Source organism: Condylostylus longicornis, unplaced genomic scaffold, assembly GCF_029603195.1.
Source record: "Condylostylus longicornis isolate FDR11 unplaced genomic scaffold, ASM2960319v2 ptg000243l, whole genome shotgun sequence".
Lineage (NCBI taxonomy): Eukaryota > Metazoa > Arthropoda > Insecta > Diptera > Dolichopodidae > Condylostylus > Condylostylus longicornis.
Genome location: NW_026578210.1, coordinates 200,207 through 326,201, shown reverse-complemented (window position 1 = coordinate 326,201; position 125,995 = coordinate 200,207). Strand labels below are relative to the sequence as shown.

Here is a 125,995-nt window from a genome sequence, read left to right as displayed (position 1 = left end):
ATAATAATAATAATAATAATAATAATAATAATAATAATAATAATAATAATAATAATAATAATAATAATAATAATAATAATAATAATAATAATAATAATAATAATAATAATAATAATAATAATAATAATAATAATAATAATAATAATAATAATAATAATAATAATAATAATAATAATAATAATAATAATAATAATAATAATAATAATAATAATAATAATAATAATAATAATAATAATAATAATAATAATAATAATAATAATAATAATAATAATAATAATAATAATAATAATAATAATAATAATAATAATAATAATAATAATAATAATAATAATAATAATAATAATAATAATAATAATAATAATAATAATAATAATAATAATAATAATAATAATAATAATAATAATAATAATAATAATAATAATAATAATAATAATAATAATAATAATAATAATAATAATAATAATAATAATAATAATAATAATAATAATAATAATAATAATAATAATAATAATAATAATAATAATAATAATAATAATAATAATAATAATAATAATAATAATAATAATAATAATAATAATAATAATAATAATAATAATAATAATAATAATAATAATAATAATAATAATAATAATAATAATAATAATAATAATAATAATAATAATAATAATAATAATAATAATAATAATAATAATAATAATAATAATAATAATAATAATAATAATAATAATAATAATAATAATAATAATAATAATAATAATAATAATAATAATAATAATAATAATAATAATAATAATAATAATAATAATAATAATAATAATAATAATAATAATAATAATAATAATAATAATAATAATAATAATAATAATAATAATAATAATAATAATAATAATAATAATAATAATAATAATAATAATAATAATAATAATAATAATAATAATAATAATAATAATAATAATAATAATAATAATAATAATAATAATAATAATAATAATAATAATAATAATAATAATAATAATAATAATAATAATAATAATAATAATAATAATAATAATAATAATAATAATAATAATAATAATAATAATAATAATAATAATAATAATAATAATAATAATAATAATAATAATAATAATAATAATAATAATAATAATAATAATAATAATAATAATAATAATAATAATAATAATAATAATAATAATAATAATAATAATAATAATAATAATAATAATAATAATAATAATAATAATAATAATAATAATAATAATAATAATAATAATAATAATAATAATAATAATAATAATAATAATAATAATAATAATAATAATAATAATAATAATAATAATAATAATAATAATAATAATAATAATAATAATAATAATAATAATAATAATAATAATAATAATAATAATAATAATAATAATAATAATAATAATAATAATAATAATAATAATAATAATAATAATAATAATAATAATAATAATAATAATAATAATAATAATAATAATAATAATAATAATAATAATAATAATAATAATAATAATAATAATAATAATAATAATAATAATAATAATAATAATAATAATAATAATAATAATAATAATAATAATAATAATAATAATAATAATAATAATAATAATAATAATAATAATAATAATAATAATAATAATAATAATAATAATAATAATAATAATAATAATAATAATAATAATAATATAATAATAATAATAATAATAATAATAATAATAATAATAATAATAATAATAATAATAATAATAATAATAATAATAATAATAATAATAATAATAATAATAATAATAATAATAATAATAATAATAATAATAATAATAATAATAATAATAATAATAATAATAATAATAATAATAATAATAATAATAATAATAATAATAATAATAATAATAATAATAATAATAATAATAATAATAATAATAATAATAATAATAATAATAATAATAATAATAATAATAATAATAATAATAATAATAATAATAATAATAATAATAATAATAATAATAATAATAATAATAATAATAATAATAATAATAATAATAATAATAATAATAATAATAATAATAATAATAATAATAATAATAATAATAATAATAATAATAATAATAATAATAATAATAATAATAATAATAATAATAATAATAATAATAATAATAATAATAATAATAATAATAATAATAATAATAATAATAATAATAATAATAATAATAATAATAATAATAATAATAATAATAATAATAATAATAATAATAATAATAATAATAATAATAATAATAATAATAATAATAATAATAATAATAATAATAATAATAATAATAATAATAATAATAATAATAATAATAATAATAATAATAATAATAATAATAATAATAATAATAATAATAATAATAATAATAATAATAATAATAATAATAATAATAATAATAATAATAATAATAATAATAATAATAATAATAATAATAATAATAATAATAATAATAATAATAATAATAATAATAATAATAATAATAATAATAATAATAATAATAATAATAATAATAATAATAATAATAATAATAATAATAATAATAATAATAATAATAATAATAATAATAATAATAATAATAATAATAATAATAATAATAATAATAATAATAATAATAATAATAATAATAATAATAATAATAATAATAATAATAATAATAATAATAATAATAATAATAATAATAATAATAATAATAATAATAATAATAATAATAATAATAATAATAATAATAATAATAATAATAATAATAATAATAATAATAATAATAATAATAATAATAATAATAATAATAATAATAATAATAATAATAATAATAATAATAATAATAATAATAATAATAATAATAATAATAATAATAATAATAATAATAATAATAATAATAATAATAATAATAATAATAATAATAATAATAATAATAATAATAATAATAATAATAATAATAATAATAATAATAATAATAATAATAATAATAATAATAATAATAATAATAATAATAATAATAATAATAATAATAATAATAATAATAATAATAATAATAATAATAATAATAATAATAATAATAATAATAATAATAATAATAATAATAATAATAATAATAATAATAATAATAATAATAATAATAATAATAATAATAATAATAATAATAATAATAATAATAATAATAATAATAATAATAATAATAATAATAATAATAATAATAATAATAATAATAATAATAATAATAATAATAATAATAATAATAATAATAATAATAATAATAATAATAATAATAATAATAATAATAATAATAATAATAATAATAATAATAATAATAATAATAATAATAATAATAATAATAATAATAATAATAATAATAATAATAATATAATAATAATAATAATAATAATAATAATAATAATAATAATAATAATAATAATAATAATAATAATAATAATAATAATAATAATAATAATAATAATAATAATAATAATAATAATAATAATAATAATAATAATAATAATAATAATAATAATAATAATAATAATAATAATAATAATAATAATAATAATAATAATAATAATAATAATAATAATAATAATAATAATAATAATAATAATAATAATAATAATAATAATAATAATAATAATAATAATAATAATAATAATAATAATAATAATAATAATAATAATAATAATAATAATAATAATAATAATAATAATAATAATAATAATAATAATAATAATAATAATAATAATAATAATAATAATAATAATAATAATAATAATAATAATAATAATAATAATAATAATAATAATAATAATAATAATAATAATAATAATAATAATAATAATAATAATAATAATAATAATAATAATAATAATAATAATAATAATAATAATAATAATAATAATAATAATAATAATAATAATAATAATAATAATAATAATAATAATAATAATAATAATAATAATAATAATAATAATAATAATAATAATAATAATAATAATAATAATAATAATAATAATAATAATAATAATAATAATAATAATAATAATAATAATAATAATAATAATAATAATAATAATAATAATAATAATAATAATAATAATAATAATAATAATAATAATAATAATAATAATAATAATAATAATAATAATAATAATAATAATAATAATAATAATAATAATAATAATAATAATAATAATAATAATAATAATAATAATAATAATAATAATAATAATAATAATAATAATAATAATAATAATAATAATAATAATAATAATAATAATAATAATAATAATAATAATAATAATAATAATAATAATAATAATAATAATAATAATAATAATAATAATAATAATAATAATAATAATAATAATAATAATAATAATAATAATAATAATAATAATAATAATAATAATAATAATAATAATAATAATAATAATAATAATAATAATAATAATAATAATAATAATAATAATAATAATAATAATAATAATAATAATAATAATAATAATAATAATAATAATAATAATAATAATAATAATAATAATAATAATAATAATAATAATAATAATAATAATAATAATAATAATAATAATAATAATAATAATAATAATAATAATAATAATAATAATAATAATAATAATAATAATAATAATAATAATAATAATAATAATAATAATAATAATAATAATAATAATAATAATAATAATAATAATAATAATAATAATAATAATAATAATAATAATAATAATAATAATAATAATAATAATAGTAATAATAATAATAATAATAATAATAATAATAATAATAATAATAATAATAATAATACTAATAATAATAATAATAATAATAATAATAATAATAATATTAATAATAATAATAATAATAATAATAATAATAATAATATTAATAATGATAATAATAATAATAATAATAATAATAATAATAATAATAATAATAATAATAATAATAATAATAATAATAATAATGATAATAATAATAATAATAATAATAATAATAATAATAATAATAACAATAATAATAATAATAATAGTAATAATAATAATAATAATAATAATAATAATAATAATGATAATAATAATAAAAATAATAATAATAATAATAATAATAATAATAATAATAATAATAATAATTTATATATGTACGCCAAAAAGAATAAAAAATAATGGACGAATAAGAATTGCGGCGTGGAACGCAAATGGCGTTCTTAATAAAAAGCGTATGTTAGAAATGTTCCCAAGGACCCTTTGATATATGTTTAGTAACAGAGACACATTTAAAACAGCCAACAGATATAAAAATAAATGAAAGTAAAGTAGAAAGAGACGATAGCCAATTTGTTGCTTGATTGCCAATTTGTCTGAGTAGAGTTCTATAAACAAAATTTCAATGTTGGTGTTGATTACTGTCCCCCGGGTCCATTTATAAAGAGTGGTTTATTCAAGATTTCTTGAATCTGCTTAAAGAAAGGTTTATTCTGGAAGGTGACTATAATGCCTAACGTATAGATTTTGTTCTATGTTGACCTCAACAAGAGGTTGAGAGGTGATAAAAGCTATTAAAGACATTGTTTGTCGCTACCAATCCACTGGTAGACCAACATATTGGCCAAGTGATAGAAATAAGGTATCAGATTAGCTGGACTTCTTTATTGTCTTGAAAGTCTCGCCAAATTTCATTTTCATAGAAGATAACTGTGACTTGGATTCAGATCATTCTGCAGTTATGTTAAACTATAATTAAAATGACTAAATCCACTAACTGGACTAGTTTTAAAGAACAGATAGAGAATTAATCTTAAGTTTATAAACTTAAGATATGTCTTAAATTTATCTTAAGAATTAAAGAACGAACCCAAGATAATTTGGATTCCGATGTAGAGAATTTTAATAAAATCATACCGCCTGGAATAATACAAAACAATATGAGTATGAATCCGTGGGTATGACTTATTCAAGAGAAATACTAAATATATTAAGCGAAAAGAGAAGAGCTGGTCGCAGATGGCAAAACTCACGAGATTCGGCAGATAAAGCTGCACTCAATCGACTCACTCAGAATCTAAAAAGAAAAATAAGAAAAATCAAAGAAGATTAATTTGATAATTACATTAAAAATTTGTCAGCCCAGCAAGAAATTAATAAATTATTTCTTATGGAGGGCTGCAAAAAGTATTAAAAAGACATTTTTACATGTCCCCTATACTAGAGTAACGGATGGCAAATGGGCAATGGAAAATAGGGTTAAGGCTGAAATATTTGCAGATTATCTTTATAAATTTTTAGGCCAAATGACATACACTCAAACATAAATATTGCAATGGGAAATGTGAGAGCAGAAAACGTTATTGCTCCATTTGCACTAAAAGAAATAGTGGAAGAAATAAAAAGTTTAAAGTCAAGGAAAGCACCGGGTTATGATTTAATTACTTCTAAGATACTGAACCGTGCCCCCGGTGGCCGAGTGGTAATGCACTCGAGTATCAGTGGTTTTCACCCGGGGGGTCGTGGGTTCAAATCCCGCGGTGGTCGCACTATCAATATGATGAAATTACTGAAAAAAAGTAATTTCATACTCCACAGCGTCCACGATATAGCTAAAATAATAAAACAATATCAGTATAACCTTAATACATAGTAATTACCTATAAAAATTATATCCAATATTATAACCCCAAAATATTCAATATTAACTATAACTCTCATATAATAATACTAAATATAAAAAACACATGGAGAATGACAACATCAAATAGACTGACAGCCTTACGTCATGAACCTGTCAATAATAAATGGACCCAACAAACCTGTGACAACAACGCTATCTGACGGGAAAAATGTGTTAGGGATGTACATGACGCGTCTCTTCTACAAGACGATAGGTGGCTATATACAACCGTGTAGAATATACTACAACAGACTAATCATCTGCTTAGTGAATAAAATACGATTCAAGAAACTGAGATTCAGCCTCGGAGAAGCAATGAAATAACGGGAACGAACTTTGGCACACGCATAAGGACAAGAATAGGACAATGGAATGTTAGAACTTTAAGAGAGGCCTCAAAACTAGCACAAGTAGAAAATGAAATGAAGAGGTATAAGATCAGCATTCTTGGGCTATCTGAAATAAGATGGAAAGAAAATGGAGAAATTATGACAAACGAAGGTAACCAATTCATATACTCGGGAAACAGTAGAGGTGAATATGGCGTAGGGTTCATAATAAGTAAACAAATGTCAAAAAGTGTAATAAGCTGGGAACCCATATCTAACAGACTCATCACCCTCAGACTAAACTCGAGAATCAGAAAGGTTTCAATCATTCAATGCTATGCACCAACAGAAGTAGCTGACGAAAGCGAGAAAAATGAGCTATATGAGCAGCTGACAGCAGCAATATATAAAGTACCGCGCACGGACATTCTGATACTTATGGGCGACTTCAACGCTAAAGTTGGGCAAAGGGACCCAGAAGATGAATGTACGGCCACAGGAACACATGGGCTTGGTGTGTTGAATAACAATGGTGAAAGACTAAGAGACTTCTGCAGAGAACACAATCTAGTAATTGGCGGCACACTATTCCCACACAAAAACATCCACAAATACACTTGGACATCCCCCGATGGCATAACAAAGAACCAAATAGATCATATATGCATTAGCAAAAAATGGAGATCCTCGCTAATGGATGTCAGGACAATGAGAGGAGCGGATGCCCAAACGGATCACATGTTACTTACCTGTGAAGTGAGACTCAAACTATCGGCCCTAGCAAGAAACTCAACCAGGAAGAGGAAATGCCTTAACACCAAAGAATTAAAGTCAGAAGCAAAGAGATTTGAGTTGTCACAGAAGATAGAAGATCTTATCGTCACAGAGAGTCCAATAACAGAAGAAGGTATCCAAAGAATATATAGAAGAGCTGGTGAAGAAGTTATTGGGACTATAAATCCAGAAAGAAAGTGGTGGATATCCGATGATACATGGGAATTAATTAATAAGAGAAGAACTTTGAGAAGGAAGCTTCTAACAGACACAAACAACAATGCGGTACGAGAACAACATAAAACGATCTGTAAGGAAGTCAAAAGAGCAGCCAGAAATGATAAAAGAAGATACCATAATAATATCGCTGCAGAAGCGCAAGTCGCAGCTGAACAACATGACACCAAACAATTATACAAGAAAATAAGGTTACTTTCGAATAGGGGTCTCAATAAAGAACATCCTATCAGAGACAAAAATGGTAACATATTAACTGAAACGCAGAGACAAATTGAAAGATGGGTCGAATACTTCAATGAAGCATCCAACACACAACTTCCGGAATTCCAGCCAGAAATCTGGGCAAGTCGAAATGAAGAACGCTGCAATATAAACACTAGTCCACCCTCATCCAGAGAAATTTGTGAGGCCATAGCCCAACTGAAGAACAATAGGGCTGAAGGAACTGATGGCATAAGAGCTGAATTAATGAAGGCAGACCCCTTACAATGTGCTAGAGCACTACAGCCCATAATAGGGAGAATTTGGGAAACTGAAAACATATGTAAAGAATGGAAGAGAGGCATCATTGTGAAGCTTCCGAAAAAGGGTGATCTGACCAACTGTAGCAACTGGAGAGGCATTACACTACTCAATGCCGTTATTAAGATACTCGCCATCATCCTACATTCAAGAATTAAAGATCACATAGAAAAACGACTAAGAAAAGAACAGGCAGGCTTCAGAGAAGGAAGAAGTTGTACTGAGCACATTAACACAATAAGAATAATTGTGGAACAATCTAAAGAATTCAACTCGCCACTCTATATGGCATTCGTGGACTTCAAGACAGCTTTCGACGCCATAAATAGAAGCGCCATATGGAGAGCTCTGGAGCTGAGGGGAATCCCTAACAAGATAATCAAAGTTATCAAAGCAATGTATGAAAACGCAGAGGCCCAGATCCTCCACAAGGGAAGGCTAAGTGAACCAATAACAACAACGAGGGGAGTTAGGCAAGGCTGTCCCCTGTCGCCAGTCCTCTTCAATATAGTGATAGACGAAATCATGAGGAAAACGAATGTTATAAGAAATGGAATCGGCTGGAACATCTTCAACACCCTGGATGATTTGGAGTATGCGGATGATGTATGCCTACTTGCACACACATACGAAAACATGAAGCAAAAACTAAACAAACTGAAAGAGTGCGCAATGGAAGTCGGCCTACACATAAACACGCGGAAAACAAAGACCATCAGAATAAATACAACAAATCATCAAGAATTTGAAATTGATGGCGAAATAATAGAAGATGTGAGTTCCGTGACATACCTGGGGAGCATTATAAGTTCAGATGGCGGGGCAGGCGCTGACATTGAAGACAAGCTCAAGAAAGCTAGGGCGGCATTTGCTAGACTATGGAAGATCTGGAAGTCCACGCAACTTTCCAGGAATGTTAAACTGAGGATCTTCAACGCTTGCGTCAAATCAGTAATGCTATACGGCAGTGAAACCTGGCTCACTAACAAGAAAGACATAAATAAAATGCAGGTTTTCACAAATAAGTGCCTCCGCATCATCTGTCGAATATTCTGGCCCAATAGAATTAGAAATAGTGACCTATGGGACCTGTGCAAGCAGAACCCGATAGAAATAGAAGTCAGAAAAAAGAAATATAGATGGATAGGCCACATATTGAGGAGGCCAGAGCAGTCCATAGCCAAACAAGCATTGGAATGGAATCCCCAGGGTAGGCGAAGCATCGGTAGGCCTAAGAACACGTGGCGTAGAACGATAGATAAAGAAATAACAGCAGTGGGGAAAACTTGGGCACAAATAAGATCTATCGCCCAAAATAGAGAGAGATGGAGAGGTTTAATCGAAGCCCTATGCTCCTCAACTGGAGTTTGAAAAGGATAAAAAAAAAAAAAAAAAAAAAAAGATACTGAACCAATTACCAAAAAATCTAATGTGGTCAGCACATAACCGACCGCAATGTGTATTGTCTAGTTAAGTGAAAGTGTTACAGAGTATTATAAAAATGTCTGTTAAAGACTTCTTTCCAATTTTTTGGATATTAGTAAGGTTATAGTTAACATACCTAGAAAAATGTAAATTTGGCTCATAGTAGAGTTTCGTTTTGTGCTACCCGAATTCCCTGAAATGCTCGCCAATTAGTTTTGGTAACAACCGGAACTCAAATATCAAATTCCAAGAAATTCCATTAATTTGTTCCGTAGATATAGTAAAAAATGTAAAATCGGGCTGCAGATCAGTTTTGGAGCCCTGATCTTTTTAAAAAATTTATATGATCATTGTCTTAGTACAAGGAATTCAAATATTAAAATTCAATGAAATCGATTGATTATTTCTCTTTATATACGCAAAAATGTATATTTGGCCCGTAGTAAACCTCCAGTTGCTGACTCCTGATTTCCAAAAGTTAGGAGGGTTCGCGGACGGACGAGCTAAGCTTATATATGAAATTTCAAGTAAATCGGTTGAATATTTTCTTCAAAATGGTCAAAAATGTAAAACAGGCTTGGTAGTAAGTGCAGTTCCCCAGGCCTGATACATCCCAAAAGTTGATCAATCCGTGCCATGGTCGAAATTAACTGACATATAAAATTTCATCAAAATCGATTCAGCCGAACATTGAGATACACGCCTAAAATGGAGAAGTGCATTCCCACTGAAAACTCGATATGCAAAATTTGTTGCCATTACATAACCTACCTATTGTACACAAAACAGTCGGTAAAAAGGATATAACAATGATGACTTTTTTAATGAATTCTGCATTAAAGTTAAAATATTTGCCTAATGCTTGGAAGATGACGGAAGTTATAATGATACCAAAACCTTTAAATGAGACACAGTCTTATAGACCAATTTCTCTGCTACCAATTTTGTCGAAACTTTTGGATAGGTATTACTGAAAAAACTGGGGCCTATAATTGAGGAGAGATGATTAATTCCGAACCACCAATTTGGTTTTAGAGCAGATCATTCAACTACTTATCAAATTCATAGAATTACAAATATTATTGTGCAAGCGCTAGAGGAAAGACAAATTTGTGCAGCAATTTTTTCACAGACTTTTGACAAACCTTGCCACGAAGGATTAATGTACAAAAAATTTATTATTGAAAAAATACTACCGAAGCAATATGTAGATATTCTCTATTCTTATTTAACCGATAGATTATTTAGAGTCAAGCCGTTGAAATTTACAATGAAAATTTGGTTGGCCGTCAAAGATCAAATTGAAATATTAAACCTGTAAGAGGTTTAGTATAAACTTACAAACACATGCAAAACAAATAAGACAACTTGAAGTTAAAACTTTCAAACAAATTTTTGGATCTAGAATTACAATAAATTCTGTCCTACATACGAAGGGATTTTTTCGAAATCTGAAGATCGTTACTAGCAAAGAAATAACTATTTACTTAAAAACTTTTTACCTGAAGGGCTGGTCGATTAGGAAGCTTTTGTCAGAAGTTCAGAAATATTTTCTGTAGCACTATTAAAAGAAAATTTATGTTTTGATGATAAAACAGCTATAGATTCACAAACTTATTGGTACTTTGGGTCAAGAAAACATTCCGTACTTTCAAAACTAGCTTTTCAGATGATATATATTATAGCATCCTCGGCCGATATAAAGGGTTATTTTTATATTGGTTTTATATTTATTCAGCTATCCGTAACCGCCAGGGAATTGAGCAGTCAAAAAAATTGGTTGTAATATATATTTTACTCTTAAATATAAGAACAAAAATATTTAAATTTACGAATATTAAAATTAAGTAAAGCAATAAAATATTTTGTAAATGTAGCAGATATAGTAAAAAGATCAATTCGTAATTCCCATTTTCTACGTGTAGAAAATTATGAAAAGAATTAGACAAAAATTCCGTACCATTCTCTGATTTATTTGGAATAGCTCTAATATTTTGATTTCTGATTAGATTTGTATCATAAATATTTTGATTGGAATATTTATTAACGGAACTAGTAAATGAATTTCTATATGATCACTGTTAAGATATAATGCATTTCCCTTCGGATAACCTAATTCGTTCCGTGTCTGAAGTAATTTAAATCAAATAGGGCAATAGGTTAAAATCTTGATAGTTACCGTCTAGTAACATAATAATTTAACTTTGTTATTTAAAAATTACAAAGAAAATATTTTGATAGAAACATATGCGGCTTTGCCAGTTGAATCTTCATATAGTAACAAAATTTCAGTTAGTGAATGATATTTAACATTACTAGAATTTTTAATTTTTGAAAGATCTCTTTTCTTTTTATTTAAAAAAAATCCCTTGCAATAATATTTTAAATTTACGATTTCTTTTTATTTTAATTAGTCACATATAAAAAATATGAGTGAATTTACAGTTCCTTGTTCTATGTTATTTACTATATTTATCTCGAAGCATGTTATGGATTAATATAAAAAAAAATCCATTTCAACTAATTTAAATATGACCGAACAACAAAATGTACACAATTCAAACAGTATTGGGCTCTCTAATATTAAAACAGGTTCCAACACCTTATTTTGTTAATGGTTTGCCTGCAAATATTGTTGTAATAGCACGAATTGTACTATATTTGTTTCTACACTAAAATTGATTTATAGAAATTGTATTTCTAAAATGTATTCATTATCTACCATAAAATTTTATTAACAATGGATTGAAACACTTTTATGGATTGATGTTAGGTAATCGGTCTACAGAAGCCTGGGCTGCTTAAATATTTTTCCTGGTTTCATTGTTGTAAAAATTAATTCATTTTTCCAGCTTTTGGAAATAAACCTGAATTTAAATAATTACGAAAATTATAAAATATTTTCCAATGATGGAATGTAGAAGATTACTTTAAACTAAATATAGAATTTTATCAATTCCTGAAAATATTTAACCATTCAAATTAAAGAATATACTTATAAGTTTCTATAATGTGGTAAAATAAGTGTTGTATACTTGTATTTCGCTATCAGCTAATTTATTTGATTTTACTATAAATCCAAATATTTGAGAAAACTTGTATTATTCACTAAGAAATCAAATACAGTTCTGCCAAAACTTTGAATAGAGCGTGTGATAGATTCTTGTATAGAGAAGTTCTATCGTTTGTTGTGTTGTGTACGTATTCTAAATATACACCTCCAGTGCTAGCTGTATCGCCATTACTTTCAATAAAATAACTACGCTATTTAGCACTTCTTAAAAAAAATTTTGAAAAAAACGTCTTATTATTTTCACTTTGTCCGTCCGTCCGTCCGCGGACTTGTTTACAAAACTTCTACACCCTTGAAGATAGAAAGCTGAAATTTAATATCTACATGGATCTTTACTAGAAACTTATTTCCGTAGAAGAAAATTTTTATCTATCGCCCCCACTCTGGAAGTTATACCTATCCAAAACCCTAAAAGTGACGTTTTTTAACTTTTTATTGGAGTGAAACCATAGGCATTCTGCATATTTTGCAAACGCAGAAAGGCAATGACTTAATTAAAAGCAAAGTGGCCGTTCAAATTTACCTTTACCTAAAATCGGTTTTTTCCTAATTTTTTATCTTGTGTTTTTTTCTAGACCACAAACTCTAGGAGATTAAAATTTTAGCAGCTGTTAGACACTAGTAAATAGTTTATTTTGTTAAGAGAAAATTTTCCAAAAATCTCCACCCCCTCTCAAGTTATCGTCTCTTGAAATTTGTAAAATTTGAATTTTTGACACCTTATATTTTCAAAACGGCAAGCTTTTTTAAATTTTTATAAACCCAAGAAGTTCACGGTAAATTCCATGACATTAAAAAGCATAATGAAGTTTTGTATATGAATGAAAATAATTTTAATAGTGTTATAGGTATACATAGACTGTATTTAAAAGCAGTATTTTCACTTGTTGAAGGGAAGTTTTACAATACAAACCATTGGTTTGACCCAACTTTATTATATTTATATTCTATATCAATTATACTTCTCACACCCTCGTTGATGTAGTATTGGAAAGTTTTACTCTGATACGCACATTTTGCAGCAGACCAATATATGACATTTTGAAATAAGCTGTGAAAACCCGATACGATGAAAAATTTATAGTTAAATAAAGGAATCATTTAGCTAATTTTTAATTTGAATTTTTTTAATTTAATATAATGTCCTTCAAAAATTTTTAATTTGCAAAACTTGTGTATTTAATGCAATAAGTTTTTTAGGGTCTTAACGTATATAAGTTTAAAATTTATATATAACCAAATAAAAAGTTTAAACCAATCCTCACATATTATTTTATTATTTACTGTCTCGATTTCATGTGGAAAAATAATTAAATTAAATATATTAATATGATAATTTTCAGTAATACACAACTAAATAAATAAAATAAGGTTTCGAAAAAGGAACGTACTCAGTGCTTTATATAATTTCTGTTCGATTCTGCTTTTTTCAATAATAGTTACAATCAATTCCATAAAACTCGTTGTCATCGAGCTAGAAATAAAATGAAACTTAAAAGCAAAGTTACTGTAATCATGCCGTATTTTATAGTTCCAGAATGTTGCATTGCCGCCGGATATTCACCTAAATTTAGTAAAAGAAACAAATATTTATGTTTAAGTAATTATAGTTACATTTAAGCTTCCTATACATACCAGAAAGAACGTGAACTGTGACTGTCGCTTTGCTTTCGTTGTTTAACATACAGGTATAATTTCCAGAGTCTTGTTTTTTTGCGTTGGCAATATAAAGTCTACTGACAGCATGATCGGAAAATGATTCACTTTTAACACTGTATTAAAATAAGATTCAATTATAGTGAGCAGTTATAAAGCTGTTGTTTATGTTTAAAAAGCTGAAATTGACAATTTAAAGATTATTTAGGATTAAATATTTTGAAAATTAAGAAATTTAAATTCCCGCGCTAGAATCTCACCTTGTCGTAGTGACAGTCCTAAGCATGATTAACATCCGTGGGACGTGTTATTTACAAGTATTTCCAACAGGTGAAACACAGGTGAAGAATTAATTATTAAAGAAGGGTACCATTCTTCGTTGGCGGAACTCTACCTTATCGTGGTGCGGGAACTGAATAGAACCGGCAAACTTGAGAATGATATCGGTGGATTCTACCATACTAATAAAGCCGATGGGGTGATCTTAAACGAGAGTTCCAGGACTGAAAGCATAGACCGGTCTCCGTATATACTTAAGAGATCAAAAATGGGAAAAACTCTGGGGTATATGATATCTGCTTGGGGCATCGAACTAAATCTTAGGATTAGAAACAAAATACTCAAAAGAGCAAAATGTCGAACAACTCTTAAAAAAAATGGCGAGCGTGATAGTATGCGCCCGTCTTCATTTTAGAGTTGCAGATAGAAAGCCGATCAATATTTAAATTTTAAGTAGAGTTTATGTGTAAGGTAGAGTTTAAACTATTTGAGATGGTATTCGAGTACCTCCTAGCCGTCAAAGGTAGTCGAGTACCTCCTAGCAAGGCTGTCTTAAGCTTTAATTCATCTGAGGTTGATACAGGTTACAAGCTGATCAAATGCGATAACTGTGGATTTCCCTTACTTCTTTAATGGCCAAGATTAGCGAATATTCAGATGGTTTCCACTTAGATGAATTGAACACAAACATAACAAGGAAATCTTCAGAATATTTTTCAATTCCTAGAATACGCATCGTAAGGATCAAAGAGCTCAAGGTGTTATAAATTACTGGCGGACTATCAAAAAGGAAAAACCGGTAGAAATAAAAGGTTTCTTCCTGTTTCTCATAAAAATGGAGAGTTGTGGGAATCATTGGGAAAAGGTTTGACATAAAGTGCGCCATTCAGCCAACCCAGAAGCGGATTTCACTGAGAAGGCAAGTGTTTTAAATGTTGATGCAAGTGAAACTTTTCAATTTTTTTGATACTTAGGTTGATTTAAACAAAAGTGAAAAGTGGTTGGAGCAATAGATCCCAATGTAATTTTAATAAAAATATTTCATTTTTACCGACCGCATTGTATATGCCATGAGGTGGGTTATATGATGGCAAGAAATTTTCGATGTCGCACTTTCGGCGGGAACAGTCTGTCAGTCTGTTTTATATGCGAGTTTATTTTATCTATGACACTGATTGATCAACTTTTGTGATATATCAGATCTCGGTAAGTGATAAGGAAAAATAATCAACCAATTTCCATGAAATTTAATATTTAAATTCGGGTGTCAAAGCAACGAATCCTTAATTTTTTTGGAAAGAGCAGAACTCGGAACCCGAACTGAAGGCTTATTTCACATTTTTTACCATATCTACGGAACGGATTGATGGAGTTTCTTGACATTCAATACTTTTCATGGAATTCGAATGGCACAAAGCAAAGTTCTACTAAGAACCAAATTTACACTTTTCTAGGCATGTTAACTTAAAGCTTACAAGTGTCCTTAAAATTGAAAGGAAGTGTTAAAAATGCATTTTCGTATTTTTCTGTAACACTTTTACCTAGGCAATATACATTGCCGTCGGTTTTGTGTTGACCACAAAACCGACATGATATCGAGTTTTCGGTGAGAACGTACTTCTCATAGTAGGGAAGTGTAAATAAACTAGTTTAGCAACCCGTTGGTCTTTGTGTGCACGCGTGTATTTCAAATTCGGCTGATCCGATTTTAGTGAATAGTTTTGGGATATACCAGGCCCCGTGAACTGGACCTTTTAACGGGTCGGTTTTACATTTTTCATCACTTTGAAGAAAATTTTTAACAGATTTATTTGAAATTTCAGGTATAAGACTCATTTGACCGTATACAAAACCTCCTAACTTTTGGAAGAAATCAGGTGGCAGCCACTGGACGTTTACTACGGGTCAAATATGCATTATTGCGTATATAAAGAAAAGTAATCAACCGATTTCATGGAAATTTAATATTTGAATTCGAGATGTTAAGACATTGAATTTGTCAAATCTTTGCAGAAGAAGTATTTAAAATGCATTTTCATAATCTTATGGAATAATATTACTAATCTAGACAACAGGCGCTGCGGTCAGTTACGTGCTCACCACATCAGAGTTTTTTTTTAATGTTGCAATTTTTTTGCAATATAGACATATTATTTTCATAATTTTTGCCAAATTATGTTATATCAAAATGAAGGTCAGAGTAAAGAGTTTTTCTTTACGATGAAATGAAAATTTATTGCGAAATTTTTTTAAAAAGTTTTATTTTCCACTTGAATATTTCTGAAATTCAAAAGGATGGTTTTCATATATTTCAATTTTGAGGACCCATAAATCGAAAAGTTATTTATTTCGCTGGGGGAATATCATCGAGTCTCCAACCCCCTTTATTATTATATTAAAATCTTTATTATTATATTAAAAGTTCAAATAATTTATATTTATTCGATAATAATCAAAAAACCAACTAACCCTATATTTGAAATAGTTAAAATACAATACCCAAACCATCAAAATCATCGAATCGGCATCAAAATACCCGAATGAGATAGCAACGAAATCAACGTAACATAACCATATCTACCATTGCAGGGCTACACATGGTTGTTTTTAAAGAAATTAATTTTAATGAGAAAAAATAGAGTTGACTGTGCCAACTCTGTGATACGCGCACGAATTTGTTATCCTATGTGCAACAAAATATGCCATAGCTGACTATGGCACAGACTTATGTCTTTAAGTTGCTCACCGTAAAACATGTGACTATGACAAATAACAGCCCTAATAATGCACTTGCTTTTACGAAATTTCTATATTATAACTCCAATAATTTTTAAGATAATGCTATATTTGCTCGTGTGAAATTTCAATACCACAGCATTTATAGCTCCTGAGTTTGGAAGTTTATGGCAGGTACCCGAAGTTGTATCGCGATCTTAACCAATTTACATAGTGTTCTGGAATTTACTATAATAAATCAGTTGTGAAAATTCGGTGAACTTAGCTCAATTAGTTTTTGAGTTATCATTGGGATGGACGGAGGAACGAACGGATGGACGGACAGACTGACAGACAAAGCTAAATCGACTCAGAATTTGACGCTGATCAAGAATATATACTTGAGTATAATTCATAGACCATTATTTCTTTATTATACCTTTACGAACATACGTTCGTAAGGGTATAATAAATTCAGAGTCGGTGTTGGATATAGAATTTTTGTGAAAAATTGTATTTGAAACTTTACAGTGCGGTAAACGATGTAAAATTTCGCTTTGCGATACTACTCTTTCCAAGTTTAGCGATTTTTATCAACTCTTAGTAAGGGATATAAATTGATTTGAACTAATGTATTAAGGTGTGGAAGTCTAAGAGTTCAGCCGACACTAAAAAGCGCTATGATTTATACTCAGGTAATTTGGTTATGCCCGAATGAACTTTCTTTTTGATAACTTCGTTTCCATATAAAAGTTCTGCCGAATGCTATTGTTTAGAGAATTTACATACTGCACACGCTGTGTTCCGGGGCTCTTTTTTCAAATAGTTTTATTAATAATATTTTGGTTTTTAAATGATATTATAAATGATGTTTTTATTTTCTTAGAAGCTATTATAATTTATACTGTTATGAGGATTAATAAGACCACCAACTATATATAGTATTTCAGTGAAGAAAAGTGTGTTTGTTTTGTGTAAAGCTATTGATAAAAAATTAAAAATATACTTATGGCTGCAATTTTATTCTTATGATCTGTGTTTTTTAACATTTCTCGATAGCTTATTTATATTCCATAGGTTTAATATAAAGCGCGCACACTTGTAACTAGAATACAATGCAATTAAGCATTCCAAGACCTTTTTATTTAATTCGATCGATTTGAATTGACGCAATCGTTTAGTTGCTTAGATGTGCGCGCAACCAGCATTTTGACGAAGCTGGTGATATATTTACTGACTCTGGAGAAACGAAAATGTTACACGTGAAAGGAATCACAAATGCATATACTCGTTAAAAAAACGAGTTAGTGATTACAAAAATTACTCCTATCTGAAAAGTTGAAAAATATATGTTACACAAGCATAATAAAATATATGCTACACAAGTCTAATAGTGCATTTGTCAGCACCGAGTTGTTATTGGTCAATCAAGTTATAGACGATTATTTTAAAGCTGCTAAGTTTTTTTAATAAAAAATTTTTTAGCTATATATTATGATAAAACTAAATGACTCTGAACACTTCAACTTTAAAAAAATCCTCAGAGATTCTTAACGTACTTTATATAAGATAAACAACTTTTTATATAAAATAAAAATAGAAAAAATTAATATACTTTCACTCTTTTTAATAGGTTCTGAACTTTCCGTAAGGATTCTGAATAAACAAAGCTCTAAAATTATTATATCTAGGGCGGTATTAAATTTTTGGTCATATTTGCACATTGTATTGGAATTATAATTATACTTGACCTTCGATAATATTTCACAAATGGAGCTTGTGATAACAGCGATATATTCTGAGAATGATTGCAAAAGATCCAAATTCTGGCCGAGGTGCGCATTATTGAATTGTGCGTGCAATTCAGCCTTGAAAGGGGATATCGGAGACAGGACATAGTGATTTTGTTGGATAACCAGGCTGCCATCGAAGCGCTGAGCTCGTTGTCAGTTTCCTCCGCTGAGTATGGAGCTGCCTTGAGAAACTCAATGAATTGGGTAGGTACAATAGGATCTCTTTGTGCTGGATGCCACGCCATGTAGATGTGGATTGAAATAGGCGGCTGGCGCGCTAGGGGCTAACACACTTCGTTGAGAATTAGGAAGAGAACCAGAGAGGAGGCGGTAGTCTTGTGGGGCTGGGGCAGTTGAAGGGGCTTCTAGAAGATTATGACCAGAAGCGTCTTAAGAAAATTATAAGGATAAGATAGAGAGACATCAGTACACCTTCTCTGAGAGTGTATTACTCTCACGGATTAGGGAAATCCTGGTGGGTGTCTTGCACTCGGGACCCACTAAATATACAATCTACGAGTACCCGATAAGTATTTCTGAAAAATAATTAATATTATTTTTGAAAAAAATTTTGGTCTATTTGAAATTGTTTTTTAATTCTGACTGACACGAAGTATAAACATCGTTGAAAAATCGAACCTATAATTTTCATCAATTTTCTTCTTCAGGAAATGCTAAAGCAATTAAACTCTTTCTAAGCTTAACCGCTAAAACTGTCAGATACTTACTCAGGCATAATGTCAACAAATCCAAAATTGTACGTCAAATTTCTAATATTATTTTTTTGTTAATATTAAAACGTCTCACGTCAATGTAACAACTTGTTTTTTAATCACAAAAAGCGGAAATTATATTTCTTATTTACCTTATACCTCCTCTTAAAGATTCAAAATTTATGAACTTCAAATCATGTTTCCATGTGATTATAGAATTGAGATCATTTGTTTTCGAAATTATACAGCTTAACTCAATTGTGCTACCTGTTTTGTAGTACTTATCAGAATATAGCGATCCAGTTTCTCCAAGCACTTCTATTTTTGTGGCTGAAAACAAAACCATAATAATTATTGTGAATTTTTCAAAATTTTGTCACTAATATAATTACTAAGAATAGTAAGAATATTAGTAAAACTTAAAAAAAAACGGCGGTACTAATATTATGCAAACCAGATGCCTATAACATATATATATATATATAAAAGCAGTTCGTTAAATACTTAAATTCGCTGAATTTCGTTTAATTAGGGTCTTAGATTCTAAGAGTGCATAATGTATTAAAAAATTGTTCGCTTCTTTAAATCAAAAAAATTTCCAACAAGTAATATGAAAAATTTACGAGAAAATAGAACAATTATTATTTTTGATAACTTTTTTCCACCTGTTTGATATGCTTTTGATTTAATATTATGTATTTTATGTATTTAAATAATTTGGATAAAATATTATGTATGTTTTTACTGACATAGAATTACGACTTTCATTAATTTATTAATTAAAAAAAATCCGATGCGATCAGCATATGAGTGGCCGCAATGTATATTGCCTGATTTATTGAGAGTCGTGCAGAAGAATATGAAAATGTATTTTGAAAACTTCTTTTTAATTATAAGGAAGTTAACAAGGTTTTACCTTCCATACCTAAATTTGGCTTTTGGCAGAATTTCGCTTTCCTAAACCCGAATTTCGCTTTCTTTTCCCTGAAAAGTTCAACAGTTAGTTTTTGTAATAACCAGAACTGAAATACGGAATTTCAAGGAATTCCATCAATCCATTCCGTAGATATGGTAAAAAATGTAAAAGTGCGCACGTGCACCCAGTTCGGTTTTCAAGCTCTGATATTTTCAAAAATTTAAAGATTCATTGTTTTAACATCACGAATTTAAATATTAAATTTCAAAGAAATTGGTTAATAATTTCTCTTTATATAAACAAAAATGTAAAATTGGCTCACAAAAAAGTCCAGTTCTCGAGGTCTGGTATGACTCAAAAGTTGAGCAATACGTGCCATAGCCAAACTCACATATAAGATTTTAAAGAAATCGCTTCAAGCAAACTTAAGATACACGCGTGCACACACAGACCGACAGACAGACATCTCACTAAAAGTAGTTTATTTATGCTTTCCTACTATGGAGAAATGTGCTTCCAACAAAAACTCGACATTTTTCAAAATTTCATTTCTTCCTTATTTTTATCAAAAACATTTGGCCATTAAAAACCATGTGTTTAATCTTTGTTGTGTTAAGTTTTAGCCTATTCATTTCCAAGTATTTGTTTAAGTTCAAAATGTATTTATTTATTTTATCAACACATTCCCTCATATTGTCACAATATACATATAAAAATGTATCATCAGCTAACTTTAATAATTCAATTGATTCTTCAATATAATTTATGTACATATATTAAAAATAGAAGAACTCCTTATACTATCTTGCGGAACACCACATGTCACATCTAATGAAATAGACAAAGTACCTTTCACCTTTACTCTTTATTTTGTGCCAGACAGTTAAGTTTCAAGCTTTCTTATTAAAATCATTGTGTTGATGAAAGCTCTTTCCAAATCGCACAGAAATATTAGTACAATTACTTTTCTATCATGTATGGCCGTTTTAAAATTGCTAGCTACTTAATTAATAAAAGCCTTGGAAATGTGATTTTTCATGAGTCGTACTGGCCGTTGAACGTTGGTATGTTGATTTGCGGTAAATGTGCTTGGTTTTCTTGTGCTCTTGTAGACTCACCAGGTTCAATTTGGTCCTGCGTATGCTACCTTTTCCTTGTAACGATTTAGCGACTTTTCTCTTCCACTTTTTTTCAACTGCTCATCTTGTAGGTATTCTCATTCTTGTTCATTTTTTCATAATTATGTCATCATTTTCTGCAATGATATCTTTCCAATATGTGGTCAATGTTTCAAGATATTGCACGCACACTGTAACAGAGTCCTTTTGTTGCATGCATTCAACTCGGTAAAACATTTTTATTTTATTATGCTGCTTTATGTAGCGCTGCTGTTGCTCTATGTTTATCAAATTATCAGAGTTTAACTCAGCTTCTTCATTATGGTTTTCTTCTAAATCGTCGTCCGTTTCATTGCCTTATCAGTTTGCTTTTCAACTTTTGAGCCCTTGAGTTGGGTTGCGCTTTGAGCAACGAGTCGTTCTTGCAAGTTGTTCCAACTTGTTGCAGTATTCTTGATTTGCTTCACCTTGTTGTAGTATTCAGTTTTGAAATATGTATGTATAAATATAAAGTTAATCAGTAACTTTTCTCTGTCTTTTCCTATTTCCTTTTGTTCGGCAACAGTTTTATCCAGATTTAGATTTTGTGCCATTTTGTCTGTATTTTTTGGTTGAGCCCCCAAAATGTTCGAGAGGTTAATTGAAAAACTTCTTGTTGCTTGGTTTGAAGGTAATTAATTTATTTATTAAAAATCTGACCTATTTATACAAAAATTATACTACTTAAAATTAATAATTATTTCCCACAGAAATGGTTCCCAATTTCACGCTTTTTTAAAATTCATAATTTTTCCATGTTAAGTTACGTATGATATAGGTTTCAAATTTACTCAAAGTAAAATTAACAAACAAAATATATGTAATTTGACTCCTACTATTGTGAGAAATTTACGTATGATAATATTTACATTAACTAACTGTAATGTTTGCAAATACTTATGCGTTAATATTAAGGCTTGACAAATTAGCATTTTAGCAAGTTTGGTAACTGTAATTTAACTGTAACTGTAAAGAAAATAATAAGAAAAATGGAATTCAGAATAATTGCTGTTATACAACAATTGGTGCCAAGCAAAGTAGAGTTAAAGCAAATCTTGTTGCTTAAACTCCTTAACCCATTATCACATTAAAATATTGTGCAGAAATTTTAAATTTTCATAATTTGAGTTTTATAAGGTGTTCAATAAATAAAATAGTATGCATAGAGTACCCACACATGTTTTAATTTAAAAAAATCTGATGTGGTCAGCACATAACCGACCGCATTGTGTATTGTCTAGTTAAGTGGAAGTGTTACGGAATATTATAAAAATGTCTTTTAAATACTTCTTTCCAATTTTTAGGTCATTACTAAGCTTATAGTTAACATACCTCTAAAAATGTAAATTTGGCTCTTAGTAGAGTTTCGCTTTGTGCTACCCGAATTCCCTGAAATGCTCGCCAGTTATTTCCGGTAACAGCCAAATCTCAAATATCAAATTTCAAGAAATTCCATAAATTTGTTCCGTGAATATGATCAAAAATGTAAAATCGGCCCGCAAATCAGTTTTCGAGTCCTGATCTTTCCACAGAATTTTTATGTTCATTGTTTTAATACGAGAAATTCAAATATTAAGTTTCAATGAAATCAGTTGATTATTTCTCTTTATATACACAAATTGTATATTTGGCCCGTAGTAAACGTCCAGTTGCTGATGCCTGATTTCTTCCAAAAATTAGAAATTTTTGCGGACGGTCGAACAAGGCTTATATATGAAATTTCAAGTAAATCGATTGAATATTTTCTTCAAAATGTTGAAAAATGTAAAACAGGCCCGCTAAAAAGTGCAGTTCCCGAGGCCTGATATATCCCAAAAGTTGATTAATCCGTGCCATGGGGGAAATAAACTTATATATGAAATTTCATCAAAATCGGTTTAGCAGAACTTGAGATACACGCGTGCACACACAGACCGACAGACCGACAGGTTGCTAAAAATAGTTTATTTACACTTCCCTACTATGGGGAAGTACGTTCCCACCGACTCGATATGCAAAATCTGTTGCCATCACATAACCTACCTATACCGTATACACAATACGGTCGGTAAAAATGTTAAAGCAATTAATTTTGATATATTTATTGGCATATTTCTGTCCAAAAAAAGAACAACTTCAAAAATTTGCGATTTAATAACTTAGAACTAAAAAAAATTCAAAAATAAATAATTCAACAATCAAAAATAATAAAAATTATAACAAGAAAACAAAAAACTAAATTAAATTCAAAAAATAAAAAAATTGCAACTTCAAAAATTATTATATTGCGTTACATGAAGCATTTTGGATATTTGAATTTTGTTTTTCTACCAAATTTATAACCACATCTGGTATTAATTACCACCCAGTGATCCTTGTTATCATGCCTGGTACAAAGTAAGGTTTTACTATTACATTGTTTCTTAGACTCATGGCCATATTTTGTTAATAAACTAATCCCAATGCACCGTCTGAATGCAAGTAATGATTCGGTACTTTTCTTCAGCGTCAAAAAAATAAGCAAAATTAGGCCACCGACACCTCTAACACCTATTATAGATATTAAATTTGCTACTGCCTTATCTGCTTATTGAAATTTGAATTTTTTTATCAAAGTACATTTTAATTCCCGAATTTGAAGGTAATTCTCCTTGACTTATTGGTTTAAAAACTACATCGCCGCCAAAACCAAAATTTTTTGAATTTTCTGTGTTTCACTCTGTATATATCGTCGGTTAAAGCAGAAAGCACTAAGTGCATTTTTTGAGAATTCGGATTTCATAGATGAATTAAATCAGAATAATATAATCTTTGTTGTGGCAAAAAATCATGCAAATCCAGAATGTAGTTTATAAATCCAGAAATTAAAGAGACCAATCCCATTGCACTAATTGTTTAGTTTTACTATTTTACGATTTTTTCAAATTAACTTTACTCAAAACGCAATTTCCTGACTTAATGCTTTCTGCTTTTTAACCGACGATATTGAAAAAGCTAAACTGGAGCATAGCGCCCAATTTTTGAAGCTTTGTGTGGCATAGCGTCTTCCATCATATGGAGTATATACTCTCATATACTCTCGTCAATACTGCAGTTTCCTACTAAACAGTAATTTTTTTATTGATTCTGAAAAACTATCAAGGAATGGACGCTATTTTGACATTTGCAAAGGTGGTCGGAAGCGTTAATGTTTACGCTGTCATTAAAATGTATAGATACATTCTAAATTTTTTCAAACCTGCTACATCTTATAATTTCACTTATATCATGGCACTTTGGTACATCTTTTTTTTTTGACCAATGCAATCTTTTGTTTGGATATTTTGCGTATCCTGATTTTGCTAATTCTCTTAATACAACAGTTATTTCTTCATTATTAACATTTAAAGGCCATGGTCTTTTGGCGTACGTATTAGCTTCATTTGCTATATGATTTATTAAATCTTTTTGAAAATATAATTGAAAAAATTGCAATGGATTTTGACAAGCTTTTGCTTCTCAATGGGCTTTTTGAAATAAAATCTGATATTTCAAATCAGATGGCTCAATGCGCTATTTTATCATCTTCACAAACTATATTATCTTTTTTATTTGACAATATCCGGAACTTTCCTGCAGGTGTTAAAAGATTCCTGTCTAAATGATTTAGATTTCCTATATGCTCTTCGTCAGATTTTATCAAAGTCACCTTCAGAGTTTTGTATATTTATTAGTTTTGTTACTTAAATTAAAATTTCTATATCTTTGAAATCATCATTTTCTTACATGACCAAAATTTTATTCAACGCGAAATTACACAGAAAAAAACCAAAAAAAAGAAATATTTGCACTAATGTTTGAACCTACAAACAAAATCTTGAACAACATTTATTCACTAAGCACAACTTATATATTCACCAATAAAAATATCTCAAAGAGTTTAACACATGATAATAAAAACTATAAAAACATAAATTAAATACTTACCCAGTTTTGAATTTAAAATTAAGTAAAAATAGTTTTTTTAGCATTAAAAATATATTTATAGACACAATAAATGAAGAAAAGTGTGAAAAATGCTCTTGTATCATTTACAAGAGTTCAAAATACAACCGACATTATTTAGTATAACAACAAACTAATATTATTTATCCAATAGATGCAAGTAATGTTATTGTTATCCACTCATATTTTTAAGAAGAAATTTTAATATTTATTGATAATTCAGATAATACATTATTGTTACGTATATGTGAAATAATAATAGACCTACTAGTTTAACTCTCCTGTTGACACCCAAATTGGTATACTAACTTCGACCACGACCCGGGAAAGCATTAAGGTTCTTGATTTTTCGTTGGTGCAACGTTTGATTAGCTCGAGTACTGTTGTACAAGGTTTTGAAGAAAGATTCTGTCGAGCTTTTGCGCGGGTGCTCACACATCATTTTGTTTGAATTATTGACATACGCCTTTTGCTTTAAATTATTGATATCTCCAGTTGTTATAAAAAATTATTTGGGGTTTGCTATTGAAATGTATCAGAAATGTTTATGCCATAACAAACGGTAGATAATAATTTTACATTTTCATTTATTTTTGGAACATACGAACTTATTACAATATATTTGCTAAAAGCAAATCTTCGATTGAGTGCTAATTTGGTTCATACGACATAACTTTTGAATCGAGAAAATCACGCTTGAAGTTTAGAAACAATTTCCTAAAGTTTCCTAAATTTTGGTCAGCAGGTTTATTATGTTACAGTTTTAAAGGTTTGACTATAAAATTTTATTCAATTTCGACAAACGAATCGGGAGTAATAGCAAGTTAAGTAAAAAGGATCCAGTGAAATTTTGATCCATATCCACTTTTTTGGCTTAAATGTTCACCTAAAGGTTTGGATCAAAAAATTAGTGAATCAGCACATAACCGACCACAATGTGTACTGTCTAGTTAAGTGAAAGTGTTACAGTCAGTGTTCCCACTTGTTAAAAACAAAATGTATCTAATTTCGAGGAAAAAATGTATCCAAAATGTATTCAACCTCATAAAGTAGAATTTTTATACCAAGCCGTCCTATTGTTGGTTTTTTTATTTATAGTAAATTCTTTAACAAATCACATACAACTTCTATTATATTTTAAATGTGAAAGTTAAGGTCAGAAAAAACATATGCATATATGCCTTCTGTAGTTTGTTGAACTATGTGCTAAAGACAATTCACCATTAAAACGGAAAAATTTTAAAAAATAGGTACAGCCAATGCATTTTCTGTTACAACTAGCTTATTCCAAAATATTTGTGGTATGTTCTTGTCTAAATGTTCTAGATTTGAATACAGGAAGAGGCAGTACTCATTTAATAAAGCAGATTTCTTACTTTCTTCTAGTAAACTCGGAAATCTGCTTAGATAGGCCAGCAAATAACACTTTTTAAAGATAAAGCAATTTCGCGTTTTAATATAAGCAGCATTTTAACAGTTTTGTAACATTTATTTACTGTTTGAGAAATAAATGTATATCTATATTTCAGCAAAATTTTGAAATGTAGCCAATTTCGGCATTTTAGTAGATTTCAGTATCTTTGTATCCAAGCTAAATTTAAAGTAAAAAATGTATCCAAATGGATACAATTGTATCCAAGTGGGAACGCTGGTTACAGTTTCATAACGCTCGATCTTAAGGGTTAATTATGTGAATTAAGAAAAATAGTAACATTTTTTACGCATATTATTAACCATTATCTTTGAAAAAGCTTGCGGTTTTGCTAATATAAGATGCCAAATATTCAAATTTTACAAATTTCGTGAGGTGATAACCTGAGAGGGGGTGGAGGTGGAAAAAAATTTTCTTCTAATGAAATTAACTATTTATTGATGTCTGAAAGTTTTTAAAATTTCAGACTTTTACAACCTGGGATTTAGCAACCTAGACAACCGACATCAAAAATTTGGAAAAAACCGATTTTAGGTAACGGTCAATTTTAACGGCCATTTTGTTCTTTTTTGAGCCCGCTGACTTTCTGCGTTTGCAAAATTTGAAAAATGCATATGGCTCTACTGCAATAAAATGTTAAGAACTTGCATTTTTAGGGTTTTCGGGTGGTGTAACTTTTGGAGGGGGAGATAGGTAGAAATCATGTTCTACGAAAATTAGTTTTTAGTAAAGATATATGTACATATAAAATTTCAGCTTTCTTCAAGGGTGTAGAAGTTTTGTAAACAGCAGTTTTTTATAAACAAACTAATAAGCACTTTTTTTCAAAAATTTATTGGAAAAGTGCTAATAATCATCAATACACGCATAGTTAAATATATAATTATATTATTAAATTATTGGTTTGGGTATATAAGTATATATAAGGATATAAGTAAGTATATACATTAATTACATTATTAATCAATTGCTTTCTTCTTTTTAGAATGATTTTTCAATCAAAAATAGTAGTAATTGATGGTTTTTTTCTATATCTCCTGTACCATAAAAATTTTTTTAACGTTTAATATGTTAAATTAAATCCTAAGAAACTGAGAAAATTTCTGCGAAAATTTAAAAATTTCATGTAGAGCTTTTCCCTTCAACTAGGGCAAATACTGTATGTATATCTACTACATTATTCAAATTATTTTCATTTAACGAAACTATTTCAAGGATTGCATACATTTATTCCACATTTATAGAAATTAGGAAGAGCTTGCACTTTCAGGAAAATATGGTTTCCGAAATGCAAAATTTCCAAAATGTTTGTGGTTTCGCTACAGGAAGTAGATAAAAAATAGCATTTTTAGAGTTTTCAGTTGTTATAACTTTCAGAAGGGGAAAATAGATAAAAATTTTCTTCTGCGGAAATTAATTTATAGTAAAGATCTACGTAATATATCAAATATTTGCTTTCTATCTTCAAGAGCGTAGAGGTTTTTTAAATAGGTTAACGAACGTACGGACAGAGTGATACTAAAAATACAAAATGAGAAAAATTAGAAACAGGTACATAAAATAAAAAAAACAAGGCTCTTCAAAAACTGTTTGTTGGAAACGAAGTTAAGAGCAGACCGAAACCTCTCCTACAACGGTCAAGTGGGGTATTGTAGGATATCTTCTAAGGATGTGTTTTGGGGTCTTGACCCAAGCAGACTAGCAGATTTGATTTTCATGGCGGTTCTCGAACAAAATATGTAGTGCATGCCAAGGGATTTTCAACAGTATCTTCCTTGACTACATTTAGGAGCTCTTAGTTTGTTTTGTCAGAAAAGGGAATGGAAGAGCCATTTAGGGCCAATAGGGTTTCAGGCTGTTATCAAGATTTTTCTAAGAACCCTTTTCCATTTAGTAGGTCATCTGAGAGCTGAGTTACTAGAATTTAAAAATTTCAAAAAAATTCAACTATACTTGATGTTCAGCCAAATGAACAAGAGACAAAGCTAAGAAAGACATACTAAAACGAAAGAACATTGTAAAGCAACAGTAGCGATTTGTTTTAAAGTAATTTTATGAAGGTATGTGACGAAACAACAGCAGGAGTTCAATTTCCTTAAAACTTCACAATATCAAAAACAATTGTTGAATATATTTAGATATTAAAAAGAAGCGTATTTTTTTGTTTTATAAAGTATTTCAGAATATTGTGGAAAAACTTGCTAATTTTTTTTTTTTGGTCTTTCGGAAATCTTTTGGAAATCTACCAATTATCTTCCATTAATTTTATTAGCAGCTTAAAAAGCTTCTTGTTTGTTACTCTTTTTGTTCTGTAGCCTACAAAAATCTCATTTACCAACAAAAATCTAAAAAACATTTATCAGTACGTCAAAGTGTGATACAAACTAGCGATTGTTTAAAGTGTGATTCAAGTGCCCCCTTACGTCTATTAGAAAGGGACTTAGATATGATGGAATTCACTTACCAGAATAAGACAAATTAATACAATATTTCATTCAACTAATTAAGAGTAATTTTGGCTTTAAAATTAAAACCAATTAGATTATCGATGTTGTGAAAATTGCAAAACAAATAAGTTCACCTGCACGTAAAAAAATAAATGGAAGTTCATTTTCACGTAAATTAAAAAGGTCTGCGAAACCACTGACGCATCGTGGAAGCAGAATTTGATGAGTTTCAAATTAGGTATTCAAAGTTGGATTTATGTCCGGTACTTAACGAATTAACAATTAAAATAGAACAAGTAGACGATTTTCAGAGGCATTCTAAGTTTTAGGCCTCATAATTTATGAGGAAAACTTTCCGCGCTGGAAAAGGAAAATGTTGCTAGGTATTTTGGTTCGTCTGAAGGCTTTTCGCTACTCTGCTTTGGGAGTGCTTTCGAGTCTCGAACACCCTGTATATTTGATACACACTAATTACTTTTAAAACTAATATCTTCAGTAACACTTATAACATTAACTCTCCTTTTTTCAAAAGAGAAAATTTAAGTTATTAACACATTCCAATTAAAAAACAGTGATGTACTTAATTTTCTTATAGCAGTCTTCTAGTGCTGTTGTCTGTTTATTCCTGTTGGAATTTAGTATTAGTGTAAACTTATACTAGTTATAAAACTTAGATCTAGAATTTAGTATAAAATTAAACTAAATTCTGCATATCGATCTATCTTTGAAAACTTGATACAAATCAGACTTGTTAGTTTTATTAATTAATTTTGTTTGCTGTGTTAATCAATTAATTAATTTTATTATATTTTATATTCATACAATATTTCTTAAACTTAATTAACAAAATTAGTTTTTCTTTTTTTCTTATACTTGATTATAATATTTTGTTTAGTGATTTATAATATATTTATTTGTCCTAACAATTTTGAAAAATTTAATTTCAAATAAATTACAGATATTTGTCCTGCTTATTTGTTATATATGAAAACTTGCATCAGATTTTCTTCAGAAAACTAGATCAGCAAAAAAAAAAATAAATTAATAACAATGAAAAAAAAAAATTAAATATTGCAACCTTCATTAGCTTAACTATTAAATACATAAATATGCGTAATTCTATTACATGTTAATACCTATACAATAGATTGTTATTTCCTTAAAGAGGGTTTTCATCAATTTAAATTTAACCGCGGTGATGGTTTTTGTTTCATTATTATAAATATAAAAATTTGCTAAACATTTAGTATTTTGAGCATCAGTAAAATAACTATTCTAATTTTCATTATTAAGTACGCAAGGTGACAAAAAATATTTATTAATAAAATCATAATTTGTTGTATCCTCTGAAATAGCTTTAATCATCAGATTGGGAAGATTACCTATTTTAGAAAAACATTTAAGACTATTTAAAATCATATAAGACAGCAATGGTTTGATGCTAGCAATTTTATATATATATGTACATTGGAATACCTTTTACATTCATTTTCGAAATTTTTTGCAACGCAATTTCTCAAAATCTTTCTCTCAAGCACCTGTAGTCTTCCCGTAACAGTAGGAGAAATCAAGAACCATATTGGGTAGCCGTATGTCATGATAGGACGAATGAGTTGCTTATAAATTAATAACTTGCACTTAACCGATAAATCCTTATGTGTAATCAGAGGCCTCAAAGAAGAGTATGAGGTAGCCGAATTTGCAAGATCCAACCTATCAGAGAGGGGGATCAGAGATCCATCAAGCCTTAATTCCAGAGATATACTTTTTTTTGCAACATTTCGAAAACCATTTCCACTAGAATTTCTAACACATAATAGTGAAGATTTATCCAAATTTATTTTAATATTCCAATTCCGAAAATATTCAAGAATCAAATTCGTGTGTTTTTCTAGTTACTTTTGCGTTCCTCTAGTGGGCAATAACTATAGCATCATCAGCATAAAGTAAAGCAGTGAATCCCCCCCCTCATTCCAATCCAAAAAGACATGAGGAAAATCATTTAAATACAAATTAAAAAGTTTAGGACCTATTACCATACCCACAACCAACTCCAATGTTTTCTGAATTCCTACCATCTATTTTAACATATAAAGATCTATTTGTTAAAAAACTATAAATTATTTTTTTTAAAGTATTAAAACTCTTTCTGAAAACCTTTTAATTAAAAAGATAAAAATGCCACCTCGACCACCAGATTTCTTATTATTTAGCTTCAATATCCAAAGTCGCAATCCAGCAGTACTAATAAAAATAGCACTACTTCTATCATTACCATTACCGTTATTATTAAAATAAAATATTAAAATAATAAAATCATTATTGTTATTATTACTATTATTATTATTTTTATTATTATTATCATTATTACAATTATTATTATTATTATAAATATTATTATAATTATTATTATTATTATTATTATTATTATTATTATTATTGTCATTATTAGTATAATTATTGTTACGAATATTTATATTTCCATTTAAAGAATTAAATTCAGGTGAAAAAAGTTGTTCCCACTTAAAAGCATTATCATCGACAGAAAGTTGTCAACAACGTTACTCACTTCAATATTAATAGACGAAACAGAGGAATTCCTCGAACAATACAAATCACTATAGAAATTTTGAAACTCAGTAAGCTTTTCCTCTAATGAATTAATTATATGTATCTCCATCTCTTTTCAATTTAATATCCTTCGGCCCAACTGCTATTCAGTTTTTCCTATCTCATTAAATAGTGCCTCATCTAAATCATACTTGAAACTATCCCAATTAGTCTCACAAAATGATCTAAATTTCTTAGGTTCCGATAAAACCAATCGGAAGTTCCCAAATGAAACATTTATTTCAATAGCATAATGATTCGAAAATGATTACACGGTTTTTCAACAAACCGGATTATTCCAGTTATCTACAAAAGAATCTGATAAAATAAAATAATCTAAAATTGAAGGTCCATTTGGCTAAGTAACTGAAAAAGGGGATATTAGAGTCATAGAATTGTGCTCAACATTGTTATCCAACTATTTTACTAACATTTCACCATTAGGGTTTCTCGTAGTTACGAGCATTTAAATTTAACAGTCCTCCAAAAATTTAACAGTCATACCTTCTAATTATTTCAGACAACATCTTCATAGTTTCCTCAAAAATTCTAGCCTCGCACTGCGTGTCAATGTATATAACCCCGACCAAAATCGATTTGATAACATGATGGGCACCAATCATCCTGCCAACAGCTAATGTTATAGGAATCCTAAAATTAGAGGAGTCAAGTTGATAAAAATTTAAATCGGTTGAAACTGTAATTGCTCTCCCCTGGCCTAAATCATTCCTAAAAATTTTTAAATTATCCAATGTTATTCTATGTTGTTCCTAAAGATGTGTTTCTACTATTAACCCTAAACTTGACTTAATGCTATTCAATAATATTCAATCATTTAATTATGCCCTCTTACTCAAATTTCGTACAGATCCCACATTATCAGCTAATGCTTTAATTTTCTTATGAACTAGAGCCATTACCAGCTATAATTTTCATTAAAAATTGCAAGAAAGCAATCCGCCTTTCTTCTAAAGTAGTTAAATTCTTGTAAGACTTAGAAAACTAATCAACTTCTTTCAACAAAAGAATAAAAACAATTCCAAAAAGATCGTTAGAAAGACCAAATATATCATTAACAGATTGTAATCTATGTTGCCGAGATGAAGTATCCTGTTTAAACCACATGGTCATTATTTAAACCATAATTCAAAACACTTGCAAAGGACTGCGCAACCGGCCCGTCACTACATGTGGATGAAACCAAATTATAAATTTTATTTTTCCTCTTTTTATTACAACATAACATAAATTTTTTCTACTTTCCTTATAATCCTAATAATAAAGACAGCCACGATAATTAGCAGGATGTTCTCCCCTGCAATTTGTACACTTAGGTACATCCCTTTCTTTATTGAGTGGACATTCTTTAGGACCATGTCACAAAGTGCATTTTACACAACGATATTCACTACTGCAATTAATTGCAGCATGACCATAGTCCTTGCAATTCATACATTGAATAGGGCCTACAGATTTTAGCTTACCCCAATGTACAACCTGGTATAAAATGTATTTTATTTTAAGATTTTCTCAACATTTGGGGGGACTTGAACCAGGTAAATTCCTAAATCCTTATTGTTTTTCCTAGAGTTTGAAGTAAAAAACTTCAAAACCTTATGAGATTTTATATATTTTAATATTTTCCTTAATGCTTCCTCAACTTCCTGTAATGTATAAGAAATATCAATTCCTTCAAGTAAAAGGTTACTAAATTTAAGTTCATTTGGCGTAAAACTAAAACCCTCTATCTTACAATCTTTCAAATAGGCTATTTTTGTTGAAAGAACATTGCAATCATTAATAAAAAGCTTACTTTTGCCTTTTCTTAACATTATTGATCACCTTAAAATGCTCATTATTAATAATACCCGTACGAACGTATGTTCGAAGGGTATACTAAATTTGCCTTACCGTTTGTAACGCTAAGAAATAACGGTCTTAGATATAGACTCAAGTGTATGTTTTTGATCAGCGTCGAATTCTGAGTTGATTTAGCTTTGTCTGTCCGTCCGTCCGTCCTTCCCAACGATAACTCAAAAATTAATTGAGCTAAGTTCATAAAATGTTCACAAATGATTAATTGTAGTAAGTGCCAGAACCCTATTTAAATTGGATATGATCGGGGTACCGGTTCGGGCAGCTGCCGTACAACTTCAAAATTTATTTGGCTCTATCTTAGAAACTATAAAAGCTGTGGTATTGAAATTTCACAAAAACGAATATATTAATAGGACCAATATGTCTCATAAAAGTCGTTGAAATTACTTGGCTTCTTCTGGTACCTGCCATACAACTTCAAAAGTTATTTGGCTATATTTTATAAACTATAAAAGCTATGGTATTGAAATTTCACATAAGTGAATATATTAGTAGGGCCAATATGTTTTTTTAAAAGTCGTTGAAATTGCTTGGCTCCTTCTGGCAGCTATCGTATAACTTCAAAAGTTATTTGGCTGTATCTCAGAAACTATAAAAGCTATAATATTGATATTTCACACAAGCGAATAGACTAGTAGGGCCGATTTGCTTGATAAAATTCGTTAAAATTTTCTTGGCTCTTTCTGGTAGCTGCCGTACATGTAGTACACTTCAATAGTAGTTTGGCACACACAGTATTATGAAAAACACAGTACTGAAATTTTGCATAAATTAATATGGTACTACGGCAACTTAAAGTCATTGTCTGTCCCATAGTCAGTTATGGCTTATTTTTTCCCGCATAGGTTAACAAATTCGTACGGGTATCACAGAGTTGACAAGGTCAACTCTATTTTTTCTCGTTTTTATATTTGAATTAACAAATTGTATTTCCTTTTTTAAATTATTGTTTGATATAATAATAGAAAGACAAAATTTCTTACGTTTAACATTACTTTTTAAAATAGAATTTGTCTCTTTATCTTTTGTTGCCTGGTTTTTCCTTTCTTGATTGAAATTTGTTGCTTCATTTACTTCGAAAACATCATAGTTCATCAAAATATTCGTTCATCTGTTGTCATTAACCAAATCATTTGTTAAATCTGGCAAATCATTTCTCCTTCTCTTGGGTCCAAGTTGAGAATTTCTTCTAATTGGTATCCGAGACCAACCTAATTCCATTGTTAATTTATTATTACCCATGGGTGCTCCCTTAACTATATTATTATCAACACTGTTAAAAAGTATTTTTAACCTCAAAATAACAAATTAATAAAACACGTGTTGAGTTTTTATAGCTATGTATATGATTAAAAGTTATTCTCTCAAAAATAATTGTCAAACTCAAAACCAATGATTTTTACTATTTAACTTTTGATTTTGAATAAAAGCTGATTTTAAATTCGATATTTATTACTTGAATAATAATTATTATATAATTATTTACATATTCTATCCCAATATTACTTATACAATAACATTAAAACAAAATACACAAGTATATTACGTTCAAAAATTACAATATTTTTGATAATTAAAATATTAATGAAATATTATTACAGTTTTATATGCACAAGTTATAGGCGTCCGCACTGGTTGAATTCTCTCCATCAACTCTTTAAATGGATTAAAATATGTTATTTTAAATGTATTAAAATAACATCGAGATGTAAAATTTTTACACAAAATTATGATACGGCAATCCCCTATGTATATTCTGGTATATTTTGTTCATTACAGACCGCATTGCATACAATAAAGGAGGTTATGTGATGGCAACAAATTTTGCATATCGAGTTTTCGATGGGAATGCAATTATCCATAGTAGGGAAGCGTAAATGAACTTTTTTTAAAGATTTATCGGTCAGTCTGTCTGTGGACGTGTACGCGTGTATCTCAAGTTTATCTGAACCGACTCTTATGAAATTTTATATCTGAGTTTGTTTTGGGTATGTCACGAATTGATGAACTTTTGAGAAATATCAGGCCTTGAAAACAGGACTTTTTTGCGGGCCAATTTTACGTTTTTGCCTATATAAAGAGCAATAATCAACCAATATCCTTGAAATTTAATATTTAAATTTGGAGTATTAAAACAATGAACATATACATTTTTTGGAAAAGTCAGGTCTAGGTAAAATGAGGGCCGATTTTACATTTTTTACTATATCTGCGGAACGGATAGATGGAATTTTTTGAAATTTGATATTTGTGCTCTGGTTATTATCGAAGCTAACTCGTTGCAAATTTACATTTTTCTAGGTATGTTAACTGAAAACTTACTAACGCCCAAAAAATTTGAAAAAATGTAAAGTTTAAAAGGCATTTCTATAACCTTCTGTAACACATACACATAACTGACAATATATATTGCGGTCAGTTATATGCTGACCACATCAGATTTTTATTCTTGTTGTCGTAGACGCGGTAAATAAGAGTGGCACAAAATTTGAGGTGATAGCCGATATGAAAATCATCACGTGTGCCTTTTCTCTAAAACTTTTCACGAGACTTGATATTAAATTTTTCTTACCTCGATAGCCCAAGGTTTTCTAGGTAAAATATATAGACGAAATACAAAATTGACAGTTAGTAGTTACAAAAATAATTAATTTTTTAAAGCAAAAGTTTTCGAAGTCGTGAAGTACTTTAAAAAGCTAAAAAAAAATTACATGCGTTTTATTTTAATATTGTACTTTATACAAAATTTCTTTGAAATCCTATGGGAAATTGTAAGTGGTTCAACAAATCGCTAGCTTTTGCTTTAAAACTTTTTTTGTTTCGTTCAATCTTCAATTTTGTTTTTGACATCAAGTCAACTGTTAGCTGATTTTTAGAATAAAATAAAGTTTAATACAAACGAAAAGGGTAAAAGTAACATTAACGCTGTCACTTTTTGTTCACATTAAAAGTAACATTAACGCTGTCACTTCTTTCAGAAACACAAGCACTTGAACTCTACAATTATTACCATTTTGCACTTTTACCAACCGCATTTTGTATACAACAAGGTAGGTCATGTGATGGCATCAAATTGTGAATGACGAGTTTTCGGTGGCAGCACTCTTCTCCATATTAGGGAAGCGTAAATAAAGTACTTTTAGAAAGTCTGTAGATCTGTCAGAACTGGATCTGGTTTGAATGCCGGTTTGTCGGTTTATCAGTTTGATTTTGATAAAATTTTATATATGAGTTTATCTCAACTCTATGAGGGGTTGATCAACCTTTGGGATGTATCACGCTTTGGAAACTGAACTTTCAAATGGGCCTGTTTTATATTTTTGATCATTTTGCAGAAAATATATAACAGAATTACTTAAAATTTCATATGTAAGACTCATTCGACCGTATGCAAGACCTCCTAACTTTTGTAAGAAATCAGGTGTCAGCAACTCGAAGCTTACTGCGGGCCAAATATACATTTTTGCGTATGTAGTGAAAAATAATCAACCAATTTCATTTAAATTTAATATTTAAAGTCGAGGCATTAAAACAAAGAATCTGCAAATTTTTGGGAAGATCAGTGCTCGGAAACTGAGCCGGGGGCCGATTTAAAATTTTTACTCTACTAAAGGCCGAATTCAAATTTTTCTATGTACTCGTATGTTAACTAAAAGCTTATTATTGTCCTTAAATTATAAAGAAGTGTATGAAGCGCATTTTTAATAATCTGAACAATATGCAGTGCGGTCCGTTATGTGGTGACCATATAAAATTTTTTTAGCTAATTTTACCCCAAAAATTTCGTCATTAAAAGTTAAAAAAATTTTATATGATCCAAGAGATACAGCAAAAGAACTATTTATATTTAAAAATTTTGAAGGTTTTAATAAAACCGTAAACTCCAACATTTAAATTTTTCAAATTCTATTATTATCATAATAATTGTTAATAAATTTTAAATAATGATAATTAATTTAAATTATTATTAATTGGATTATCAGTTGTTATAGGAAAAAACAGAAATTTTCATTTAAAAATTAGCCGAAAAAATAATAAACATGAAATATCAAAAAAGTAAACTAAAACAATTTTTAACTTTTTATAATTTTAGTAGTTTTTTAATTAACAGCTAAATTCTCCTTCAGAACATTCTGTGTGGTTCTTTATTTAGAAAAGAAATAACATCTTTACTGACGCAAAGTGTGCATCGGCCACCAGCTACCTCAGTGCAAAAATCTGGCTGTATCCGGGAATTTCAGGCTGGGGGTGGATTATCAAAAGGAGCAGGTTACCGGCAAATGGTACATGAGCCAGAATAAGTTGGCATATTATCGCCGCTGCAGCGAAGCGGTATGACAATACTAATGAGCTCCAAGTAAAGAAAGCCCAATAAAGAAAATTAAAATAAATAAAATTAAACTTTGAGCCGCTAAGTCGTACCCAAAAATTAAATTTTAATATTTAAGTTTAAGTTATTCAAATACCACTACAAAAAAGTTATATTAGAGTGCTGTTAGATGTGTAAAACGACGGTTCCCAAAATGTTAAGCAAAGGTATTTACGTTTATGTTTGGATGCGGGGGAAGTAAATAATCTTACTATTAAGGACGCGTATCCACTCCCGCATATTAAATCGGTATATTAAATCTGTCAAATTCCTTTGGAAGAAAATTCTCGTAATTTAACGTGTTTTACTATTCCTAACCGACTTTTGTATAGATATTTTGTTATTCCTTTCGGTTTTTGTAATGTACCCCAGGCTTTATGCAGATTTCAGACGCTGGTAGATGTGACACGTCGGTTAAGGATTGCCAGTTTAACAATAAATGTCGAGAAAAGCAAATTTTGTCTGTCCGAAGTCAAGTATCTAGGTTACATTGTCGGGAAGAGAACGTTAAGCCCTTATCTGGATAAGGTTCCGCCGATTGCGGAATATCCATTGCCGAGGACGGTTAAATAATTTCGTTGTTTCTTGGACATGATCGGCTGGCAACGTAGGTTTGCTTCGAACTTTGCATCATTGACCGATCTTTTGACTAATCTGTTAAGAAGTCTATTTTATTCCACTGGAATGATGACGCTCAGTATGCCTTTGATACGTTGAAAAATCTTTTATCGTCTGTTTCTGTTTTGGGTAACCCAGATTATTCGAAAACCTTTTTGATCCAGTATAATGCGAGTCAATTAGGAGTAGGCGCAGTGCTGGCGTGGTTGATTGACGAAAATTTTGTGGTACCTGTTGCATGTTTCTCCCTGAAGAATCACGTAAAGGACTACGAATTGTTGCGCAAATTGGGAATGCTTAGAGGATGGGATGTTGAGTTCAGTACGATGAATGGGTTGCAATTAATTCGGGCTTAGATCTTGAAAAATAAAAAAATCACGTTTTGCGGTCAAGGTTGCCAAAGTTTGCGATGGGTAACATGTTATCTCGACGTAACTATGTTCTGAGTGACTCGAGTTAAAAGTATTGCGCTAAATTTGCGCCAGCCCTTATTAAGGCTAACGTTCTGGCGATGCGTAGAAGTTGCATGTAAGAGCTGCCGGATGAAGAGACTCATAGGATATGTACCATGTTATCTTGAAATTTCAAATCCCCATCCCTAACAATAATTTTAATTACATAACTTAAGTTTGTGGTTATATTTTATACCTCTTTTTCTTACACGAATTATATTTTTTTCGCTCAAAATAATTTTGTTTATGGTATATGCAACCTATGTATGTATGTGCACATAGCCTTATTCATACATATTCATAGAAAGCAAAAAAAAAATATGTATAGTCGCGCATCGGATGATTTGTATTTTATTTTTTTTATTTCAATTTAAAATATTCTAATCGCCATTTTGTGCTAACCCTTGTATGTCATATACTATCATTCTAATGTGAATTATAGCTGTGTGTATAATCATATGACAATGAATTGTATGAAATATTATGCGGAATCTGTGCTGGATGTCTTATCATGTAATTTTTTCTTCTTGACATGATCTGATTTATTGTTTTTGGTATTTCTATTAGAATTTTGAAATCGAAATTTCTAATTTATACATCATAAGATTGTACAGTTATGAATTTGGGGGGATTTTTTTGTTTTGTATATGTGATTTTTAGAACTTTTTCTTGATTTGGAAGAAGCTTGGTTAGTTAGTGAAGAGATTTTGAAAAAAGTACACGCGTTCGAGAAAGAAAAGAAAAAAGAAAGAAAAAAAAGGGAGAAAAAGAAAGGAACAGCAATTAGCCTAAAAATCAGGAGTGGCTTATTCCTGTAGGGCTCACGCCGTAAAACATGAGAGACCTTATGGGGAGAGTCCGATCCCTTGGGGCCAGCCTCATCATCACCTTCAAGTTGGCGGAAAAGTTCGAAATTAACCTGATTTGGATTCCGTGACACAGGAGAATGCAAGGAAACATAAAGCAAATGAGCTCGCGAGGCATGGGACGACTTTTGGGGGACTTTGGGATGCCTCTGATTGCATACAGGCTGCTGCTGCGCAACGCGGCAGTTCAGCAAGCCAATCGTAGATGGGCGAACGGAACCACGTGCAACACAACCAGAGAACTGTGGCCAAGACTGTTCACACCAGTAATCTGATATCTCTCAGCCGGAGAGACATTGGATCTGTAATAGGGATCATAACGAGCCATTGTTTTATTTGCGACCACGCCAGAATATGGGCTGACCTGCGAGCGATTTCTGTAAGAGTTGCCATGACAAGGAGGAGGTGGCCTACCTTCTTTGCTCATTTGGTTTTGGCTGAGAGAAGGCGGAGATTCCTTGGGTCATTTCTATATTTGCGGATTACGGATCTGGCAAATGTAAAAGCTAGGGGTCTTAGGTTTCTAAAAGGCTCGGGCTGGTTTTCGCGAGGACGGGGGATTTTGTGGATCCGGCGGTATCGCAACGGACTTTACTGCCCCCCTATGTGTACCTTGCGGTAACCGCGTCGACATAACCTAAAATAACTAACATTAACTTAATTTAAATTATATAATAATAAACGTATGAATACATTTTTAACTGTACCTAATTCCTATAAATAAGAAATAAAAATTTGGAAAAGGAGCAAAAATTTTTTTTTGCTGAAATTTACATAATAAAGAAAAATCCTTGCAATTTTTATAAAATTCACATAGACTTAATACCAAAAATTAATTTGTTCGAAATTCTCCTGTAAAAAAAATTGTAATTTTGAAAATAAAATAAAGTCAGAAAAAAAAAATAGTAAAAATAAATAGAAAAAAATAAAATTTCAAAAGAATTCCATAGTAAATATTCAAAAACGGGAAAATTCATAATTTAAGAAAAATAATTAACATAAAAATGAGAACAGTATAAAAGAATTATAAATAATATTTAAATAATAACTAATTATAACCACTTAAATTAAATTTCATTAAAATAATAATACTAGTGAATAGTAAATTACACAATAATAAAATATAAATTTTAATTTTAATAATTAACATAGAATATTTCATTATTTAATATACATGTATATGTATATGTAGTATAAAGTGCTATAATAAAAAAATCTGATGTGGTCAGCACATAAAAGACCGCATTGTGTATTGTCTAGTTAAGTGGAAGTGTTACGGAATATTATAAAAATGTCTGTTAAATACTTCTTTCCAATTTTTAGGTCCTTAGTAAGCTTATAATTAACATACCTAGAAAAATGTAAATTTGGCTCTTAGTAGAGTTTCGATTTGTGCTACCCGAATTCCCTGAAATGCTCGCCAGTTAGTTTCGGTAACAACCAGAACTCGAATATCAAATTTCAAAAAAATTCCATCAATTCGTTCCTGATCTGCGGGCCGATTTTACATTTTTCACTATATCTACGGAACGAATTGATGGAATTTCCTGAAGTTTGATATTTAAATTCTGATTGTAACCGAAGCCAACTGGAGAGCATTTCAGGGAATTTGGGGTGTCTGAAATTTAGAGGTTTTCGAGTACAGTTTAGCAGTCTCAATACCACCTGAGACTCATGGAAGGATAAGGCTTGGGACAATGGTGATTCGCCACCCTGTCGGCATAGTGATGTACTGTGTGGTGCACCCTGTTTCAATTTTTCACGTTCTAGTTCACTTCAGGGTGTCCTAGGGAAAATCAATTTTTATTTTTTTTTGCAGTCGCACTAGTTTTTTTATTTATTTTACATCTACATACGTGGCTATTGATGGTCACTTGCTACTTCTAATTGACCTACCCCAGGCTGAAGCTCCGGGACACAGCCAGATGCACACTGGAGTAGCTGGTGGCCGATGCCCCAACCAATTGCGGATGCCATGTCAGATCGTCCTCAACATCAGCACGTAAGTAGTTCATAAGAATCGGTAGTATCATCTTTTGTTTTAACAAAAACCAAAGTGAACGAGATTTAAATCGATTTAAGAAGGCAAAATTATAATCCATAAATTTAAAAAGAAAAAGGAATATTGTCTCGAATCAAGTTTCGAAACCAGCAATACAAGTTTGAAAAAGCAGTTTTTGCGTTATATGAAAATAACTTTAACGTTCGAACTTTTAAACTAGCTCATTTATGCAAAACAACGGTCCTGTGGATATAGTTAATAGTGCCCATTAGTTCTCATAATTGCATTTGGTTATTACTTATATTATAATACATTACGAAATGCGAAATGTGCTACAGATCATTTAAACGAATAAAAACTTTAATTTTCAAGTGCATAATATGTATGTTGATACTAGCACATTTGAAAATATACTTGTGCTCAACTGACACATTTTTTTCCAAATATGTTTTTTAATTTATGAAACAAAAAATATATAAATTTTTATTATTTATAACATTAAATATTAAGAATTAAAAATATATTACCAATTATATGTAGATTAATTAATAAAATAAGAGGAGGGTGAGACGAAACTTGGCATTCATATTCTCCTTCATCCTCTCTACTTATATATTTTATATTTAATTTCCAGTCATTCGGATCCAAAAATTCAATAGAATATTTTGTATCGCTACTGTAGACGTGCTTTCCGATAGTTAAAAGTGCTAAATCATCTCCTTTTCTTCTCATCCAAGAGACCTATAAAATTTTCAAAATCCATTTAAAACTTTTTCTGTTTATAACTGTCATATACGACTTACTGTTTTCCCTTGCAAGTCGTTGACTCTGCAATGCAAATCCACATGTGTCCCAATTTGCGCGCTGACATTCATGTTCGTATAAAAGTCGGCAAAAAAAGGAAACGGTTCATGCACAGTTGTGCTTTCCGTCAGCAAGCCATCTTCGTTTTCCGGTATCTCTGTGAAAGGTGAGGAGAAGTCCTCCCAAAAATTTTTTGGGAACGAATCGAATGGGTCTCCAGCTTTTGGACGTTTCACTGAAAATAATTTTCAAAATAGTGTGAGTGTTAGTATTAAGTCTGCACCATTTGGCTAAAACGTTACTTAAACTTTTTTTTTCAAATGATACAAAATTTAATTAAGGAAAAAGTCAAATATTTGTCGACCCTACTGTATGCAATAGGATAGGTTATGTGATGGCACCAAATTTTAGATGTCCACTTTTCGGTGGGAGCGTGCTTTTCCATAGTAGGAAAGCGTAAATAAACTAAGAGATGAGTATAGCATTCTCAAGAAATCGGACCTATACACTTTGTGTTACTAATTACGTAAAAGTAATATCAAAAAAAACATGTATAAAATTTTTGTATAAAAATCATATGAACTGTTTATAAATAAAAAACACCAATAAAAAAAGAAAAAGTTATAATTATACACATTTTTGTACTTGTAACAATATTACCAAAAACAAAAATTAGTTCTATTTTAATGAGGGCGAATTAGCAAAATGCCTGGTGAAATTCAAATAAATTTGGTACACGATACAACTGAGATGGATTATACCAGCATGAAAGAAGTTGAAATTGTCCAACCAAGTAATGTCATGAGCAAAATCCCGACAAATATTGCCGCTAATGAAATTCAAAATAGTATTCACATCCACGAGTAGAAACTATTATGTATGAGATGTAGAAATTGTTTATCTTAAAAAACAATAAAAATAAATTTAGATGTCTAATGTATCTCTTACATTTAAAACTTTCTAATAAAAGACTATAATGAAAAACAATGTATCATATGCACATATGATGAAAAAAAATTACGGAGAAACTAGCTGTGAAAAAATTTTAAAAATCCTAAAAAGTTTGTAAACAGAAACAATTATTTTTGAAAAAGTGATACGCCTTGTCGTAAAAAATCAATTAATGAAAACAAAATTGTCCCTATCTTTATAATTGGTACAACAGCCGGTAACAGAATGGCTGAAAATAAGGACAATTGATCATGAAATTGTATACTGAGAAAAAATTTTAAGAGCACCAATACTTCAATGTACCAAATGTCAACGTTTTTACCACACCGCGTCAAATTGCAGTATGGATTTCCGCTTTAAAAAATGCGTAGCTATTCTCCTGGAGAATGTACAATAAAACAAAAATAATGTAAAAAAACAAAAATGATTACAAATAAAGTTGGGTCAGACCAATAATTTGTATTGTAACACTTTTCCCTTCAACAAGTGAAAATTCTGCTTTTAAATAAAGTCTATGTACACCTATCACACTATTGAAATTATTTTCATTCATACACAAAACTATTTCTAGGATTGCATATATTTAGGATGAACGATTTATGCAGTCTTTGAAATAAAGCAAAAATTAATATAAAGTGGGGTTAACATAATGCTCGATTTTAAGGGTTAATTGTGTTATTTTAGAAAAACAATTATATTTTTTAATGTCATGGAATTTACCGTTAGATTTTTGCGTTTATAGGAATTTGAAAAAGCTTGCGGTTTGTTATGGGCTAGGTATAAGCACTTAACATTTTTTTTCTTCGCAAAACTAATTTTTTTTTATGGGAAAAATTTAACTTCAAGATGGAAGGAAATTTTTCATACATGCATATAAGTTTTAATTTTACATAAATTGCTCTATTCTAGGTAGCAATAACGCAATTTAAAATTCCCATCCCTAATAATTATTTCAATAATACAACTTAAAACAGTGGTCAGATTTTATACCTCTTTTTCTATAAGAATTACTTTTTTTTTGCTTTAACATAATAATTTTGTATGCGTGCATATAGCCTATGTATATGTATACACATTGTTATTCATAAACATACCTATTCATAGCAAAAAAAAAAAAAAAAAAAAGTGTACAGTCGTACATCGCATGATTTGCATGTTTACGCATAAATATACTTGTACCTTATTGGTATTTGTAATTTTTTTTATTGTTCCTTTTCGTTCTATTCTCTTCTCATACGCATAATGCAAATTGTTGTTGTAGTTTTTTTTCATTTCAATTTGAAATATTCTAATTCTTTGCTAACCCTTATATGGCATATACTATTCTAATGTGAATTATAGGTGTGTGCATGATCATGTTGGTGTTACATAGGAACAAATTGTATTAAATATTAGGTAGAATCCTGTTTAGGGTTAAATGTCATAACATGCAAATTTTTTTTTGTGTCATGATCTGATTTATTGTTATTGGTTTATTTCTATTAGGAATATTTTTTTCTTCGGAATCGAAATTTCCAGTAAAATATCATACGATCTTACCGTTAGGAATTTTGGAGTTTTTATGTATGTATGAGTAGTGGAATTTTTTTTCTTTTCTTGATGTTGAATTGGTTTGAAAAATAGGTCAGTAAAAATTTAGCAGTTGATAGGAAAATTTATAATAAGAAAAATATAAATTTATAAATAAGTGTTCAAAGTGATTTTTGTGAGCGCTTTCAAATAATTTTTAAATTTTAATATCTAAATTAAAGTGAAGAAAAATTAAAAATTTCGAAATAGCCAGGAATAGAAAAACGAATCGCTTTTTTTTCGAAAAATAATAGAAAAGCTATAGATGCGGTTTTAAAGAATTAAAAATAATTAAATAAATAATCTTAAAAATAAAATAAAAAAAAAAAAAGAAAGAAACGCCTTTAGTACAAACTTTTAAAATTGTTATAAAACTTGCAAACATTTTAAAATAAATCAAAAATATAGGAATAATAAAAATAATCAGATTTTAAAATAGAATTAAGAAATATCAAACAATGGAATTTTTAGTAAAAATTTCATTGTTTCCGGATATATGAATTCAATTTCGCATTAATATAAAAAAAAAAAAAAAGAAAAAAATATTAAAATAATAAACTTCTATAATAGAAATATGAAACATTTAATTTAATGATAATTAAATATTTAATAATTGAATTTTAAATCAAAGTGTCAACACTAGTGAATTCTGTGATACTAGTGCGACAAAATAAACTTCAGGAAATTAAAATCTAAATTATTTTTAAAAATATTAAAAGAACAAACTGAGATCTGATTATCAAAAAAAATTATAATGTTAAAAAAAATACAAAAAAAAAAAAAAAAGGAACAGTCATAAATTTTAAATAGTAACTAAAAGTAAAAATTGCATTTCTTAAATTTCAAAGCATTAAAATTAATAGATAATAATAATATATATATACAATCAAATAAATTTGTAAAGAATATATAAGATATATATATATGTGTTATGTATATATATATATAAAAGAAAATTATCAATTAGGAAAAAGCCTGACACGTTTTTTTGTTAATACACGTATATCTAAATAACACACACATATGTAATATGACGGAAGGAACCCCCCCCCGATCATGGAGTCCCGAGGAACCCCGAGCACGTGAGTACTGGGCCCAGTCCTTCGTTTTTTTTTATTAGATTAAGTTGTTTTTTTTTGTATCTTAGGAAAAAAAAAAATTTTTTTTATAAAATACCTAGTTTGTAAATTAACATGTAATTTGAATAACATATACTTAGATCCATAATGAAATATTCCAACTATGCAAGAAAAATCTTAGTATAGATTTTAATACTTGGAGGTACATGATAAGAGATTGAAAACTTAATAAAATCTAATAATATCTGTAATTATTTGTTCTTTATTTTTTTTATGTACTTCCAACTTTAAAATGAAAATTTAATTTTATTTTAATGTTATAATTTACAATGTTAAAACAATGTTTTAAAATTCGAATTATTTAGAAAAAAAAGGTTTAAAACGATATAAATTTTAATATTAAGATTTTTCTGCAGCTAAAAATATAAAAAAATTACCAAATGTTAAGAAAATTTGTACAAAATTTTTTCTTTATTATTAACGATATTTTTTTTTTAAATTAAATTGCAAATTTTTTTTTTACATAAATTTTATGCAAAAGAAAAAAAAAAACAGAACAAAATTTGAATTTGAAATAAAAATTGAATAGAACTCAAAGTATATGTATGTATATATATTCAAAAGTGTTTCTTTCTTTTTTAATACTATCAATGGCCATAGAATTTAGAAATTGTATGTAAAATTTGATACATGATGATGGAGTGGTAATTCCTTTCCCCTTTAGGGTGTTCAAAATTTAGGGGTTTTTTCGAGCAAAGTTTGGGAGTCTCAACAACATCTGAGACTCATGGAAGGGTAGGGCTCGGGACAGTGGTGATTCGTCACCCTGTCAGCACAGTGGTGTACAGTGTGGTGCACCCTATCACAACGCTTCACGTTCTGGTTCACTACAAGGTGTGCCAGTTTAATCCAACCTCACTATTTTTTGCAATCGCATTAATTTTTTTGTATTTTTTTTTTCAACGTGTGCATAATTTTTTTTTCTATTTATGCTACGTAGCCATTGGTGGTAACCGGCTACTTCTATTAAACCCACCCCAGGCTGAAGCTCCGGGACACAGCCAGATGCACACTGGAGTAGCTGGTGGCCGATGCCCCAACCAGTGGCGGATTTGCCAGGTCGTCCCCTCAACATCAACTATAATAGTTTCGTAACAGAAAATGGCGCCCAACGTGGGGCCCCGAAACTGAGGCACCCAACGTGGGGCCCCCGAAACTGAGGCTTCTAACAACACCGCGAGGACTCAGGGGGGCATCCAAAAATAATTTTTTTTTGTCCCGTGATTGCGTATTATTTTTTTTTTTTTGGCTTGAACACCTTGTCTTGTATTCTTTTTGAAATGTGATTTTTTTTTGTTCATTTACTTGTAGCTGGAATTACTGTTGCAGATCTGGCTATATGCTGTTCTGGCAGGCCGCGCAAAGAACATGAACACCCTGTGTGAAAATTTTTTTTAGGTTTCTTTTTGTAGAGTCGATTCGGATAGTTCTATTTTGATTACTAGGAATTACTGTTGAAAATTAACTATATGCAGATTTTACAGACCAGGATCGTGATAGATTTATTTTAGCTAGAATGGAAGTTTTCTACAAATAATTTCAAATTGGATACTGTACTTCGCTACTCGTTCTGGAGTACGTGTCTGCTTTAGCTGGAATTACTGTTGCAGATCTGACTATATGCTGTTCTGGCAGACCGCGGGCCGATACGTATTTGCAGTTCGTGTTGCGAGTGCAATTTGGTTGTGAACCGTTGTGAACTCAATTTTGTGGAGTGTTGTTAGGGAAAGTGTGTCTCTGCACTGTCATTCATTGTGCATAATTGTATGAATGTTTTTTTTGAAATCCTTGAAAATTAGGACACCCATATTGGGAATGTGAATATTTATCAAACAATTTTATCTTTTTATTCTCTTTTCATATCATCTTGATTATATCTTTTGCTGGCAATCTTTCCTTTGTATTGTCAGATTATTTTTTTTGTTCTTTATATTATCTTGATCGGATCTGATAATCTTTCCTTTGTATTGTCAGATTCAAATTGAATTTTGTTACCTTGCGCGTGTACACTCTATTGTTGTATACGCTTACTTACCTTTACCTTTATTTACTTAGTTTGATTTGTACTTCGTGCAACCGATACTTGGTGTTGCCCGGTATAATTTTTTTGTTTGTCAACTGCTTTTGAAGTTGAAATTATTTCTGAAGCACCCTGTATAATTTTTTTTTTGAATTGTTATTGATTTTGTTTGAGAAGTGAATACAAATCTGGTATTGCTTCATATATATTATTGTTTGTTATTATTAATTATTATTAATTGTATTATTATTATTTGAACTACTTTAATTGCCTGGGTTTTTATCCAGGATTATTGAATTTACCTAGATTATTTTTGAGACACTCTGCATAATTTTTTTTTCTTAAGGAGTGAATATCAATATATTATTACCTTATATTTAATATTACTACATTATTATTAGTAATTATTATTAATTGAATTATTGAAGGTTGAAATTATATTTAAATTTATTGAATTTATTTCTAGTTTTTGTTTGAGTACTTTAATATTTCTTCCTTAGTAGAAGGAAATTTCGAATTATAAATCTAATTTTTTTTTGGTTCCGAATTGGGAACCTAAATACATAATTTTTTTTTCAGGTGTAACTTGGGGGTATTATACGACTTGTAATACTTTCCCATATTTCCTTTTGTTATATTAGTTAAGCAAATTAGACTTTAAAGTTAAGCCTTAGTTTTTGGTTCAGCTTTGCGACCTAAAGTATAACACGTATTCTTTATTTTAATTTTATTTGGTGGGTTTTTGCTTTGTTCTAAGCGTTCATTAGTGTAATCATGCCACTTCGTCACAGTGGTGATAATATACCAACTTATGCTGGCTCGTGCACGATTTGCCGCGAAAGCATTGAGTTGAACTCGGGTGCTCTGAAAACCGCGTGCAACCACGTGTACCATCGTAACTGTTTGCTGACGTGGCTCAAGCGTAACTCTACGTGTCCGCAATGTAGGGCAGTGTGTAACAGTAAAGATTGCTCGGCTCTAGCTGTGGGGGCTAATACCCGTTCGCGTGCACAATCTCGAGCGAATGCTTCCTCGGAAAATTTGGCGCAGGGGACCAGTGCTGCTCCTGTTGATGTGTCTAATGGTAATCCTGGCGCTAGTCATTCGGAATCTGTACCTGGAACGAGTGTGGATGCTGGCCTGTCGGGTGGTGCTCCTGCTGTAGATGACGATAGCCGAATTAGGAACCTTGTATCTGCTGTTGTAACGGCACGTCAGGCTACGTTGACCGAAAATTTGGAAGGCCTGGAGGCGCGTATTTCGCAAATTATTCAGGATAATTTGGCGTCCCACTTACGCGACATCACCGCTCGACTTCGTGATTTAGAAACTACGAGTCGGGAGGTGCCAGTTCCACAGGTTAATCCTCAAGATATTGATTGGCCGCGTGAGGGTCCAACGTTTCACACTCATGACCGTGGTGGAAATACAAGTTTTTCGCGTTTTGGAGATTTTCGGCCTAGCGATAGTACTCTATCTTCGGGTAGTAGCAAGATTTCAGGACTTATTTCTGGTTGGGATATTAAATTTGAGGGAACCGCACGACTTTCAGTAGAAAATTTTATTTACCGTGTTGAAAGTCAAGTGGTCGATACGCTCGGTGGTAATTTTAACGCGTTGTGTGAAGACGCTCAGATTTTATTCGCTGGAGGCGCTAAGGATTGGTACTGGCGTTATCGCCGTACTGTCGCGCGCGTTACGTGGCCCAGTCTTTGTCAAGCTCTGCGTACACATTATGGTGGTTGTTATTCTGATGCGGACCTGAGAGAAGCAATGCGTGCTCGGAAGCAAGGTGCGTCCGAATCTTTTGATGATTATCGCGATGCAGTTCTTAAGATCTCTGAGAACTTACAGGACCCTTTGCCGGAATCTGAGCTGGTTGAGATATTGCGCCGTGGTCTTAGGCCGCGTGTTCGTCAACAATTGTTATATGTACCCATCCATACTTTAGCCCAACTTCGTTCGTCTTGTCTAAAAGGGGAGAAACTTTTAAAGGAGATTGCTGGCTCTAGTTCTATCGCGTTTGGCCATTCGAGGTCGCAACCCAATCCTAGTGGGAGACATATTAGTGAGGTTGAGGGGAGCGACATTGGCGGTGACGTTTCGATACCGGTCTTGCAGCCTACTGTTGAGGCTTTGAGGGACTCTGGATCCAAATTGGTATGTTGGAACTGTCGATTGGAGGGGCATAGTTACCACGATTGTTTGGCCGATAGGAAAGTATTTTGTTTCGGATGCGGTCTTCCTAACGTGTATAAACCTAATTGTCCAAAGTGTAGGCCGGGAAACTTGCGAGCTCCCGAGGGGACAAAATAATACCCTCGGCCGAATTAGAACCACCGATTCCAGTCCCCGATCCTCCGTCCTTGATTTTGCCAAGTATTTCTTCTTATAAACCTATTTTAAAACCTATTATTCCGTACGAAGAAAGGTTGAAATCGTATGAAAAGAAAAGGGCTGAAATTTTTAAATATCTAAACGAAATCCATTTTACTCATAATTTCAAACGTTCGTCCGTCCGAATTCGTAATTTTTGGAATAAGGTCATATCTTTTCGTAAAAGTATTTGCTCGTCTATATGTGCTTTGACTCGTAACAAATCTGATATGCGACCCTACGCTGAGGTGAGCATATTGGATAAAACATATCTAGGTCTCTTGGATTCTGGCGCACAAGTTTCGTGTATAGGGGGCGATCTTGCAAAAGAGATTCGTAATAATGACAACTTCGTCGCTCGTAAAACTTCCGTTAGAACCGCCGATGGACGTAAGCAGATAGTATTTGGTACTTTTAAACTTTCAGTAACTTTTAAGGAAAAGTCTGAACTAATTGAATTTTATATTGTCCCTAGTTTAACGCAAAATTTGATTTTAGGTATCGATTTTTGGTCTAAATTTCAACTTGCACCTCATCTCATTTCACAAATTGATAATCCTGTGTCAGTTTCTTCGGAGATTGATCCAAATATGCATACTCTTTCTTTTGTTCAACGACGCCGCTTGGAAGCTGTGAAGGGCTTGTTCCCATCGTATAATATTGAGGGCTTATTGAAAACGTCTTTAATGGAACATAAAATTGAACTTGAACCCGGTTCCCGTCCTATTAAGCAAAGGTATTTTCCGATCTCACCTGCAGTAGAAGAGCTCGTGCATCGTGAAGTTGACGAAATGTTGCAATTAGGCGTGATCGAAGAGGCGCGGAATAGCCCGTGGTCGAGTCCGGTAGTTTTGGTTCGTAAATCGGATAAAACACGTTTATGTTTGGATTCACGAAAAGTAAATAGTCTAACAATTAAGGACGCGTATCCGCTTCCGCATATTGAGGGTATACTAAGTCGTTTGCCGCGTGCTGAGTTCATAAGTTCTTTGGATTTACGTAAGGCTTTCTGGCAAATTCCGTTGGAAGAAAATTCTCGTGATTTAACCTGTTTTACTGTTCCTAATCGACCTTTGTATAGATATTGCGTCATGCCTTTCGGGCTGTGTAATGCGCCGCAGGCATTATGTAGATTGATGGACCGCGTTATACCGCCGCAGCTCCGTGAAAGCGTGTTTGTTTATTTGGATGATCTTCTGATTATTTCTGAAACTTTCGATTCGCATATGGAGACGCTGGTAGAGGTAGCGCGTCGGTTAAGGCTTGCCGGTTTAACAATAAATGTCGAAAAAAGTAAGTTTTGTCTGTCCGAAGTTAAGTATCTGGGTTACATTGTCGGGAGAGGTACGTTACGCACCGATCCGGATAAGGTTTCGCCGATTGCAGATTATCCACCGCCGAAAACGGTTAAGCAACTTCGTCGTTTCTTGGGCATGACTGGCTGGTACCGCAGGTTTGTGCCGAATTTTGCGTCAGTGACCGCTCCTTTAACTAACTTGCTTAAAAAGTCTAGGGTATTCGAGTGAAATAATGAGGCGCAGAGTGCCTTCGACACTTTGAAAAATCTTTTGTCGTCTGCACCTGTTTTAGCTAACCCGGATTACTCTAAACCCTTTCTGATCCAATGTGATGCGAGTCAGTCAGGAGTAGGCGCGGTCTTAGCGCAGTTAAATGACGAAAATGTTGAGGTTCCCGTTGCATATTTCTCTCAGAAATTGAATAGTGCCCAGAGAAATTATAGCGTTACGGAACTGGAGTGTTTGGCTGCTGTCTTAAGTGTAAAGAAGTTTAGAGCGTACGTGGAAGGGCAAGATTTTACTATTATCACGGATCATGCGAGTTTACAATGGCTGATGCGTCAAACCGACTTGAGTGGCAGATTGGCGAGGTGGTCGCTCAAACTTCAGGGTTTCAGATTTAAAATTGAACACCGCCGGGGATCACAGAACGTCGTACCAGACGCACTTTCAAGGCAGGATTGTGATGAAATATCGCAAATTGACTTGGCTCCAATGGTAGACTTGAGTGCCGATGCTTTCAAATCTCCAAAATACGTAAAACTTAAGCAATACATTCTCGACAACGGTAGTCGGCTTCCTGATCTGCAGATTATGGATGATAAAATTTACAAACGTACAGAACATGCCGATGGCGATCAGCTCCGCGAATCATATAATTGGAAACTTTGGATTCCTGAGGAATTGATTACCGAAACTATTAGTAATGCGCACATACCGCCGAATAAGTGTCATGGGGGAATTGCAAAAACGCTGCAGAGACTACGAACATATTTCTTTTGGCCGTCAATGACGAGCGATGTCAAGGAGTTTATCACGAAATGTGATATCTGTCAGCAAGGCAAACCAGCGAATATTCCATTACGCTCACCTATGTCTTCTCAAATTTTGGTTTAGCGTTCATTCCAGAAACTCTATATCGATTTACTTGGTCCTTATCCCCGATCTAAGTCTGGTAATATAGGCCTAATTATTGTTCTCGACCATTTGTCTAAATTTCCATTTTTGAAGCCTATAAAACGATTCGATTCTGCTGTAATTTGTACTCTGTGTTTGGTACTCCGGAAATTATCTTGTCGGATAATGGAAAACAGTTTAAGTCGAAGCAGTTCGCGAATTTCATGGCCGAGCGAGGCATTCGTCACATTACTACTGCCTTGTACAGTCCACAGGCGAACGCAAGCGAAAGAGTCAACCGTTCAGTAATAGCAGGAATTCGTTCATACTTGGACAAAGATCAAAGAAATTGGGACAAAAACATCTCCGATATAGCTGAGGCGCTGAGAAGTTCTTACCATCAAACCATAGGATTTTCACCTTACCACGCATTATTTGGCTTGCACATGGCGAACCACGCGAAGGATTACGAATTGCTGCGCAAATTGGAAGTGCTGAGAGGCGAGGATGTTGAGCTCAGTACGGTAGATAGACTGCAATTAATTCGGACTGAAATCTTGGAGAATATAAATGTCGCCTTCGAGCGTTCGGCTAAGCGTTACAATTTGCGGTCCAGGTTGCCAAACTTTGCGGTTGGAGACATGGTCCTTCGGCGTAACTTTGTCCTGAGCGACGCGAGTAAGAAGTATTGCGCTAAATTTGCACCAGCCTTTATTAAGGCTAAGGTTCTGGCGATGCGAGGGAATTGCATGTACGAGCTGCAGGATGAAGGGACTGGTAGGATAGCTACGTACCATGCGAAAGATATAAAAAGTTCGGCTGCTTGAAGCCTTTAAGTTATATTGACAGTGGTGGAAATGTGTTTCTGCATTTCGTGCCCTAATTACTTTCAATTTTTTTTTTGTTGTTAAGGAAAAGAAAGAAAAAAAAAACAACTGCTTGTAATTTTTTTTTATTTATATTCCTTATTATAATTTTCTAGTCTTTCTTTTAATTTTTCTTTGGGTTGTTTTACATACTCATCACATTTTTTTTGTCCTATCCCTTTTTCAACTTACACAACCGTGTCGTGTAACTTGCCTTGTTATGGGCTAGGTATAAGCACTTAACATTTTTTTTCTTCGCAAAACTAATTTTTTTTTATGGGAAAAATTTAACTTCAAGATGGAAGGAAATTTTTCATACATGCATATAAGTTTTAATTTTACATAAATTGCTCTATTCTAGGTAGCAATAACGCAATTTAAAATTCCCATCCCTAATAATTATTTCAATAATACAACTTAAAACAGTGGTCAGATTTTATACCTCTTTTTCTATAAGAATTACTTTTTTTTTGCTTTAACATAATAATTTTGTATGCGTGCATATAGCCTATGTATATGTATACACATTGTTATTCATAAACATACCTATTCATAGCAAAAAAAAAAAAAAAAAAAAAGTGTACAGTCGTACATCGCATGATTTGCATGTTTACGCATAAATATACTTGTACCTTATTGGTATTTGTAATTTTTTTTATTGTTCCTTTTCGTTCTATTCTCTTCTCATACGCATAATGCAAATTGTTGTTGTAGTTTTTTTTCATTTCAATTTGAAATATTCTAATTCTTTGCTAACCCTTATATGGCATATACTATTCTAATGTGAATTATAGGTGTGTGCATGATCATGTTGGTGTTACATAGGAACAAATTGTATTAAATATTAGGTAGAATCCTGTTTAGGGTTAAATGTCATAACATGCAAATTTTTTTTTGTGTCATGATCTGATTTATTGTTATTGGTTTATTTCTATTAGGAATATTTTTTTCTTCGGAATCGAAATTTCCAGTAAAATATCATACCGTTAGGAATTTTGGAGTTTTTATGTATGTATGAGTAGTGGAATTTTTTTTCTTTTCTTGATGTTGAATTGGTTTGAAAAATAGGTCAGTAAAAATTTAGCAGTTGATAGGAAAATTTATAATAAGAAAAATATAAATTTATAAATAAGTGTTCAAAGTGATTTTTGTGAGCGCTTTCAAATAATTTTTAAATTTTAATATCTAAATTAAAGTGAAGAAAAATTAAAAATTTCGAAATAGCCAGGAATAGAAAAACGAATCGCTTTTTTTTCGAAAAATAATAGAAAAGCTATAGATGCGGTTTTAAAGAATTAAAAATAATTAAATAAATAATCTTAAAAATAAAATAAAAAAAAAAAAGAAAGAAACGCCTTTAGTACAAACTTTTAAAATTGTTATAAAACTTGCAAACATTTTAAAATAAATCAAAAATATAGGAATAATAAAAATAATCAGATTTTAAAATAGAATTAAGAAATATCAAACAATGGAATTTTTAGTAAAAATTTCATTGTTTCCGGATATATGAATTCAATTTCGCATTAATATAAAAAAAAAAAAAAGAAGAAAATATTAAAATAATAAACTTCTATAATAGAAATATGAAACATTTAATTTAATGATAATTAAATATTTAATAATTGAATTTTAAATCAAAGTGTCAACACTAGTGAATTCTGTGATACTAGTGCGACAAAATAAACTTCAGGAAACTAAAATCTAAATTATTTTTAAAAATATTAAAAGAACAAACTGAGATCTGATTATCAAAAAAAATTATAATGTTAAAAAAAATACAAAAAAAAAAAAAAAAGGAACAGTCATAAATTTTAAATAGTAACTAAAAGTAAAAATTGCATTTCTTAAATTTCAAAGCATTAAAATTAATAGATAATAATAATATATATATACAATCAAATAAATTTGTAAAGAATATATAAGATATATATATATGTGTTATGTATATATATATATAAAAGAAAATTATCAATTAGGAAAAAGCCTGACACGTTTTTTTGTTAATACACGTATATCTAAATAACACACACATATGTAATATGACGGAAGGAACCCCCCCCCCGATCATGGAGTCCCGAGGAACACCGAGCACGTGAGTACTGGGCCCAGTCCTTCGTTTTTTTTTATTAGATTAAGTTGTTTTTTTTTGTATCTTAGGAAAAAAAAAAATTTTTTTATAAAATACCTAGTTTGTAAATTAACATGTAATTTGAATAACATATACTTAGATCCATAATGAAATATTCCAACTATGCAAGAAAAATCTTAGTATAGATTTTAATACTTGGAGGTACATGATAAGAGATTGAAAACTTAATAAAATCTAATAATATCTGTAATTATTTGTTCTTTATTTTTTTTATGTACTTCCAACTTTAAAATGAAAATTTAATTTTATTTTAATGTTATAATTTACAATGTTAAAACAATGTTTTAAAATTCGAATTATTTAGAAAAAAAAGGTTTAAAACGATATAAATTTTAATATTAAGATTTTTCTGCAGCTAAAAATATAAAAAAATTACCAAATGTTAAGAAAATTTGTACAAAATTTTTTCTTTATTATTAACGATATTTTTTTTTTAAATTAAATTGCAAATTTTTTTTTTACATAAATTTTATGCAAAAGAAAAAAAAAACAGAACAAAATTTGAATTTGAAATAAAAATTGAATAGAACTCAAAGTATATGTATGTATATATATTCAAAAGTGTTTCTTTCTTTTTTAATACTATCAATGGCCATAGAATTTAGAAATTGTATGTAAAATTTGATACACTGATGATGGAGTGGTAATTCCTTTCCCCTTTAGGGTGTTCAAAATTTAGGGGTTTTTTCGAGCAAAGTTTGGGAGTCTCAACAACATCTGAGGCTCATGGAAGGGTAGGGCTCGGGACAGTGGTGATTCGTCACCCTGTCAGCACAGTGGTGTACAGGGTGGTGCACCCTATCACAACGCTTCACGTTCTGGTTCACTACAAGGTGTGCCAGTTTAGTCCAACCTCATTTTTTTTTGCAATCGCATTAATTTTTTTGTATTTTTTTTTCAACGTGTGCATAATTTTTTTTTCTGTTTATGCTACATAGCCATTGGTGGTAACCGGCTACTTCTATTTAACCCACCCCAGGCTGAAGCTCCGGGACACAGCCAGATGCACACTGGAGTAGCTGGTGGCCGATGCCCCAACCAGTGGCGGATGACATGCGTTGCCAGGTCGTCCCCCCAAACATCAAACAAAACTAGTTCCATAACAGGTTTCGGAAATATAAGGTGTCAAAAATTCAAATTTTACAAATTTCAAGGGGCGATAACTTGAGAGGGGGTGGAGATGGAAAAAAATGGAAAAAAATTTTCTTATAACGAAATGAACTATTTGTTAATGTTTTAAAGCCTCTAAAATTTCAAGCTCCTACAAGCTAGGGTCTAGAAGGAAAACGAAATAAAAATTTGGAAAAAAAAGACTTTAGATAACGGCATTTAAATTTGAACGGCCGTTTTGTTTTTCTAAAGTTTAACTATAGTATACCGCGCTAGGGAAAGCAAGCCGCTGCCTTTCTGCAAAATTTCAAAAATGCCTATGTTTTCATTAGGAAATTAGTTTCTAGTAAAGATCTACGTACATATTAAATTTCAGCTTTCTATCTTCAAGGGTGTAAAAGTTTTGTAAACAAAAAAAGTGTCCACGGACGGGCGGACGGACTGACGAACGGACGGACAGAGTGAAACTAATAAGCACTTTTTTTCAAAAATTTTTTGGAAAAGTGCTAATAAGAGCAAAAAAATTTTGAATTATTATGTAATTTTATTTAATAGGTGTTTAAACTATTTTTGCTTCTCAAAATCGTGGAAAATAGCTAAAATTGTAGTTCTAAAAAAGTCAGTTAAAAAATAGTTCTTTCAGACATTTGCTGGAATTTAAATAAGAAATTCGCAGCAGGGGCGTGCTTAATAGATTTCAAAAAAGCTTTTAATAGGGTTCGGATTGAGCAGTAGACCGTCTAAGTATTGTAAAATAGAAAATAGTTTGTTGCAGGCTGTTAATTCGCCGATGCTTATTTTATACCGCGAAAATTTAATATTAAATTTGGAGTCGGAACGAAAATAAATAATATTGAAAATGCGAAATATCTAAGAGTAAGACTCATTTATAATATTAATTTAACGAATCATATTAACCGTGTATTAACTAAAGCGAACAGGGCTTTTATGCCATTGAGAAAATTATTTTATAATAGAGTAATTGATGGCAAAGTCAAGTTCGTTGAGTATCAAGGTTTTATTAGGCCAACTACATCGTATAGTGCGCTGAAAAAAATCCGTAAGTACGAAAGAAAATGCATAGGAATATGTATAAATAGGCACTGTAAACCAGGAACGGATTACTTACATTATTACTCTAATAAATATATGTATAAAATGTCAAATTTGAATCGTATTGATAATTTTATGATTAAACTGATTCGAAGCCACTTGAGAAGAGCATTTACTACTCATGAGAATGAATTAATCACTGCAGTTTATTATAACAATTAATATATAAGGCATTCACTGGGGTCTGGTTTCATTACTTCCGAACATTTCATATGTTTGGAATCTTAGGGTTTTATATTACTATAACAGAAGTTCCTCATGCAAAGGTATTAACTATAGTCCGAGTAATATTCCCAGAAATTCTTTAAAACATGATATCTCTGTACCAAATAGGATTAAGAAAATTAAAAGAACCTACTGGTGGTTAGGTGGTATGCTCTGATATTGTCTTTTTAAGGAACGAGTTGAATGGTTTTTAACATCAGTGATTTTTCTTTCATTTTTTTCCATTTGTCCATTAGTTATAGATAGCTTTAGATAGGATAAGTTTTTTATATTTATAAAAAAAAAATAGAATTAAATTTTGTTTTTTATATAATTTTCCAAAACAATAACTTAGTGTTGATTACGAAATATGAACATATAACTTACATATCTCTATAAATGAAAAACTTAAAAAAAGAATTACTTAAAATTAATAATGTAAATCTATTTCTATAAATTAATTTCATAGAGAATTTAAGAAAAAAAACGTTTTTATAAAATTCTTTTCAGAAACTCTATTACATAAAAAGATAAGTAAAAAAAAATCTGATGTGAGTTAATTGAAAGTGTTACAGAACATTATAAATATTCCTGTTAAATAATTCTTTCCAATTTTTAGGGCGTTACTAAGCTTTTAACTAACACACCTGGCAAAATGTAAATTTGGCTCGCTTTGTGCTAATCGAATTCCCTGAAAAGATCGGCAGTTAGTTCCGGTAACAACCAGAGCCTAAAAATCAAATTTCAAGAAATTTCATTAAACCGTTCCGTATATATGGTAAAAATTGTAAAATCGACCCTCAAATCAGTTTCCTAGCTCTGACCTTTCCAAATTTACATGTTCATTGTTTTAATACAAAGAATTAAAATATTAAATTTCAATGAAATTGGTTGATTATTTCTCTTTACATATGCAAAAATGTGTATTTGGCCCTACGACCAGTTGCTGACACCTGATTTCTTCCAAAAGTTAGGACGTTTAGCTGACGGTCAACCAAGGCTTATAAATGAAATTTCAAGTAAATCTGTTGAATATTTCTTTCATAATGATCAAAAATGTAAAACAGGCCCGCCAAAAAGTCTAGTTCCCGGGGCTGATATATCCCAAAAGTTGATCAATCCGTGTCATAGTCGAAATAAACTTACATATAAAATTTAGTCAAAGTCAGTTCAGCTGAAATTGAGATACAGGTTCATAAAAATATTTTATTTACACTTCCCTACAATGAAGAAGTGCGTTCCTACCGAAAACTCGATATGCAAAATTTGTTGTCATCACATAACCTTGCCATTGTATACACAATTCGGTCGGTAAAAAATGTTGTAAGATGTTATAAAACAAAAAGCGTAAATAAACTACTTTTCAGTCGAGACATGTCGATCATTCCGCCTGTTAGTCGGTGTGTGCATGTCTTTACCTCAAGTTCGGTTAAGAGTTTATTTTGGGCATGGCAATGATTGGTCAACTTTTGGGATATATCAGACTTAAGGAACTTTATTTTATATTTTAATAGAAAACATATTGATTAATTATATTTTAATAGAAAACATAATAGATGACAAATCATCTGCTTAGTGAATAATATATGATTCAAAAAACTGAGATTTAGCCTCAGAGAAATAATGAATGAACGGTAGCGAATTTTGGCACACATATAAGGACGAGAGATCTTTAAGAGAGGCCGCAAGACTAGCTCTAGTAGAAAATGAAGTGATCAAAAAAGGTAAAAATAAAAATTTATAAGATCAACATTCTTTAGCTATCTGCAGTAAGATCGAAAGAAAATGGAAGAATTATGGTGTGGAATTTGCAATAAGCAAGGAAGTTTCAAAAAGTGTAATAAGCTGGGAATCCACATCTAACAGACTCACTCGAAAATTAAGAAGTTTTCAATTATTCAACGCTATACACCAACAGAAATAGCTGACGAAAACGAGAAAAATGAGCTGTATGAGCAGTTGAAAAGTGCAATATATAAAGTACCACGCACAGACATTCTGATACTTATGGCCGAGAAGAGGAATCTACGGCCACAGGAACACATGAGCTTGGTCTGTTAAATAACAATGGTAAAATATTAATAGACTCCTCTAGAGAACACAACCTAGTAATTGGTAGTATACTATTCCCACACAACAAAATCCACAAATACCCTTGGACATCCCCAAGGCGCAAAAAAAAACCAAAAAGACCATATATCCATTAGTAAAAAATGGAAATTCTAGTTAATGGATGTCACAACAATGAGACGAGCGGATATTCAAGCGGATCACATGTTACTTATCTACATCTCTTCTTCTACACGATTGTCTACCTCGTCGCGGTTTAGGGCCCGAGTAGGGTCAAGGGGTCTCGGGAAACATCCCAAGATGAGACCTGAAAATGAAAACTAAATGATAATCAACCCTTCTCCTAACATATTCCTCCTATTGATTCTTGGCTGGGGGCCCAGACAAATAGCCCAGTCGCGAACGGAGTATCCGGATACGTGACGCTCTCCGGATTATTTAGCCTTATCTAGGTACTGCGGATCTCTGCCTAGATGGACTTCCTTTCTCCGCAACTCCTAGGACTAGCATGGAGAAAAATAACGGGAAAAACATCGATTAGTCCGCATACAACTGGGCAAAGAGTATAGTGGACAAAAACACGAGCAAGAAGGGGTGGCTCCACAGAGCAACCGCCTCGTGAAGTTAAGAAACCGAGGCCACCTAACAAACAGGCCATTGAATAAGATCCTGAAAGGCCATCTAATTGTTGCAGTGGTAAACCAGGCAAAAGATGATGGCAGGATCTCAGCAGAAAACTGGCGGAAGGTGGAAAGTCGGCTTATGGATTATCGCTCAAATCATGAGCGAAAATCCAGGCAAATATCTCTCGTGCATAGACCAAGGTTGGAACCAGGGATGTGTGAAACTTGTGGCCTGTCCAGATAGTAGGTTTGTGGACCTATACACGAAGACAATAATGAGGATTGGAGAAATCTGGCCCGACGCAAGACTCGCGGTCGTTTCAAAGGAAGATATCCCAAGCAGACCGCAAGCTCGTGCCTGGATTTCAGCTGAGCCGTCAGATATGGATATAATTTTAAAGATGATCCAGTTGGGAAACACAAACCTGCCAGCTGCCAACTGGAGGGTGGCCAAGCTTGAAGATAAAAAGGGCGTCTATAGACAAGCCCTCGTTATATTGAATAAAGAATCGCTGGCTCGTCTGCAGAAGCAGGGGTTTGTAATCAACTATGGATTTTACTCTATAACTCTAAAGGTGTACAAAACAGACACTAGGATAGAGGGGACCCAGAAGCCGGAGGACGACAACGGGCCAGTCCCGGAGCGGGAGCCTGTAATCGTCCAGAACACCGCAAAGGCGTCTATTCAGACACCGCTTTCATCAGAAGCAGAAATGCTGGATGGGTCGGATCTGACAGACGACGACGTCATGCATCTCGAGCTGGAGGGGGCCCTGCTGGACCTGGACCTCGACGACGATGCAGAGAAAACGTGGGGGGGGGGGGGGGGGGTTGACGAAAGCAGTAATGCGAGATGGATTCCAGATCAAGCTCCATCACTAATGTAATTAGAGCGGCATCGGGGCGAAGAAAACATAGTTCTGGTCCAGGAACCCTGGCTGGCAGGTGGAAGGATCTGCGGACTCAGGACGGCGAACTAAAAGCTGTTTTATAGCAACAGCGACGGGAAGCTAAGATCATGCATATAAATTAAAAGTAACTTAAATGCTTTTCTGTTGCCTCTTTACAGCAATGAATATTTGACTGCAGTCAGTCTCGTGGTCGGAAGCAGGATCTCCTGGTGGGCCTCAGTATACCTGCCCGATGATTCCCAGGGGATGCTTCCACCTAGTAATCTGAGAGACCTGGTGGAGAAGGCGCGGTCTCTTGGCACTGCGTTTAATCATTAGGAGCGATGTCAATGGACATCACGTGATCTGGGGAAGCTCAGATACCAACACTAGAAGAGAGTCACTTTTTGGTTTTATCTTGAGTACTAACCTCACACTATGTAATAGAGGCTCAGAGTCCACACTCGTTACTAAAAATAGGCAGCAGGTTATAGACATAACCATTGCCTCACAAATTATTTTTGGATCGGTTACGAACTGGAAAGTATCGCAAAAGCATTCCTTTTTGGACCATCGCTACATAGAATTTGAATTCGATGCTAGGCACAATTCTCCTTTGACTTTCAGGAACCGCAGGCGGACTGATTGGCCAAGGTTCCGAGACTCGCTAAGTGATCTTCTTGGACCCGGGGTCCCTTCTCGTCCTGAGACGATAAGAGGCAACAAGAAACCACAATGGTGGTCCGATTGGTTAAACGCCCTGCGTAAAAAATGTAGAACTCAGTTTAACAAGGCGAAGTTCACCGGGGCACCATCTGATTGGTGCGCTTATAGGGATGACCTAAGGAATTATAAGAAGGAGTTAAGGAGAGCTCAGAGGTCGTCCTGGACGGAGTTTTGCGGCAGGATTGGAAAGACTGCGGGGGTCTCCAGACTAAGGTGGGTCTTGGCAGGTGACGCAGCCGTACCGAGCTACTTGATGGCTGCTGGCGGCTCCTGGACCAATTCCGCTTCGGAGTCTCTGGATCTGCTCTTGGATACGCACTTTCCTGAAGGCCATGAAGAGCATGCTCCAAATAGTCATTTTGGCAAGTCCTGCGCGGGAGCTGTGACCACTGAAGGGGGAATAGTCTGGGCCTTTCGCGGCTTTGATCCATTTAAGTCGGCTGGCCCTGATGACATAGTACCAGCAGAGCTATAATGCGCTGCGGAGGTCATTCTTCCTTGGCTTAAGATCATCTATAAGTGCTGTATAGACTTAACCTACATTCCAAAAACGTGGAATGTTGCTAAGGTGGTCTTCATCCCTAAGGCTGGGAGAAGTTATCACAGCTGCCTAAAGGATCTTAGACCTATCAGTTTAACGTCTTTTCTATTAAAGATATTGGAAAAGTTGATGGACGTATACATGAGGAGTAACATTAACCCAAGGCTTATATCTCCAGCACAACATGCGTATCGTAAGGGGAGGTCAACGGAAACGGCCCCCGCTCTTTGATATACTACATTGAAAAATCTCTAGACTACAGAGAGTATACGATGGCTGCCTTCCTGGATATTGAGGGCGCACATTGTCAAATCGCGGGCTATCACTCAGGCGCTGTCGGGGCTCTTGATTCTTGGCTCTCTGATTGCTCTGATAGGCAACATGCCGTCACGTAGAACCATCAGGGTTAGCTTTGGGGGATCATGCATTGAGCGCTCCGTTGGCAGGGGCACCCTGGAAGAAGGTGTGCTTTCTCCTCTTCTCTAGAACCTCGTAATTCATCAATTACTGGTATGCCTGGAGGGGGAGGGCTACAAGGTGATGTTGAAAATTGGTTTTCGTGGTTTTGTGCATGATTGGTTTTCTTCTTATCTTAGACATAGACCGCAAAAAGTTAAAATTGGGGGTACATTTAGTAATAATAGAATTATAAACAGTGGTGTTCCGCAGGGGTCTGTTTTAGGTCCTATCCTATTTTTGATTTACATTAATAGTTTATTTTCTCAAAATTTTAAGGGTAAAGTAACAGCCTTTGCTGATGACCTTGCTTGTGCGTATGGAACTACTAGTATACTTGATATTGTTTGCGATATTCATCATGACCTTGATATTCTTAGGGGTTGGTTCTGTAGGCATAGTCTTGTAATTAGTAATAAAACAAAAGTTATGTTTTTTAATATAACTTGTCAACCACCGGTAGATTCTCCTTTCATCTTTCATTGTGGAGACTGTAAAAAAATGCTTCACTGTTCTTTTAATTGCTCTTTGCCTTTTCATCAGCAGTTATATACAGAAAATAACATATGTTCTAATGGTTGTTTTTTGATTGAAGAAGTTTCCGAGTTTAAGTATTTAGGTGTGTTGATTGATAATAATTTGAAATGGCTTATTCATACTTCTTCTTTGAATTCCTATTTTTTAGCAGTTGTACGCAATATATATCAGTTGAGTAGATATTGTTCAGAAAAGGTTTTATCGATGGTTTATTATGGGTTATTCCACTCTAAATTACAATATGGTTTAACTACTTGGGGTGGTGCTTATAGGAACAAGTTACAACCGTTGTTGATTGCTCAAAAGCATGTAATAAGAATTATTTGTAGAAAATATGTCACGTGTGATAGTTTGGATTTATTTATAAGATTAAAAATTTTACCATTGAAACATCTATACTTTTATAAAGTTTTAAAGATATTTTTTAAAAGGGGTGGATATTTACACAGTAGATTCCTTGAAGTTCGTAACATGCGTGTTAATTATTTGTCTCGGGTTATTGTTCCATATTTCAGGACTACTTTTTATAGAAAATTTTTTGATATAGTGGCGCCACTACTGTATAATAGGCTTCCTCTTGCTTTAAGGCTAATTAGAAAACTATCACTTTTTTTAAAAAAAGTAAAGCTTTGGCTTTTAGATTTTAGCCATGATCAAATTGAAAAATTATTGGCTGTTTTAAGTTGAGATAAAAGTGTGATGAACCTAATTTGGTCAATATTCGAATCTTTTTTGTGGTATTCTTGTGTTTTCTGGTAGTATTTTTCTTAAAGTTTTGCCTTCTTCTGGTTACCCACATTTTCTTTTTCTTCTTTTGTCGCATTTACTTTTTTACTTTACTTTTTTACTTTTTTTTGTTCTTTTGAATATTATGTTTTAAAGTTTAATATAAGAACTTTTTGCTTTTTAAAATTTTTTTTTATTTTGCAATAACTATACTGTTTCTTTTTTGTTTTTGTTTTTTTTACACTTGCATTTTATTATATTTTTTTTTTTTATTTTGATTTTGTTTACCCCAAACTTAATGAACTTTATGAATTACATATGTATTTAATAAATTGCTTTTATATTTGGCTTAGTAATAACTTTGAATTTTTACTTTTAAGTAATATTGCTTTATAGCATTCGCATCTAATTTTGAAATTACAGTTTGCTATTAACTATTTTTCAGAGATTATTTTTGAAATTATTATGGATTAGAATATATAATATTGTAAATATTTATGAAAAATAAAGGAATAATAAATAAATAAATAAATAAAATCCTTTAGCAAGGAGGCTAGATTCCTGGGTCTAATTCTTTATTCAAAGTTGAACTGGGGGTCCAACGTTATGGAGAGTGTAAGGAAGGCAACTATTGCGCTTTACTCATGTAAGAAGGCCGTCAGGAAGAGGTGGGGCCTAAAACCAAGCATGGTTTATTGGCTATACACCGCCGATCCTGATGTATGGCGTTCTGGTGTGGTGGTCAGCAGGTTCTCGAGATTCTCTTCCATCTACCGCCATTAGATGTGCTGGGTTGGCAGATGGCTGTGGGATCTGCGGTGCGCTTGCTGGCTGCATTTCAGTGGTCTTGTACCCCTAGGGGGCATGCTTCCGTTCTCGTGGATTGTGAACATGCTGTGGGGCCAACTGATTATCTGCCCCCGGTGCTCTCATTCACGAGGAACTTTGGGACCTCGATTCCGCTTAGGGAAGCCTGGCTGAACAAGGGAGATACTGACGACGGATCAGTACATTTTTACACGGACGGATCCAAACACGATGCCAGGGTGGGCGGGGAAGTTTATTCTGAGCATTTAGATGTTGAGCTCTACTTGTGTCTGCCGGATCACTGTAGTGGATTTCAGGCCGAGGTGGTCGCAATTGGGAAGGCTCTGCGCTATCTTGGGAGCAACGCCGTATCGGCTGGTGGCGTCAGTATTTTCACTGACAGCCAGGCCGCGATAAGGGCACTGGACTCTGAGGTCTCCACGTCTAGAACGGTCTGGGACTGCAGGTCGTCTCTCTATGAGATGGCAGGGCCGTTCGAAATAAACTTGGTCTGGGTCCCTGGACACAGTGAGTTTCCGGGTAACCTTCTATGCTCATGTCCGGCACTGGCGAACTCCAGGCAGAGATTTCTTGGGTCTTACTTCTCCGGGCACGCTACGGACTTGGCGGATGTAAGCATTAAGAACTTGATCCGATTTTTAAAGGGTTCGGGCTAGTTCAAATGAGGAGCGGGAGGGAAGAGATCCAGCGGTACCACAACGGGCCTAGTTGGTCTATATGTACCCTTCGGGGAGCCGCGACAACCTAACCTAACCTAACCAACTAACCTGCCTGGCACTAGCAAGAAATTCAGAAAGAAAGTGAAGAATGTCCGTAGATACGTAAAAATTAATAAATAAGAGAAGAATTTTGAAAAGAAAGCTTCTAACGAATACATACTATAATGCGGTAGGAGAACGACATAAAACAATTTATAGAGAAGCCAAAAGACCAGCCAAAATTGACAAAAGAAGGTACCACAATAACACCCCTGCAAGTCTCAGCTGAACAACATGACACCAAACAATTATACACGGTGATTCCGTAAAGAGTACAATATTATATATCATTGTTCAGGGGATCAAAAATGGGTAAAATTTTTGTCTGGAACTTGTTGTCAAAACTCAATGGCTTCCGCGGTACAATGATTTAAACGAATTTTCACGAAATATTTACTTGCCCAAGGTTTTTTGCTTATAACTTCACTTCAGAAAAAGATAGAGGCTTCAAATAAACAGTTTCTGAAAGGGCTAGTAAGGGCCTTGAAGTGACACATTACTTGATTTTGTATTTTATATACTTTCGGAAAAACTCAAATTGTTTTCCATTTGGTATTTTTTTAATTTTTTTTATTCTTGCAATATTTCGTGAAAGTTTCAAAAACTTTAAAGTTTTTAATTATAAAATTTGACCATCTTCATAAGCTTTAATTCAACTCCTCCAATGATTAAAAAATCTTTTACTATACAGTAGGAGATTTAGCAAAAAACCATTTCTATGTTGAGATATTAAGGGCCCTAACAAAATGTAAAAAATCAAAAATTTGTCATTTTTTTAAAATTTATTGATTTTATGTGCTGTAACTATTACTGATTTTTGACCACAATAGTTACTTTGAAAAGCAGTTGACATTTTTAAAAGAATAAAATTTTTAAATTTTCAATGAAATACATAAATTTAAAAGTAAATTCTTCAAGGTTTTACTTTTTTCGAACTTGTTGCGACAAATACTAAATGGAAGAAGCTGTTCAGGGATTCCAGAAGCGATATAAGCTTCTGGAATCCCTGAATCCCACAAGAAGCTAGCGCCCTTAGATAGAGTGAGGGCGATGACAGCAGTTGGTCCTTCGGGTAGTTCGACAATCTTCGGTTCAATTTTACTCGGTGCACCACTGAATAAGTCTATTTGTAGAAAAAGGTTACAAAAAATTCAATGATAGGGATTTTTCTCTAAAGTTAATTTTTTTTCAATAAAAATCTTAAAATTTCATTTTTACCAAAAGAATTCTTAAAAATGTCAACTGCTTTTCAAAGTAACTATTTTGATTAAAAATTAATAATAGTTCATAATTACGGCACTTAAAATCAATAAAAATCAAGGTTAGTGACAATGTTTTGTTTTTTTACATTTTATTAGTGCCCTTAAAATCTAAACATAGAACTGGTTTTATGCTATATCTCCGCAACCGTAAAAAATTTTTTATCGTTGAAGAACTTGAATTAAAGCTTATCGGGATGGCCAAAATTGTTAAAAAAAATTTTAAAATTAATATGAATTTAAAATTTTAATTTGAAACTTCAAAGTAAAATTGTAGGAATAAAAAAATACAAAATGGAAAATTGATATATAATATTGTACTCTTTATTGAATCACCCTGTTTAAAAAAAAGGTTATTTTCGAATAAGGGTCTCAACCAAGAACATCCCGTCAGGGACAGAAATGACAACATATTAACTGAAACACAAAAACAAATTGAAGGATGGGTTGTGCATTTCAATAAAGAATCCAACACGTAAATTCCGGAGTTCCAGCCAAAAACAAGGGCAAGTCAGAAAAATTTGTGAGGCCATAGCCCAACTGAAAAACAATAGGGTTGAAAGAGCTAATGGCATAAGCTCAGATGGCGGGGCAGGCACTGACGTTTAAGACGAGCTCAAGAAAGCTAGGATGGTATTTACTAAAATATAGAAGCTCTAGAAGTCCAAGCAAATTTCCAGAAATGTTAAGCTGAGGATCTTGAACGCTTGCGTCAAGTCTGTAATGCTATATGACACTGAAACATGGAGCATTAACAGAAAAGACACTAATAAAATGTAAGTTTTCACAAATAAGTGCCTCCACATCATTTGTCGAATATTGTGGCCTAACAGAGTTAAATATAGTAACCTATGGAACATGTGCAAGCTGTACCCGATAGAAACAAAAATCAGAAAGAAGGAATATGGATGAATAGGCTACATATTGGGGAGATTTGAGTAGTCCATAGCTAAACAAGCATTGTAATGGAATCCCCAGGGTAGGTGAAGCATTGATTGGCTTAAGAGCACGTGGCGTAGAACGATAGGTAAAGAAATAACCGCCTTGGACAGAGGTGGTGGAATCGAGCATGAGGCAGGCGAGGATCTTTGTTTCTTGTCCGTTTCCCGAAAAGGCCAAGAATCTTTTGGGGTATAGCAAGCTTGGCTAACATTTACACAAATTGGGACAACCTGGAGACCGTTTGTGTAGATTTGGCCGTGATGAAGAGCAGACGACAAAGCATGGCATCTGCTTTTGTGGAGGACTGGTTAGAAGGCGATTAGCTCACTTCGGCGAATATGTGGTGTCAAGATGTTTGGACTTGTGGGAGGTGGTGCGTGTATGGAAGAAGTTTTTACTATAGGCCTGACTGGAGCTTCGTAGCTGATAGGATGTTACAATAATTCTTTAAGGCTGTAGTAACCTGGTCTGAGGTAAGCCCCTTCCAATCCGCAATTTATCTATGTATCTATCTATACGTCAAAAAAAACAGAATAAAAAGATTTGAGAGGAAAGTTGTGATAAAAGTTTTGTTTGATGATTCTTACATAAAAGGGTTAAGAGGAACGAATCGCTATTTTTATAAAGTTCTCGCAACCGTTGTTTACAAGAATCTTCAAACCCAACTTTTAACACAGCTTTTCAATCCAAATTTTATACCCTGCACCTACGTGAAGAATGTATTAACTTTGGTACTAATTTTATAACCACTGTTGATTGTGAAATTTTGTCCACGTGCGACAAAAAATTTTTTACACATGCCCTAAAAGTTTCAGTGAAATGTATGCAATGATTCGGGTAGCTCCGATACAACTTAAACTACCTAATTTTACATATTCGGAACAATAATAAACCCAGATTCACGAAATCGGGAGTCCCGCGTCCAATTAAAGCCCAGATATACTCGCAAAGTTTTCACGAAATTCTTTGACAGATCTGAGTAGTAGCGACACAACTCCAAAAGCCAATTTTAAACTTTTTGGTAAAATAAAGTTAGGTTCTTGAGATTTAGTATTCGTGTCTCTAATTATAGGTCGGACATACCCAGTGAAGTTTTTGTGGAGTGGTCTGACAAGTTCGAGTAATTGCTGTACAATCATAAAAGTTAATTTTAAATATCTCAAAACAAGTTTTTATATTCAGATTTTCAAGGTAAAGGGATGCCGACTGAAACGTTTTTACTTGTTTAACGTTGGTTTTATTGGAAGTGTACTCGAAATCTACTCTTTATTTTTTAGTTCATTTGATACAAGGGTTGTTTTTTGAAAAATTTTTTTTTATATTATTTTATATTATGTTTTTTAGTATTTGTGTGTTATATATTTACACCTAATGTCTTTGCCAAGATCTTAATCGTTGAATTTCATCCCAAATATCTATATTACGCTTCTATCTATTTCCTACTGTTTAAACAACTTTTATAGAGGCCGTTTAGTAATTTGAGCTTATCCTCTTTGATAGAACGAAGATCCAAACTCAATTACAGCTTGGGCTTTCTTGCATTTTGTGCACCAAAAATGCACCAAAGGTATTCCAAGAATGCAAAAAAGGTCGATCGGGAAGTAGAATCCTGAACCTGCAGTCGAAATCGTATTGTGGCAGACAGGAATCCGATATGGTTATTCTTAGAATCGGATCGCCCTCAACAAAATCTCTGTTAATCCTGTGTGCCAATTTTAGCCCCACCTCGTCTTCGTCAGAGAGAAGTCGGTAAGTTATTAGCCGAGCCTCCTTTACTACATGGAGATGCAGTGGCGCCAATCCAATCATCATCTCCAATGCAGAATTGGGAGCCGTTTGCAGAGCCACGGTCACTCAGCTTCCGAAGTTCTTCCAGCTTGGTCCGCACACTCACTTGTTAGGCCTTCCTGCACCACACACTCGATACACCTAGCAAAGACCGTATATAGCCACAATGCCATCCTGGAACTGATCCCCCAGGCACCACCAGTGAAGCTCCTACACGCCCACAAGGCCGTTGTAGCCTTCCCGATGACTCTATCTATGTGAGAATTCCAGGAGAGGTGATCGTCTAAAGCTGCCGTCAGATATTTCACCTCCTCAGAGTAACCAAACAGAATTGGGCTCGTTAATTTATCCGTGCTTCTGCGTCTGGTGAAGGCAATCAAAGTGCTTTTGCAGGGATTTATATTTAATGCCTCGCATCCGCACCATCCTTCTACAACACGTATATTTTGCTGTAGAAGGTCTGAAACAGTGCTCTCAAATTTTGCGCGTATTAAGAAAGCCGCATCGTCGGCGTAACCCCAGACATCCGTCCGGAAACCCCTGAGTGCTGCGATTAGATCATCCACCACGATGGCCGACGGAAAGGGCGAAAAAATCCCACCCTGTGGACACTGCTGTCCAGTGAGTTCTCGAGGAATTCCACTAGACCATGAGAAGCGACCGTAGGAGAGTTTCCTGATTGACAGGCATACTGAGACTCGTGCAAGGGATTGGTTTTCAGTGCGTCGTCCCTTATAAAGCTATCAACCACCTTTTCCATTACTTTCAATAAAAAAGAGGTAAGGCTGATGGGACGAAAAGATTTCGGGTGGTTGCTTGGTCGCTTACTCCATACATAGCTGCCACGAAAAATTTCCAGCAACGTCCCAACGATATATTGGAAACCCCTGTGCAAAAACACAGGATGTATCTTGTCATCACCTGAATACAAGGCTCGAGAACTTTTTCTAAAATTTGAGTAGATTCAATGAATCTACTAAGTCAAAAACCTTTTCTCTTTTGTAAATGTGTAATTTTGAAACCTTACTAAAATTAGAGCTTTTAATGGGAAGTTACAAACTGAAATTTTTGTGAATTTGTGAATTTTAGGGGGTTGAAGGAAAACACAGCCCACCTAATCCTGCCCATTGTGACGACCATACCGAGCCAATGCCAGTCATCTCTCCTGGGCCAAGATGTCACTGGTTCAATGACCGTATTCAAGTGATTCCGAAGAGCTTCCGGGCCAGAAAAGTGCGCTGAGGCTATCAGCTCCAAAGTCTGCTTTCCGTTGTCGGTCATGGAGCCATCAGACAGTTTCATCAGGCCCAGCCCGTAAGCATACTTTTTGGAAAGCGCCCTATGAAGGCGCACACTGCTGGGGAGATCACCTATGCACTTGCAGAACGCCCTCCATGAGCATCTTTTCGCTTTCCTTATTTTCCTATTGTATATCGTGAGTGAGTCTTGATACTCCCGACACAAACCACACGCCTTGGCCCTATTGAAGAATTTCCTGGTTCTGTGTCTAAGCCTTGAAAGCTCCTTATTCCGCCACGGGCACCACTTATCACAGCTGCCTTGATAGGCATCAGCGATAGCCGTCGTCAGGGCCCCGACAGTCAGTTCGACATCCACCGTTGTTCTTACAGAGGCAGGAATACTACCAACCCCCTCCATGAAAAGCATTTCAAATTGACTCCAATCTGTGGTTTGAGGCACCCGATAAATGTTTTCTGCCAGACCCCTGGAGACCAGGATATCAAACCTAATCTGTCTATGGTCAGACACGGATGTCTCATTTGAGACATGCCATCCATCAATTCTATTATGGATGGCATGTCTCAATGACAGCTTCCCCAGACGATGTAGTGGGCATTGGAATCGCTTTCTATTATCAGCTGGAAGTTCCTCCTTCCACAGAAGTCCACTAGGTCCTTCAACTGTTCATCTAGATAGCTATTGTCACCCTGGAGATAGGATGAGCATACAACAAACTCTATGCAACTCTCTGGAGATCTCACCTACACCAACGCAGCTACCTGAACTTTTCGCTGGAGAGACCGAAGGCTGTTTCATCCTTTGGAACATAGGTAACACAGATGTGCTGTCCTGGAATGCTGTCACCATCTAGCACAGCTACGGTACAGCCGTCTCAAGGTTTAGTCCTGTCGCAGACACTGGTAACCCAATTCCTAGTGCCCCTCTTTTTGCGTTTATGTACGGATGGATATCCGTCAGATAAACTGGAGATGCGAGTCGGGGACCTTTTCCATTTCGTCCATGATGGGTACTATTATTTTCTCCATCTGGAAGTCTGATAGCCTCTCATTGGGGTGCAAATCATGAGCAACAGCTACTTTGATTTGCACCACTGCATCCTGGTAAGAGGTCTTTTTTGGGCTTTGTTGAGAAATGCTCCCAAGGACCTTTTTCACAGCATTGCACTCCATCGACCTCTTCCTTGAAGGACCAGCGCCAGGAGTGTTACTGTCCGACCTTTCCCTCTTCTAGGTTTGGTTGGTTGTAACAAGCGCTTCGCAGGCTCTCAGCTTTTCCAGCCTTTAATTTTCGTATTGGCGGGATTCTTCTAGAGACATATCATCCCTTATGTACTCCGCGATACGTCTTTTAGAGGCACTAAAGAAATGATGTTTCTTTCTCCTGATGTCCAATCTCTTCATTTCCTCTAGTCTTTCTGGATAAGAGGTACCATAGGGTCCTGGTTATCCGTTTCCGCCGGAGCCGTTATTGCATCTTCCACCGGCGCAAGAAGAAGCTCCTGCTCCACATCGGTCGAAATGAGCTCTGGTTACGAAGAGCCTGGAGCACCGATCATGGCATTATTGTCCTTGCCGTTTTGTTGTCTTTTTTGTCCTTGTTTTTTGTTTCTTCATCCATTGTGGTCCCACGAGTAGCGCAGGAAATACGGTCATCCATGGCAGAGCTCGGCATACCATTGGAAGGCTAACTTAAACTAGAGGGCGCCTGGCACCTCGACTTGGGACGCTTGTCATTAGCTGACGTATAGATATCAGGGTGACATGACCATGTCACGAATGTAGCTTTGCTCATTTCAATCACCTTTCTATCCTCCGCCATTACCAGAACTCACTACCTGTTCGGGACAGTGCGATTTTGAGCATTGAAGCTTAACGAACCGAGCCTTCTATTTATTTATTGCTTTTTAGTACATTTGACACAAGGGAAGCTCAACGAACCGAGCCTTTTAATTTCAAGAACATAGCTGTGATAGATTAACGTGGGCAGAAAAAGAGTCTTTCAGCACCTAATCGAACCGAGTTCTCCTTAACTTTTATATTGTAGTATATTTCTAAGCACAACACCAGACAGCTGATCCTCTAATTTCAAGTATGTAACTTTATTAAATGAGCTTGAGCAGAAGAGGAGTTGCTGGACAGCTTACTTGACCGAGCCGTTCTCAACTGCCCGATTGTCGTATATTTATAGATACAAGGCTCGTGAACTTTTTCTAAAATTTGAATAGATTCAATAAATCTATTAAGTCCAAAAACTTTTCCCTTTTGTAAATGTGTAATTTTGAAACCTTACTAAAATTAGAGCGACTTTGAATGGGAATTTACAAACTTTAATTGTAATAATTTTTGTGAATTCGTGACGTCAATAAAAACTCTCAAACTCTATTGAACATGCACTGGAACTCATACTGTGATAAAAGCAACGACAAGTTGAGTTTTGAACCTATAGTCTGTTGAAAAAAATCAGTTCCAGATTTTTCCTTCATATAAATAAATGCTAATAAGTTCAGAGTCGTGCAACGCAGGATCTTTTTAAAAACAATATAGAATACTGAGATCTGAGATATACGTAGATTTTTACTAGAAACATATTTCCGTAGAAGAAAATTTTTACCTATCCCCTCCTGTAAATGTTATAGTCACTCAAATGTAATCATTGTAGCAAAACCAGAAATATTTTTTGAATTAGGGGAACACAGAAAAGTAGTGGCTAATTTCCTCTACGTGGCATACTATATTTGAACTTTACAAAAACAAAATGGCCGTTAAAATTTACTGTTTTCTAATATCCGTTTTTTCTAAATTTTTGATGTCGTTTATCTTCTAGGACGCAAACTCTAGAAGCTTGAAATTTTAAGGGCTTTTAGACACTAATAAATGCTTTATTTCGTTAAAAGAAAATTTTTTTCCATTTCCATCCCTACTCAAGTTATCGCCTCTTGAAATTTGTAAGTTTTTTCAAATTTCTACAAACGCAAGAAGCTAACGGTAAATTCCATGACATTAAAAAATATAATTATTTTTCTTAACTCACACAATTAATCCCTAAAATCGAGCATTATGTTAAACCTACTTTTTGTTAATTTTTGCTTTATTTCAAAGACTGCATAAATCGTTCATCCTAGAAATAGTTTCGTTTATGAATGAATATAATTTTAATGGTGGATACACATAGACTGTATTTTTAGCACTTTTCCAAAACAATTTTGAAAGAAAGTGCTTATTAGTTTCACTCTGTCCGTCCGTCCGTCCGTCTGTCCTTGTGTCTGTTTACAAAACTTCTACACCTTTGAAAATAGAAAGTTAAAATTTTGTATGAACATAGATCTTTACTAGAAACTTATTCCCGTAGAACAAAATTTTTACCTATCTTCCCCCCTCTAGAAGTTATACCCCCCCAAGAACCTTAAAAATGGCCTTTTTTAACTATTTGTTGCAAAGAAACATTAATTATTTTTGAAATTTTGCAAACGCAGAAAGGCAGCGGCTTGCTTTCCCTAGTGCGGCATACTATAGTCAAATTTAAAAAAAAACAAAACGGCCGTTTAAATTTACCATTATTTAAAATCCGTTTTTTCCAAATTTTTTATGTCGTTATTCTTCTAGACTCCAGCTTGTAGGAGCCTGAAATTTAGTTTTCAGCAGTTTTTAGACACTAATATATACTATATTTCGTTGGAAGAAAATTTTTTTACATCTCTTACCCCTCTCAAGTTATCGCCTCTTGAAATTTTTAAAATTTTTATTTTTGATGCCTTATATTTCGGAAACCGCAAGCTTTTTCAAATTTTTGTAAACACAAGAAGCTAACGGTAAATTCCGCAATATAAAAAAATATAATTATGTTTCTTAACTCACACAATTAACTCTTAAAATCGAGCACTATGTTAACCCCACTTTATATTAATTTTTTCTTTATTTCAAAGACTGCATAAATCGTTCGTCCTAAATATAAGCAATCTTAGAAATAGTTTTGTATATGATTGAAAATAATTTTAATAGTGTGATAGGTATACATAGACCGTATTTAAAAGCACTTGTCGAAGGGAAAAGTGCTACAATACAAACCATTGGCTTGACCCAATTTTATAAAAGCAGTATTTTCACTTGTTGAAGGGAAAAGTGCTACAATTCAAACCGTTGGTTTCACCCAACATTATTAATATTATTAAAATAATATTATTATTAATATTATTATTATTATTATTATTATTAATATTATTATTATTATTATTTTTGTTATTATTATTATTATTATTATTATTATTATTATTATTATTATTGTTATTATTATTACTTTCGCAATTACTCCAGTCTGTGTTTGAAAATTCGTCTTCAGTATGTTTGTCGTCTTACTGTCTTGCTAAAATTGTTGATGTAGGATCTGCTAAACTATATTATAATGATATTTTTCAAAGAATTAATTTATTGATGCTATTCTTGGTACGGCCTGATGGCATCCCCAATTCTGTTCTGAAAACGTGTTACCATATTGTAACATTGTCATTATTAAAATTGTTCAATAGATCTTTAAAATAAAGCATATTTACTAACTAGTCGTGTGAGCTTGCATTGCAAGCCTTGCAAGTATTATGCCTGTAGTTTTGAAATTGTGTTCCATTCTGTGAGATATTTTAAGTTTACTTTATTTCTTCAAAAATACACCGGTAATATAAATACAGATATGTTTTTCCCTAATAAATAATAAGATAAAACTTAAAATAAGAAAAGCTCTTAAAAATCGTAAATTACTTTCGGCAATAACCAGTTTATCCGATCAATTACTGTATACGCATAAACTATATCACTACTAAAATGCATGCACGTATGTATTTGGATTTTATAATACATGCGAATAAAACGCGTGAATGTATGAGTTAACACCAATATTATATTATATGGTAATGCGTGTAGCATACGATTTATATGCAAAAAGTCCCAAGTTCGAACCCTGAAAAATGCGATTTCCCAGATGAGCTTTTTTTTATTGATAATTTTATATTTTTTAAAATAAAATTGAAAAAGCTTCACCTTTACAAATCAATATCAGCGAGTTTCCGTTCTAAATACTTTTTTGAAAATACCTTATTTGTAAAAAGTTTAATGCAATATAATAACTTTTTCTTATAAAATTTTGCCCTCAAAATGTATTGTCAAGAAGTTTAATGTACACTTATGTTTTGCTTACTAATATATTTTGCAACAGATTGCGAAAAGAATACATAACTAAATGCGTACGTACAAACTTATTATAAAACAATGTAATTTTATTAAAACTTTACAATTTCCTTAAGAAACTGATCACTTTTTGTTATAACTCACACTTCCAAATATGAATTTACATACAATATTTATACCAGCAAAAGTAAATAAAAAATTACCCCTACAGGATGTAGTACTATTTTGTGAAAAACGGTTACAAAGCATCTTGTGAGGGAGTGAAGGGGAAGGGTGGGTGGAATTCTTGCTCTTTGTGTGACCCTAAAAGCAAAATCCTATCTAATGCCTTTTGTTCCATGTCTCCAGCCTTTCTAAAAGGACCCGTACTTTTCGGAACCTGAGAAGTAGCTATAATATATAATGTAAAATAGGATAGTTTTTGAAGAGTTATACGATATATGAATAAAATATAGAATTATAAAGGAAAATTCAAGGTACTGTGTAGCCTTGTGGGTACCGTGGTAGTCTGATAGCCAGAAGGTTATTGGATCAATGCTTGCCTTGATGTTGTCGCATTTTTCTTTTTTTGGATTATTTTAAAAAATTTTTTGTTTTATTTTTTTTTAATATATAACAGCTAAATATTATTAAAAAAGTTTTAAGAAAATTTTCAGAAAAAGATGGTTATAATAGTTAAGTACTTAAATATGTATAATTTTTTTAAAGCTTCCTTACTAATTTTTTTAAGCTTTCTATATGACTTGAATAATATTCAAAACTGTGGTTTGGCATATAAAAACACAAAATTATTAAATCATGGGGTAACAGAAATAAGTTTTTCAAGTAAAGAAAAGGTTTAAGCAAAAATAAAATAATAATTGTATTCAAATATATGTATGTACATACGAATGTAATTTTTCAAATAAAGAAAAGGTTTAGGCAAAATTAACAAATAATAATTTTATTCAAATTTATCTATGCACATATGAATGTATTAAAATTTAGCATTTTACAGTTTTTCGCTTTGAACAATAAAATTAAAATTTTAACTACATATGTACTTTTAAAGCATTAATATTCAGATGCCACAAAACATCTGATGTCTTTGATAAAAGCTGACATTTATTTACGTTAAGATTAATTCGATTTTCCGAACCAATTCAAATTCGAATATTCAAAACTGTGGTTTGGCAAATAGAAAAACATAATTAATAAATCATGGGGGTAACATACAGAAATAAATTTTTCAAATAAAGAAAAGCTTTAGGCAAAAATAAAATAATAATTGCATTCAAACATATGTATGTATGTACATCTGAATGTAATTTCTCAAATAAAGAAAAGGTTTAGGCAAAAACAAAATAATAATTGTATTCAAATATATGTATGTACATACGAATGTAATTTTTCAAATAAAGAAAAGGTTTAGGCAAAATTAACAAATAATAATTTTATTCAAATTTATCTATGCACATATGAATGTATTAAAATTTAGCATTTTACAGTTTTTCGCTTTGAACAATAAAATTAAAATTTTAACTACATATGTACTTTTAAAGCATTAATATTCAGATGCCACAAAACATCTGATGTCTTTGATAAAAGCTGACATTTATTTACGTTAAGATTAATTCGATTTTCCGAACCAATTCAAATTCGAATATTCAAAACTGTGGTTTGGCAAATAGAAAAACATAATTAATAAATCATGGGGGTAACATACAGAAATAAATTTTTCAAATAAAGAAAAGCTTTAGGCAAAAACAAAATAATAATTTTATTCAAATATATGTATGTACATAAGAATGTATTAAAATTTAGCATTGTACAGTTTTTCGCTTTGAACAATAAAAATAATATTTTAACTATATACGTACATATATTCTGTATGTATATTTTTTTAAAGCTTGCTGACGAAACATAATATTCAAAACAATAACAGATGAAGCATTAATATTCAGATGCTGACATTTATTTACGTTAAGATTAATTCGATTTTCCGAACCAAAAATATGTGAGATTATTGTATTTTTCAAATGGTATCTATTTCTCGGTTTGTATTTCTTATAATAACGTAAAACATATTATTTATTTGGTTTGTGTTTCTAATTATAAAAAGTATAAAAGAAAAACGTGCTTTTGTTATACAAAAATTTTTTCAGAAAATCTTAAAAAAGAGCTATTTCGGGGCTAAAAAGTTCCAACGTCAAATTTTTCTGGCTCCCTGGAGGCAAAACACTATCTAATGCCTTTTTTCCCATGTCTCTAGCCCTTCTAGAAGTACCCGTACTTTTTGGCAGTTGAGAAGTAGCTAATGTAAAATAGGATGGTTTTTGAAGAGTTATACGAAATATGAATAAAATATAGAATTGTAATATGAATAAAATATAGAATGCGTAGCCTACTGGGTAGTGTGGTAGTCTAATAGCCAGAAGGTTATTGGATCAATGCTTGCCTGGATGGTTGTAATATTTTTCTTTTTTTGAATTATTTTAAAAAAAAAATTTTCTATTTTTCTTAAATTTTTTTTTTTATTTTTTTTTAATATATAACAGATGAATATTATTATAAAAGTTTAAAGAAAATTTCCAAAAAAATATTGTTATAATAGTTAAGTACATATATACATATGTAAGTATATTTTTTTAAGGCTTCCTGACTAATTTTTTTTAAGCTTTCTTTATGAATTAAATAATATTCAAAACTGTGGTTTGGCATATAAAAACACATAATTATTAAATAATGGGGGCAATACACAGAAATAAATTTTTCAAATAAAAAAAAGGTTTAGGCATAAATAAAATAATATTTTTATTCAAATATATGAATGTACATGAATGTAGCAGAATTGAATATTTTTAAATTTTTTGTTCAAAAAATTAGAAATAAAATTTTAAACACAAACATACATAATTATGAATGTATATCTATTTTTTTAAAACTGCGGGTGAACTTATAGAAATAAATTTTTCAAATAAAAAAAAGGTTTAGGCAAAAACAAAATAATAATTTTATTCAAATATATGTATGTACATATGAATGTATTACATACGTATATACATATATTCTGTATGTACATTTTTTTAAAGCTTGCTGACGAAATATAATATTCAAAACAAAAACAAATGAAGCATTAATATTCAGATGCCACAAAACATCTGATGTCTGATAAGAGCTAACATTTTTTTAAGTTTATTTCGATTTTTCGAACTTAATATATGTGAGATCATTATATTTTCGAACATTACTTATTTCTCGTTCTCGGTTTGTGTTTCTAATAATAATAAAGTTGGGTCAAACCAATGGATTGTATTGTAGCACTTTAAACTTCAATAAGTGAAAATTCTGCTTTTAAATGCAGTATATGTATATATAACATACTATTAAAAATATTTTCGTTAACATAATGCTCGATTTCGCGGTAAACATAATGCTCGATTTTAAGGGTTAATTGTGTTATTTAAGAAATATAATTATATTTTTTAACGTCATTGAATTACAGTTAGTTTTTTGCGTTTATAGAAATTTGAACAAGCTTGCGGTTTCGGAAATATAAGGTGCCAAAAATTCAAATTTTACAAATTTCAAGAGGAGATAATTTGAGAGGGGGTGGAGATGGAAAAAAGTTATCTTTCGACAAAATGATAACTATTTATTAATGTCTAAAAGCTCCTAAAATTTCAAGCTTCTACAGGCTGGGGTCTAGAAGAAAACCGAAATCAAAAATCTGGAAAAAAAAGGACTTTTGATAACGGTAAATTTGAACGGCCATTTTGTTTTTCTAAAGTTTAAATATAGTATACCGCGCCAGGGGAAGCAAGCCACTGCCTTTCTGCGTTTGCAAAATTTCGAAAATGCTTATGGTTTCAATGCAATAAATATTTAAAAAAGGCCATTTTTAGATTTTTGATGGGGCTTAACTTCTAGAGGGGGGGAGATAGGTAAAAATTTTGTTCTACGGAAATAAGTTTCTAGTAAAGATTATGTACGTATTAAATTTCATCTTTCTATCTTCAAGGGTGTAAAGGTTTTGTAAACAAAAAAAGTGTCCACGGACGGACGGGCGGACGGACAGAGTGAAACTAATAAGCCTTTTTTTTCAAAAAATTTTTGGAAAAGTGCTAAAAAGTATTATTTTATTTGTCGGTTTGCGTTTCTAGTAATATAAAGTTTGAAAGAAAAACGTGCTTTTGTTATACAAATATTTTTTCAGAAAATCTTAAAATAGGGCTATTTCGGGGCTAAAAAGTTCCAATGTCATATTTTTCTGGGACCCTGGAGGCAAAACCGTATCTAATTTCTTTTGTCCCATGTCTCTAGCCCTTCTAGATGTACCCGTACTTTTTGACACCTGAGAAATAGCTATATATATAATTTAAAATGGTATGGTTTTTGAAGAGTTATACGAAATATGAATAAGATATGGAATTATAAAGGGAAATTCAAGGTACTGCGTAGCCTAGTGGGTAGCGTGGTAGTCCTATACCCATAAGGTTAATGGATCAATGCTTGCCTGGGTGTTGCAGTATTTTTCTTTTTTTGGATTATTTTAAAAAAAAAATATTTTTTTATTTTGTTTAAAATTTTTGCTTTATTTTTTTACCGACCGTATTGTGTAAACAATAAGTAGGTTATGTGATGGAAACAAATTTCGCATATAGAGTTTTCGGAATGGACTTCTCCATAATAGGGAAGTGTAAATAAACTATTTTTAGCAACCTGTCGGTCTGTCGTTCTGAAGGTCCGTCGGTTTGTGTGTGCACGCGTGTATCTCTAGGTCGGCTGAACCGATTTTGATAAACACGTGCACATTAATATAATATTTTTATTCAAATATATGTATGTACATGAATGTATTTTGCTTTGCTGGTAGCGAATTGCTATTATTAATATTACTAATACTATTATTATTATAATTATTATTATTATAGTTATTATTATTATTGTTACTATTATTATTATTATTATTATTATTATTATTATTATTATTATTGTTATTATTATTATTATTATTATTACTTTTGTTATTGTTATTATTAACATTATCTTCATTCTTAATATTATTATTATTATTATTTTTATAATTATTATTGTTATTATTATTATCATTATTAATGTTATAATTAATTATTACTATTAATATTGTATTATTATTAGTATTATTAATATTATTATTATCATTATTATTATTGTCCACAATATTACTGCTATTAATAATATTATTATTATTATTATTGGTATTATTGTCATTATTCTTATTATTGTTATTATTATTGTATTATTATTATTACTATTCTTATTATTATTATTATTATTATTATTATTATTATAACTATATCTATTGTTATTACTATTTTATTATTATTATTATTGTTAATATTATTATTATTATTATAAATATTGTGATTATTATTATTGTTCTTATTATTATTAATATTATAATTATTTTTATTATAATTTTAATTATTATTTTATTATTATTGTTGGTTTTATTATTAATTTTATTATTATTGTTATTATTATTATTTTTATTGTTATTATTTTCATTGTTATTATTATTATTATTATTATTATTATTATTATTATTATTGTTAATATTATTACTACTATTATTATATTATTATTATTATTTTTATTATTTTTTGTTATTATTGTTATTATTTTTAATATTATTATTAATATTATTTTTACTCTTATTATTGTTATTATATTATCATTATTATTATTATCGTTAACGTTGTTATTATTTATGTTATTATTAATATTGTTCTTAATGTTATTGCTATTAATATTATTATTTCATTATTATTACTGTTAGTATTATTATTATTCTTATTATAATTATTATTATTATTATTTTTATTATTATAATTATAATTGTTATTAATATTACTGTTGTTATTATTATTATTATATTATTATTATTATTGTTATTATTATTATTATTATTATTATTATTATTATTATTATTAGAAATGTTGTTATAGGTATTTTTATTACTATTATTGTTATTGTTATTATTATTATTTTCATTATCATTATTATTATTATTAATTATTATAATTATTACTATTGTTATTATTATTATTCTAATCATTATTATTATATTATTATTATTATTATTATTATTATTTTTATTATTATTATTATTATTATTATTATTATTAGCAAAAAAATTGAGAAAAAAAATTTGGAAATTGAACGATTAAGGCAGAAAAAATATGATAACACAATCGAGATTAGTGGAATCCCAGATAATATATAAAATAAACTTGAAATAACAAATAAGGTGTTTAAGGAATTAGGTATACAAATAAAGCCAAACGAAAATGCCTGTATAGAAAAAGGGAGATTTTCAAAGCAAAAGTGATCACCGTAAAGTGACTAATAACAACATAAAAACCAAAATAATGGAACTTAGAAAAAAGAAAAAAATCAGACTATCCGCAGTAAGTCAAAATTTAAATACTAACGCAGTAGATAGCTACATTTTTATAAACGAAAAATTGACGGAATATAATAAGTTTTTATTTAAGAAAGTTAGAGACTTGAAAAGACAAAAAGTAATAAAATTTGCGTGGGTAAAATATGGCAAAATATTTATAAAAAGGGATGACAACGCAAGGGTTGTCGGAATCTATGATGACACGTCAATAAATGACTTTATGGAAAATACAAAAAATTGAATTTTCCCTGCCATTTTACCCAACTCACAATGAAGTTAAGTCTCTGAATGAAACTGCATTCCAAAAAAAATACTCTGTAAAAATACTGCGAGTATATATAAATATAAGAAGCTTAAACCATAAAGTTGACGAAATAGCATATATACTTGACACCATCCCTAATATTATACATGTAATTGTACTTACTGAAACGTGGACTATTCACAGCGATGATGATCGCATAAATAATTCGGGATATAAAAAAATTCTATGTTCTCGAAATCGAAAAAGCGTATTGCGCAATTTCCCCAGCTTAATAAATATAAATTTGTACTTAAGCCATAACATAAAATATAATATTATATCTATTGTATATTGTCCACCTGTTAGAGATAATCACCACAGAAATGATTTTTTTAAATTATTCGACACACACTTAGATTCACTAAATAATAAAAAGGCTGTTATTATTGGCGTTTTTAATTTTAACTTATTAGATAGATATAGAAAATGTAAAAAATTATAAAAGTATAATAATATCAAACGCATTCTTTATATCTAAAAAAATGATAGACGAACTAGAAAATAATTGCTACAAACTAATAGTAACAAAAACATTGACACAAAAAAAGTTATTGAGAGAATTAATTATGACTTATTAAGAGATCATTTACTTAACAATGAAATTTACCTTTTAAACTACAAGCTTACTACAGAAGATAAATGCAACATGTTGACAAGAAAAATTAATGAGACTGTAGTGAAGTAAATCACGGCAAATTGTAAAATTATACCGATATAGAAAAAGGGTGATGTAAGCGATATTGACAACTTCAGACCCATATCTGTATCATCAGTTATAAGTAAAATTATCGAATCTAGTGTAAATAAGCAAATAACAACTTACCTTGTTAAAAATAAACTAATTAGTAAAAGACAATACGCATTTAGGGAAAACTCTAATACAACAACCACTTTGTCTGATATTATTTCTTATATAGAGCAACAAATGTGTGAAAAAAGAAAAATTCGTGTTATGTTTTTCGATGTAAAAAAGGCGTTTGACACGATTGACAGAAATATACTACTAAAAGTTTTACAAAGTTATGGTGTATTAGGATCAGCACACAACTGGCTTAAAAGCTGCTTTCAAGGAAGGACCCAATTGAATGAACAAGAAAAAATCAGTTCTAGTGAGAATTCTGTGAATTGTGGTATAGTACAGGGTAGTTCACTAGGTACAACTTTGTTTCTTTGTTACATAAATGAAATGGCAAACTTAAAACTGTACGGAAAAATATTTATGTATGCAGGCGACCTACTAATAGTATATTCAGCGAATAGCTTTAAAGATATGGAATACGAAATAAATTATGATAATAAAATAATATACAAAACTATTTAATGATACTGTAACTACAAATTGACAATAAGTATAGAAATATAGAAGTATAGAAAATTTTAATTTAATATTTAATGATAATAAAATTGAAAGAGTAACAACATATAAATACCTCGGTATAACCTTAGATAGCGAACTCATCTGGAATCACCATACTGATGAATTAATGAAAACTTGTAGGAGAGTAGCAGGCATTTTTCGCTAAATATCGGGCCTAATCCCCGAAAAACAAAAAAGAGCACTATACTATAATTTATTTCATAGTTATATATCATATGCCATATTAATTTGGGGAAAAATGAATAATAAAAACTTCAACAATATCCAAAAATTGCAAAATAAAACTATAAAAAAACTATATGAACTTGAAATAAAAACACCAACGAATAATACATACGCATATTATAACATTTTAAATTAAGACAACAGCTAAAAGCAAACCAGATTCAACACATACATAAAATAAAACAACGGAAATATATCATCAAATATTAGCTTTACACAAGGAGTAATAATGCATCATCACAACACAAGAACAGCAAACGACATAAGAACTAGCAAAACTGCCATTTTACCCAACTCACAATGAAGTTAAGTCTCTGAATGAAACTGCATTCCAAAAAAAATACTCTGTAAAAATACTGCGAGTATATATAAATATAAGAAGCTTAAACCATAAAGTTGACGAAATAGTATATATACTTGACACCATCCCTAATATTATACATGTAATTGTACTTACTGAAACGTGGACTATTCACAGCGATGATGATCGCATAAATAATTCGGGATATAAAAAAATTCTATGTTCTCGAAATCGAAAAAGCGTATTGCGCAATTTCCCCAGCTTAATAAATATAAATTTGTACTTAAGCCATAACATAAAATATAATATTATATCTATTGTATATCGTCCACCTGTTAGAGATAATCACCACAGAAATGATTTTTTTAAATTATTCGACACACACTTAGATTCACTAAATAATAAAAAGGCTGTTATTATTGGCGTTTTTAATTTTAACTTATTAGATAGATATAGAAAATGTAAAAAATTATAAAAGTATAATAATATCAAACGCATTCTTTATATCTAAAAAAATGATAGACGAACTAGAAAATAATTGCTACAAACTAATAGTAACAAAAACATTGACACAAAAAAAGTTATTGAGAGAATTAATTATGACTTATTAAGAGATCATTTACTTAACAATGAAATTTACCTTTTAAACTACAAGCTTACTACAGAAGATAAATGCAACATGTTGACAAGAAAAATTAATGAGGCTGTAGTGAAGTAAATCACGGCAATAAAAACCATTAAAAACAATAAATATTCTAAGCCTTGGATTGATAGTGAAATTGTAGATTTAATTAAAAACAAGTAAAAACGTTTCACTCGGTATAAACCGATTGAATTATACCCTGCACCTTCCGTTATTACTCTCGAACATACATAGTCGAACCTGTGAAATCATTCTATAGAAACTTCACGGACATGTCTGACCTATAACTGTACATCCGACTGCCAAGTTTCTTGAATCTGACTATAATTTTTCCAAATATTTAAAATCAGCTTTTGGAGTTGTATGGCACATACCTGAACCTGTCAAGCAATTCCATCAAAACTTCACAAATATATCTGATCTATAATCGGACACACAACTGCCAACTTTCATGAATCTGACTTTATTATTTTTCTAAATATTAAGAATAAGGTTTTAGACTTGTATGGGAGCTACTCGAACCTGACAAGCAATTCTACCAAAACTTCAGATATATATCTGTCCTATAACTCGACACACAACTGCCAAGTTTCATGAATCTGACTTTATTATTTTTCCTAATATTTAAAATAAGCTTTTGGAGTTGTATGGCAAGTACCCGAACCTGTCAAGCAATTCCATCAAAACTTCAGAAATATGTCTGACCTATAATTGGACACACAACTGCCAAAGCTCACGAATCTGACTTTATTATTTTTCCAAATATTTAAAATAAGCTTTTAGACTTGTATGGGAGCTACTCGAACTTATCAAGCAATTCCACCAAAACTTCAGAAATATATCTGACCCATAACTCGACACAAAACTGCCAAGTTTCATGAATCTGACTTTATTATTTTTCCAAATATTTAAAATAAGCTTTTGGAGTTGTATGGCAAGTACCCGAACCTGTCAAGCAATTCCATCAAAACTTCAGAAATATATTTGACCTATAATTGGACATATGACTGCCAAATTTCATGAATCTGACTTTATTATTTTTCCGAATATAAAAAATTTGCTGTTGGAGTTGTATCGCAGCCACCCGAACCGGTGCAGCTATCCCATTATAATTTTTAGAGCATGTGTAGAATATAATTGGACACATGTATACAAAATTTTAAATTTATAGCTTTATTAGTTTTTGAAATATTTAAAATAAACTCTTTGAGTTGTATGGCAGCTACCCGAACCCGTTGTCCGAATTAGTCCAATAACAATAGGGCTCGTCCTTGGCACAAAAGAAAAAACTTGTGAAAGTTTGATGTCGATTGCATTATTCGTTTTTGAGTTATCGTGCGATCGGACGGACGGACGGACGGACAGACGGACATGTCTAAATCGACGCAGAATTTTACGCTGAGCAAGAATATATATATATGTCCATACCGCAGATGACTCCTTCAAGTAGTTACAAACTCCATACCAAAGTTAATATACCCTTCACGAAGTGCAGGGTATAAAAAAACTACCGGCGTGATAAATTGACTTTAAATTATGTGGGCAAATACATAAAAACCAAATATAATTACTGGTTAAAAGATTAACTAATTTGAAAAGATGGAAGAAAACAAAATTTTATGAAAGTAAATTTGAATCCTGTAAAAATGATGCAAAAAAAACCTGGAAAAATATTCAAAATATAATAATGCCGAATAAGAAACATGTAGACAACATGTTTTTTAGTGATTGTATCACTGAAAAACAAAAAATTTAAAAATTAAATGCATTTAATAAATAATATTACAGCACTATAGGTGCAATTCTATCTGCAAAAATAGAACACAATGTATTTTTTTTAAAGATAAAAGCAAATGTTAGATTCAAATTTGAAAAAGTAACATTAAGTGACACATATCAATGCATAAAAAACTTAAAAAATACGAATTCTGCTGGTGCAGATAATATAAACTGAAAAATTTAAAAAAAATCTTTTGAACTTTCAACTTTTCCCAAAGCAAATTGTAAAATTATACCGATATAGAAAAAGGGTGATGTAAGCGATATTGACAACTTCAGACCCATATCTGTATCATCAGTTATAAGTAAAATTATCGAATCTAGTGTAAATAAGCAAATAACAACTTACCTTGTTAAAAATATACTAATTAGTAAAAGACAATACGCATTTAGGGAAAACTCTAATACAACAACCACTTTGTCTGATATTATTTCTTATATAGAGCAACAAATGTGTGAAAAAAGAAAAATTGGTGTTATGTTTTTCGATGTAAAAAAGGCGTTTGACACGATTGACAGAAATATACTACTAAAAGTTTTACAAAGTTATGGTATATTAGGAACAGCACACAACTGGCTTAAAAGCTGCTTTCAAGGAAGGACCCAATTGAATGAACAAGAAAAAATCAGTTCTAGTGAGAATTCTGTGAATTGTGGTATAGTACAGGGTAGTTCACTAGGTACAACTTTGTTTCTTTGTTACATAAATGAAATGGCAAACTTAAAACTGTACGGAAAAATATTTATGTATGCAGGCGACCTACTAATAGTATATTCAGCGAATAGCTTTAAAGATATGGAATACGAAATAAATTATGATAATAAAATAATATACAAAACTATTTAATGATACTGTAACTACAAATTGACAATAAGTATAGAAATATAGAAGTATAGAAAATATTAATTTATTATTTAATGATAATAAAATTGAAAGAGTAACAACATATAAATACCTCGGTATAACCTTAGATAGCGAACTCATCTGGAATCACCATACTGATGAATTAATGAAAACTTGTAGGAGAGTAGCAGGCATTTTTCGCTAAATATCGGGCCTAATCCCCGAAAAACAAAAAAGAGCACTATACTATAATTTATTTCATAGTTATATATCATATGCCATATTAATTTGGGGAAAAATGAATAATAAAAACTTCAACAATATCCAAAAATTGCAAAATAAAACTATAAAAAAACTATATGAACTTGAAATAAAAACACCAACGAATAATACATACGCATATTATAACATTTTAAATTAAGACAACAGCTAAAAGCAAACCAGATTCAACACATACATAAAATAAAACAACGGAAATATATCATCAAATATTAGCTTTACACAAGGAGTAATAATGCATCATCACAACACAAGAACAGCAAACGACATAAGAACTAGCAAAACTGGGTCAAGTAACATTTTCAACAATGCTATTCGGGAATTTAACAATATTCCTGAATGGCTCAGATATGCAGACATAAACAGATTAAAAAGGAATGTAAACAAATTAGTTTGAACCAAAACCGACTTCAGGAACACTTTCTGACAACTTCAAGAACATTTTCTGATAATTGAGTCTATTTAAACCTTCTGTTAAATGCATTAGTCGAATGTATCTACAATATAATAAGCCTTTTATATATATGTAAATTTATAACGCATAAAGAAAAAAAAACATACTGTGTAAATAAATAAATAATAACATTTTGTACGAGCTTAGGCTCTTTTTGAGCTAAATTTGAAACTAATTAAATAAATAAAGAAATTATTACTATTGTCATTACTATTATTATTATTATATTATATCGACCGTCTATCACATTACCTACCTTTTGTTTATGTGTAAACAAAAGGTAGGTAATGTGATAGCAAATTTTGCATATCGAGTTTTCGGTGGGAATGCACTTCTCCATGTAGGGAAGGGCAAATAAATTATTTTTAGCAACCTGTCGGTCTGTCGGTCTGCGTGTACATGCGTGCATCTCAAGTTCGGCTGAACCGATTTTGATAAAATTTTATATGTAAGTTTATTTCGACCATGGCACGGATTGATCAACTTTTGGGATATATCAGGCCTCGGGAACTGCACTTTTTAGCGGGCCAGTTTTACATTTTTGATCATTTTAAAGAATATATTCAACCGATTGGCTTGAAATTTCATATATAAGCTTATATAAAGATCAGGGCTCGAAAACTGATCTGCGGACCGATTTCACATTTTTCACCATATCTACGGAACGAATTGATAGAATTTCTTGAAATTTGATATTTAAGTTCTGGTTGTTAGCGAAACTAACTGGGGAGCATTTAAGGGAATTCGGGTAACACAAAGCGAAATTCTACTAAGAGCCAAATTTACATTTTTTCTAGGTATGTTAACTATAAGCTTACTAATGTCCTAAAAATTGGAAAGAAGTATTAACCAGACATTTTTATAATATTCTGTAACATTTTCACTAAACAATACACTTTTCAGTCGGTAATGTGCTGATCACATTAGATTTTTTTTTAATGAATTAGGATACATTCAATGAAATTGCAATAAAGGGCACTTTTCCCGCGAAATTATTTTATTACTTTTTATAACAATAATTTCATTAACTTACATACTAAAAGCTTTAACTTCAAAATTGTTTCTTACAATAAGAAACTCAAAGAACTGATAATGTAATATTGAATATGAAACATGAAAATATAAGCAGCATAAGAAATTTTTATATACACCTTTGCACCACTATGACTATTTCTGAAATGTTTTTTGAATAATTTCTGCTAATTTTCTTCGTTGGTAACATATTCTAACATTTTATTGCATTTTCTAAGTTTAAGATTTTCGGTATATTATTCGCGATATATTTTTTGGATGACTTCAAAAAATTGGTCTTCTTTGGTATATTTACGTTGAAAGCGTTGGGGTTGCAATGGTTTCTTAAAATTGTTAAAGCTGTTTCATTGTTTAAGATTTTTAATTGAATTGACTTTTAATTTTAAGTTTTCTATTGAATGTATTTAAGTTTTGAACTCTAACTGAACCTGAAAACTATTTGATTTTTACCGAACGGATTGTGTATACAATAAGGTAGGTTTTGTGATGGTAAAAAATTTTGCATATCGAGTTTTTAGTGGAAACGCACTTCTCCATGATAGGGAAGAGTAAATAAACTATTTTTCGCAACCCGTCGGTCTGTAGATCTGTCAGTCTGTGTGTGCACGCGTGTATCTCAAGTTCGGCTGATCCGATTTCTGGTTCATCAACTTTTGGGATATATCAGGTCTCGGGAACTGCACTTTTTGACGGGCTTGTTTTACACTTTTTTTCGTCATTTTGAAGAAAGTATTCAACAGATTTATTTTAAATCAAATTTATAAGTTTTGCTCTGCCGTCAACCGCCTAACTTTTGGAAGAAATCAGGTGTCAGCAACTGGACGTTTACCACGGGCCAAATAATAATAAATTTTCCCGTATATAAAGAAAAATTCTCAACCGATTTCATTGAAATTTAATATTTAAATTCATGGTTAAAAGGCAATGAACCTATAAATTTTTTTTGAAAGGGCTCGAAAATTGGTCTGGGACCGATTTTACATTTTCTTCCATATCTACGGAACGAATTGATGGAATTTCTTGAAATTTCATATCTGAACTCGAAGTCATCAACAAACTATTCGTACAAATCGGTCGTCACAAAATGACACTCTACTAAGACCAAATTGATTTAATTTAATTAATAATGTAGCAAGTAAGTCTGGGTTATCCATAATCTTTAACTTATGAAACATTATTTACCTAATATTTTAGAAGTAAATAACCTTTGTCGAAGATTTAATATTTGTTAAAATTACAATACAATATCTTATTGTAATATATACTTGTAGTCCTCAACATATGTACATACTTAACACAAATTCGTTGAAAAACTCTATCAAAATTATATTATATTGCCAAGGCACAACCAGTCTAAAATCTAAAAACCAGTGACAGAATTACATTAGCGGCGGCCGAATAAACCTTGGAATTTAAACTTCCAAATATAATAGATTAAACCTAAATTTACGTGATACAAACGAAGTAGTCGTAGATCATCTAAAGTTGCCATAGATAAGGAAATATGATTGTCAGCGAATGCTTCACTTCGTCCGTTTTATTTTTTTATTTATTCATTTATACAACATTATATAATAAATTATCAAATAGATATTTTTTTGTGAACAGCGTGTGACCCGGACGCAATCTGCAAATTTTTGTTTTTACAAGTCTGTTACATATCTTGTACCGGAGGAGCAACGCGCGGCCAATGGCATCTAAGAAGGCTACCAGAGATACACCAGCTCTTCTGCCTTTTCGTATCTATGTAGTTTTTAATTTCTTTTGCCTTAGTTGATGGAAAATAAATAAATCTATTGAAGCAAGGACTACCTATAGCAGATCTGGCCTCCCTATCCGCAAAAACATTCCCACTTATATTGCAATGACCCGGTATCCACACTATTCTAATTCTTTTAGTGTAAGAAACAATAATATTACGAATCGCCCGAATGATTGGAATAATTAACAATTTTTGTTCATCAACTACAGCGTAAGCTACCCCCTCCGTAGTTTTAGGAGCATCTGTGTACACCCTATATGAATTAGGATTCGATTCTATAAGTGCCAAAAAATGCCGCTTGTGCTCAAAAACTATGAGCGTTCGTGCTAGACTTGCAGAAACGAGATATCGACGTATCAGTAAGTTTCTGTATTGAATCCAACGACCAAGGCCTAAAATTGTGTCCGTTTGGCAAAGAATTCTCGAAAACTATTCCCGCATTTTTAGATAATTGTTTAGCTCTGGCTAGCAAGGACTTATGGAGCACCACTATATCATTTTTATACAGCGCCGCGACTACCCTATTCAAGGGTCTACTTCTGTCACCATATTGATCATGAACAAACGTACAAGATAAAAAAATCTCTCCTTTCGGTAAAGGTCGGAAAACCTGACCAGTAACGTATCAACGTTTGTTTCTCAAGGCCCCCAAAGCCAGCCGAACAGCTTGATTCAATTGCACCTGGATATTTGAGTTTGAGTACAAAAACCATAAATCGAGATTGCATAATCAATGCTACCGATTTGCAAGCCTCTGGCAATCTGAAGTGTCACTTCCAAAGAAGGGCCAAATTTATTTCGAAAAGCTAACTTTAACAGGATGTTAGTTCTCTTTAATTTTTGGGCCAGTCGGTTAACAAGAGGTTCATAATTTAATCTCCTTGTAAACTCTAAACCTAATAGGGAGATTTTATTCTTGAACGGAACCCTACAGCCTTCATATGTCAAAGATCTCGTAAAACAGCTTCTTCCTCTGCATATATGGATGCCCTACAACTTATTTATGGGGAACCTTAACGGCACGTGAATCGCCCAATCTTTTAACAGTCAATGTGCGCTGTAGCCTTTCATCGATTTTATTATCTTTACCAACAGCACATTGTCTGCTTATATTAAGACACTAATGCCTCCGACTTGCTGCAAGTTCCTAGGTAACGACGCTATAAAAACATTGAACAAATGCACAGATAGAGATGATCCCAGAGGTATCCCTCTAAAAAGGTTTTTAACACCCTATGAACGAATGAATACTATTTACTCTTCATCCGTTTTATATTAATATGCAGTAGCCACGTCTAGTTGAAGATCAAATTTGGTTGAAGATTGAATATTGAATTTGATGACATACATAAAAATTTATTATTATATTCCACAAGCAATTGTTATTTTATTAGTCTCTTTAGCTTTTATTTTATTTTTTAAAGGTTTGTTTATCTACTTCATTCTTTTTATTTTACTAATGCACGCATGCAATAAAATTTTAGATTTTAACTAAAAATTATATTAAAAGCTAATTATATTTGACATTTAATTTAATGAATACATTACTGAAACCAATTTCATTCTTCAATCTCAAAATGCTCACAGCAAAGCCGCTACCCGAAATTTCCTAATTTTGTCGTCACAGAACACACTGAAATCAGGGCGAGGGATTGCAACTTTAATAAGCATTTCGGAAAAAGCTCAAAAAAGCTTCTTTACTATAAGTCACACGAGGGATTTTTATAAATATTTTGGTTAAATTTCAACCTGAAGACTTTTTCAAAAAGCCATATTTTACACTTATCGCAAGAAAATTAGCAACATCCATATTTCACAGTTCGAGTGTGATAAACAAAAAAAACATTAATTTTTTATAGGTATTTATATTTTTAGATATAGTAATTAATTAAATTAACTTATTAACTTAATCATAATAATAACTTACATATTGTGGAAGAACTCTTGTTTAACATTGCAATTAACACGCAAATTAATCCATATATATTTTTAATTTCCATAGCTCAAGAATTTGTTTATTTTTCAGACGATATACGTATGATCTAGAACATAAAGATTAAAAATTAATTCTTTTTGAAATATCAGTAGAATAATTAATTAAATATTAATACATATATGTAATAGGTGCGCATTGCGGAATTTGATTTTCAAAATTTGAATTAATTGTTAATTCAAATATTTAAAATCTTGTTAATATTTACCTGTTTTAATTTAAATGGCAGACAAAGCCTTCTGTAAAATTAATCTAGCAGGTGAAAAAAATAACAAAAGTACGGAAAATAAAAATTATAAAAAAATTAAAATCATGTTTTAAAAATTTTTCAATTAAAAATATAAGTGTAATAATTAAACTTGTTTTTATGCGTACGTATATTAAAGAAAATCAAATCTTTTGTATATTATACAAAGCTTATACGCATAAATATCTTAAATTAAATAAATTAAATACCCTTCTTCTATACCCCTTCAGATACGACGCGAAAAATGTTTTGACCTTTTTATAATAAATTAATCGAAAAATTTGTATAATTTCTGTTGCGTTAAGGGTCAAAATCTTAATGAACTATACCTACTAATAACAAAGACAAAGTGTTTAGTCAAACAGCTCTCTCGTCATAATAGTTAACCATTAACATCTTCTAATCAGGAAAAGCAATTAAATTTTTTAAGTTACTTGATTAATCCTAGCTTTATGCAATGACACATTAGTATAATATTAATAGACATCTATCTACATTAATTATAATATTAATTATAATAGACATCTGCTACATTACAAATAATTGTTTTGATTCATATTTATTGTTATATGCCTTTAATTTACGAAAAAGATTAGAAATTTGAGTAATACGAGTATGATCAACTACAATTTTTTTAGATAGTTTTTCTTCCAATATTTCTCCCATTTACAATTTTATATGATTTTCTGTTTTCCCAAATTATGTTGAAATCACCTAATATTATTATAATCATTCATTTCGTTTAAAATTTCTAAAATATATTTATTAAAATACGAAAGTGAAGTAAAATTACGTGGCGTTTTCAAAATCATATTTTTGCATGAAATTATGTTTTCATTAAGTTTATGATAATTTATACAAAAAATGAGGGGCACTCTTAGTTCTTCATTGAAAATGAAAATTTTGCCTCACAGTTTTAAAAATATCTAAATCTTTTTATCTAAATGTATCAACAAAATTTAACCGATTGGATCAGCTCGTCTCGCAGGTTCTAAAAAAATTCCAAAATAATTCTAAAAAAAATATAATCTTTTTTTAAATGCGATTCTTCTTAAGAGTGATTAATTACGAATGTATCATTTTATTTGCAGCAATGAAAGGTAATATATCGATATACATACATATGTATTTATATATGTATATATCTGATAATTGACATGTTGATATAATGTGCGTACACGCTTTTAATAATATAAAATATTAAATAAATTTTATCAGAATTTGAAATTTTCTTTAATGCAATATATTATTAGTATTTTTTTGCGAAGTCTTTATAAAACGTAAATTATGGCTTACTTTTTGAAGAGCACAATATTGCAAGTATTACTGTTCAATTCATCATTCAATGTGCATAATTTCATTTAGCAACAAACGTTAGGGGGTGATCTGTATGATTATCGTGTTACAATATTTGATTTAGTGAATTTTCTTTATTAGCCATTTAATAAATTAGGATTATTTAATAAATAAGTATCAAAAGAGACTATATTTTGTTAGGTATAATATTTCAATAAGTATACATATTTTCGTTTTTTTTTGTCTTGCAGTACATCCATTTTTCACATTCTGTACATAAATACTTCACTTTAACAATGCACAATTAATGGCAAAACTCTTTCACTTTATTATCACTCTTTCTTTTTCATCAGCTCCTGAAATGCTGAAATGTACTTCATATAAGTCAAACACGTAATATACAATCTTTATACGATAATAAAATATAAAATGTACAAATATAATATGAGAACTTAATAAAATTCATGCATATCATGCTATACATATAGATGGTATTTTGAAATTTTTAAAATCATGTGTATATACATATTCAATTTTTTCAAATTTCAAAAATCAGTGGCAGACTTTAATGTCATGTATTTGTATACGAAATATTTCACAAAAATTAAATTGCATTACAAATAAAGTAAACGTTCTTACTTATGAGAGATAACAGAGACCAAAGAAAATAATAAATTCAGTTAATACATTACATTACTGACAGTTACCTTCTCGTTAAAAACATACATATTATGTTGATTAGTATCATAATTATAAAAAATAAAAAAACTCTTTCTATACTCTTCTTGCGCAAAGAACGAAAACCTCACCTTTTGCGTTCTTTTATTTCTGCAATAAAATATATATTTTTTTAATAGAATAACAAAATTAACCAAAATATTGATAATGTAAATTATTCTAAAAGAAAAACTTTAAAACTTTGTATCTTTTGTTAATTTTTATTTTCTAGATGGATACTTGGGCGCATGTTCGATATTTTAACTACAAATTAATGCACCTATAAAAAATAAGACAGAAATTTTAATTGAATAAACTTTCCCTTTCACTTTGGTTATACGTTCAGCAAAAGTTTTATATAAGTAATAATGTAATATGTAATAAAGTTGGGTCAAACCAATGATTTGTATTGTAGCACTTTTCCCTTTAACAAGTGAAAATTCTGCTTTTAAATACAGTCTATGTGTACTTACCAAACTATTAAAATTATTTTCATTCTTATATAAAACTATTTCTAGGGTTGCATATATTTACGATGACGCATATATGCAGTCTTTGAAATAAAGCAAAAATTAATGTAAAAATGGGTTAACATAATGCTCGATTTTAAGGGTTAGTTGTGTGAGTTAAGAAAAATAATTATATTTTTTTAATTCATGGAATTTACCGTTAGCTTTTTGCGTTTATAAAAATTTGAAAAAACTTGCGGTTTCGGAAATATAAGGCATCAAAAATTCAAATTTTACGAATTTCAAGAGGCGATAGCTTGAGAGGGGGTGGAGATGGAAAAAAATTTTCTTCTAACGAAATAAACTATTTGTTAATGTCTAAAATTCCCTAAAATTTCAAAGCTCTACATTATGGGGTCTAGAACATTGCAACAAATATTTAAAAAAGGCTATTCTTAGGGTTTTGGGGGGGGGTATAACTTCTAGAGGGGGGGAAGTAGTTAAAAATTTTGTTCTACGGGAATAAGTTTCTAGTGAAGATCTATGTAAGTATGAAATTTCAGCTTTCTATCTTCAAGGGTGTAAAAGTTTTGTAAACAAAAAAATTTCCACGGACGGACGAATGGACGGACGGACGGACGGACGACGGGCGGACAGAGTGAAACTAATAAGCACTTTTTTCAAAAAAATTTTTGGAAAAGTGCTAAAAAGGGAAATGAGAAATTTCCACCCGGGCTGAATATATTTTGTATGTCAAATTTTATGTGGGAATTCCATACGTGAATGAACGAAAGTAGAGTTAATGTGATTAATGGTTAACTAATATATTTACAAAACTTTTTAAATAATATTACAAAATAAGCAAAAATTTAAAACACAATTTAATAACGTGCCTCGAATATAATTAATATTTTCCAACACACTTTTCGTGCTCTGAAACCTAGCATTAACATATTTTCAAACCATTTCAGAGAAAATATGTACTGTGAAACCTTTTCATATACAATATAATATAATATTATTTATTTTTTTCATTCTTAAAAAACATAATAATTAATAAATATTAATTAAATAACTATTAAATACTTTTCTGGATACCATTAATTAAAAAAAAAAACAAGAAAAACTTTTCTGAATTCATTAAATTAGAAAAATATCAATAAAAAAAAATCTGAAATGGCTAGTACATAACCGACCGCAATGTGTATTGTCTAGTTAAGTGAAAGTGTTACAGAATATTGTAAAAATGCTTGTTAAATACTTACACAGAAATTTAAAACTAAGTTTATATAAAAAAAAAAGAAAAGAGAAAATAAGAAACACAAATTATTAAAATTTAATCTTGAAAAATGTTATACACTTATAATGAAACCCCTAAAAATTTTTCAACACTACTGTGAACAAAACCTAAAAGCCAATTTTCATATGCTTTAGGAATAAATTTAAATTTCTAACATTCTGTATCGAATTGGGAAGCTTGTTGTGGGATCTTTTAAACAATATCTTCTAGACGTTACGATAATATGTGGTCCTAAAATTTGAAACATTAAGAGCAGAGCCTATATTACCCTTAAAATTATAATTGGTAATTCTCAACCTCAAGTAACCATTTAAAATAAAGAACTTTCTCATAACTCTGAAATAAAGAAATGACCGACGGGCAAGATACACAACCTAAAAAGGATATCAAAACTATTTCGCAAATCACGGCCATAATACAACTCTCTATTAACACACTTCTAAAGAATAAGCAAAAAATTAATTTTGCTTTGCAATTTTGATTGAAAAATTCCAAAATAAAACATTTTCACGATTTTAATTGAGCAAAAATGCTTTAATTTATAAAAGATTCTTGATGTTGCACGAGAATACTGCTTCGAAGGCGAGTTATGTTCAGACCAATTTCAACCTATTATACTTGCAATATCTAAATTTATTTACACTTTCAATAAATAAGCAACCAGCACCACGCAACTGGTCATCAAAAAACATTTTACAAGAATCACCTGGACTAGAGTCAACCAATCGAACACCATGCGGAGTGATAACACAAATCTAAGTCTTCCAAAATTTTCCCAGTAGGACTAAAAAACATAACTCTTGTTTTACTACTTATAACATGCAAACCAATCCCTGAGAATACTTTAAAATTTAAAACAGCAACCAAGTTTAAAGCACTACTAGATACATAACAACATCCAATATCATCCGCAAATGCCGTCAGATTACCACAAAGTACTGTTTAAAAATTGAATTAATATATATTAAAAACAGTACTGCATTCATCGATCGCTGAGGAACTGCAAGTTTAATAAATAGCCGATTGCTGCATCTTAAATAACTAAGACTAACAGTACAAATACGACTTAAACCACTGGTACATTGAACCCCTGAAACCTACATAAAGTTTTGACAAAAGAATATCATGGTAAACCGTGTCGAAGGCCATAGTAATATCCACAAAAAGACTCGCACAATAGCCGCTACCATCGAGCCCGCTTTTTATGTGGGAACAGTATTTTAAAAGGGCATCCTCCGTAGACATTCAGCACCAAACACAAAGTGATTGCCTCAAAAAATTTTATCCTGTTTAAATATTGCAAAACCCTACTTTTGATGACCTTCTAAAAAATTTATAAATTAACGATATATTTTGCGAATAACTTTTCTTAAATAGATTCTTTCTATTCAACTCCACATCTTTCAGCACCAAATTGGATGCACCATCAACACCAGCGGAACCAGAATTATTAGCGATCGAATTACTTTAAAGAGCTCTAAAGCTTAAAGTTTTTCAAAAAAAAACTATTAGTTTTGTCCATAACAGATGCAGCGTATAAATGATTGCAACAGCCGCAAGCCGCAGTAGCAAACTACATAATATTAAATTCGTTTGTAATTGCAGTGCCATCATGTAACAAAAAATCATTAATATTTGAAACAATGTCCAAATTCAAACATACCGTAAACAAACTTGTCCTAATTATTCCCACTAATAGAAATTTTATTAATGACATTCCATTTCCCCTTTTAAATTGTCATTCATTGATAAGATCATCGCAAAATTTTGGAATTTCCTTTTTGATGCACCGACACAATCTGTCATATTATGGTGGCTGTAAACCTTAATTTGTTCTTCGCCGTAATCTTTTTCAACAAACCGGCACTTAAACCACCTATCCTTTCTTCTACATCGGACAACAGAACTGCATTCATCTTATATGTTGCAGACTTCCTAAATTTCTCAACAAAGCAAAAATATTCATAAACAACAGACCAAAGTTCAAATCGTAATTTAATATTTACTTTTATTCAGTCAATTTCAACCTTGTCTGGACAAAAAAAGCTTATATTACTCATTAATCATAAAAATTAACATCAAAATTCAAAAATTGACAACAATCAATTGGAATATGTAAAACCGCTCAAAAACGTGATCCAAATAATACTCAGAAATAGGTTTCCTTCGACCGCTAACAAATGAGCTTGGCCCATGTTCAATATTCAATGAGCTTGGCCCATGTTCAAAGAATCAATATCAATATTCTATTCCAAACTATTTAAATTAAAATCACTTAATATGACAAGAGTTTCAGATTTTTCAGAATTCAAAAAATTACAAAATTCATCTAAAAATATTATCTTTGCACTTTCAGAATGGTATCTATATAAACATAAAAAAGTAAAATTTCCACCATCTAGTGAGACTAAAGCTTAAAATATCAACTGTTAAAAAATGATTATACCTTCCAATTTCAATATTATAATTAGCCTAACAAAAATTCCGACACCAGCAGCTAAAGATGAATCATTACAATTTGCGTGTAATACATATTCCGGAATTTTAAAATAATTTTGTTCACAACTAAAAATCCAAATCAGATAAATCACATAAATAGGTAAAAGTTTCCAGATTCGAAACAAAAACATTTTTAAACTTCTCATATTTGGTTCAAAGACAAAAAATTCATTATTTTTACCGACCGTATTGTGCATACCATAGGTAGGTTATGTGATAGCAACAAATTTTGAATATCAAGGTTTCGGTGGGAACGCACCTTTCCATGGTAAGGAAGTGTAAAAAAACCATTTGTCGATCTGTCAGTCTGTTTGTGCACACGTGTATCTCAAGTTCGGCTAAACCGATTTTGATGAAATTTTATATGTAAGTTTATTTTGACTATGGCACAGATTGATCAACTTATGGAGTATATCAGGCCTCGGGAACTGCACTTTTTAGCAGGCCTGTTTTACATTTTTGATCATTATGAAGAAAATATTCCACAGATTTATTTGAAATTTTACACATAAGCTTTATTTGACCGTCCCCGAAACTTCCTTGGAAGAAATCAGACGTCAGTAACAAGACGTTTACTACGGGCCTAATATACATTTTTGTGTATATAAAAAGAAATAATCAACCGGTTTCATTGAAAAATAAAATTTAAATTCTTCGTATTAAAACAATGTACATATAAATTTTTTGGAAAAGTCAGGGTTCGAAATCTGATTTGAGGGCTGATTTTACATTTTTTAAGGAATCTACGGAACGGATTGATGGAGTTCTTGAAATTTGATATTTGAGTTCTTTTTGTAACCGAAACTACCTGGTGAGCATTTCAGAGAGTTCGGGTAGTACAAAGCGAAACTCTATTTAGATTCAAATTTACATTTTTCTAGGTATGTTAACGATAAGTTTACTAAATGTGGATTGTCCAGTTAAGTGAAAGTTTTACAGAATATTATAAAAATGTCTGTTAAATACTTTTTTCCAATTTTTAGGACATTAGTAGGCTTATAGTTAACATACCCAAGTAGCAATTTTTATCTCTAAGACTCTTGTAGAGCCACATTGAGAATTCTTAAAGAATATTACTCTCATATTTTCAGTCTTGTAGAACACTAAAAGGCCCTAGTGAGATCTTTATAAGAACAAAAGAGCACAATTGCAAGAGTTATTAATTCTTGTAATGAGAGTAAAGCTCCCATTAAAACAGGTTTTAAAGCAAATAACTCTCATACCAAAACTAGTATGAGAGTTACGAAAACTCTCACAAGCCATTTAAAATAGTGTTAGATTAGATTAGATTAGGAGAAACCCCCCGAGCCACCGCAGTCATTCCTGACTTACTGTAGCCTCCCACGCTCCCACCTATAATATCCCCGTCCCAACTATACGACCGGAGGTATCTCCAAGGGAGTTTGACAGAAGTTCCCGAACCCTTAGAAACCCATGTCCAAGAGAATGCCGAGGGCAGATAGTCGCAGAGGACTGAACAATGCCCCGTGAAGAAATTCGCAATAGCACGAACCCGATTCTGTTCATTCCCAGCAAATCTGCGGTGAATCCGCCGGAGTACGCCAAAGAAACACCTTCGTATGACGTCATCCTTTAGTGCCTCGCCAGTGAAGGCCGCATTCTGCCGCGAGCAGGCAGCAAGCCTGACTTCACGGAAACACAAGCCTGCACTTGCGGTTGAAATTATACCGCGGCAGACAGGTATCCGATATTGTTACTCTTAGAATCGGATCGATAACGCAACACCTTCGCACCACCTTTCTACAACCCGTAAATGTAGAAGATGAGAAAAAGTGCTCTCAAATTTTCCCCGTATGACGAAAGCCATATCGTCCGCGTAACCCCAGACATGTGCCCCGGAGTCCCCGAGGGAGCAGCTGTTATATCATCTACTACAATGAACCACATGAGATGAAAAAATTCCGCCCTGCGGACACCCTTTTGCAGCGGAGATGAAGTGTGTCTCGTTAGCTATGGCGGACTTAATAATTCTATACTGTAGCATCCGATTAACCCATCTGCTCGTCGTCGCATCAATCCCTCGTTTGTGCAACGACTCACAGATGACATGATATGGAGGGTTGTCAAAAGTTCTCTCTATATCAAGGTAGAAGCCAACTGCCACCTCCCGCACTTCCTGTGAGTTTTCAAGGACCCCCACTAGACTCTGCCGAGCGAGTATAGTAGGCCTTCCCGACTGATAGGCGTACTGAGACTCATGCGAGGGATAATTCTCAGTGCGTCGTCCCGTATAAATCTATCAACAACTTTTCCCATTGCTTTCAATAAAATAGAAGCATGGCTAATGGGACGGAAAGACCTAAAAGAAAGGTCCTGCAGCCCCTCTAATCCTGCCCATCTTGAAGACTAAACGGGATCGTTGCCAGTCATCCCTCCTGGGCCAGGATTCTCTCGGTTAAATGACCGCATTCGAGAGACTCCGAAGAATCTCCGAGTCAGAAAAGTGCGTTGAGGCCATAAGATCCAACGTCTCCTTTCTGTTCACAGTCTGGGACCCATCAGGCCGTTCCATTAGACCCAACCCGCTGGCAAGACGAACACTGCTGGGGAGTTCATCAATGCCATTGCAGAACGCTATCCACGAAATTCTCTTCGCTTTCATAATTTCTTAATGTATTTCGCAAATGAGTCTTCATACTCCTCACACGAACGCGACGCCTTGCCGTTATTGAATAGCTTTCTGGTTCCAACGGATCCAATCCTATCCATGAGGAGCGTTTCGAATTTACTACAATCTGTGGATTGGGGCACCCGATATATTTCCTCTGCCAGGCCTCCGGAGACCATGATATCAAACCTAATCTGCCTATGATCGGACATGGATGTCTTATTTGAGACATGCCATCCACCAATCCTACTGCCGATAAATTCAGTGCAAAGGTGAAGTCAAGGACCTCTTCCCTAATTGCATTTATGAATGTCAGGTTATTGCCCTCATTTATAATCATTAACTTATTGCTATAATAAGTTAAGTTGCTATAATAGCTATGAATTTATATTGAAGTAGACACTCACATTTTTTATTCATATCACTGCTTCCCCAAATGGTGTGGCGGGCATTGGCATCACTTCCTACTATCAGTTTGGAAGTTCCTACTTCCACAAAAGTTCACTAGGTCTTTCAGTTGTTCATCTGGGTGGGCACAGTCTCCCTGGAGGCAGGATGAGCACACAATAAACTCTGTCCAACCCCAGGAAGGCTTCACCTTCACCAACATAGCTACCTGATCCTTGGAGCAGCAATCTGGAATGGGAAGATATGTTAGTCTTTTACTATACAAAATGCAAGCCCTAGGCCTGCCCCCAATTGTATTATCATACAATAGCTCATACTATTAGGCCCTTCACCTGATCCTTCACTACGAAAAAATCTTGAAGGGTGATATCGAGGTGATCCTTCATAAATCTGTGAGCCAGAATATTCGTGCATGCATGCTGTAGATTTATTTGGATGCACCTCACAGACATATCATTTTCTGCGGCTGTTGTCTATGGGCTTTGGCCTTTTAGACAAAGGCTTTACATGAGCTTTACTTCTCATCGCCGCCCTTTTGCACATCTTGGTGGGCGCCTACCATGCCAGTCTCTTTTGCTGTCCTACTTTAGGCATCTCAGCGCCATCCAATACCACAATGTTACAGCCCTCTCAAGGCCTTATCTCCTGCAGACACTAGTTATCCACTCCATGGGGTTTTTGATTGTTGAATGTGACGGATATCCATCCATCCCTTTGCAACGCTGCAATGAATTGTGGATGAAAATCCACAATTTTATCCATTTCATCCATGATGATTACTTTGATTTTTCCCATCTGGACTTCGGATAGCCTTTCCTCGGCATGCCACCTTGAGTGATGGCCACCTTGACCTGTGCTACTACATTTCGATAAGAATTCATTATCGGGTTTTGTTGAGAAATGTGCCCAGGGACCTTTCCCTCGACGTTTCCCTTCGTATCTGCGAGCTTCCTCTGGGGACATGCCATCCCTGATATATGGTGTGATACGCCGCTTGGATGCGCCAGAGGAATATTGTTTTTTTCCCCTGATATCCAATCTTTTTAGGTCCTCCTCAGTTTGTTAAATAATAGGTCCAAGAGGATCCTGATCATCTGTCTCCATCGGAGGCTCCGCCTTTTCCTCTACCGGCGTGAGAAGGAGTTCGTCCTCTATATTAGTGTTAATGTAGTCCTTATAGTATTTTCATTATTGTTGTTGTTGTAGTTGTTACTGTTGTTATTGTTTTTGTTGTTGTAGTTGTCACAGTTGTTCTTTTTGTTGTTGTTATGGTTTTTGCTCTGCATTTTGTTCCCACGGGTAGCGCGGGAAAGTATGGTCACTCATGGCAGAGCCCGGCATACCATGGGAAGGCTTGTTTAAACTGGACGGCGCCTGGTATTCAGAGTTCGCATATTAACGACTAAGATCCCCCTTAGCCACGCAGTCATCGGCATATGCAGTTCCACCTTGACTTGGGGCGCCTGTCGTCAGCTCTCAAGATATTCGTCGCGAGACATGATCACGACACCAATGTAACTTTTATTCTTAAGCCCCTTTATCCTCCGCCATTACCGGAACTCACCACTAGAAGTTGAGAGTGCAATTTTGAGCCCTTATAACAATGTTACCAGAAAGACAAAGCAATATATTGTAGAATAAATATATCGGTCTTACTTCGATTGTTATAAAAAATATATCTATTCCGCTTTTAATAATTATATTTTTAACAAAAATGAAACAAAATATACATATGTTTACGCATATGATATGTAATCAATAAATATTTGTATTCAAAAACTTAATATTATAAAATTATAAATATAGGAAATTAAAATAATTTTTTTGCTGTGATTATAAATCAAAAAATTGTTGGCATTAAAATTTTATTGATATAAGTTGATATTGTACTTCGAAAAAAAGTAACGCCAACTAAAAACAATTAAAATTAAAAAAATTTTTATACATATTTTTTAACCCTATAATGTGGTACTTTTTTTTTTAAACATAAATTTTAAAATTTAAGAATTGTTAAGCAAAAGATAAATATACTAATGTGCATAATTTCCAACTAAAGTTTCATTATATTCAAATAAAATTATAATTTTATTAATTTTAATTTAATAATTTCTGTACAATAAATATTTTTTGGACTTCTTTCCAAAAAAAGAATTCTCAGTCTCATTAGGCTTAAAATTTAGATAAGGAAAAATGACAATACTAAAATGGCCGCGCCTAACAACTAGACATATAAAGGAATTCTTTTAAGAACAAAATTCTATAAGAGTTGACATCTTATAAAAAATACTTTATGAGAATTAAAAATTTTTAATTCTCATAAAGTAATTGAATTGTTGGCTTGCTGAAAGCAGTTCTGCTGTGGGAGTAGCAGAATTTTTAACACTACATGTGCAGAGTCTTTAATGTAAGGTCCTTACGAGAGTTGCATAAAAACAAAAAGAACAAAAATAAAATGTGATCAGCACATAACCGACCGCAATGTGTATTGTCTACTTAAGTTAAAGTGTTACGGAATATTTTAAAAATGTTTGTTAAATACTTATTTCCAATTTTTAGGACATTAGTAAGCTTATAGTTAACATACCTTGAAAAATGTAAATTTGGCTCTTAGTAGAGTTTCACTTTGTGCTACCCAAATTCTCTGAAAATCTCGCCAGTTAGTTTGGGTAACAACCAAAACTCAAATATCAAATTTCAAGAAATTCCATCAACTTGTTCCGTAGATATGGTGAAAAATGTAAAATCGGCCCGCAGATCAGTTTCCAAGCCAGGATCTTTTCAAAAAATTTATATGTTCATTGCTTTAATACGAAGAATTTAAATTTTAAATTTCAATGAAATCGATTGATTATTTCTCTTTATATACGCAGAAAGGTATATTTTGCCCGTAGTAAACGTTCAGTTGCTGACGCCTGATTTACCCAAAAGTTAGGTGGTTTCGCGGACGGTGGAACGAAGCTTATTTGTGAAATTTCAAGTAAATCGGTTGAATATTTTCTTCAAAATGGTCAAAAATGTAAACAGGCCCGCTAAATAGTGCAGTTCCCGAAGTCTGATATATCCGAAAAGTTGATCAATCTGTGTCATGATCGAAATAAACTTACAGATATAAAATTTCATCAAAATCGGTTCAGCCGAAATTTAGATACACCCGTGCACACACAGACAATTTATTTACAATCCCCCACCATGGAAAAGTGCATTCCCACTGAAAACTCGACATGCAAAATTTGTTGCTATCAGATAACCTACCTATGGTGTACACAATACGGTCGAAAACAATATATGATTTTTAATGATAATTTAAATAAAAATTTTATTTAAATCTTGTTAGAAACGTTAAGCATAAAAATTATGTAAAACAAAAAAATTATATTTCGAATTTGAGAAGGGGAAAACCTATTCATGAACAACTTCAAAGTATTCATGGAGTTCAGACAATCCCAAAAAATTTATGACGCTAATTTAAAGGTTCCGTTAGGTATATTAACCATACTGTGGTGTTTAAACCACCACATAGTTGGAATCAACCATAGTAAGGTTATTTTAACCGTAATTAGCTTCAATGTAGCATATTTTTTTTTCAGCTTCTACACATGCGTAATGGAAATGTACCACTTAATATTGAATTTTTATTTATTAAAAATAAATAATTTAATTTTTATTTAAAAATTAAAAGCCCTACATTTTTCTAGAACAAGTAATTACTATTTTTTAAGATATAAATCAAAAACATTAAAATTTCCCATTTAAATTCATCCAAAATGTGAAAAAATATGTGATTTTTATGAGAATTTTAAAACACTATTTTTCTTTCAAATCTCTTTAAAAAATCAGGGCTAAGCAAAAATATTTTCCTACATTTTACACAAAATCTGAAAAATGTTTTAAAAATTAATTATTTTTTATTTTAAGTAAGAAAAACTTTGCGATTTTCACATTTCACATTTTATTTTCACTTTTTCTTTTTCCTGAACTTTTTCTCGCTGTCGTTTTTTTGCAAAATTTAAGACATACCATAAGAAACATGACAATGCTTGTTATTCTTTTGAGAAACCTAAAGAAAACGATTAAATTTACATTTTTCATTCTAAAAGCAAAAAACCTATTAAACCATAATATATGAATTGAAAAAAAAATCTCTTTCGCTTACACCTCTAAAAAATCTACATATTTTTTGCAACACATAACATTGTGTGCTTCTCATAATATATATATGGCTACTTCTTAGGTGTCAAAAAGTACGGGTACTTCTAGAAGGGCTAGAGACATGGGACAAAGGGCATTAGATAGAGTTTTGCCTCCAGGGTCCCAGAAAAATCTGACATTGGAAGTTTTTAGACCCGAAATAGCCCTATTTTAAGATTATCTGAAAATTTTTTGTATAACAAAAGCACGTTTTTCTTTTATACCTTATATTTTACTAGAATATTATTAGAAACACAAACCGAGAACGAAAAATAAATAATATTCGAAAAAATAACGTAATGAGCTCACATATTTTTAGTTTGAAAAATCGAAATAAACTTAAATAAATGTTAACTTTAATCAAAGACATCAGACGTTTTGTGGAAACTGAATATATTTGTAATTGTTTTGAACAAATTGTTTTTGAAAAAATATACATACAGAATATATATAGGTATTCAATTCATACAGAAAGCTTAAAAAAAATACACAATTTATGTAACAATGTATCTACCTAAAATTTTATTCTTATTGTTTGAGCGACAAACTGTAAAATACTAAGTTCTAATCCATTCATATGTTTATCCATTCATAAATTTTTATTTTCTTTTTACCTAAGCCTTTTCTTTATTTGAAAAATTTAATTCTATGTTCACCCACAGTTTTAAAAAAACAGGTATCTATTCATAATTCAGTGGCCTCAAGCACAAACGACTTAAGTCTGTTTTAGTGATTTCGAGATAAATGCATTTTAAACTTTAAATTTAATTTTGAAAAAAGTTATGAAGTTTTTTGAACCAATTTTTTTTTTGATCGAAAGATAATTAAAAAAGGAAGCGATTAACTCATAATCTGAAGTAAAACAACTGATAGTATTCCCATAATTGTGAAAAAAGAGAGATAAGCGGTTATACAAAATTTATAAAAAGCATTTTGCAAAGCATATCTCGAGTTAGGCGATTTGTGAAAAATTACTTTTGCATTTTCGTCAAACTTAAGTCGATTTAAGCTGTTGTTGCAAAACTGAAGATATGGTTTTAGGTGACTTAAGTTATACTAAAAAGGGAAGAAATATATATATTATTTTTAGGTTATTTGATTTTTCACTCTTTTTTCAAATCATTGTCATAAAAAACATAAATTGAGGTAAGAAATGAATAAACTTCAAGGAAAAATTATTTCTAAAAACTTAAAAAAAATGGTTTCATTAAATTTAAGAAAGGTGACAGTATCTTTTATTCTCTCTCGGATTCTCCGACTAAATATGGAGGAGTATCTGCTAAATCTCCATAGTCTTAATCGTTTTGTAAAATTTTCGAACCAAAGGATCAATAAATTGCATCAAATACTCTAAGTTTTTCTTTTTTGGGACTAATTTTCTCTTCTTCTTCAATTCGGAGTATATCTTGAAAATCTAACTAGTTAACACCTCGTCTTAAAGTATAAGAAAGCGTTGTTTGTATAAACTATTCTTGTAAAATATTTTTGGAAGTCAATTTTTTGAAATCTGTGGTGCGACTCTTTCCACTTAAGAGAATTTCAAAAAGTATTTCAATTACAAAAAGGCTTCATTGTGCAACGGATCTGACAAAGCAAATAAATAAAGTTGTAGCATAAAGATATTTATATGTAGTATCTATTCGTTTTTGTTTAAAACCCTTTTTTGGAAACAAGTTTCATCAAGGCATTGTTTAAATAATCGCCTAACTCGAGATGAGTTTAAACAACCAACAATTATTATTTTACCAAAATCGCTTATGTCGAGTTAGTATTTAAAAAAACTCAAAATTAATTTTGCAACAAACGCTTAACTCGAGATAAGCGGTTGTAAAAATTCATACAAATAAAAAAAAATGTCACTAATTTCGATTTGCAACAATAGCCTATCTCGAAATAAGTGGTTTGTCAAAAACATAAAAAAGATGATTTCTGATCTTAACTCGATTTAGGCGATTAGTGCAAGTGCAGTTAGTTACCATTTCGAGTTAGGTCATGTGTAAATTCGACAATAACTCCGGCTACAACAGTCGTAGAACCACCAAATTTTGTGAGCATATGAAACTCAAAACGGAGAATTCGCTGGTAAACATATCTCATTTTTTGCTTAACTCGAGTTAGGCGGTTTGTGTTTGAGGCCACTGAATTATGTATGTTTGTATTTATAATTTTATTTCTAATTGTTCCAACAGAAAATTTCAAAATGTTCAATTCTAATACATTCATATGCACATACATATATGTAAATAAAATTATTATTTTGTTTTTGACTAAACCTTTTCTTTATTTGAAAAATTAATTTTTGTATGTTTACCCCCATGATTTAATAATTATGCGTTTAAAATTTATTTCTATATAGCAAACCGCAATTTTGAATATTATTCAATTCATATAGAAAGCTTAAAAAAAATTTCTCAGAAAGCTTTAAAATAAAATATACATACACACATATTTATATGTTATGATTAGAATTTAGCATATTACAGTTTTTCATTAGAACAATAAAAATAAAATTTTAAGTAGATATATACGTACATATATTCTGTATGTATATTTTTTTAAAGCTTGCTGACGAAACGTAATGTTCAAAACAATAACAAATGAAATAATAATATTCAGATGTCACAAAACATCTGATGTCTGATAAAAGCTGACATTTATTTATGTTAAGATTAATTCGATTATCCGAACCAAAAATATGTGAGATAATTATATTTTCAAATATTATTTATTTCTCGGTTTGTGCTTCTAATAATAATAAAGTTGGGTCAAACTAATGGTTTGTATTGTAGCACTTTTCCGTGCTACAATACTGCTTGTAAATACAGTGTAAGTGAAAATACTGCTTTTAAATACAGTCTATGTATATCTACCACACTATTAAAATTATTTTCATTCATATAACAAAGCTATTTCTAGGATTGCATATATTTAGGATGATGCATACATGCAGTCTTTGAAATAAAGCAAAAATTAATATAAAGAGGGGTTAACATAATGCTCGATTTTAAGGGTTAATTGTGTGAGTTAAGAAAAATAATTATATTTTTTAATGTCATGGAACTTACCGTTAGCTTTCTGTGTTTACAGAAATTTGAAAAAGCTTGTGGTTTCGGAAATATAAGGTATCAAAAATTCAAATTTTACAAATTTCAACAGGCGATAGCTTGAGAGGGGGTGGAGACGGAAAAAAATTTTCTTCTAACGAAATTAACTATTTGTTAATGTCTAAAATCCTCTAAAATTTCAAGCTTCTACAGACTGGGGTCTAGAAGAAAAACGAAATCAAAAATTTGGAAAAAAAAACGTTAGATAACGGTAAATTTGAACGGCCATTTTGCTTTTCTAAAGTTTAACTATAGTATACCGCGCTAGGGGAAGCAAGCCGCTGCCTTTATGCGTTTGCAAAATTTCAAAAATGCTTATGGTTTCATTGCAACAAATAGTTAAAAAAGACCATTTTTAAGGTTTTGGGGGGTATAACTTCTGGAGAGGAGGAGATAGGTAAAAATTTTGTTCTACAGAAATAAGTTTCTAGTAAAGATCTATGTACATACAAAATTTCATCTTTCTATCTTCAAGGGTGTAGAAGTCTTGTAAACAGACACACGGACGGATGGACGGACGGACGGACGGACGGACGGACGGACGGACGGACGGACGGACGGACGGACGGACGGTCGGACGGACGGACAGAGTGAAACTAATAAGCACTTTTTTTCAAAATTTTTTTGGAAAAGTGCTAAAAATAACGTAAAACGTATCATTTATTTCTTGGTTTGTGTTTCTAATTATAAAAAGTATAAAAGAAAAAGGTGCTTTTGCTATACAAAAATTTTTCAGAAAATATTAAAATAGGGCTATTTCGGGCTGAAATAATTCCAATGTCAGATTTTTCTGGGACCCCAGAGGCAAAACCCTATCTAATGCCATTTTTCCCATGTCTCTAATCCTTCTCGAAGTACCCGTACTTTTTTGTACCTGAGAAGTAGCTATATATATATTATACAAAATAGGATGGTTTTTGAAGAGTTATACGAAATATGAATAAAATATAGAATTACAAAGGGAAATTCAAGGTACTGCGTAGCGTAGTGGTTAGCGTGGTAGTCTCATAGCCAGAAGGTTATTGGATCAATGCTTGCCTAGATGTTGTCGTATTTTTTTTTTTTGGATTATTTTAAAATTTTTTTTTTTTTATTTTGTTTAAATTTTGTGTTTTATTTTTTTTAATATATAACAGATACAGATAAATATTATTATGAAAGTTTAAAAAAAATTTCCAAAAAAATATTGTTATAGTAGTTAAGTACATAAATATGTATGTACATTTTTTTTTAAAGCTTCTCATCTAAATATTTTTAAGCCTCCTATATGAATTGAATAATATTCTAAACTGTGGTTTGGCATATAGAAACACATAATAATTATTAAATCATGCAGGTTTAGACATAAATAAAATAATATTTTTATTCAAATATATGTATGTACATGAATGTATTAGAATTGAAAATTTTAAAATTTTTTGTCCAAAAAATTAGAAATAAAATTTTAAGCATAAACATACACAATTATGAATGTATACCTATTTTTTTTAAAGCTGCGGGTGAACATATAGAAATAAATTTTTTAAATAAAGAAAAGCTTTAGGCAAAAACGAGAAAAAAAATAGAGCTGACCATGTCAACTCTGTGATACCCGTACGAATTTGTTATTCTATGTGCGAATAAAGATGCCATAACTGACTATGGGACAGACTATGACTTTAAGTTGCCGTATATTAATTTATGCAAAATTTCAGTACTGTGTTTTTCAAAATACTGTGTGTGCCAAACTACTATTGAAGTTGTATGGCAGCTATCGGAAAGAGCCAAGAAATTTTAGCAATTTTATCAAACACATCGGTCCTATTAATATATTCGCTTGTGTGCAATATCTATATTACAGCTCTTGTAGTTCCTGAGATATAGCCAAATAACTTTTGAAGTTGTATGGCAGGTATCAGAAGGAGCCAAGTAATTTCAACGACTTTCATCAGACACATTGGCCCTACTAATATAATCGTTTGTGTGAAATTTCAATACCATAGCTTTTATAGTTTCCGAGATATAGCCAAATAACTTTTGAAGTTGGATGGCAGGTACCAGAAGGGGCCAAGTAATTTCAACGACTTTTATCAGACACATTGGCCCTACTAATATATTCGTTTGTGTCAAATTTCAATACCAGATCTCTTATAGTTTCTGAGATATAGCCAAATAACTTTTGAAGTTGTACGGAAGGCACCAGAAGGAGCCAAGTAATTTCAACGACTTTTATCAGACACATTGGTCCTACTAATATATTGGTTTTTGTGAAATTTCAATACCATACCTTTTATAGTTTCTGAGATATATCCAAATAACTTTTGAAGTTGTATGGCAGGTACCAGAAGGAACCAAGTAATTTCAACGACTTTTATGAGACACATTGGTCCTACTAATATATTCATTTGTGTGAAATTTCAATACCACAACTTTTGTAGTTTCTGAGATATAGCTAAAAAAATTTTGAAGTTGTATGGCAGCTACCCGAACCGGTACCCCGATCATGTCCAATTTAAAAAGGGTTCTGGTACTTACTACAATAAATCATTTGTGAAAATTTGGTGAACTTAGCTCAATTAGTTTTTGAGTTATCGTTGGGACGGACGGACGGACGGACGGACAGACAAAGCTAAATCAACTCAGAATTCGACGCTGATCAAAAACATACACTTAAGTCTACATCTAAGACCGTTTTTTCGCAGCGTTACAAACGGTAAGGCAAATTTAGTATACCCTTCGAACATACGTTCGTACGGGTATAATAAAATAATAATTGTATTCAAATATATGTATGTATATATGAATGTAATTTTTCAAATAAAGAAAAGGCTTAGGCAAAAACAAAATAATAATTTTATTCAAATACATGCATGTACACATGAATGTATGTATTAAAATTTAGCATTTTACAGTTTTTCGCTTGGAACAATAAAAATAAAATTCCAACTACATATGTACGTAAATACATAGATTATATTCTGTATGTATATTTTTTTAAAGCTTGCTGACGAAACATAATGTTCAAAACAATAACAAATGAAGCATTAGTATTCAGATGCCCCAAATTACTCATGTCTGATAAAAGCTGACATTTATTTACGTTAAGATTAATTCGATTTTCCGAACCAAAAATATGTGAGATCATTATATTTTCATATATTATTTATTTCTCGGTTTGTGTTTCTAATAATAACGTATAACGTATCATTTATTTCTTGGTTTGTGTGTCTAATTATAAAAAGTATAAAAGAAAAGCGTGCTTTTGTTATACAAAAATTTTTTCAGAAAATCTTAAAATAGAGCTATTTCGGGGCTAAAAAGTTCAAATGTCAGATTTTTCTGGGACCCCGGAGGCAAAACCCTATCTAATGCCTTTTATCCCATGTCTCTAGCCCTTCTAAAAGTACCCGTACTTTTTGGTACCTGAGAAGTAGCTATCTATATTATATTTTACAAGATTTTTCCAGTTCATGAACAGGTATACATATAATCTAATAAATAACAAAAACAAAAAAATGAAAATAGCAAAAGAAAATACAGGGTAGATACATTACTCAATTGATTATACATACTGTAAAACAAAAACAAAAAATTAAAAGCGAAAAGCGAAAGAGAATAAAAAAAGAGTAGTAATATTTTTTTTGTTTTTTTGCTTTACTACCATAAACAAAAATAAAAAGCAAAAGGAAACGAAATATTTTAAATGAGTTAAGTAAGAGTAAAATAATTTTTTGTTGTTGTATTAAACATGGAATGGAATTAAAAAAAATAAAACTAAAAATATTGAGAGATATAAGAACACGAATAACGTTACGTTACGTACTAAGGCAATTATTCTTCGTGTGCTTGCGAAATTTCAATTGAGTAAGTAGCCAAGCCAGGTCTGTATAAAGAAAAGAGGCATTGATTTTTTATTAATTCACATTCACTTTAGTTTTAAAGTTTAACGTGAAAGGTACTATTTCCAATTGCGAATTCTTTTCTTTTTAAAAAATGGATAACAAACAAATGATGGAAATATTTTAACAGATAACGTTGTTTATAAGGAAATTTTTCGTTCTTAATTGTTAACTAATTCTTAAATTGAATTTTAATCATATCTATGTAATTAACAGTGACACATATTACATCTTAAAATTTATTAAATTAAAAATATTTCCATTACTTGCTGCTTATAAGCAAACCACAGGGGCCCCTAGTATATATATAATGTAAAATAGAATGGTTTTTAATGAGTTGTATGAAATATGAATAAAATATAGATTTATAAAGGAAAATTCAAGGTACTGCATAGCCTGGTAGGTTAGCGTGGTAGTATCATAACAAGAAGATTATTAGATCGATGCTTTCTTGGATATTGTCGTATTTATCTTTTTTTGGATTATTTTAAATTTTTTTTTTTATTTGGTTTAAATTTTTTGTTTTATGTTTTTAATATATAACAGATAAATGTTATTATAAAAGTTTAAAGAAAATAAAAAAAAAAATATTGTTATAATAGTTTGGGAAAATTCGCAAAAATTTTAAGTACATAAATATGTGTGTATGTATATTTTATTTTAAAGCTTTCTGAGAATTTTTTTTAAGCTTTCTATATGAATTGAATAATATTCAAAACTGCGGTTTGCTATATAGAAATAAATTTTAAACGCATAATTATTAAATCATGGGGGTAAACATACAAAAATTAATTTTTCAAATGGTCCCAAAAAAATCTGACATTGGAATTTTTAGACCCGAAATAGCCCTATTTTAATATTTTCTGGAAAAATTTTTGTATAACAAAAGCACATTTTTCTTTTATACTTTATATTAATAGAAACGCAAACCAACAAATATATAACACTTTTTATTATTAGAAACACAAACCGAGAGCGAGAAATAAATAATATTCGAAAATATAATGATCTCACATATTTTAAGTTCGAAAAATCGAAATAAACTTAAATAAATGTCAGGTTTTATAAAAGACATCAGATGTTTTGTGGCAACTGAATATTAATGCCTCATTTGTTATTGTTTTGAATATTATGTTTCGTCAGCAAGCTTTAAAAAAATATACATACACAAATTATGTAAAAATGTATCTACCTAAAATTTTATTTTTATTGTTCGAGCGACAAACTGTAAAATACTAAATTCTAATCCATTCATATGTTTATCCATTCATAAATTTTTATTTTCTTTTTACCTAAGCCTTTTCTTTATTTGAAAAATTTAATTCTATGTTCACCCACAGTTTTAAAAAAACAGGTATCTATTAATAATTATGTATGTTTGTATTTATAATTTTATTTCTAATTGTTCCAACAGAAAATTTCAAAATGTTAAATTCTAATACATTCATATGCACATGCATATATGTAAATAAAATTTTTATTTTGTTTTTGACTAAACCTTTGCTTTATTTGAAAAATTAATTTTTGTATGTTTACCCCCATGATTTAATAATTATGCGTTTAAAATTTATTTCTATATAACAAACCGCAGTTTTGAATATTATTCAATTCATATAGAAAGCTTAAAAAAAACTTCTCAGAAAGCTTTAAAATAAAATATACATACGCACATATTCATTTACTTAAAATTTTTGCGAATTTTTCCAAACTATTATAACAATATTTTTTTTTTTTATTTTCTTTAAACTTTTATAACAACATTTATCTGTTATATATTAAAAAATAAAACAAAAAATTTAAACAAAATAAAAAAAAAAAATTTAAAATAATCCAAAAAAAGATAAATACGACAATATCCAAGAAAGCATCGATCTAATAACCTTCTGGTTATGAGACTACCACGCTACCTACCAGGCTACGCAGTACCTTGAATTTTATTTTATAAATCTATATTTTATTCATATTTCGTATAACTCTTCAAAAACCATCCTATTTGGTTCGGAAAATCGAGTTAATCTTAACGAAAATAAATGTCAGTTTTTATCCGACATCAGATATTTTATGGCATCTGAATATTAATGCTTCATTTGTTATTGTTTTGAATATTATGCTTCGTCAGCAAGCTTTAAAAAAATATACATACAGAATATAATCTATGTATTTACGTACATATGTAGTTGGAATTTTATTTTTATTGTTCCAAGCGAAAAACTGTAAAATGCTAAATTTTAATACATTCGTATGTACATACATATATTTGAATAAAATTATTATTTTATTTTTGCCTAAAGCTTTTCTTTATTTGAAAAATTTATTTCTATATGTTCACCCGCAGCTTTAAAAAAAATAGGTATACATTCATAATTATGTATGTTTATGCTTAAAATTTTATTTCTAATTTTTTGGACAAAAAATTTTAAAATTTTCAATTCTAATACATTCATGTACATACATATATTTAAATAAAAATATTATTTTATTTATGTCTAAACCTCCATGATTTAATAATTATTATGTGTTTCTATATGCCAAAACACAGTTTTGAATATTATTCAATTCATATAGGAAGCTTAAAAAAAGTTAGATGGGAAGCTTTAAAATAAAATGTACATGCATATTTATGTACTTAACTATTATAACAATATTTTTTTGGAAATTTTCTTTAAACTTTCATAATAATATTTATCTGTATCTGTTATATATTAAACAAAATAAAACACAAAATTTAAACAAAATAAAAAAAAAAAAATTTTAAAATAATCCAAAAAAAAAAAATACGACAACATCTAGGCAAGCATTGATCCAATAACCTTCTGGCTACGCAGCTACGCAGTACCTTGAATTTCCCTTTGTAATTCTATATTTTATTCATATTTCGTATAACTCTTCAAAAACCATCCTATTTTGTATTATATATATATAGTTACTTCTCAGGTACAAAAAAGTACGGGTACTTCGAGAAGGATTAGAAACATGGGAAAAATGGCATTAGATAGAGTTTTGCCTCTAGGGTCCCAGAAAAATCTGACATTGGAACTTTTTAGCCCCGAAATAGCTCTATTTTAAGATTTTCTGAAAAATTTTTGTATAACAAAAGCACGTTTTTCTTTTATACTTTTTATAATTAGAAACACAAACCAAGAAATAAATGATACGTTTTACGTTATTTTTATTATTAGAAACACAAACCGAGAAATAAATAATATTTGAAAATATCATGATCTCACATATTTTTGGTTTGGATAATTGAATTAATCTTAACGTAAATAAATGTCAGCTTTTATCAGACATCAGATGTTTTGTGACATCTGGATATTAATATTTCATTTGTTATTGTTTTGAACATTGCGTTTCGTCAGCAAGCTTTAAAAAAATATACATACAGAATATATTTACGTATATATCTACTTAAAATTTTATTTTTATTGTTCTAGCGAAAAGCTGTAATATTTTAAATAAATTCATTTCTATGTTCACCCACAGTTTTAAAAAAACAGGTATCCATTCATAATTATGTACGTTTGTACTTTTTATTTTATTTCTAATTGTTCCAACTGAAAATTTCAAAATGTTCAATTCTAATATATTCATATGTACATAAGTTCATTTGTGGGAACGAAGAATTTTAAAATCTTCAAATATAATACATTCATAAACCTTTTCTTTATTTGAAAAATTCAATCCTACATGTTCACCCACAGTTTCAAAAAACAGGTATTCATTCATAATTATGTATGTTTGTATTTATAATTTTATTTCTAATAGTTCCAACAGAAAATTTCAAAATGTTCAATTCTAATACATTCATATGTACATACATATATGTTAATAAAATTACTATTTTGTTTTTGACTAATCCTTTTCTTTATTTGAAAAATTAATATTTGTATGTTTACCCCCATGATTTAATAATTATGGGTTTAAAATTTATTTCTATATAGCAAACCACAATTTTGATTATTCAATTCATATAGAAAGCTTAAAAAAAATTACTCAGAAATCTTAAATAAAAAAAATATACATATATACATATTTATGTACTTAAAATTTTTGCGAATTTTCTCAAACTATTATAACAATATTTTTTTTAAATTTTTTTTAAACTTTTATAATAACATTTACCTGTTATATATTAAAAAAAATAAAACAAACAATTCAAACAAAATAAAAAAAAACAAATTTTAAAATAATCCAAAAAAGATAAATACGGCAATACCCAGGCAAGTATCGATCTAATAACCTTCTAGTTATGAGACTACCGCGGTACCTACCAGGCTACGCAGTACCTTAAATTTTCCTTTATAATTCTTTATTTTATTCATATTTCGTATAACTCATCAAAAACCATTATATTTTACATTATATAGCTACTTCTCAGGTACAAAAAAGTACGAGTACTTCTAGAAGGGCCTTCTAGAAGGGACGAAAGGCATTAGATAGGTTTTTGCTTCTAGGGTTTAAATAGCCCTATTTTAAGATTTTCTGAAAAAATTTTTGCATAACAAAAGCACGCTTTTCTTTTACACTTTATATTACTAGAAACGCAAACCAACAAATAAATAACACTTTTTATTATTCGAAACACAAACCGAGAACGAGAAATAAATAATATTCGAAAATATAATGATCTTACACATTTTAAATTCGAAAAATTGAAAGAAACTTAAATAAATGTCAGGTTTTATTAAAAACATCAGATTTTTTGTGAGAACTGAATATTAATGCTTCATTTGTTTTTGTTTTGAATATTATGTTTCGTCAGCAAGCTTTAAAAAAATATACATATACAATTTATGTACGTATGTATCTACTTAAAATTTTATTTTTATTGTTCTAGCGAAAAACTGTAAAAAGCTAAATTCTAATCCATTCATATGTTCATCCATTCATAAATTTTTATTTTCTTTTTGACTAAGCCTTTTCTTTATTTGAAAAATTCATTTCTATGTTCACCCACAATTTTAAAATAAAGTTGGGTGAAACCAATGGTTTGTATTGTAGCACTTTTCCCTTGAACAAGTGAATATTCTGCTTTAAATACATTCTATGTATATCTATCACACTATTAAAATAATTTTTGTTATATATACAAAACTATTTCTAAGATTGCATATAGTTAGGATGAACGATTTATGCAGTCTTTGAAATAAAGCAAAGATTATAATAAGGTGGGGTTAACATAGTGCTCGATTTTAAGGGTTAATTGTGTGAGGTAAGAAAAATTATTATATTTTTTTATGTCATGGAATTTAATGTTAGCTTTTTGTGTTTATAGAAATTTGAAAAAGTCGCAGAGAATGTGCACGGCGGTCTCATCGCCCCCCCCCCCCGCACAAAATCTGCACAGGGGGGAGCCCGACTTCCCCAGCCAATGCAGGTGGTACTTCACCGGGCAGTGCTCCGTGAAGAAATTCGCAATAGTGCGAACCCGGCTCCTGCTCATTCCCAGCAACTCCGCGGTGAAACCGCCGGAGCATGCCGGAATAAACACTTTCGCATGACGGCACCCTTTCGTGTCCCGCCAGTGACGACCGCATTGCGCCGCGAGTAGGCAGGCAAGTCTGGCCCCCACGGCGGAAGAAGGCAGACAACAGAAAGGCAGCGGCTGCACAAAGGCAGCCCCAGATCCCCTCCGCGCCAACTCATCGGCAACTTCGTTGCCCGCATGGCCACTATGGCCCGGCACCCAAATGAGCATCACTCTGTTTTCCGATGCCAATTCCATAAGTGCAGCAAGGCAGCTCCAGACCAGCTTGGATGTAACCTCAGCTGAACGGAGCGCCAGCAGCGCAGCCCTGCTGTCTGAGAACACATAGATGGTGCGGTTTCTATACCCCCTTTCCAAATTGATTCTCAGACAGATTTCTATTGCATGTATTTCGGCCTGGAACACTGTGCAATACGGGTCAAGGGTTGCATATACACGCGTGTCCGGGCGGACACCGTATACGCCCGAACCCACACCCGACTCCGTTTTGGACCCGTCCGCATACCACACGCTCGAACCCGACCTAAGTACCGGACCACCCCGATCCCACGTCCATCGATCAGGAAACAGAACCCTGTACTTGTGGTCGAAGTTGTACCGCGGCAGACAGGTATCTGACATGGTTATCCTTAGAATCGGATCGCCTTCAATGAAGTCTCTGTGAGTTCTGTGCGCCAACTTTAGCCCTGCCCCGTCCTCGCCAGAGAGAAGTCGGTAAGTCACCAGTCGAGCTTCCTTTAATATATGGAGGTGCAGTGGCGGCAATCCGATCATCACCTCCAATGCAGCGGTGGGAGCCGTCCGCATCGCCCCGGTCACTCCCAGGCAGGCCAGCCTCTGTAGCTTTTCCAGTTTGGCCCGCACACCCGCCTGCTGAGCCTTACGGCACCATACAATCGACGCATAGGTGACGATGGGCCTAGCAAGGGCCGTATATAGCCACAGTGCTATTCTGCGACTAATTCCCCAGGTCCCCCCGATGAAGCTCCTACACGTCCACAAGACCGCCGTAGCTCTCCCGGTAACTCTATCGATATGGGTATTCCAAGAGAGACGATCATCCAAGGTTACCCCCAGATACTTCACCTCCCTCGAGTAACTAATACGTTCACCAAACAGAATTGGGCTCGTTAATCTGTCCCTGCTTCTGCGTCTGGTGAAGGCGACCAAAGTGCTCTTGCTTGGATTTATATTTAACTCAACGCCTTTGCACCACCTTTCCACAACACGTAAATTTTGCTGTAGAAGATCAGAAATAGTGCTCTCAAATTTTCCCCGCACGACGAAGGCCACATCGTCAGCGTATCCCCAGACACACGCCCCGGAGCCCCTGAGAGCAGCGATTAGATCATCCACTACAATGGACCATAGGAGGGGCGAAAGAACCCCGCCCTGCGGACATCCTTTTGCAGCGGAGATGAAGAGTATATCGTCAGCTATGGTGGACTTAATAATCCTATCCTGTAGCATCCGATTGACCCATCTGCTAGTCGTTGCATCAATCCCTCGTTTGTGCAACGACTCACAGATGACATGATATGGGGTGTTGTCAAAAGCTCCCTCTATATCAAGGAAGCAGCCAACTACTACCTCCCGCACTTCCATTGAGTTTTCAAGGACCCCCACCAGACTCTGCAGAGCGAGTACAGTAGACCTTCCCGACTGATAGGCGTATTGAGATTCATGCAAGGGATTGCTTCCCAGTGCACCGTCCCATATAAATCTATCAATCATTTTTTCCATTGCTTTCAATAGAAAAGAAGTAAGGCTGATTGGACGGAAAGACCTTGGGTGGTTGCTTGGTCGCTTACCCACCTTCGGAATATACGTCACTTTAGCCACCCTCCATGCCTGAGGGATGTAACCCCACGCATAGCTGGCGCGAAAAACTCCCAACAGTGCTCTAGCGATATGTTGGAAACCCCTCTGCAAAAATGCAGGATATATCCCGTCATCACCTGGAGATTTGAAGGGCCTGAAAGAGAAAACCGCCCATCTAATCCTGCCCATCGTGAAGACTAGACGGGATCGTTGCCAGTCATCCCTCCTGGGCCAGGGTGCCCCCGGTTTGATGACTGCATTTGAGTGATTCCGAAGAATCTCCGAGTCAGCAAAGTGCGTTGACGCCATAAGCTCCAACGTCTGCCTTCCGTTCTCATTAATGGAGCCATCAGGACGTTCCATTAGGCCCAACCCGCTAGCATACTTTTTGGAAAGCACCCTGTGAAGACGCGCACTGCTGGGGAGTTCATCAATGCCCTTGCAGAACGCCCTCCACGAGATTCTCTTCGCTTTCCTAATTTTTTTATTGTACTTTGTGAGTGAGTCCTTATACTCTTCCCACGAACCTGACGCTTTGGCCTTATTGAATAGCTTTCTGGTCTTTAGTCTAAGCCTTGAAAGCTCCTCATTCCACCACGGGCACTTCCTATTGCTCCGCCTCGGCTTAGCACGGCAGCTCCCGTGATAGGCATTAGTAATAGCCGCCGTCAGGGCCTCGCTGGCCAGTTCGATATCCATCACCGTTCTGACAGAAGCAGGAATGGATCTAATCCCATCCATGAGGAGCGTTTCGAATTGACTCCAATCTGTGGATTGGGGCACCCGATAAATTTCTTCTGCCAGGCCCCCGGAGACCATGATATCAAACCTAATCTGCCTATGATCGGACATGGATGTCTCATTTGAGACATGCCATCCACCAACCCTACTGCCGATAAATTCAGTGCAAAGGGTGATGTCAAGTACCTCTTCCCTAATTGCATTTATGAATGTCGGCCTATTGCCTTCATTCATAATCATTAATTTATTGCTATATATAAATTCAAGTAGGCACTCACCTCTTTTGTTTATATTCCTGCTGCTTATATTGTTCCTCCTTCCACAAAAGTCCACTAGATCCTTCAGTTGCTCGTCCGGGTGGGCACAGTCCCCCGGGAGGTAGGATGAGCACACAATGAACTCTGTCCAGCCCCGCAGGACTTCACCTTCACTAACGCAGCTACCTGATCCTTAGAACAGTAATCTGGAATGGGAAAATACTTTAGCTTTTTACTAAACAAGATGCAAGCCCTAGGCCTGCCCCCAGTTGTATTATCATACAATAGCTCACCTGTTAGGCCCTTAACCTGATCCTTCACTATGTAAGGCTCTTGGAAAAGGGCGATATCGAGGTGATCCTTCATAAATCTATGAGCCAGAACATCAGTAGATGCCCTAGCATGCTGTAGATTTATTTGGATGCACCTCACAGCCATATTATTTCCTCCGGCTCTTGTCTATGGGCTTTGGCCCTTTAGACAAAGGCTTTACATGAGCCTTACCTCCCAATGTCGCCTTTTTACACATCTTGGTGGGCGCCTGCCCTGCCACAGCCTCTTTGGCCGTCCCAGGTGCTACGCTAGCGCCTCCAACAGCAAATACCGAAGCAGTTCCGGGCTTCCCAATGGGCTTGAGCCCTTTTGGTTCCCCCGGGACGCCTGTATTTGGCGTGCTGGCCGATGGTCCTTCCGTTTCCCTTGCCGCCATTTTCGGAGTGACTTCAGACTTTCCAATGAGTTTTGGCTCTTTTGGTTGGCCCGAAGTGCTCGTCGTTGTCGCGGTAAGTACTGGTTTTTTATTTTGCCCTGCCCTGCCGCCAGCACCTTGAGAGGATTTTCTTCCTTTAACCCGAACGGTAACACGGAAGAAATTCAGGAAAAGTCGGAACTCCGCTTTCCGTAGATCTTCCAATCCGGAATCATCCACGGAAAAGCTGATGGAGCAGTCCCCGTCCTTTTCCTTATCCATCCTCAGCACCCTCCAGGAACTTATCTTGAGGCTGGGATTTTGCTTCCCTATCCTACTTAGAAATTTGTCCCTGGAGAGACTGGCGGTTGTCTCGTCCTTTGGTACGTAGGTGACGCAGACATGCTGTTTGGGCATGCTGTCGCCATCCAGTACCACGACATCGCAACCGTCCCAAGGCTTTATCTTCCTGCAGACACTGGTTATCCACTCCCTGGTGTTTTGATTGTTGCATGTTACGGATATCCATCCGTCCCTTTGCAACGCTGCAGTGAATTGTGTATGAGAGTCCACAACCCTATCCATTTCATCCATGATGGCTACTTTGATTTTCCC

General features: G+C 31.2%; 2 protein-coding genes across 5 annotated transcripts; one reads left to right on the top strand and one right to left on the bottom strand.

Annotated features, from left to right (window-relative positions):
• The first annotated feature begins 6,373 nt into the window (after window positions 1–6,373).
• Window positions 6,374–8,911, top strand: LOC129616594 (uncharacterized). Its single transcript, XM_055532223.1, has 3 exons — window positions 6,374–6,617; window positions 7,010–8,778; window positions 8,852–8,911. The coding sequence occupies exons 1-3, from the start codon at window positions 6,374–6,376 to the stop codon at window positions 8,909–8,911; spliced, it is 2,073 nt and encodes a 690-aa protein (XP_055388198.1).
• Window positions 8,912–14,325: 5,414 nt separating this feature from the next.
• Window positions 14,326–98,171, bottom strand: LOC129616596 (zwei Ig domain protein zig-8). 4 transcript variants are annotated; one of them, XM_055532226.1, is made up of 8 exons: window positions 98,023–98,153; window positions 95,879–95,922; window positions 95,605–95,719; window positions 43,754–43,989; window positions 43,478–43,691; window positions 20,393–20,570; window positions 14,720–14,856; window positions 14,326–14,648 (listed from the first exon to the last, which is right to left on the bottom strand). In XM_055532226.1, the coding sequence occupies exons 3-8, from the start codon at window positions 95,675–95,677 to the stop codon at window positions 14,551–14,553; spliced, it is 936 nt and encodes a 311-aa protein (XP_055388201.1). In that variant the 5' UTR covers window positions 95,678–95,719; window positions 95,879–95,922; window positions 98,023–98,153; the 3' UTR covers window positions 14,326–14,550. The 4 variants fall into 4 exon arrangements, with proteins under 4 accessions (XP_055388201.1, XP_055388200.1, XP_055388199.1 ...); XM_055532225.1 differs by lacking the exon at window positions 98,023–98,153 and adding an exon at window positions 97,214–97,606; XM_055532224.1 differs by lacking the exon at window positions 95,879–95,922 and having other exon boundaries at window positions 98,023–98,171.
• Between the last annotated feature and the right edge of the window lie 27,824 nt (window positions 98,172–125,995).

Bases quoted from the DNA above. Each gene is read 5' to 3' on its own strand.
- LOC129616594 (XM_055532223.1), top strand. From the start codon at position 6,374: ATGGGAAATGTGAGAGCAGAAAACGTTATTGCTCCATTTGCACTAAAA. The intron at 6,618-7,009 runs GTAATTTCATAC...ATACGATTCAAG, and splicing joins GATGAAATTACTGAAAAAAA to AAACTGAGATTCAGCCTCGG. The intron at 8,779-8,851 runs GCAGGCTTCAGA...AACAATCTAAAG, and splicing joins AACGACTAAGAAAAGAACAG to AATTCAACTCGCCACTCTAT.
- LOC129616596 (XM_055532224.1), bottom strand. From the start codon at position 95,677: ATGGAAATTAAAAATATATATGGATTAATTTGCGTGTTAATTGCAATG. The intron at 14,857-20,392 runs GTAAATAAGAAA...ATTTTAATACAG, and splicing joins TCTTTAAGAGGAGGTATAAG to TGTTAAAAGTGAATCATTTT. The intron at 14,649-14,719 runs GTATGTATAGGA...TACTAAATTTAG, and splicing joins CACAGTTCACGTTCTTTCTG to GTGAATATCCGGCGGCAATG.